Genomic DNA, 113,622 nt, shown 5'->3' on the forward strand with positions numbered 1-113,622 from the left:
TCATTCGCAAGAGCCAACCAAAAGAAAGAAAAAAAAAAAACACAGCAAAATAAAACTTCATTCAGTTCAAGTTGCATGATAACATGGGAAATCATGCCGCAGCTAATTTTCTAGTGGGTCATACTTTAAGAATGAGGAAAAGGGAAAGAAAGCATGGTCCGATTTCTTTGGCAGTACAGCTCTGCGTCCACAGGTACACAGAGGGTAGAGGAGGTGACAGAGTGTTAGTCAAAGGCTTCCACCCACATTGCTTATTTCATATGGGATGGAGACAATGTTTCCCTCTAGTCTTACTCCTAACCTACCCAACCACCATCCTGTAGTTAAGGCTACTGGTGTTCAGTGTGCATCCTGATCTCACTGCTGAAAAGTCTGTGCCGATAAGAGAAGGGTCAAATGGAAGGCGTTCGTATATTTTCATACAACGATTGGACAGTCGGTAAGGTGAGTAACGCCCTCCCCACGCCCTTGCTGGCACGGAAGCAGGCATAACCCAGAAGCCCCCACATGGCTCCCTTCAACACTTTGCGTACAACCCAGCCTAAACGAGATGGTGGAGCCACACTAAGAGAAAAAAACAAACCAAAAATGGGTACTATTAGATGGGTAACTTGTACTATTAGATGCTGAAGTACAAACAACTGTTCCGATACGCACCTCATGATCTCATGGATATTAAGCTCTTTATCCCAGTTCTTCTCAATACCAGGCACATGACCCATCCCAACCACTCCAACCACCACAGCAGCCACTTCTAAAAAGAAAAAAAAAAAAGGCGTGTATGAACAAGAGGTTTCATGTAGCTCCTGCAGGATTCGGTCCTGTTACCACAGAGATATACGTTACCTTCTCGCAAAAGCCCACAGGTAAAAGTACATCGATTTTTTTTTTCAGTACATTCATGACATTATGGGTCACCTGGCTTGCAACATTCCAGCATAACTACAACTGTTAAAGGGATAGTTTACTCCGACACTTGCGCAGACAGAAGCGTCCACGCCCTCAGAGTACTTGGACGTGACTGTGATTACAAGAGGTAAAAACGATATAAATACTGTTCATTTTCTCACACAAACCACTCGTTTCGTGTCTTAGGCCATCATTGTGTACTTACATTTACAAGTCATTAAATCGTTTAATTTGGACTTCTCTGTGCATGCTCTTTGAGATGGACCCCATAAACCTCCATTATATGACTGACAGACAAGAACGGTTTGACCTAAAAATAATCAAAATTGAAACTACTGTGGAAACAAAGACACCTACATCTTGGATGCCCTTGAGGTAAGCTAAAACATATCAAAAATTAATTTCAAAGTGAACTATTCCTTTAATTCTGCATGCGTTATGGCAAAAAAGCATGCAAAGAGCACTCCCTTTATAATCACTAAAAAGCTGTCACTCTTTTTTGTTTTAATCAAAGCTCACTGTGTTATAATGAGAGGAATCGCGAGCATGCAGAACGGACCAAAAACTCTTCTGGTTTGAGTGGATTCTAAATCATTTTTATTTTATTTTTTCTTGTTGTTTTTGTGCAATAGATGAATAACAATTTCTTTGTTTAGATATTTTACTTTGAGATATTTCTATTTTCTATAGTCCCTTAAGTAATTTCATTTCATTCACCCCCAACCCCCAACACACAAGTGTCCCGCACTCACCCATCTGTGTTATTTTAGTATTTTTTTTATATATATACTATTATAGTATTACTTTTATTTTAATATTAATATTTTCAGTTGTCACTATTTTACTTTCAGTAAGTTTATGTTTTGTCATTTTTATTATTTTTTTAATACTTCTATTTAGCTTTAAGTTACATCTCTTTCATCTAGGTTAAGTAATTTTACTACTACAACTTCTGTTCTAATTGTTCTCATTTTTTCTAAATGTTCAATTTTTTCAATATTTTCAGTTAACAGCTAATCAGAGCTATTTTAATAACAAAATAATTTTTTTAGTAGTTTTGTTTTTTGTTTAAGTCCTACTGTAGTCAATGATTTTATCCCTTTAAAGGTCATCTTTGATCACTAAAATGACATCAATATGATCACACATTTAAATGTTCATATTGCGAAATCTACCCAATTTTTCATATCAACAGAAAAATATACCGGCATGACCTGGGATCTCTCGAGACTCCCCGGCTAATTCGGTGTTAATGAAATGCCAAAGCCCGCCAGCACATTGACGTGATTGTGACGTCAGAAACAGCAGTGATTTCAAACCACTTGTTTTGAGACTGTCTTTCGTTCACCCCAGTATTAAAGAGAAAATATTCATTAAAAACTTGATTTTCACCACAGGGGGACTTTAAAGGAAGGGATAGTTCAACAAAAAATTTAAATTCTGACAATTTACTCATTTTACCAATGACTTCCATAATACAAAAAAAACAACAACAACAAGACAAACAAGACAACGAGAACCGAACACATTCTTCAAAAAATATCTTTTGTGTTCCACAATAAAAAGTCAGTCATACAGGTTTACTCAACGACTTGAGTAAATAATGACAGAATTTCAACTTTTTGGTGGACTACCCCTTTAACAATAACAACACTGAACACTGGGCATACCTGAATATGCAGTTTTAAATTCATGACATTGTTCTGAATCAAATTAGCATCAAATTAACTTCAAGGCAGACCACAGGAAAAGACTGCAGCATGACACGAGCGTGCCGTACTCACTTTCAGCATTAGGAGGCGCCTCCACACAGCGCGCTGCCTGTCTAAGTGTGTGAGTGAGGTAGATGTCTCGTTCTGCAACAATAGTCCGGTGGAGGGCAGGAAACTCGCCTATCATCTCTGACATGGTCTGTTCCAGAAGATCTTTTTGTTTGCACTTCTCTACATCCTCCTTGCTGATAAGAGCAAAAACACATAGCAAAAATCTGTTCATGTGAATCTCAAAATAAAAAAACAAAAGAGCATATACAGGCCATACTTGCCGAAAATCAAAGAAAATTTTAAAATTAAGAAAATTTAAACGACGATCGATCATGGGAATTCATGAAAATTGACATCCCTAGTACACATGCAGGCTAGTATCTTTACCATTCGTGTCTCTTGTCTTTTTTTTTTTATGAGCAGTTCATTCATACCTATGCAAGATCGCTATGAAAATACAGACCGGAAGTTAAAAGACAATGAGCGCAGCGCTGAAAAGGGGCGGGGCTACATAAGGTCTATGAAGCCAAAGTGGTGTTGACTTGTACCTGATTGGGTCAGAGAGGAAGCACAGGCCCCAGGCCAGACGAGCCTTCTGCCACAGGCTGAGAGCAGCTATTGCACGCTTAAAGGTTACTGGAATGGGACGATCTCCGAGGTGAAATTTACAGAAGGGCACTTTTCCTGCCTGAATTGGGTAAGAGAAGAAAAAAAACATATTTTATTTATGCAGATCAGTCTTTGCAGTTCACAGGTTTCATGTTTCAGCTTTTAGCTTTTGTGACCGTGCATTTATTGTTCTTTGATAATTGGTGACATCCATCTGCTAGAAGTCAGGAACGAGTGCATGAGTTACAGTGCATGTCAGAACCATGAGGAATGTGTAAGTGAGGGATTCGCACTGACCTCCTTAAAGGCTTCTCTAAACTCTCCTCCAGGGGCCATGCCCAGCTGTTCTGTAATGTGAGCTGAGACTTTGAGCAGCAGTATCTGCATGAGGCCAGACATCACTCCATTCTGACACAAGACATGAGAAAAAAGGATTAAGCATGTTGATGAATGTGTTTGGTAGTATAATAACTATGTCAGAGCAGTCTTCGGTTTCATGGCGGACCTGTTTAATAGCCTGCTGGACCTTCTCCAAGTTAATGTCTTTAGCCTCTTTTAGCAGCGTTTTCTCATCCATTTTAAGCATGGATACTCTGTACTGGCACAGCTCCACCACCACCACATCAGGTTGGACCGCTCGGATTGTCTAAAGCAAAGAGCATCAAATCAAAACAGCATTTAGTCAATCAGTAGCTAATACTAAGGTGTTTTACATTCAAAAATTGGTTGTGAGCCCATAAAAAAGAAAGCCAATGCTTACTGTGGCAACATCATTCTTGCTGCTGTCACTGAAGTGGGCGGTGCCAACCAGGTACACAATACTGCCCTCAGGTGTGGTGAGACGTGTCACAGTGTCTGGAAGGTCAGGCTCTGCCTGTCGGCGCTGGGTGCGAACCTGCCACAACACTTCCACTGCCTCTGAGTCTGCTAAAAAGACACACAAAAAAAATCATAATCATAAGAGGTGGAACAAGAACACTACAAAAATTAAAAAAAATCAAAAATTAGGAAAGATTTTTATTGTTGTCTTTAACTCACCAAGGCTGAAATCTATTTGATCAAAAATTAGAGCAAAAAACAGTAATATTGTGAAATATTACAATTTAAATGAACTGTTTCTATATTTTAAAACATAATTTATTCCAGTGAGTGATGGAAAAGCAGAATTTTCAGCGGTCATTAGTCCAGGCTTCAGTGTCATATTATCCTTCAGAAATCATCCTGAGATCATTTCTTCTTATTATCAATGTTGAAAACAGGTTTAGCTGCCTAATTTTATTTTTCAAGTAAAACAAAAAAACGGCACTTTAAGTTTAAGATAAAAGACAGTTTATGAAACCTATACATTTTGCAATCACAGTACTATTTATAACAAATGCTGTTTCCACAAAAAATATTAAGAAGTGTTTAACTTTAAAAATAATGTTTCATTAACACCAAATCAGCATATTAGAACGATGTCTGAATGACACCGAAGACTGAAGTAATGATGCTGAAAACATCAAACATTTTAAAATGTATAACAACAGAAACCAGTTAATTTAAATGGTAATATTTTCACATTATTACTGTATTTTTGATTTAAAAAAAAAATTCAGCCTTAGGCAAACATAAGTGAATGGCTGAATATATAATACATAAGTGTAAATATATATGGCAGAAAATAGAGTAGCTGCTACCAGAAATGTGTTTTGAAAACCATTTCAGTGCTGATAATAAAGAGCTCATAAACAAACAAAAGAAAACAGCAATGGAAAGATGGGTTATCTGTTTTCCAAGCAGTACTAGAACAAATACATAGAAAGAATGAGCTTTAGAAAACATATGGTTTGAACCCGTGTTGGTCTGACTTATGGCAAAAGTTGAAATTATTATAATCTGCTGAATTTAGAACTTTGCTGAACTAAACAAAGGCTAACTACTAGTTAGTTGAGCTACTAAACTTACTACAATTACTGCATTCATTGCACTGGAACAATTATGACTCCAAAATGTAATAAACTACAAATAGCCACAAATTAATTTTAGTTTTGAACTACCAGAACTTGAAACCTTAACAACCCTCCTGTATTAAAATTAAAGTGATACTGTAATAATAGTAGATTGTTCTGAGAAATTTAACATGATTACTTGCTTTTGAATTTCGCCAGCAACACACTTACGCTTTCAGCACTAAAATACCACAACTAAAAATATTTTTCAACCATTTTCCTTATTAATAAATGAACTAATTAATTAAACATTCAAAACTCGAATAACCCTGCACTGAACAAGAAGAGGTTTGAAATGATATAGTATGACATTCATTTTGAGAACCATTTCATACAAAACCATATGAAAGAATCCAGGAATTCAGATATACTATTTTGTAAACTTTAAGAGATTACTCACAAAGTCCCAGAGGAAATTGAGGTTGTGTGTCATCTTCTGCCGGGCCAACTGAGTCATCCTACAAATAAAAACAGTCTATTAAAATCTATATAATTCTTTGTATGAACATGCAGACAATGTACACAGAACAGGTGGGAACAAGCATGTCATTGACTTCAGAAACTCAGAACTTTTGTGGTTTCATTTTCGAGGTTGAGCTAAGGATATTTTAAGAGATTTTGAAGCTTCAGTAAAAATAAATAGAGTATTCTTTGCAAGTGTGCAATGTGCATATTTCTCTATCATGGGAAATGCCCAGCTAAATAAACAAAAGACCATTATCAATACTACCCACAATAAGGCATTAAAGTGACCAGGTACATAAATCAGAATGAAAGCCAACAAAAAGCACAGGAAACTGAATGACTCATAAATTTTACAATGGGATTTTAATTTTTTTATTTCTTCCTTTAACAATTACAAACCGATTCTATTATTCCTTAAAGCAATAGTTCACTTAAAAAAAAACGTTTCGCTGATAATTTACTCACCCCCATGTCATCCAAGATATCCACGTCTTTATTTCTTCATTTGAAAAGAAATTAAGGGTTTTGATGAAAACTGAAAACATTCCAGGATTTTCTCCATGTAACGGACTTCATTGGGAACCAAACGGTTCAAGGTCCAAAAGAGAGTTTCAGTGCAGCTTCAAAGGGCTTTAAACGACACTTGACAATGTATAAGGGTCTTATCTAGGATCCTTCGAGTCATGAATCGAAAAAAGATTTGTTCATTTTGATGAATGAGTTTGAACAGGAGAGTCATGAATGCTCATCACAGAACAGAGCAAGGCGAGGATTTGTGCTTATAAAACTTAAACTTTATTTATTTTTTAAATGGCCTAGATAAGACCCTTATTTAAAGCCCTCAGTGTCATTTAAAGCCCTTCGAAGATGCACTAAAAAAACTCTCATTTGGACCTTGAACCGTTTGGTTCCCAATGAAGTCTATTATATGGAGAAAATCCTGGAATGTTTTGATCAAAAAACTTTAATTTGTATTCGACTGAAGAAAGAAAGACATGGACATCTTGGATGACATGGGGATGAGTAAATTCTCAGCAAAAGTTTTTTAAAAAGTGAACTAGGCCTACTCCTTTAATTATTACAGATAAACATCCATCACCAACCAAACAAATCAATGTATATATTATTATAATTATTTTAAACTGCCAATTAATACAAAAATACATATATTCAGCCAACTCCTTACCTCCAAGTTGTCCAGTTCCATTGTCCGCCGTTTAGTAAACCTTCAACCTGGAATAAAAGATCATGAGTCAAATGAACAGTGCAAACACAACCCACATATGACTCGAGCTAAACTGTTTAACGTTACTGCCTGGCCTTGCCTGTTGAAAATATGGCTCATTAATAAGCCAGTTAGCCAGACACCGTTTAATGAATGTATTTGAAAGTTTTTTTGACTTAGGTATTTGGGTAAGCTTTGTAAAGTGAGTCATCATCAGGCTTGACTATCAGCCTGCCATCTTGCCTTGTGCAACTAGACCACGTATACTTCTCAAACAACTGTGATTCCAGCACAAGAGTATTAGTTGGTGTTATGCTGAGGGTTTAGATATGATAAACAACTCTTTTAAGTTGCACAACAAAGCGTTTTTATGTTGACCATGTAACAGATCTAATCCTACGGAAGTCAGACATTAAAGGTGACAACCTGCTGTTATCAGACCACCTGGTTAGCACATCAAACCCAAGACAGTTTACCGTCTCAAACATTCAAACAGGAAAGTAAACAGTTAAATTTGGGAGTAAAAAGCATCTCGTGAGAATTTTACATTCAAACTGTAAAGTGACGGTTCTGACAAAACTAACCAGCAAAATCTGATGGACTAGCTCCAATCTCAGCCACCAAAAAGCCAGTCCGAAAAACTAAGGACCAAAAAAAATATAAACAAATCTTACATTTGACTTGGTAGACAGTTTGCTCACTCTTTCCACGAGAGTAACGAATCGGACCGGGATCCAACTGTCAGTTGTTGTAGAGAGGGATGGTTCTTGAGAAGGTAACGTTAGCTCGGCTACAGGCTAACTGCGCACACATACACGGAGCTGTTAGCTGCTGCTATGCTAATAGCTAACTTATAAGCTAAGCCCCTTTAAAAACTTAACAGAACTGACCGAGAACAAGTTATTTAGTTCGCTCGCTGTTACGATTATAATAGTGTATTAACATTATAGAGAGATTTAAAGAATAATAAAAATAAACGCATTGACTGTTGGTTGTTTGTTTGCTATCTGTATCTTCGGCAAAAAAATGAAATGATTAAAGTTATAGCTACAGTCAGCTGCTTGCATGAAGTGTAGATTTGTAACACCGCCCATTATTGCAATGCTTCCTGGGTAATGTAGTACATTGGAGGACAAAGACTATTATGGTTGTTTGGAAAAAGCTCGGACTTGTACTTTGTAGATTAGAAATAGAGCTAAGGACGTATCATTTTTATGTTAACAACAATAATGTAAAACAACTTTTAAAAAAAAGAATGTCAACTGTACTTTCAATTTAATTAATATATTTAACATGAAAAACATTTCCTTTATCATTTTATTATTTTAAAAAGGAGATTTTAGTAAATACTACATTAAATCACTTTTGCTTTCAGTGCTTAAATAAATGTATTTATATAAAATGTAATTCATTGTTGTTGTTCAGATAATATTGCAGTAACTAAAGACAACATTTTAGAACATTTCTAACATGTATATTACTTTGATACATTACCCTGGTCATGACCACTGCCATCCCTTCAATACAAACCACACCAGCCAATCCAGGCCTGTTCGTTTATCTGGAATTGCCTTTTGACTATTACACATGATACAGGATGGTTAGGTTCCTCCTGGACTTGCTGTCATAGCAATAAGTCTGTAAACTCAAACCAGTCATATTTCATGTAAACAATATTATTCTGGTGAAAGTCTGTCTTCGCACATTCCTGATCATAGTTTTGAGTATCAATCTGACCTTTCTAATGAACACAAGAACATGCAGTAATATCAGGCAACTTAGATATTTTAATCTGCAAATTAGTTTGAAAAGCCAAATTAGCCAAAGACCAATTATCACAATTAGAAGATCTGGCATGTCAAATCATATCAGAGGTAGATATTAAGGGAATAGGAATTAATGGGAATAAAAAAATATCCCTCACCCTCAAGCCATAGGTGTTTATGACTTTCTTCTTTCAGCTGAACATAATCTGAGTTATATTAAATAATATCCTGGCTCTTCCCAGTTTTGTAATGGCACTTACAAGAAGTAATGTTACAGTTTACAGTTTGGAAGCTCCAAAAAGCACATCCTTCCATAATAAAAGTTATCCATTCCACTTCAGTGAGTTAATAAATCCCGTCTGAAGCGAAGCAATGGGTTTTTGTAAGGCATTTAGCCATATTTTAAATTTTATAAACCGTAATCACTCGCTTCTGGCAACAGCCATTTGTGGAAAAATCCATTCAGAAGGCATTTAATGCAGGGTGAATTCAAAAGGACAGCTGGATCCAAATGCAATTATTTTACCAAACAGAATAAGACAAGAAAACTAGGGAAACAGAAGGACACAAACAAAACATCAATTTAATGACAAGACTCAACAAGGAACACAAGAAACATTTGGTTTTAAATACTAGATGGCTAATAATAGGCAAAGAAGACACACCTGGGAATAATCACAGAACCAATCAAATAGAAAAAGTAAAAAGGGCTACAAAAATGAAAACTAAAAGTCCCATCACCAAAAAAAACAAGAAACACAAGGCCAGCAGGGAATACGCAACAGAGTACCCCCTTAAGGAACGTATTCCAGATGCTCCCATAACATGAAAAACAACAAACAAGAGTGCTGGAGCAGAGGCAGATCAGGGAGAGGGATGGAGGGCCAGTCCAGTGTGGAGGTACTGGAGACTGAGGAGGGTCAGAGAGCCAGGGAGGAGACAGCAGAGCAGGGGGCCAGGGCGGAGCCGGAGACCACCAAGTCGGGGCAGGCGAAGCTGGTGACCACCACAGCAGATAGGGTAGAGCTAGAGACCACCACAGTGGAGCAAATGGAAACGGTGACCACCTCGGCAGATCAGGCTGAACTGGAGACCACCATCGACAAAACTAAAACAGAGAACACAGAGAGGTTAGAGAAGGCCACCTTGGCCAATACAGAAAAGGTTGGAATTTCAAGGATGGCTTCCTTGGCCGTGACAGGGCCGGCTGCGAGTTCATGGACGACCTTTGTGGTCATGTCAGGGGAGACAGAAAGTTCAGGGGTGACCTATCAAGGCAGAAGGAGTTCAAGGATCTCAGTGCCAGTGTCAGGGCACACAGAGAGTTCAAAAACAACCTCCGTGATCATGCAGGGCAGACAGAGAATTCAGGAAAGACCTCCATGGTCGTGTCAGAGCAGACAGAGTTGAAGGATGACCTCTGTGGTCATTACCAAGTCAAGAGAGAGCACAGGTGATTCATAATCTACCTCTTTGGTTGTATCAGAGCAGACATAAGGTTCAGGTACAGTTGCAGCCTCGGGATGAGCTGTAGTGGTTGCTGCCACCTCAGGAGGAGCTATAGCAGTGTGTATAGCTCCCCAAACACACAAGATGGCCGTAGCACCACAGACAATGCAGACAACGGTGGCAGTAACTCTGGTACCAGCTGACTTATATACGCTGAGACCACTGGACTTGGCAGCGCTGGCATCCATGGTGGGCGAGGTTCCGCTTCTACCGAAGCTTGAGGCCCAACTCCAACCAAGTCTTAGCATTAACAGTACTTGCCCAGCTTCCTTGCTCTGAGTGCTCAACCTGTGAGAGCAGAGATCATAAATGCTATCTAGGCTTCAGCAGTAGAATAGACGTGAGGTTGATGAAGTTAAGTTACATGTTAACATGAAGTTACTCACACTGTTACAAGAATCCATTTCAGCATGCTAGAGTGCCGTCAAACTTGTCCGGAAGCGAAAGACAAGGGTTATAGCCAAAGTTAAGCCAGGCAGACGGACTGAGGCTAGCTGTACTTGAGAGGCTAGCTGTAGCTGAATGGCTAGCTGTGCTAGGTGGTTCTGAGTAAGACGGCAACTGGAGTGTTTGCACGGACTTGACTAGATCCTCCGATAGCGAGGTGAGTTTGCGCAATTATTAATGATCTGAAAAAAGCATGGTCGCTTTGGAGGATACTTTAACTTGAAGTCTTAGAATCTGCATCCATGCTGGATCCATGGTGGGCAAAGTTTTATGTGACGAGGAGGCTTGAGGCTTGAGAGTTAGGTTCAATGTGCAGTTTATTAGTTGCAAAGGTAAGAATTACAAAGAATATGCAAATAATGGAAGCAGAATGGCAAAACTGAGGAAATAGTGACTGAGGCCAAACTGTCTGAATAATCCAAATTAGGGAACACACACAAGGTCAAACAGATAAATCAAGTCCAAATAATAATCCAAAGTTTAAAGGGTTAGTTCACCCAAAAATGAAAATGAAGTCATTAATTACTCACCCCCAGGCTGTACCAACCCTGTAAGACCTTCGTTCTTCTTCGGAACACAAATGAAGATATGTTTAATTAAATTTGAGAGATGGATCACTGCTACATAGGCATCCTAAGGGATCGAAACTTGACGGCCCAGAAAGTCATTGAAGAAAATGTTTAAATATTCCATGTTACTACAGTTGCTCAATGATAAGTTTATCAAGCGACGAGAATACGTTTTGTGCAAAAAAAAACAAAAACAAAAATAATGACTTAATTCAACTATTCCTTTTCTTCCTTGTAGGCCTTAGACGAGACTCCAAGAGATTTCCACGACGCACGCACGAGTAGTTGAAGGAGATCGCAATTCTCGCGCATGTGTCGTGGAAATCTCTTAAAGTCTCATCTCAGGCCTAGGAAGAAAAGGAATAGTCGAATAAAGTCGTTATTTTTGTTTGTTTGTTTTTTTCGCACAAAAAGTATTCTCGTCGCTTGATAAACTTATACTTGAGCCACTGTTGTCACATGAAATATTTAAACATTTTCTTTATTGACTTTCTGGGTCGTCAAGTTTAGATCTCTTAGGCAACCTAAGCAGTGAGTAAGCAGCTTATGTAGCAGTGATCCACCTCTCAAATTTAATCAAAAATATCTTCATTTGTGTTCGGAAGATAAACGAAGGTCTTAAGGGGTTGGTACAGCATGGGGGCGAGTAATTAATGACTTAATATTTATTTTTGGGTGAACTAACCCTTTAAGTTCAGAGATGTTTGCACAGGAAAACAAAACTTCGCACCGAGCCAAGTGAGCTAAGCATTTATTAACCCGCCAGTCGTATGGATTACTTTCATGATGGATGCTTCAAAAGCCTGGGCACAATTCAATTCCATATGATACCTAGGATGGCTTCATGGTGAGTATTTTTGGCTGAACTATAGCAAGGTACGAAGAACGGACACGTGATGTCAGTAAGCCCTAACACGAAAAAACTGTTCACAGCCATTTTGTCGATGGTGGTAGCCATGTTTCTGATTGGCTAAAAAGCATGAGCCGCTTCTCAGAATGCTGTTAACGTTTTATGCACAACTGTTACAGATACAGAGACAGGTGGGATTTCTCATGATACTTTTCAATGTTTTCTGTGAGTTAGTGAATGTTTTCTTGTGAACTTTATACACCTCTTTCTGAGATTCATGTATAACAGAGATTCAAATTCAAGTATTTTTTCCCCATGTAAATTATGTAACAGTTTAATTAACAATTGAACATGCATTGTACAACCCATGAGGTAATATAACATTTGTTCTCTCTTTAGCATAGATTCATCTATTTCTCTAAGAAGGTTATTTGGTTGAAATGCTGCAGTTCAATACACATATATGAAACTCAAACATTTGTCAAGAACTTGAGACATAAAAATAGACAAAAGAAATTACCAACAAGCAAGGTGACATGACCATGATTTTTTTATACATACCTAGTCTAATCCCATTTAAACATATTAAGTTTGAGATCAGTACCCATAAAACCATCTAATTAAATTCAGATCTAAAGATTTAAGCCTGGAAAATCCAGTGTGTTTTCTTCCCCTCTGAAGGTATGACCATTCATGATCTGTGTTCCCTGTATCACATAAAAAATATTGCACTTTGATCATGATATGTGCTAGAAAAACAGTGAGATGCTGCTATCCCTAATATCAATCTCATGCCGTGTGGTTAGAGGTGCTCTTGGATTTTAACTGTGAATTACTGTGCGCTTCACTCGCAATCATAGTGTGTTAAATTCACTACAAGGTGCATCATTGAATATCAAAGGTTTTAACCAGGACTTAGAAAGTGTGTATAACACAACCTCCTTGAAAATGTCCAGCTGAAGAAGCTGAAATCTTTTTGTCACAACTCTGTCTGTTCAAAAAAGCTGGTATAAGGATCCATTTTTCTTCGGGAAATCCGGAGTTGAATGTCTTTGAGCACTTGGCCCAGAGACCCAGTGATATAGTCTCATTGAATAAGGGCACCAGAGGTGTGTGGATGAATGTCACGTGACAGTCTTTTTTTTTTCTTTTTTCTTTTTTTAAATAAGGAAAAATCTCATATTATTGGATGTAGGAAGTTTTTTTTCTGTACAGCTGAGTATATACATTCCAAATGTGCATATTATTGCAACAATAAGAAATGAGGTTGCATATTTTAAGAATACATGTATTGCGTCGAATACCTCAAGTCATCTATATGAGACAGACACTGATTGTGTATACAGACAAACAACACAAAACTATGCTGACACTGATGTTAAACAGGAACAAACTGTGTTTTCAGCAAAATTCTGATGTGCCTTTGCCTTCATTTGGAATGTCATATGGAATTCATTAACCCATATGGCGAGCAGTGAGGTCATGGGTAATTTTATTTTCCCTCAAACTACACACACTTCCAAGGATGTGAATGTAAATCTGGGAGATGATGTTTAAAGGTGCACTTTTTTTCCCACAAAGTCTAGTGTTTGTTAATCTAAGTGATATACACTCACATGAGATGAAGATACATCAGTGCTCTAAAAAAAACCACATTTTCGACATTATCGAGCATTATGGTGGTTTACATATTAAGATCATATGACCAGCCCAATATTTTATTTTATTTCAGATGTATTATTGTCCCTATTATGGGATACTTTTGCTTGCAGAATAAATTAATCATGTCAGACTGCGAATAGGGTATTTCTGCAGTGACACCAGTAACGAAAACTCCAGTATCCATTCCATCCTGCAACCACTTTCATATCAGTCAGCTCAACATAAGCAAAAAATAAGTGCACCTTTAAGAGCATAAAATATGTAAAACACTGCATGCCCCAGTGTTCAATAATCTTCATCTCTGAAAATGAAATAAGATTCACCCATAGCAAGTATATTAACATAAACACCAAAAAACAGCATGTTCCTTTGTGCTTCAGTTCACATTGTAGTGCTTTTGTGTGTGTGCAGGTGTGTATACAGTACATTTCCTTCAACACTCTCCAGCAGCAATCAACTCGCCTGGTCTGGCTAGTCTATCCCTTCTGTTTTGCTCCTCCTCGTCCTCTTCATACAAGGTGTGATGAATGCTCAGCAGCGGGTGTGAGGGGTTTCGACTAAAAGGCCCGGACTGGCTCTCCGGCTCTGCCCCATGGTTGAGAGGATCCTTTGGGGAGTCTGGAGGAGGCACGCTGGTCGTTCCACCATTCATATATGATGTTGTGGAGAGAGTGGCTGTGGAGAAGGTAGTGGTGGTGGACAGTGGAGGAGACTCTTTCTTCTCTAAGGGGACAAAAAGGTGATATAGAATTTTCGGTACTAATATAAAATAATACAAGTTTTCTGTCTGATATCAAAATGGTATGCTATTGTGTCTAAATAAATAATTATATTAAAAAAATCATAAGATCAATTGTTTTAAATCTTACCATTAAATGATGTAGACCTCACAACATTGTACAGTATAAAAATTGATAAATTCATTTTGAGATTTGCTTAAGATTTAGCAGAACATTTAACAGTGTTACTAAAATGATTACTGTTTTTAAAAATTACGTTTAAGGTGAGTTAGATGACGGTGAAAGAAATGTAAAAAGTGGGGAAAATGTGAAAATGGGAAAACTAGGGCAATTTATTGCATGCACAATATTGCAGTTCTAACCTAAAAGGATTTGTGCACTTCTGGTTCAATAGTTCCAAAGTTCCAAATAAATGGGGTTTCCTGAATGCTTTTATGTGTCTTGGGAAAAGGCATTTTGCTAACATGTGACTAAATGGGACTACAGAGGTTGTCAAGGACATTCAAGGCAGGGTAGGTGATTTGTCCCAGAAATATTTTTTGTTATGCTGGTTGAAAGTCTTTTCACATCCTGATAGCAATCACTATGTTCAGTGGTCTAAATGCATTTATATGTAGGCTACATACATCATCTGTGAAAGGCATAGGACCATAAAATGTTCATCCAATCATTGAATTCGGTCAGACTGCAATAATACGATGTCCTATTTAGCTGTCAATGTATGTATTTCCATACCTCCGTGCTCCCTGCTTTGAAACAGCTGCTTTGACACTATGAGGGAGGGTGGGATCTTATGCTTTCAAAGCTAACACGCTATTGCTAGCCTCTCTGAAAATTGCCTACCCTAACTTTAAATGTCATGACATAAAACAGGAAAGTCATCTACTCACTAGCTCACTTTTAAGAATAGATTGGAAGTGACGTTGAAGTCATGTGATCTTGGTATAGTTTGTTTATAGCCTAATTTGTACCTTTTACTTCTGCCGTTTGTATTTAGGCTTTAAAATTTGTTATAATTGTGTTCATTTGTGAAGGTTATCTTGATGTGTACAAGTAAGAATAATAAACTTGTGTTGGTCCAACACTAGCTCACGACCAATTCGTACGAATTCGCATGATTAAAAAGTGGCTAATTCGTACTAATTCGTACGACCTCACTCGTACTAATTCGTACCATTTGCCTAAACCCACGTGATGGTTAGGTTTAGGGGCGGGGTAAGGGGTAGGTCATTCGTACGAATTCATACGAATTGGCCAATTCGTAAAATATGTACGATTTAGCAAAATCGTATTAATTCGTACGAGTGAGGTCGTATGAATTGTTACGAATTAGCCACTTTGTAATCATTCGTCGAATTCGTACGACTTGGTCGTGAGATCGGGTTGAAGCTTTTTTGCACCATTTATCCAAAAGCTAATGGAACATTTCTATTGGCTTTCTGTAGACGGACACTAGCAATGCCAGATATGGTTCTGATATACTGTGCATCTCTAATTCAAGCATACCAGAAAGAGAAGAGGAGACGTGGACAACTGCATGTGGACCCTCAATATACACATTACTGAGGGAGTGCTCAACAGGGACTGGCTCAGGGTTGACTGTCTCTGGTTTCGCTTTCTGGATGGTTAGCATGTAGGGATGAACATCCAACGTGAGGTTAAGAGAGTGTTTCTTCTCTAAATTGTATGTTTCTGTAGCTGAAAAGCAAAATCAGAAACACGATCAGAGGACGATTATGACCATATTAGCCATACTAACTTAAACCAGGTTTTACTTTGGCCTTACTTATGCTTGTAGGAGGATGTTGTGTGCTCTTGCTGTCCAGAAGTGGAGCCATAATGCTATCTGGTACATTCTTCCTCCGGACTGGTTTAGGTTTATCTGCCTTAATACTATTATCCAGTCTGGTTAGAGTCAAGGGTTCCTGTATGAAAGCAAAGAAATATAAGGTACATTTCACTAATAGAAGGACCATACATACTGTGGCAAGCTATTCATTCACTAAATGTGAATGAGAACCTAGAGTCAAGTCTTACTTTAAAAGACTGTGGCAAAGGGTTAGATGAGGGGATCCACTTCATCTTCTTGCGGGGTCTTTTGATTACTGAGGGCTCTCCTCCCAGCTCTCCCACACCGAGCACTGACGGGTCCATACTGGGGTCAATAGTCTGGATACCAGAGTCTCTCATAGTCGGAGTGGCGTCGTGATTGGATTGAGCCAATGCTGCCAGCAGCTGCCGCACCACATTGTCATACATGAGGTCACTCTCATTTGTAATAAAGTCCAGTCTGTTGAGAGACTTAATGTGGTCTCTGTTCTCATTACAGAACATAGCCAGAATGTTAATGTCGCAAAACTGTGACTTCTGCCAGCGCCGACGTGTTTTAATGCCAACTTTGTGCAGCTTGTCGAAAACGAAATTGGACTTGCGTACTACAAACAAATGCAGCAAGTTCACAAGGATAATGAGGTTCATAGTACACAGCAAAGAGATGTCCACGGCGGCCATAATTCGCTGGAGCTGCACGGCTGGTAGCTTGCAGTTGACATTCAGTCGCAGTTCAGGGATGCTGCTAGTGTCCGGCGGCTCGCCAAGCGCGCAAGTGAACTCGTTCTGCCGCTGACGGGCATAGTAGGTGCTCAGGTAAGTAATGGGCATTGAGCTGAGGCAGACGATGGCTAAATGTCGCCCCAGGTACAGCTTCGCCAGAAAGTTACTCTGCCCTCTGCGCTCAAGATACTTTTCAAACAGGTTCTGCTCTGGGCTCTTCTCCTTCTCTGCATTCTCGATGATCTCCCGTCGCTCACGTTCTGTAATCCCCGGCCCCTTAGACTGGATCTGCTTTTCAATCTTAGGCGCTCTGCCCTCGGCCGCCCTGTGGTAGCAGTTGTCGATCTCTTGTAGGAGGAAGTTGAGCTCGGAGGTGAGGCGAGTGGAGGCCAGGAACTCCCATCCAAGGGCAGGTATGTACATGATGCCTGCGAAGGCCAGCAGAGCGTAGGGCAGAAACTTGTGCTCGAACAGGGAGGGCCGAAGATCGGGGTCGACACCAGGAACAGCATCCCGAAGCTCTGTCCAGCAGTAACCTCTGGCATACAGAGCCTGGTCTCGGGTGAAGTTGTGTGGGGTGTAGCAATATATAGATTCCTCTAAAAGAGGAGATAGAAAATCATAAGAATTCCACTTCACAAAATAATCGGGATTTTGGCATAACAATTAATTAGATACCACTAGTGTTACCATCATGCTGTACCAACACAAACGAAGATATTTTTGCCCAGAAAGTCATTGAAGAAAATGTTTAAATATTCCATGTGACTACAGTGGCTCAAGTATAAGTTTATCTAGCGACGAGAATACTTTTTGTGCGAAAAAACAAACAAAAATAACGACTTTATTCGACTATTCCTTTTCTTCCTTGTAGTCCTGAGACGAGAGTTCAAGAGATTTTTACGACACATGCGCGAGAATTGCGAACTCCTTAAACTACTTCAGTTCAGTTCTCGCACATGCGTCGTGAAAATTATTCAAATTAATACTGTATATCAATCACAACTGAGTCTGTCCAGGAAAATCTGTCTTATCCCGCAGGGATTTGTTTCTTTTAATGAGCTTTCATCAGGTTTCTATAAAGTGGAATGGGTTTGCTGCATAGTGTAAGGCAGCACAGGCCAATCTATTGATGAATCAGTGATGAAAACAAATGCTACATTTGTCTGTGCCAGCTGGACAAAGTCTGAGGTAATTCTTTCGCAGCTACTGTAACTCCTATAGACGCCTCCACCTTACTCTGGGTCTCAGATTACACTCCTGCACAGAATCGATAGTGTAAGTTAAGCAAGATAATAGGTTATAGTCGGTGTGTCTAGATGGGAAAGACCTCTTAATGGTTACAGGCTCAACTTTTTCTTTCAGTACTTTCAAGTTTCAGACTATTCACTCGAGGGCTTGGAGCCAGAGAGGGGGTAAGTGGCATTTTGGGCGAATATGAGTTCTTTATATCAAAATAAAGGTCTCGATGAGCTCTATCCAATGGTGCCAAAATACCTGTCTGAGATCAAAATGTATTGAATAAAGCAACAAAAAGGCTTATCTGACGTATTTGATTTTTTTTTTTTTTTGAAAATGTTTTAGAACATGTTCATTGTGTTTATATGCCATACATTTTTCTTACTTAAATACTCATTCATGTAAGTATGCCTGTGGTTGCATTGTTTGTGATTCAAGGTTAATAATACAGGTAATTGAAGTATGGTCAAATTTTTGTTTTGTCTCTCCTGTACAGTTTGTTAAAAGCCACTTACGTCCCTCTGGCTCCAAGCCCTCGCACTGTTCTTGCATTTTATCCTATAAACAGCCTCAGCCAACATGACAATGAGGGTTTGACCTTCACTAATCCTCTTTCTTGATATAATAAGTGTTCCTAATGAAAAATATTGTAATGTAGTAACGCTCAAATGATGTGAAAAGGCAATTTAAAGTGCAGACTCACAATTGTTCGAAGTGTAAATGTTTGTATATCGCCAACAGATCTAAACTATACTGCATGTTTTTGCCCAGCAGGGTTCTCAATGTTCAGTCACAGCCAGTTGGTGCTGCTATGCAGTAAGACTGACTCAGCGTTTAGCGTAACCCCGCCTCCCTCCTACCACAACCCCTCTTTATCTCTCTCTCTCTCTCTCTCTCTCTCTCTCTCTCTCTCTCTCTCTCTCTCTCTCTCTCTCTCTCTCTCTCTCTCTCTCTCTCTCTCTCTCTCTCTCTCTCTCTCTCTCCCTACTTAATCACCCTACAATCTATCTAGAAACAATCTTTTAACCACTCCTCTGCTGTATACTAGTGGACAACAGGAATATAGAAAGTCTTATAGAACTATTAACAATGGGTCAACTTTAAAAACTTGGCAAAAATCTGGCACTCTCACCAGTGCCATCCAAGTGTAAATCCGAAAATATTTGAAGAGTTCAGATGCAAAAGCCTCTAAATGCCATTTGAAATTTTCTTCTTTAATGATGATTTTTATCAAAGTTGTTTATTTAAGTTCAGTAATTTCACTTAAATAACAATTAATAGGTAATTATCATTGCCATTTAAGTGAAATCACTGAACTTAAATATGCAAGCTTGATAAAAATTATCATTCTAGAAGAAAATTTCAAATGGCACTTAGAGGCTTTTGCATCTGAACTCTTGATTTCTAATTTAGAGTGTAATACCATATCACAAAAAATTTCCATAAGTATTAAGTGCGTTCCTCAATCTAAGCATGTTTCCTTCCATACATTTTTATGAAAATGGTAGGATTTTGCATAAAAAAATGCTGGACGGAGACACCAAGATAAAGAATAAAAATGCCAAAATGTTCACACTCAAATGAAGTGTATAAATGGTTTAATGGAAAAGAAGCACATAAAGTATTAAGGAGACACATTCACCAAATGTGACTGAATAATTTGCTCAGATTGTAGGTTATCATCACCGTTTCGTTGCTCATTTGAATTTGCTCAAGTCTGCAGTTGCTCAAGTCTTCAGAAATCCCTAACTCTTATAAAAAACAAATGGCTTTCAGAACTCTTGTCACTGAATATTGTAAGGTGTTCATAATGTACGTTTGTCCAAATAATGCGTAACACCACTAACCTGCAAAGTTCCGTGTGAAAACTAATGTAACCAGCAGAATAGGGATGATGACAGTCCCTATGGTGACGACCCGGTCAAAGGGCAACTCTAGTTTGAGTTGCACCATGAGACCTGCGAGAACCCCGCCTTTCTCATCCTGTGTGGAACCTGGCAGGATCAACTCCTTCAGCTTCTCACCCGCAAGCAGAGCCGTGGCCATGTCCAAGTTCTGCTCGAAGATGTTCTGCATCCGGTCCCAGCAGCCTGCTCGCCACTAACCTCACAACACTCCTGATGGGAATCGAAGCTCCTCCTTCTACTCCTAACCCGTCAGCCAATGGATTGGCTGCGGGATTTTCCCTGCAACAATATAATGAGTTATGTGTAAGAGGTGTTGACTTTGAAAGTGGATCTTATAAGAGTCACAAAGGAATCTTTGTGATCAGCCTGAGTCGATGGGTTATTGATGGCTGATCTTGTCAGAGGTAGATTGAAGAGATCAGACGATTTGTTGTTGGCGCTTATATTGACAGCTGGGATGAATTTGTCATCCTATCTATTCCATTCCTCAAAAACCTGTAAATGATCAAGAGAGTTCATTCAGAATCGGAGTTAACAGATATAGATTAAAGGGATAGTTCACTCAAAAATGAAAATTTTGTCATAATTCACTCACCCTCATTTTGTTTCAAACAGATTCTTTCTTCTGTTGAACACAAAATACAATATTTTAAAGAATGTTGGTAACCAGACAGTTGACAGTAGCCATTGTCTTTATGTAACCCCTACACCCGGGTCCCACTCGACCCGCTCCGAGCGGGCCTCGAACCCGTGTCTCCGGCATGAGCGTCAGGCACTCCAACAAGGAGGCTAAAGACTGCAAAGCAGGCTAAAGTCCGTTACATTTACCAAATTACCAAAATTCAAAAAAATATGTATTCTTTGTTTAAGAATCTCCAACAGGTTTGGAACAACTTGAGGGTAAAAAAGTGGTCAACATTTCTTTTTGGGTAAACTATCCTTTTCACAAGAAAAACTTCCAAACATATTCTTGATGTTGGCAACGTCCCAGATAGCAAACTGACATTGAATCAACGTGGAAATATGACATCGAAACAACGTTGATCTGACATAGTTTTGCTCATCGAATTAACGTTGAACCAACGTCAGACGCGTCATTCTTTCAAAACTAACGGAAAATCAACTTGAAATCAACACGTTTCAACGTTATGAAAGCAAATCAATTTTCGATTTTCATTTAGCTTTGAAGAATGCTGCGTCTGACGTTGGTTCAACATTAATTCGATGAGCAAAATCAACGTTGTTTCAATGTCATGAGAGACGTCGTTTCCACGTTGATTCAATGTCAGTTTGCTGTCTGGGGTAGTATCTATAACCATAAAATAATTCTATAAACATTAAAAGGAGCCTATATTGCTTTTACTGCTGCACGTTCAGACTCTAGTGCATATTCCTTCAGAAACCAATGGAGTGTGCCAGGTGTGGCTCTGCAGAGTCCTTCGAGAGCATAGTGTGACAAGGACAAAAGGACACAATGACATCCCTGAGGCTTAATCATTCAAGACAGTCTAGATTAGATATGCTTTTTTGGTCTTAAACTCATTGGAAAGTTTTATTGTATACTTCTGACCTACAGATGGAAGCTTGATATGTTGCATTGTGTCTTTGCCAATGGCATAAAAACACAGACAAGGAGCTGTAGTACATTTTGAAATCATTACATCTCGCTTTGAGCTCAAGAAATCAATAAGGAACAGCTTTCTAAGAAATGGAAAGCACAACAAAAAACAGCAGGAATTCCAAATTTGTAAGTTAACTTAAATACAAATTTATTTGGGGGATGAAGTCAATCAGATTTTCAAATTAATGCATTAAACATGATTTATGTTAATCTAAAAATGTAAACTAAGCAATGTCTTAATGGTCAGAGCTGTTGTGTAAATGATTTACTTATGCAAATATATAATAATATTAATATAATGAATGCAAAAAGTAAATAAAAATGTAGTAAACGCAGAAATGTTTTTAAAAGAATTAAATAAATATTCAACCTGCAAAATAAATAATAGTTTGTTTTAAATGTGGGAATAAATACTGTATTTCATGGGATGAATCATAGAAGTATTCAGTATCCTCTCTTGGGGACTTTGGGACAATTATGGACAATTATCCTAGTTATGGACAATTTGTTCCTCTATGAGACACTTAAACTGCAGGTTTAGAAGTCAAAGAAGTTGATAGTGATACGAATGTATCATGCAAACTTAAAGCAACAGAAGTGATGTAGTAGGCTATCTTTTAACATAACACAGCCTCAGACACAATCTAGTTTTATCGACTATATGCTGTAACGAAACTGCCCGACATATTGACAATGTTTAGGTGCAAAGGTGATGCACATATCACTTACGCTCAGTCGAGGAGCTGTCCATCACCGGATCATCAGGCTATCCGGCATCATCACTGGCTAGAAAGACATATAGCGACTTAAGACAAAGATATGATAAAATACATGATAATATACGGCATGAGTGAAAGAGATGGGCTGCATTGACTATCATCGTCATGATGTCACATACCTGTCAGATTACACGATTATATTGAGGAGCACGCAGAGCCTGAATCCCATGCTAAAATCAACAACACCTGGACAGATCTCTTTCTCTTCACAACAACCACCAGATCTCCAAAAAAAAAAAAAAAAAAAAGAAAAGAAAAGAAAAGAAAAGAAAAAAAAAACGGACGCGGATGCATTGACTTGTGCTTTACTGTTGAGCATCCCCGGCGTCAGTAGAGTTAATCTGCAGTGCGGGCGAGCCGTTTCAGCGTGTATCCGGGCACACACACCGGTTTGTTCCGCCTCTCGCCATTCCTCTAACTGACAAACCTCATACACTTCTCCAGTTCACACGATCATCTTCACACAGACCATCAGTTAACATGGGCATCGCTTGTTCTGCCTTGCACCATATCGTTAGTTCCATAGTGTATGGAAACGCATACGATAAAATAGACAATATGCTTAACCAAAAGGCAACAGAAACCATAAGGGTTATTTTGGCTGTAGCCTAGTTGCTGTGCATAAAAAATCCACCAGCACTGTTTCTATTCTATTCTATTCTATTCTATTCTATTCTATTCTATTCTATTCTATGTTCTATAGGCTATATCTCATGTATTATTTTTAATGTTCACTGTAGAGTTAAATTTGGGAAGATGTTTTGGGTATTGTGCAGTAGCTTTTATTTATTAATATATATATATATATATATATATATATATATATATATACGTATATATACTGTATATATATATAAAGACCATTAAAGAGATAAATGAAAATTCTGTTATCATTTACTAAAATTATTTAAAATATTTTCCTTTGTGTTCAGCAAAAGAAAGAAACGCATACAGGTTTGCAACAACTTAAAGGTACGGAAGAGGATAGGGCCAAGCAATAATAAAAAAAATAAAACCATCTCGAGATTAAAGTCACCATAATGCAAAATTATGGGTTTGCTATGTGGGGAAATGTGCTGGTTACATTTGTTAGACATCAGCTGATTACTATTATTATATTATATATTAAGACCCTTGATTCTCACCTGACTATGGCTTTGTAAACTCTATCCATGATGTGGTTTATAATGGACTGTGATACAGAAACAGTGACAATGCTACACACTCTTGGCTTACTCTGGTTATTATCTGCTGTCTCAGACGACGATATGTTCCTCCCGTTTTAGCCACCGTAGCTTCTACGAAAGAGATGGGTGAGCAGTGGGCTGAGCCCTTAGTGCAACTCGCAACCGAACCGCTAGATGCCGCAAAAAAATCACACACTACACCTTTAAAAAAAGTTGCTGCCTTTCACAAGTACAATCAACTAGAATGTGTAAGTCTTTCAACTTAAATTACATTAAATTGACTTAAAAATAAGTTGAATATTGTATAACAAAAAAAGTTGAAAATACTTTTGATAGGCTATTTTATAGCTATATAGTACTAAGACACCCGCAGTACTAAGATGTTTATTAATCCCTTTGGTCTTCATATTCGCTAAATGTGAAAAATAAAAAGTTCAACCAAAAATCTCATTATTTACACAACAATTCGAAAAAGTCATACAGATTTAAAACAACATGAGGGTGAGTAAATTAAGATTTTTGACGTGAACTAGGTTAAATGCATGTCAGTGTTGTCTATTTTGCTCTTTTTATTCAACACTCCATCTGCACTTGGACTAAAACCTGAACAAACATATCAAGCTGTAACGTCACTATCTGGAATAATTTATATTCACATTTCACATAAACAGCCTTTAAAATTTTATTGATCTACAACAACATCAAAAGATGCACATTGTTTATACAAAAATAAAATCTAACATAGTAAAAAGGGTTGCACGCAACAAGGTAGTGAACAGCATATGGTCCATTAAAGTGTGTTAGAATGATTGAATGCATCATATATTAGGTCCCCTACCCTTTCAACATCCAACCTATGGGATTTCTAAATAATGCATTAAAGTGCTGTGGATTGTACAAGCATGGTGTGTTCACCATTTATTTGCATATAAACTTGCTCAGTCGTTCGACCATCAAATATGATTCTATTTTCAAACTGGAAATGTAGGCTACAGTATATTCATGATTGTGAGACACAAGTTTAACGATTTTTACAATGGACTTTCAAAACCGATCCCTCATTTTGACTTTATTAAACTGTCATTCAATAATCTTTGACAGACACTACATTTTAAAAATCTGGGGTTGTTAATTAATTTATGTTTTTTTAAGGATGTCTTTTATACTCAGTGGCATTTATTTGATTAAAAATACAGTAAAAACAGTAACATTGTGAAATATTATTACAATTTAAAATAACTGTTTTCTATTTCCATATATTTTAAAATACATTTATTCCTGTGATAGCAAAGGTGAATTTTCATCAGCAATATCTTTGCCACATGATCCTTCAGAAATCATTCTATTGATTTGGTGCTCAAGAAACATTTATCATCACTATCAATTTTGAAAACACTTGTGTTGCTTAATATTTTTGTAGAAACTGTGATACTTTAAAAAAAAAATGTTCTAAAAAGTTCAAATAAACAGCATGTTTTTGAAATAGACATATCTACTAGTTTTATATAAAAATGTGAATGTCTTTCCTTTTATTTCAGATCAATTTATATATCTTTGCTAAATAAAAGTATAAATTTTGTAAAAAAAAAAATTCTTACTATAAAATCCCAACCCCAAACTTTTAACCGGTGGTGTCCGACTCTTAAATGTAGCAGATGACAGAACTAAGTTTCATACCCCGAAAAGTGATGCTCTTCCAACTGACATTCTCATATCTTCCATATTTGTACATTGACTTTTTTTCTCAGTGTACTGCGTTTCCTTCTGTTGCCTGTATCTTTGGTCACTGGGCCATTTGGACCACCACTGCTTTCCAGGCCTTTTCTTTGTCAAAATCCCTTAGTGTGCCATTTGATGTGTGTTGCTGTAAGAAAAGAATGAGATGGTGGAAAAGAAATGGTCCAACAACCACCTTGAGAGCTTTCTTTGTTAATTACAACATCCCCCACGTGTGTTTTCACAGAATAAAAGGAGCGAAACAACTCTACCATACCATTCCACTGTGATTGTGTTTCATGCTACATTTGGCACCGTACAGTACCGTTTTCCTTTATTATTATTTTTTTGCTAACATCATCTGCAGTTATAGTCACATATAACAACATTTCATGTACTCTTAAACTGACCCATCAGTCATGGGGTGTATGTTTGTTTGTGTGTTTACCTCGCAGTGCTTTTTCTGTAGCGTGTCCCATTCAGTACGTCCCATGCGGAGCTGGCTCTTGTAGGAAGCACACTTTATTACGGTGGCTAACATCAGCACCGCCTGCACCAGCAGCAGTCCCATCAGGACAAGCAGCAGTATGTCATATGTCTGCTGCATCAACAACATACATTCACATACTTAGCACGCTTCAAACGACCTTCAAGATGGGTGTGAAGGTGAACATGTATCTGAATTCCAGAGTTTAAAGGGATGGTTCACCCAGCCAAAACCTGTATGCTTTTTTTATTCTGAACTCAGCAGTGTTGTTATTGTAAATAATTAAAAATGTTTTTCTGTAAGATGAAAAAAAAAAAGAAGATTTTTTAAAGAAATTAAAAAAAAAATCTAAATGTTGCCTTGGCAACTAAATTAAATAAACAAGTTGAAGTTGTATTAGAATGACTAAAATAAAAAATAAAGAAATGGAAATAGATTTAAAAATAAAGAACAGCTCTCAATTAAAATACTGTTTGGTCACAAAACACGTCAGAAACAATGATGTTCGATGATGTCATTGATACCCAACATGATTTCACAACTGCAGCGCAGAAGAATATTTTCATTACAGAGTAATATTTTTTAATATTTAATGAATTTTCCCTCTCAGGGAACCAGGGTTACATACGTAACCTGAGACTTTTTCATAGAAGAATAACATCATATTTTGGAGAAGAAGAGGGCAATGTTATTTTATTATTATTTATCTATATTATAGTATTTATTATTATTTTGAATTACCTTCATTTTTTTATTTTGAGTTCATTTTAATTTTAGTAAATTTATTACTGTTACATTTGTCATTTTTTTCTATAAGTATCTTTAATTAATTTTCATTTCAGTTTTAGGTTTAGTAAATTTAATACTTCAGTGTAAACATATTTATTTCAATTAGCTGCCATGGCAACATTCTAATTTTCATTTAAGCCTTTAAGTTTTTCATCCAATATATTTATTTTATTTTATTTCAATTACCAATTTTTTTTTTTTTTTTTAAGTCTTAGTTTAGTTTGGGATTGTCAGTTGTTTGGCTCATTTGACTGACAAGAACAGGATTTGCAGAAACCTCTGTTTAACAGAATCATAAATCTGATATAATCATCTTAACCTTAAATGCTAAATACAATGGACTTCACCTTACTGTAGTTTGTCATGTGATTTTATGTCAGGATGTAGAATCAGCAGAGCTTATACAGATTCTTAAATTTGTAATCCCACACAACACAGCATTAGGGCGAATAAATAATTCTCATTTTTGAGTGAGCTATTCCCTTAAGGCGTCAAAAAGGTCATATTGAAACTAATTTGATTTGATGCACAGAAATGACTCACCTTGACTAATGTCACTTCATGCATAAAGATTTCAATAAAATTAATCACACTGCTGGACAAGAATCCAGAAGCAGAGAAAAGCAGTGGTGATGTCACACTACTTATAGCAATCAGCATCTCCACCTACAGCAGTGGAAAGAAAGAGAAAAAAAAAATAATGAGAGAGAGAATCACTCTAAAGAGAAAGCATTCAGGCAGCTAAATGAATGAGAATAGCGAATGTCCTTTAGGGATGTTTGATTGCATTGCTTTAATGCTGTAGAGACCCTGATGGTGACTCACCAGACTCTTGCTGGGGTATTCTGCCACCACATGGCTGGCAATGGCACTGGGGAAACACTGCAGAGGGATCACATAAACAACCATCAAGAACCGAACGGAAACATTCATAATCTGAAATTAAATAATATTTTATATAATAAGCTGAACTCACAGCTACCAGGATCCAGAAGAAAGTGACAGAAAGGTATGGCTCTGGGAGGAGAGCACCCAAATTGAGAGCAATAATTCCTCCGAATACAGCGGCGATGCCCAGTATAACCTCAATTACCTGCAACAAAGAAAGAGCAGCAGATCTACAGTGTTCTTTGTGTTGATATACAGCAGATACACTCACAAATGATCTAATTTGTAAGCAACTCACGACATAGGCCTTGAGAAGACGTGTGGGGAACGAAGCTGGGGTCACAACCACAGGGCCATCAGACACTGGCTGGAGGAAAGAGATGGATGATAGCAATGAGGAAAAGAAAAAGAGCAGAGAGACATGAGCACATATAAAATGTAAATCACATAAGCTAGAGACAAATACAAAAAGTCATAGACATATCACATGGTGATAATAGCTTCCAGGGATTTAGCATAAAAGGATTTCAGTTATTTTGCATTAAGGCAAATTTTATCTCAAGAAAAGTCTGTAAAAATAGGACCCAAAGTACTGCATTAATTTTTCACAGGTGTTAAACCTGTACTTTTGAATTACACGTTGCACTGAGTTTAGGGATTTAAGGAAATGTCCATAAAAGTTAATATGTTAATTACCAGAATGAGCCAAAGCCTTGCATTTAAACTTCCAGATAATGTGACAGGTACACTAATATGCATTAATACATGATTAATTATTTCATTGTTAGTGCAAATTCATGTGCAAATTACTACAATTACTAAATGACTAGTTAATAATGATGTACCCCAACAAGTAAAGTCATAAGCTAGAGACAGATACAGTAAGTCAAAGACATATCACATGGTGATAATAGCTTCCAGGGATTTAGCATAAAAGGATTTTGCAGTTATTTTGCATTAAGGCAAATTTTATCTCAAGAAAAGTCTGTAAAAATAGGACCCAAAGTACTGCATTAATTTTTCACAGGTGTTAAACCTGTACTTTTGAATTACGCGTTGCACTGAGTTTAGGGTTTTAAGGAAATGTCCATAAACGTAATGGTTAATGTTCTGGCAGAAAATGACCAGTAGCTTTGCAATTTCCTATGCAGATTTATTTAAGAGTGTGTCTCAGTCAGATAGAAACTGAATTTCAATTTCCACTAAGCAAGCATAATTCATAATGCAATATCATAGATCATTTTTTGAATCATTACACAATTTGCATAAACACAGGCCAAAAATGATGATATACTGCAGTCAGTCGATATACATAAAAGGTCAGAAACTCTTTATACACACCTTGCAGTGTCTGCAACAGTCCTCCGCTGAGCGAGCTGATAGGATAACAGTACTAGCCGTGAGCACTTCCAGCACAATAAGCAGGAGCAGGTTAAAGTTAATCTTTAGAATGACAGATAGCAGTAACTGTTTTAATTGTATATATTTTTACATGAACATCATAGCTTACTGTCTGCAGAGCACATTATTTAATAAATAAATTTAAGAAACCTTTTTTCTTCCAAATTCTTTAAAATGACTTTTGCTTTGCCATTGTCATATTATAAAATATACTAGGCTTGCGCAAAACCATTTCATTTGGATATTACCACATGAAACACATATTTTTTAGGTTACCTGACAAACATTTTAGGGGTATTAGAGTTGTGATGTTCTCACATTGATGGCTGAGGGATTGATGGCGAGTTTACAGCCGAACCACACCAGACACGTGGTTGTCACAGCAAAGGAGGACACATAGACCAATTGAAAGTCTGAGACCTGTAAACATAATAAAATGTGAATAGAAAATGTAAATAATCTGCCAAAACTCAATCAGGGGGATTAATACATCATGATTTATAGCCACATGCTGCCAAAAACTTGCTGCCGGAAACTTGATTGATGAACAGTGTTTGACTTAATACTATATTGATTGATAGAAATTGAAGTAATATTTAATATTATAAAGTTATACTGATACAGTAACACTTTACAATACGGGTGCACTGATAAGGATTAAGTCATGCTTAACTAATGCACAGATAATACTGAATTAATTTGTAACTAATGATTATCTAAGCTATTCATTAATGATTACCACATTAGGAACTAATTAAGAGTATGTATGTTAATGTTAATGTATTAGTTCATACATGAATTGTTATTAATTTAATATGTAATTGTGGATTAATTCCATAATAACTCATTTTTTTAACTAATAGTATTAATTAATATGTTAATTACCAGAATGAGCCAAAGCCTTGTATTTCAACTTCCAGATAATTTGACAGGTACACTAATATGCATTAATACATGATCAATTACTTCATTGTTAGTGCAAATTCATGTGCAAATTACTACAATTACTAAATGACTAGTTAATAATGATGTGCCCCAACAAGTAAAGTCATAACAATGTGATGCCTTTGCAAATCGTTAGCTAATGATTAATTAAAGCAGACAAGTGGAAGTTGAAGTGCATAGCTTTGACTAATTGTGGTAATTAACACATTAATTTACCCTATTAGTTCATAAAATATGTTATTAAGGAATTAATACACAATGACACATCGAATTAATAGCAATTCATGTACTGCTTAATCTATTAATCATATAGACTCTTTATTAGTTGCTGATGCAGTAATCATTCATTAATGGTTCTTTATGAGTTATACATTAACTCAAGATTATCTGTGCATTAAGCATACATTGATGATTATTAGTGCACCCGTATTGTAAAGTGTTACTGCAGATATTCCAATAAAGACGAGTAAATAGAGATTTTTGATGAGTGTGTTTGATACTTGTGTTCACCTAAGCTGTGCAATATAATACTACAGAAAACATTGTCATGATAGCCTTATACTCATAAAAAGTAACTATCTTACCAATATAATCTACATTGAAAAATATCCACTTACTGCAACTTGTCTGTTCTTGGCAATAGCAAAGCTCACCACTGCAGCTGGAATACTCTACAAGCCAGAAACAAAACAAATATCAATGTCAAACTGACCAGCGGCCTCATCCATGAGTAGAAGAGACACTCACAGATCCAGCAGTACAACGCAGGTAGTCCATTGCAGCTGGAAACACATTACCCATATAGAGAGAGAAAGCTGCCGCTATCAGCAAGCTGCTCTGGGGGTTAGAAACAGGTGGATTTAAGAAAAACAGTGTTTTAAGTCCGTTAGCCACAGGAGTGAAAATCTGCTGAGCCAAAGCTCTTACCCCTATGACAACGCTGTACAGCCAGATTCTGTAGCTAAAGCAGGGATGTAATGGCCCAGGCCGATCCAGCTGCAGGTCACTGGCCCTCACATCCACCGTGTAGCTGTCTCTCTCCAACCTCTCCCGCTCCAGATGCCGACTTAGAGTCCCTACCCCACTGTTTCGCTCCAGGGTGGACATCTGGGCGTAGCTGAACACTTCCTGGGCTGATGCCTCGTCTCGTTGCATCCTGATATCCATGACCCCTAGAGAGCCTGCATATAAATCATATATTGACTAGGCAAGAAAAAAAAAGTACCGAGTGCAAACATTTACAGAAGCAGGTAAAGCATATAGGCTTACATACTATTGACAGATTGCCATGTGATCCTTTCAATAACACTTAAACTTACCTCATCCCTATTGCCTTGGGTGTCATTCAATACATGAAACTTTTTACTTTTCTAAGTGCATTTGAAGGTCAACCAATCACAAACCTACCTGTTTGAAGCATTGAACATAGTATTAAACATTGGATTGCATTCTTGTAGCTCATTTAATCCACTGCATTTAATATTCAACTATATTAGTGATCTGCCTTACTTAAAGGCACACTATGCAGGAATTTTTTTTGTCAAACAGCGACCTCTAGAGTCAGTGTGGAGTTCTTAATGTTACAAATACCACTCACGGAGAGTGCTCTGCCATGGAGTGGTCTGTGCACTCACAGGCTGATACCCATTTGAAGCTGTTATATTAAAGATGAACTGAACTGAAAAATATCGACGTTGAAAACGTGTTGTTTATGACAATTAAAAGTAAATTACACTAAACATTTTTTAAAAATATATATTAATATAGCTTTTTTAAGCAACGCAAAATTGCGCTTGTTAGCGCTGGCAGTTCCGATGACGTCACTGGCATGGTAGGACCCGCGGAACGCCATAGACAACAGCTGTAGGTCCTGTATACACAGACGAAAATGAGTACTTTTAACGGCATGGATTACGCATTTGAGCCCGTGAGGGACAGGCCGGTAGTGTCTGACTACCACCACATGGAGGACGATCAGTTTCAGGCTTCACTTGCAGTACAGGATCGTTTGGGGGAAAGTGACTGGGCGCGAGTTCTGTGGAGCATAGACACTGCACGGAGACGATCTGTTGCAGAGAGGTCAACATGGACATTTATTGATCGGCGAAAAATGCATCACCATGCACCGTTCATTTCGGATGCTGTTCGGTGAGAGAAACGTGTTGAAGGAGGCTATGCTGTCTCTAATGGATGTCCGAGCTGAGACGCGAGCGCCCCATAAGTAACTTAGCAGGGTATTTTACGAATAGGTGACGGCTGGGCTAACTTGTTAGACTTTTCTCAGATTGTTTAGATTAACAGCGTACTGGCAGTTCACTCTATGGGCGAGGGTGCATTTAGGAAGGAGAATCCCATCCTTTACAGTGAACTATACATCAGGGATCTTTTCCCCCTCACCCGAATATCAAGGATTCGAGTAACGTTAACGTGATGCATTGAACTTGTAACTTGTGTAAATAAAACATTTCGTGCATTGTCAGACGTTTCATGTACTCATTGACGAAAGTACACATCTCTAAATAGTGTGTCGCTAAAAAATCTGTTTCCTCAGCCATGTCAGCGAGCCTCGGACTGTTTACAAGCTACGGCTATTCTGCTGGTGCGGGTAGAGAACGGAGTGGCTTACCATGCCAGTGACGTAGTCGAACGTTGAAATCCAACATGGCGGCGCCCGTGTAACAAAAACAACACTTTCAATGTACCATTTTATCCCTTTTAACAAATTCTGCCATTTTAAAAATTGTACCAATGAGAATAAATAAAATACATCTGTTATATCACCTTTTCTCAAATTTCAGTTCAGTTCATCTTTAAGGTACAAATCTTGCATAATGTGCACTTTTTGCATTAAATAAGAGATAAAATGTGTTTTTGAACTTGTGTCTGCTGCTATCAGTGTCATGGACACATATTGTCTCTTGTGGCGGCACACGTGCAGTCTTCACTCGTACGCGCTCTTCAATCTATCACAGTTGCGGAGACTTCGCCTTCGTGCTTCATATTGTGGTTGACGTGTGTGACGTCGTTGCCGTAAAGCATGTCGGGATTCTCGCGAGATTTGTTGGGGGCGCTCCTCTCAAACTTGCATTGCACAGCAGCGTCCCCCCCAATCTTTACTACCCGGATGATTCGCCCTACCATGTGTTTGTTTACCACCGAAATGACTTTGAAGCTGTTGCATAGTGTGCGTTTAAGGTGGACGACAATGTAATTTTCTTCTAGAAACAAACTTTTTTTTTTTCATGTTATCTCTGTAAAGCTGCTTTGATATGATCTGTTTTGTAAAAAGCGTTATATGAATAAAAGTGACTTGACTTGACTTGGCTAGCAACACCATGAGTTTGATTGAACTCTGATGAACTGATAAAATGTGTATCTTAAATGCAATGCAAGTAGCTTTGGATAAGCGTCTACCAAACACATGAATGTAAATATATTGGCCCATATTCTATATTTAACATTAATGGTACTCTCCATCATTTCTGTAAAAAAAAGACTACAATTTTCAAACATTATCCAAATCATTGTTCCACATGTTAGGTCTGAGTTTTGTTTATTGGATTTTTTTTAACAATAAACACAATATACAGTAACAAAACTACTGAAATACATGAAAAACCCATTACCATAGCCCGGTTTAAATGAAACTCACCCAGAATTGAAGGAATGAATTAATGAATGTATAGGCCAAATTTTAATGTGAGCCATAACATGGAAATAATTATCTGCAAAATGATATTGGTCAGATTTTTAATATAATCCCAAGCCATTCTGAACAACAACAACAACAACAAAAACAGCTAATGACAATCACACACGTGATCAATCTTCTACCAATTTTAAAAGTGCCAGAACAGATTTACTTTAAGCATCTTTTTTCATTAAATGCATTTTCATAAAATGTTCCTTAATTAGACACAGTAAAGAAACCATATAGTGGACCATAAAACTCTGGCTTTACAGTGACATAACCGAAGCCTATTGAGTTTTACTCTCCGTGACCCGCTTTTGAAAAATCATTTTTTTTCTTTTTTCAATTTAGAGACAGCAGGTCCTTGAAGGAGCTCCAAGAACACAAAACCATACTAAATACAATTTTTGCAGTGATAAAATCATAATATGTGACCTAAAATATGAGCTCTGAGTGTTTTACTAATAACTAATAATTTCTGTAGTCGGTCAGAGGTGTAATAATTTTGGTGAACAATAAAGAAATAAAATGCAATCAAACAGCTCCCTCTTGAAAACCCACACGCACAATGAATACAAAGCACTTTCTCGTTATTACGTAAACAGCCACAGCAACACAGAGCAATAAAGAGGATACAGTGCGGAGATAATGCATGAAGGCAATGATTCATAAAAAAAGTTTGAAAACACACCAACCCCTCCTCCCTCGACCTATGCTATTGCTACAGAACTTCATTCTGAGCCTCACTTTCTTCCCTCTGTTCATTCATCTTATCCCTCCAACCCTCTTTATCTTAATCTCTGCTTCCTACTCACCTGCCTCCAGCTTCGTTTATTTCGGCTTAGCACCTGTTCCCCTGTTCCTGTGGAAGTCTAAGGTTTTAGTTGCACTTTATCTTTGTCTTCTTCCTCTTGTTCTTCTCCCCTCTCCACTCTCTCTCTCTTTCTGTCCCCTCCACTCCAAGTCAATAAAAACTTTTGGAACGGTTCAAAGCCTGGAACAGAAAGTTGCGAGTGTTGCCCTGCCAGCCAGCTTTAGCCAGTGAATGCAAATGGAGCGGAGAGATGGGGCTCAGATCAGGGGCTGCTGAGGCCAGACTCTTACTGCTCTGTTCAACTCAATGAGAGAACTCACACATAAATCAACACCCCCTCGCTGCCATACACACAGAGAAAGAATGCACACAACATAGACCGACTTTTCTCATGTGCACACACAAACAGGCACCCACAATTGTTCTTTTCTGTGAGTACATGTACACTACCACTCAAAAAAAGTTAAAAGGTATTTTTGTGGAAACTGTGATGCACTATTTTCAGGATTCTTTGATGAATAGAAAGTTCAAATACATTTTTTTGTAACATTACAATGTCTCTAGTGTCACTTTTTAGCAATTGGATGTACCCTTGCTGAAGTGTTAATTCTTGTTTTTTTTATAATCTTACATAACCCAAACCTATGAATGGTGTATCAGAGTTTCCAAAAAACCTGCAAGCAGTGAAACTGTTTTTAACATTGATAATATTAAACGTTTCTAAAGCAACAAATCAGCGTATTAGAATGATTTCTGAAGGATCATGAATAACGTCTGCAATGGCTGCTGAAAATTCAGCTTTGCCATCAAAGAAATACAGAAAATTATATTTTAAATGGGTCATGAACTGCCTTTTTAATTTTTTATATTGTTGTCTGAGGTCAACTTATGACGTTCGCTTGGTTTTTACATTAAAAAACATCAAAATGAATAAGTAATAGGCTATTTTCTACCCTAGTTTTGAGCCTAGCTCAAAAACTTTCGGTTTTTATGGGTGTCTCGCATTGAAGACTTGGAAGTAAATGCCCACTGCTGTGAGTGGATAACAGTTTTGCATTTGCAGTTTCACGGTCCGGTTTGTCATCACAAGGTAGGTATCTATGTTATTTAGCTATGCGTGTAATGCGCGAATCGGTGGGCGGGGCTAAACCAGCCGCGTTGAAGTAGGCGTTGATCTTCTTCTGCGGGGGTGGTGTTTTATCCTCTCTGACGTCATAGTTCCCCACTTTGAAAAACGAGTCGTTTGCTGAGCCTGGCTTCAATAAGAGCTTTTATTGGACCGTTTTCAGATCTGAAACTTACAGGATATTCTTATAATATGATGATCTCTAGATGTCAAAAGCTCAAGGAAAATTTGATTTCTCAGTTCATCACCCCTTTAAAATATTAAAATAAAATAGTAACAATTTTACTATTGTATTTACTGACCAAAAATACACGGAGCCCAAGAGCACATTAAGAGACCTATGTCAAAAACATTAAACAATTGTAATTATCCCAAACTGACATAGTATGGCAGAAAACAAGATACGCATTTACAGTTCTTTTGCATAACAAGTTCAAAGCTGTGGAGTCCTGCACTTATCTCTTGCCTCCTCCCACTTGTGGCTTTGTTTTACTGAAGCGGACAAAACAGACCAGAGAATTGGGACATCCCATGGAGCTTCTAACCAGTGGGCACATAAACAGTATTTTGTCACACATATCTTTGAAGTGATTGAATCCAATCCATTTCTTTTGAGACTCATAAATATAACTATGTACCATTGTTTGGTTTATAGGTATAAACGAGATAAATAAGAGAAGAGTGAACATACTGTATGTGTAACAATTCTCATGGCTGTATTTGTTGCAATGCGACTGTTCAAAAGTGTCCTTGAAAGGCAGTATCCATGGAGACCATTTAAACAGCCACCTTCCAATGGCTGGCCACCACACTTCACTGCCCTCTGAATATGCTCAACAACAAGATCACACGCTCACGTGGACACATTTACACACACACACACACACCAGAGGCATGGCAAACCACTAAAAACACCCTGCAGAAGCATTATTGATTCCTAGTAACTTAGCTTTAAATAGTAATTTTAGGGGTTAATTAGGCAAGAGAGAGAGAGAGTGTAAAGTTTATGAGCTGTAGCAAAGAGAAACTTAAATGTTTCTTTTTATTTTCACCTAAATCATAAGAAAAATGTCTCTATAGTGGCCTGATGGGAAAGCTCACACGCACCATAAATGCCTAGTGGTCCTTTTAAAGGTAGGGTAGGCAATTTAAGAGAGGCTAGCAATAGCAAGCTAGCGTTGAAACCATTAAGGTGTATTCATGCCATGTAATAATTACTGCACTTACGTGATTTCAACTAATAAAAAGCATTCATGTAAGCGTTCCTCATAGCGCTTGTAATTACAATTTGTAAGATGGGAATTGTCTGAGAGCTTCTATCTGTACCACCTGACTGCTACAGATTAATTTAGGTGTTGCTAGAGGTGCCTTAGAAACGCATTATTCCCAGAATATACAGCTCAGAATATAATGTCACGTGCTCTCATTTTGAGACTATGGTAATTAAGGAGTGAATGCAGCATTAGATCCCACCCTCCCTTCAAAGAGCTCTTGAAAGCCACGCCTCCTCCAAAAGTAGATTTGCAAAGCGTCACAAGAGATGGCGTTAAATCATCTCATGTCTGAATAATAATGTACGTAAACAACTTACAGAGCAGCATAATTTCATTATCTTGGTCTTGGACTGAATGCAATGTTTGGATGGACATTTTTTTGGTCCGGAGACTTCCATAGAAAATTTATGTAGTAATATATAGGCTTATATATATATATATATATATATATATACACATACACTGCTCAAAAAAAATAAAGGGAACACTAAAATAACACATCATAGATCTGAATGAATGAAATAATATTATTAAAGGGTTAGTAACCCTTTAAATACTTTTTTCTTGTTTTTACTTTTTTACTTTTTTTTTAAGTGTTCCCTTTATTTTTTTAGCAGTATATATATATATATATATATATATATATATATATATATATATATAGAGAGAGAGAGAGAGAGAGAGAGAGAGAGAGAGAGAGAGAGAGAGAGAGAGAGAGACTTAGACCTTCTATTATTGATTGCTATCAGGTTGTAAAGAGAGTTTTAACCAGAATAACAAAAAGTGTTTATGAAAAAGATTGCCTAGGCTACCCTACCTTTTAAAACTTTAAAATATGAAAAAAAACAAAACAAAAAAAAACTATAACAAAGTTTGTATAACAAACTAAGTCATAATGGAGGGTATCTCTAACTCACAGGCTACTCCTTTCAATATTAGCCTGCAAACTGTCTCTTCAGGACAGACCCCTTACCATTTGGTATAACCACTTCCCATAAAAGGACAATGCTTCTCTTGTTCCTTTTCCTTAAATCCCACTTTCCTTTCACTTTTCTGACTCGTACATCTCTGTCTTTTTCACAGCATTCCTTCATGTTTCTCTCCTCCCCTGCTGCCCTCTCCCTCAATCACATCTGTCGTGCCTGTAAACATTGTTTGGTTTGCTGAGATTAAGTTTTCTTTAACACAGTACAAACAACTTGAGGGCTCAATTGCACTCCAAAGTTACAAAAACAGATTTCTAAGAAATCAAGAGAAATCAGCTAGCATCATTAAAATTCAGCTGTTGAGGAGCGTAGCCTATGGGTTACATCTCTGTTTTGATCCTGGACATAGGCTAAGGGAGACAGCTAAATGCAAGTAATAAAACCAACCATATAGTCATGCTTGAAACAACAAAATAAATAGCATTAATAAATGTAAAAAAGTATAGGAGATTTTTTTTATCTCTTTGTCATTTTATTTCTTTATTGAATAAATGAAGTTGCAATTTCTGTATTTATTTAATTCATTATAACAACTTAAATAAATAGCCAATTACTATGGAAGGCATCTTGTTTCTATGTGAGCTTTGTTTCCGCCAAGGAAATGTAAAATATGTGACTTTCATCTCACAATAAGATGAACTCCCAATTGCGAGAAAAAAATCGAAACCGTGAGATTATATTTTGCAATCTGACTTTATAACTCACAATTACGAGTTCATATGACACACTGACACACACACTTACCTTTGCAATTAACATACCTTTTTTATTCAACTAAAGTATTGGTGGCCTAACATGCAACAAGACATCACGACTTTCATCCAAGGTTGTATTCCCTGTGCCATGTCCAAAGTTCCCAGGAATCTGCCGGTGGGTAAGCTAGTACCCCTGCCTGTCCCAAATAGACCTTGGTCCCACATTGGGGTTGATTTCATCATTGATCTTCCCATGTCTGAAGGTAACACCTGTATCCTAGTGGCCATCGATCGATTTTCCAAAGCATGCAGACTAATTCACCTGAAAGGTCTTCCTACGGCTTTTGTCAGCACTGAGTTGCTTATGGAACATGTCTTTCGCAATTTCGGTCTCCCAGAGGACATTGTATCCGACAGAGGACCCCAATTCATTTCCAGAGTTTGGCGAGCTTTCTTCACTCTCATGAACGTGACTGTAAGCCTATCTTCAGGGTACCATCCACAAACAAATGGCCAAACCGAACGAATGATCCAAGATGTAGGATGATTCTTGCGTACTTTCTGCCACTCCAACCAGAACATCTGGAGCCATTATTTAATCTGGGCAGAGTAAGCACAAAACTCCCTCAGACAGTCATCCACACAGCTAACTCCTTTCCAATGTGTGCTTGGTTACCAACCCCGCCTATTTCCATGGTCCAGCGAACCATCCGAAGTACCAGTAGTTAACAAATGGTTTCAAGAAAGCAAAAGAGTCTGGAATCAAACCCATCACCACATTGAACAAGCTGTGAATCGCCAACAACATTTCGCTGATGCTCGTCGCCGTCAAACCCCTGAATATCAACCTGGACAGTTAGTCTGGCTCTCCACAAGACATTTGGCTACGTCAACCTGGTCGCAAACTCAACCACCTATTGAACCAGAGTCCATTTATTTGATAAGGGAGATTTTGGACTTTCTACGTCGAGGGGGTCAACTGGAGTATCTTATAGACTGGGAGGGGTATGGACCAGAGGAAAGAAGTTGGATACCCCGGAAAGACGTCCTTAATCCCAGTTTGCTCCTTGAACACCATGCTCACCATCCTGGCAAACCTGCACCACGGCCCAGAGGTAGACCCCTATGACGTCGAGGTTCAAGGTAATAAGTAATGTAATGTATACTCACCTGAAAATACTAACCTCTCTGTCCATGTTCTGATGTTCCCAGAATCTGCTCCTTGATCCATGTTTCCTGAGTCCTTGTAATCTTCCTGAGTCTCGTTTGCTGATGGATGATCTGAAAGAGAAAGACAAGTATCACTGGACTGTGTTAGTTTGATGTTGATTACACTGGAGAGGATCTGCTTACCTGGAATCCTTTCTGCAAAGTATCCTCCTCGAGTTCACCTCTGAAACACTGAAACTTTGAACACTCACCTTTGAACTTGAAATAAAGGTTTATGTTTATTCACTTACCTCTGTCTCCGGGCCTGTATCCTGACAATAATGACTTTAATCTCGAGATGGTTTTATTTTTTTATTATTGCTTGGCCCTAATCCTCTTCTGTAGTAATTACCTGGTAAAGAATTTACCCATGGGTTTATTTATTGTAGAGTTAACTAGTCATGAGAATTGTAATGTTTGAAGCAGATGTCAATACAAATGTCAGTAGTCAGATTTTAAAATGAGCGGTTCATTCATAAATCCATCAGATTCATGCTTAAAATAGAAATTGGAAGACATAACACAACGAGACGAGAGCATCGCTGAAAAGGGGCTGGGCTACATAAGGTCTAATAAATGGCAAAAGATATAAGAATATTCCTTACCCTTTTGACATTTTATATCTTCTTTTCTATAAATTTAATGAACATATATGTATTATTGAAAAAATGTTTTACATTTAAAAGGAATAGGAAATTTTTTTTATTATTGGTTGTAGAGAGCATCAAACCACTGATATTTAATATTCATTTAGAAACCTATTTTGTGCAATAGATAGTTCTGGTTTTGGGTCACCGCTTGATGTCTAATATAGAGTAAAATATGGGTTCTGCAACACAAGAAAGAAAGAAAGAAAAATGGACCTCCAGCCTATATATAAAAAAAATCCTGAATAAATGTCTCGTGTCTATAAAATAAGACGAGAAGCATAAGTATTTTGTAGTAATCTTTATAAAGAACACTGATTTAGTCACCGAGTGACTAATGTCATTAGAGACACAGCACATCAGAACGTATCGCAGGCACATTCTGAATCAGTCCTTTCAGTCAGGGATTAACAGCTACAATTCTGCAACTCCATGCTGATAATAATTCATTTTCCCCGACAAAACAGACCCCCGCAAACACACGTGACACGTAAGAGTGTAAGTCAATGCAAGACATGACAACACCAACAAAACCCAAGCATGAAAATACTTACATGCTCATCTACATTTACAACAATTAACAAGACTTCAAGAACACTTCTATTGTACATTATTGTGAGTTCTCGATGGAAGTCTTACGATGATGATGTTTTATATACATCTACTTACAGCTGGAGATCAAGATTTCGATCGGATATATACATTGGCAGCCACATTCTCCGCCCACATTTTACACACATGGTTGCTGATAATAAGAGCAATATCTGTACAACTGAGAGGCATCATTTCAATGCTCGAAAATACAAATCTAGGAAGCATATTTAGTAACATCTATAATCAGTGCTGACAACGAGTTGGAGGACTAACTCTTTGCACCCCTAAGCCACGATGTCGTATACCGCTACAGAAAGTGGAACCTGCTTGCTGTAGCGATCATAACAATGCCACTTGTTTGGGTCATCACATTTGCCGCTGTATTTCTTCATATCGCTTTAATATTTCAAGGTTAGTAGAGGTACTGCATCTAACAGAACCATTATCTGTCACAAATGTTATTCCATTTTGAGACGATTTGCAAAATGGCATTGTTTCCTTTATGGCTGTAACCTAAAAACACAGATCTAGTCTGTTGAGAAGAGATCACCACAGTCTTAGATGGAGAACTACGAGTGCATTGCTACTGCCCATGAATGAACACATTTAGATCGCACTGCTAGAGTCCTGGAGGAAGTGCACGTGTTAGGATTTCAGCATGCTTTGATGAGGTCTGGAGATTTTAGACGATGGATCCCTTTGAGGATGACAGATGAATGGAGCGAATGCGCGTGGCTAGCGTCTTCTCCAGGTCGTGCAACACGTCGAGGCAGCAGTTCTCCACCGGAGTGTTATAGAGCAACTGTTTAAATGGCTCAAGCTCTATGAGACCTGCCATGTTCTTCAGAAAGTAGCCCTCGATGTAGGCCGACAGCTCAGGTGCCTCCAGGAACTAACAGAAAAGCAGAGGAAAGAAAATACTGAGAATGTAAAGAATATTCCATGTACATGCCAGATGGGAAAATTAAATCTAAGCACATGTTACAGACGGCCATTACTTTAGCATGGTTGTAGATCTCCACACACGTTTCGGTGTTGATGTTCTTGGCGCAGATGATCTCACAGTGTCTCTGTAATGCCTCCAGCTGGAAGAACTTAGATGCAGAGAGGAGCTGGAAAGGAGAGAAGGTGAATATACAAATATAAACCTCAATATAGGGCTAATTTTATATTAGCCTAATACAACCATTAATGTCAGTAAATAAGTGTAAAAAAAGTGTTTTATTTACAGTAAGGATACATTAAACGTGAGAGTCAAGACATTTATAATGCTATGAAAATAAATGTTGTTCTTTTGAATGTGTTATTCATCAAATAACCCAGGAAAAAATAATTCATGGTTTCCACTAAAAAAATATTAAGCAGCATTAACTGTTTCAACATTGATAATAATGATTCTCGAGTAATTGCAGTAATAGCAGCTTAAATTTGATTTGGCCATTACAGGAATAAAATGGCATTTTAAAATATATTAATCACTGTACATATATTATACAAAGTAAAACCAGAAACAGTTTTTGTTATGAGTGTTATGAAAGACTCTTCACGTCCTGACAGCAATCATTAAGTTAAGTGGTCTAAATATATTTATATGTATTTATCATCTGTGGAAGGTGAAGGACCATAAAATGGGATCCTATGCATTATGATCCTATGGAGGGTGGGATCCTATGCTTTCAAAGCTAGCTCGCTATTGCTAGCCTCTCCAAAAATTGCCTACCCTACTTTTAAATACAAACATTCGAGATAACATAAGGACTGAAATGGAATTAATAATACTTACATCCATAACCTCAGTGTTTCTGATGTGAAGTGAATCCGTTCCACCAAAGTACAAATACTGCATCACCAGCTATAAGGGAAAGCATCAGTATAAGGGAATGTATGGAGTGAATTATGTGCCAAAATTAAACAAACAAATCCAGCATTTTGCAAACAAACTCGATCGCGTGCGAAATTACTAAATTAGTGATTATGTCTACACAGAACGAGTCTGTCATTCTCATATGTGTAAAATCACAGATCTATTTACCTTGTTGCATTTTGTCTTCAACAATGTAAAAGGCCCAGTGGCCTTGTAATAAACATTTTGCAAAAGAAAACCTCAAAGTGTTTATTATAAATAAAGTAAGACAGTATTTTTTTTTTCAACTGTAGGCAGCGTTTCAAATCAGTGCTTCTCCCGGCAGACTAGCGCTAAATTAATCCCCTATTTTAGCGCCACCTACAGTTTTAGAAGAGGAAGTTACTCATCTGCATTTGTGAGAAAATCTGCCTGGACACATTTGTGAGAAAATTGAGACGAGAGATCTCACAATCATAACAGACAGATATGCATTTGTATGCACTAGATTTGGTATTTGTTCAAATGTTACATGCAATTTGTAGGATGGTTTGTACTTATTTGTGAAATATTATCAAGGATCATTTATTTATATTTGTAAAATACAATAGTTTACTCCACTGCATTTTCACTCAAATTGACCTTTGTTTTTGCAAATTGCTTTCTGTTTGTTTGCGAGTCGAGTTTTCCTTTGCAAAGCAGATCGAGTTTGTTTGCAAGCCAATTTAATTTTAGCACATAATTCGCACCATAGGAATTCATCATTCAGACCACAATATAAAAATGAGCTTTCAGTCTCAATAAAAGTTATAAAACAATAACAATCCATGCTTGCATCTTTTCAGAGCATTAGTGCGGGAGCCAGACTTTACCTGAAATACATTGTATTTGACATGGCTGATTTCGATACAGGTGTTCTCAGCAGCTGGTCTGTTTGCTAGAAGTAATTTAAACCTTGGGTATAAAAAGGACAAGTTAAAATAATTATAACCATGACATACTCTATACAGAGTAACCATCAAGGAAAAAAAGCTGTTATTATGCCTCATATCTGTGTTATTAATAAGGTACAGTAATTGAAAAAAAAAAAAAACACAAGTTAAATGTCACTGCATGCAATTATACAGTGATTCCTTTTAGTTGGATGACTGTTGGATCAACTGACCTGTTGGAGGCAGTGAAGAGCAAAACTTTGTGAGCGTAGAATGGCTTGCCCTCCACCAGGAAGGTCACATCTGACATCTCCTTGTTGTTTAGAAAATGAGGATCTGACACACAAACATATCACCGATGCATTTTTATTAGACACAAATGTCATCTGTGGAAATCAACAGCATGCAACAGTTGCTGTCAATAAAGTTCAAAGTGTGCATCCAAAAATAAAAACTCTGTCATCATTTACTTCTCAAATCTCACATTACTTTCTTTCTGCTGTGGAACATAAAAGGAGAATGCTTCTGTTTTTTTAATCCAGTTACAAATAATAGGGAAAGAGGAATGGAGCTTTTAAAGGTGCAGAAGCACCATAAAAGTAGACATAGTGAATTGTGCATTATAAATGCAAGTCCATTGAGGCCAAACAACAGCTTTGTGTGAGAAACTGAAATATAAGATAGAATAAGATAATGCCTTTACTTTTCTCACAAGTGAGAAATTTCAAGAGGAAAAATACAGCATGAAAAAAGGCAACCCCCAGACTATGCTCCTGTGATGAGTACAGTGTCGATGGCGAGGAATGGGGTATGGAACGGGTGATTGCATATCTGTATAAATGTGTAAAAGTTCATGTGTGTGTAGGCCTGAAGAGTCATTATGCCTGACATCATAATCTAGGTGCCTCAATCCGCAGGATAGTCATAGCAATATATGGCAAGTTGCCATGGAGACAACCTTGATCAGGTCCCAGACAGAGTCAACAATCATCAGGTGTCTGGGGAGTCGGGCAAAGAACGCAAGAGCGGCTCACTGCAGTGCTCTTCTGGGGGAGTTGTTGTTCCTACAGCAGCCTTGGCCAAGGCCAGTGCTGGTTGAGGGCGGCCGAAAACAGATAAGATTGGCATTGTTTGGTCTTCTTAATTCCTTGATATACCAGGGCAATGCCTAATCCAATCAGCAGAAGACCTGTTATAATGGTTTCAAATAGGTAGATATCTTCAACGTCCCCCACGGAAAGAACCACCAGACACGCGACGCGCCACCTCTCCCACGCGTTCATCGTGTAGGCAAGCTGGAAACGTTCCGGCAGGGTCAGGTTACCCCGAACCCAAGCTTTTCATCGAGAAGATGTATCAATTGCGTCGAGAGACCAATTGATCAAATACATGATTTCTTGATTTAGAGAGCAGTGATGAGACAGTAGACTAGACGTGACTTAGAGATTTAAGTCTCTATTTACTGAATATCTTTACATCAGTCCTTGATCTCCTTGAGTAAAGTTTGTTCTGTGAAGAATTAATAGTTTGTTCCAGTTAACAAAAGTGGTCTCAATAATTTGTCTGTGAATCGGACTGTTGCGGCTCGTCTCACTGATCGTCTGATCGTCGCTCCTTTTTTTTTTTAATTGCAGTACATGTGCTTTTACCATTTTTTGTTTTATATATATAAATTAATTCAAATAAAAAAACTGTATTTAATTGCGGTACATCCTTTAGAATGTCTCCTTTTGTGCTCCACAAAAGAAATAAAGTCACACGGTGTGGAACGACATGAGGGTGAGAAAATTATGACAGGATTCTGATTTTTGTGTGAACAATCCCTTCAACATGCATTTAAAAATATTTTTTTTAATGGCAGAACCACCCACAAATGACATTTTCACTTGACATTTTATTAACAAAGAGAGTGCTCAGTTTAATTCAAAAAGATACATTTGTTCTGGCCATAAAAACTTGCAGCTTATTGTATTTTACAGAGAGCAGGGCACAACCTGATATCTGGTGCTACATACCCAATCTTGACGTCTGTTTCCTCTTGATCTCGGTGAGTTTGGGGATGGGATACGGCCCGTAGCACTGAGTAAATAAAACAGCCAGCTGCTGACTAATAACTTCATTCTGCAAACCATGCAAAAGAGTAAAGGGTAAGACCCCTCTCATCAAGTCCCATTAGAAAACAACACATTTTGACTTGCTTGAGGGTGTTAGCAATGCAAATGTAAGGGTTATCGTGAATATGTGTGAGCTTGCATTGCAAAATCACAGCATCTGTTATTGAGAAGTATCAATGCATGGTGTTTTTTGGAATCAGTACTGTGTGATAGAGGCGAGACGAGTGTGTTGCGTGCAGGAAGATGCTTAAATCCCTGTCAGATCACTCCCTCTGCAGTTTGAGCGATCAGCTCCTTCTCTGAAAGATTGTTAAAGGTTCCTCATCAACCTGACATTTCTCTCAGTCGGCCTGCTTCTGTCTCGACAAATCACCTGCTGTCAGCACAGCACCACTATTTCCTCTCTCTCTCCACAGTTTCTTCTCTTGGTCTCTCTCTCTTTGTACTAACAAGCATACACATTATCTGTGAAGGTTGAGCAGGGAGCGGAATCTGTCAGTCATCCCTGCAGGGTTCAGGGGAAGGTTCCTTGACTCCACCATAGATCAACCTTGACAAACACACTCACATATTCACCTACTGTTGCCCCAATGGAAGAAACTCCACGTTTGTCTTCACTTTCTGTACTGTTTAATATGCTGTAGAGGGAGTAGATATAGATGTGTGAAGTATATATAATGGTCAGTGTCTAAGGAAGGATCCTTTTTAGCACCCTAGGTTTCAAAGCAAAGCTCACTATTACATAACACTGTGGGAGGACATCAACAGAACGCCCAATTCAAATTATGTGAGCTTCTGCCTTCACTTCCTGTTCTGGAGAACCAACGTGTTCCCCAGGGTTCTGGACTCTAAGGATTCTGAGAGAGGGAATCATATATCTCAGGCAAGCTTCTAGCAACACCAAGATCAGAGGTTTGCTTCCCAAGGATTTCACATTAATAATAAAGTGCAACATGCTCTGAATGTGTCTGTCAAATAAGGTATTATTGTTAACAAAATCAGTGTTATTTTGGCATTATAAATATAGGCTACTATCATGTGTTAAAATTTTAATTTTACTTTTACTTGAAGTTTTAGTGATTTTGTTATTTCTATAAGTTTTTTTTTTAATATTCATTTATTTTTTTGAATCAGTTGTAGTAATTTTAGTCCTTCAACTTTAACTTATTTTATTTCAGTTAGTTGACAAGAATACATGTTTAATTTTTATTTTGTTCAAGTTTTTGTTTTGTTTTTCATCTAATATGTATATAATTAAATGCATATTGCAAATTAATTTTAGCTTTATTTCAATAAATGATTTTCAGTTGTTTTAGTTTTAAAGTTAATCATAACAACACAGAGCAAAATTGAAAATGAATTTAATTAGTTAAAATAAAAATAAAACTATAAATGTTCAATACAATACAATAGTAACTATAACTTATAACTTTATACTGCATATATAAGCACTGCAGTTTGTGCAATATGGAAAAACATTTGGGCTTTGTTATATTTGGGCTCAAACAAAAAATGAAATGAATGAAAAACTATTTATGAACCACTAGGTACATACTGTAAATTGAAACTGAAAACCAAAAAATTGTGAAAAGTGAAATTTTTAAAACTATAGTAACCATGTTGCAAGATGAAGAAATATGAGGTCAAATGTAGAAATTTTTGCTTAAAAGTTTTGCTTGTGTGTTAGTTCACCTTGCTGGCACGCAGGATCTGGAACATGAGTGGGAGGCCGTGTGTTATGAGTTCCTCTGTGTACTCCTCCTCTTCAATAGAGCTGAACTCTTTCAGCAGACCCTGGATCAGTGGTCGTCGGTGCTGAAGGAAACAAGTTCGCAGGGACTCCAGCCAGGTGTGCAGCGTCCAAGGCACGCCTGATACACACAAAATACATGACAATCACCTTTTTACTTTTTAACATGTAGGAATATTATGCGATCAGTAATGTGGAGTTGACTTTGAGCAATTATGGTCGGAAATATTTTTTAAAGAAGACAAAAATACGGTAAATGTAATATTATTGTGGTAATAAATTTAATAATATTATTACAAATTATATTAATACTAAAATGTAAATTATTCCCATGAAGGCAAATCTAAATTTCCAGCAACAGTCTTTAGTGTCACATGATGCTTCAGAAATCATTATAATATGCCGAGTTGGTGCTGAAGAAGCATTTCTTATTATTATCTATATATTTTCGAAACCACAAAACTTTTTGATAATCAAAGAAATATAAATCTTTTGTAAGGTATTAAATGTCTGTATTGTCACTTTTTTATCAATTTAACGCACCCTTGCCTAACAATTTTTTTCTTTATTAAAAAAAAAAACACCTTTTGAATGGGAGTGTACAGTATGTACATTTTTACATTTATGAAGAAAATATCTGCAGTGCTTGCCTATGCAAATTCTTTTGGCACAAGCCAAAAGAGCCCAGATTTTCTAGTGTCCAGATATAACTTACTGTAGATCCCTCCTTCAATGCAAGTCCATGCAAATTGTGCCAATTTATTGCCAATTTTTGTCCAACATTTTTTATAAAAGCAATAACACACCTTAACCATATTCATAACCTTAAGCTATGTGTAATTAGCACTGCATTAACACTGTGTAAATTCTGATTTAAGTTCTGCAAATTCATTGTAACAGACACTATAAGAGCACTAACCTAAACTTCTGATGTCCAATGTGATGTCGACATAACCATGTTCAGAGCTGTGATACATCGCCTCTTTTAGAGCTTTGAGTTTGGCTTTCCCTGTGCGGGATGCTTCAATCTTGAGGGAATTCCTCTCTTCCATCTCTGATCCCTCAGCCAAGATCTCCTGCAGAGACAGAACATCCGCCTTCCCCTTTTCCGACTGCGACAGAAGCTTGCAGAACACGTTCCTGTAGCACGAGGATGATTTTGCAGGTTTTATTAATAAATTACGAGACTGTGTGTGTGTGTGTATTTGACTGATGCGTGTGTGCGTGTTACCGGTGTCCATGCGCAGCAGCCAGACTGTAGGAGTTCATGTCCCCTTGTGGTGCGGTGGAGATGCCGTTGCGGTACATGGTCCCAACCATGGGGTCTGCTCCTCTCTCCAAAAGCAGACTGACCAGCTCAAAGTTTCCTACAGCAAACAAACTGCTGAGTCTTCTCTTGTGGCCTAATTCAGTAATTGGAGAAGGAAGTGGCGCTGTTGTCCGCAGTCTGCAGTGTGAGCTTTCTTACCTGCAGCGGAAGCTAACTGCAAAGGCGTCTCGGTGTAGTTCTCCATCCCGTCCTGCAGAGAGCCCTCCACATTAGCTCCAGCGTCCAGCAAGAGCTGAGATAAAAGGAAGGAGAGAGGTTTTAACAAGTGTGTAAACTTTTTGCTGAGATTAAAGGGTTATTTCATTAAAAAAAAAAAAAAAAGGGAAATTCTATCATCAATTACTCATTTTGCTCCAAACCTGTAAGACTTCTGTTCATCTTTAGAATGTTTTAATTACAGTATTTGTATATTTAAATTTGTTATATGTAATATATGTTCTATTTAATGACTGTCCCTCTATTGAAAGTCTATTCACCCAAATCCAGGGAGAGATTACTGACCGAGCATATGGGGCAAGTGTCCAGGGGCTCTTGACTACCAGAAGCCGTCACTACGTAGGCACTACGTAGGCACTACGTAGGCCAAAACGCTGAAGTGAGTTAGCATTTTAGCACTTCCGGTTCCCTTGCCCTAAAGTCTATGGGTTTTTGGAATGGGTTTTTGCTAAATCGCCTGAAATAAGGTCTGTGGTTAACAAAGCCTCAAAATATTTCACGTTATATATTATATATTTTGATCTATGACATAAAGTAAACCACACCAGTTATAACCAGATTGTGTTTTTTTAAACTTCATTGTGTCTGCTTGTGGTTTTTTTTAACTTTAAAGAGGCTTCAAAATGTATAAATTTTGGATTAACTTGTAAAGATTATCTTGATACACAAAACGTGTAAGGGTCACAACTCTTTGTTGAACACAGATCTTATTTTTTGCGATTTTCCAAAAGTCTATAGGAAAAATAAAATGGTTTAAATTGAAGGGGTGATGAACTAAGAAATCAAATTTTCCTTCAGCTTTTGACATCTAAGAGGTCATCATATTATACGAATATCCTGTAAGTTTCAGAACTGTAAACGTCCTTGTTAGTCCAATAAAATATTTTCTTGACAACGACTCGTTTTTCAAAGTGGGAAACTATGACGACAAAGAGGATAAAACACCACCCCCGCAGAAGAAAATCAATGCCTAACTATAACACGGCCATTTAGCCCCGCCCACCGATTCGCGCATTACATGCATAGCAAATAACATAGGCCTACCTCGTGATGACAAACCGGGTCGAGAGTGAAACTCATTATAATATGCAAAACTGTTATCCACTCACAGCAGTGGGCGTTTACTTCCAAGTCTTCAGTGCGAGACGCCCATAAAACCGAGCGTTTTTGAGCTGGGCTCAAAACTAGGGTAGAAAATAGCCTATTACTTATTCATTTTGATGTTTTTTCATGTAAAAACCAAGGTAACGTCATAAGTTGACCTCAGACAACAATATAAAAAAAATTGAAAAGCCAGTTCATGACCCCTTTAAAAATAAACATCATAAAATAAACTGGTTTAATTTAGGTTTTCATACACATATAAATATAGATCTGCTAATTTACACAGAGCACTTTATACATGTATAAAAGCCTAAATTAAATCTGTTTATCATATAAAGCGATCCCTTCTGTTCATAAGACTTAAATTTCTTTTACAATCTCTTTATGAATGTTTTGGAGCATCGGTGTTATAGGTACATAGATTTTCAGTTTTGAAGATGAATGAAAGTCTATTGGGTTTAGAACGACATAAAAGTGAGTAACTGATGACAAACTTTTCATTTTTGGGCGAACTATCCCTTAAATAAAAGGCATTAGCTCAGTCAAGAGACAATGAGAGTGAAATAAGCAAACACATAATGATTCATAATGGTTGTATGACTTAATGATAAAATGAGAGATCACCAAGCACTCCAATTCATGCACACAAGGTTTTCAGGAGAAAACTGATGCATACGCTACAGGAATTTTATTTTGGCTCAAAAATCGAAAGGTCGGGTGGGAGAGAGAGGTCACTACCTGCACCACGGGGATGTGCTGGTGAAGTATGGCGAAGGTGAGAGGCGTAGCCTGCCGGGTCTCTGGGAAGACTGAGGGGTACTTTTGCACTGTGTTTGGCACCTACGGGAGGTACAGGGGACAGAGCAGGGCACAAATGAGAGAGATGGAGACCTTTAAAAGCCTGTCCTGGGAAAAGCGCAGAGACGCTGCGCTCAGCTGAAAATATGGAGATAGGAGAGGAGCTTGACCTTTTTGCCACTTTATAGGAGCTGCTGGCACACACACACACACATATATACAGTATATGAAGAGTTCAGATGCAAAAGCCTCTAAATGCCATTTGAAATTTTCTTCTTTAATGATGATTTTTATCAAACTTGTATATTTAAGTTAATTAGTTTCACTTAAATAACAATTAATAGGTAATTATCATTGCCATTTAAGTGAAATCACTGAACTTAAATATACAAGCTTGATAAAAATGACCATTCTAGAAGAAAATTTCAAATGGCACTTAGAGGCTTTTGCATCTGAACTCTTCATATATAAACTAACTATCATTCAAAAGTTTGGGGTCTGCAAGATTTTTTTTTTTTTTAATTAATACATTTATTCAGCATGGATGCATTATATTGATCAAAAGATAGAATGATCATTATATTGATCAAAAGCCAGTGAAGATGTTACAGTTATAATGTTAGAAATGTTACAGTTATAATGTTGTAATGTTTTGTTCTATAGAAATTTCTATTCATGAAAAAAATGATCATAGTTTCCAAAGAAAAATTAAGCAGCAACTGTTTTTTAACACTGATAATAAGAAATGCTTCTTTATCACCAAGTCAGCATTTTAGAACAATTTCTGAAAGATCATGTGAAACACAACATTGACAATGTCAACAAGAACAGGAAGTCGACATTGATAATGTCAATAATAATATTATTGTCAATGTTAATATTATTATCAATACTGGCTGTTAAAAATTCTGCCTTACTATCACAGGAATAAATTAAACTATCAAAAAAAAAAGATATTTTAAATCATAAAGGCCTATTCTCACCAAGGATGATAAAGGTATAGTTTTAAAAAATACATTTTAAAGAACAGCAGAGTTAACACCATAACTATAATGATAATGATGACACAAGAGGAATGATATCATTGCAATTCCTTTCAGAACGTTTTTTTTTTTCAGCTTTTTTTTCAGCTTATAATAAACAGAATGTTATTAAAATATAATGTAACAGCTGTGCTCTACCAGGCAAACTAAAACTCTGGTGCTTTCAGTTGGTCTCAGCCTTGGTCTACCGCCCGAGGTTGCTGTGGCCACTGACTGAGTACGAGGTTTCTTTGACAACAGTGGATAAGCTGGAAGCGTTAATAAGTTCACACATCAGGAAATGGTTGGGAGTTCCATGTTGACTCAGCAGAGTGGGACTTTATAGTAAAGGAATATTGCAGCTGCCAGTCTCTGCTTTAACCGAGGAGTTTAAGTGCGCCAAGGTCAGACTGGAAATGACCTTAGTAGAGTCACACGACAATGTATAAGGGAGGCAGCACCAGTGTTAAAAACTGGTAGAAAGTGGTCAGCAAAGAAATCTGTGGAAGAGGCAAACCTGCCCTTCAAATTGATTATTTCCTGGGACAGGTACAGCATGGAAGAAGGGGTTTGGGCTCAGTTTAGCTCATCCTAAATGGCACAAGGCAGGCCCAGCTCAAAGGAGGAAGCTGGTAGTCAACGAGGTGTGAAGGCAGGAGGATGAGGTGTATAAAGGCCTTTTTTCCAGGCCAAGCAGGGAGAGTGGATGAGATGGGAGAGTGTGGAACAATGTAAGATGGGCTGGCAAGACAATTGCTGGCAAACATCACGGAGGGGGGTGACTGTGATGGTCACTGTCGAGCCCTTTTAAGGGGATCGTGAGCTAGTCGACGAAACATTGAGGATGGAAGGTGCCACCCTAGAGATGTCCCCTACTCGGCTCAATCCAGTCAGTTGTCGTGCTGGTCCACTGGGGAGACCACACTGTAGTTACAGCTGTTGTGTGTGCTGACGTTCCAAGTACACTGCAGCCATTAACGCCAGACAGAAGGAGATTCACATCACCATATGGAAGCGTAAATGGATGGAGAAGCGTAGTTTACTGTAAAGCTACGTCTTAGTTTGTGCTTATCTTAGCGAAAGCCGAGTACAGAATGAAGTTTTAACGTCTACTCTCGTGTAATGGAAATCATTTGTTGGTGTGGACCCTAATATAGTTATTGTTGGTGTGAACGGGCCTTAAAACTATTTCACAATATTATGGTTTTTACTGTATTTTTAATCAAATAAATGCAGCCTTGGTGAGCATTTGAAAGGCAGTGTCTATATAGTGAGGTCCACATGTAAAAAAACAAAACAAAAAAAACACTGGGATTGTGTAAATTAAACTAGGAAATTAACACTGATGTTTGCTTTAGGATTTTGACAAATTAAAAAATAAATTAATAGGTTCAAGGAAGAAGAAATATTTATTATTCTACACTATGTTAGATCATTAATCAATTAAAGCTAGGGGTAGGGAATGATTTTCATAAAAACTGTTACTGTTACACTGTTCAACTGTATAAATCTCTCTTCACATCTCATCAGCAACCAATAATAGAAGGGGTCTTCTATGAAGGCTCAGGACCAAAAATTATTTGTCCAATCATCGCATTCGGTTCGAATCAATGGCAAAATGAATCAGTAGCAGTCAGGAGGTACAAGTCAGAGCTCTGTAAGTTGTTTACGTTCATTATTATTGTAATGTTATGTGCTTTAAGACATGAGTTAATTTAATGGCATCTCGTGACGTTTTGCAGACTTTGCTTTGGGTGTGTGTGTCCACGTGTTTTGAAGGAGGCATGGCTTCAGAGACACTCAGGGAGGGTGGGATCCTATGCTTTCAAAGCTGGCTTGCTATTGTTAGACTTTCAGAAATTGCCTACTCTAGCATTAAGCAAAACTGTGATATTGATTCATGATTGAATCTAGCTTCCATTCAGTTTAAAAATTGAAGGTTAAGTTCATTACATCATAATGTTGCCTATACAAACCAGTCAAAGGTCTTGTGAGATGTTTCTAAATGTGTAAGGCTTTGCGAGTGGAAAAACAGCACCCGATTCATAGCAAACGTCAATAAACTCTTCACATTTTTAAAACACAGTTGCAAACAATATTATGTCTCTGCTACAGGTGACTAAAACTATGACTTGTGCTAAAAAACATCTCTGACACATTGCTGGAAATAGAAAAAAATACTGAGTATGACTGACAAATCTGTCTGTACTAGATTCTAGGGCCGTGTTTGGCAAAAACAACACCTAGTGACAGTGACTTCCAACAAAAGCAGAACTCTACCCTGACAAATCCCTGATGGGTATGCAAAGCAGTCTGAGTTTTCTCCAGTTGTACCACAACACAGAAAACACAAACACTACAAATGAAACTACATGACGAGCAGGATGAGTGTACATATAAGAACACAGCAGAGATGTAGTCACAAACCTCACTGTTGATGTCAGCTCCTGCATCTAGCAGCATCTGAACCATGGCTTCGTCACCGCGGACACACGCATACATCAGAGGGGTCATGCCCTGGAAAACACACAGAGGACCACACTGACTGAGCATACGCCCGACATATCTTCTGATTGTGGAGTAATGACAGAATGCAACTTGACTATAATGTTATGCAGGATTTTATTCAAATACATAGATAACTAATCTACTGGGAAAGTACTCAAAATCAAGAGTTGGGAAATCAGATAACAAGTGAACTAGCTAAGAAACAAATGTAATGGCAAACATTTTCACTTCCCGAGGTCGAATATGGAGCAAAGCAATCAGTAATGGAAAGAGCACTGGGATACCCTGCGAATGCGATTTTTTTATGACATCATTTTACCTTCATGTGGATGCCAGCCCGAAATTAAACACTAGTTGCGTAACATTGTTTCACGATAAATTGAAAAATGCAAAATACAAAAATGCAACAATATGTTCTTTTGTCCTTTCTATGGAACTTGTTTCTTGTTTCTGCCACTGAATAAAAACAATAAAAAAATAATTGCGACTTTTTATCTCACAATTGCGAGATATGAAGTCAGGATTGTTAGAAATAAAGTTGCAATTGCAAGATAAAAAGTCGCAATTCTGAGAAATAAAGTCACGATTGCGAGATATATTATCGCAATTCTAAGAAATAAAGTGCCAATGGTGAGAAAAAAGACAATTGAGACTCGTTATCTCACAATTCTGAATTTTTTTCTCACAATTGGGAGTTTACATCTAGCAAATTCTGACATCTTTTCTCGGAATTGTTAGATATAAACTCGGAATTGCAAGCTATCAGGCCAATTCTAAGGGGGAAAAAAAGACTTTTTTGCCCACAGAATAGTTTATATCTCACAATTCTGACTTTACAACATGCAATTTTGACTTTATATCACACAATTGCGACTTTATGTATCTCCCAATTCTGACTTTATATATCTCCCAATTCTGACTTTATAACACGCAATTGCGATTTTATATATCTCCCAATTCTGACTTTAGATCACGCAATTCTGATTTTATATCTTCGCAATTCTGACTTTATAACATGCAATTGCGCCTTTATATCAATCAAATCTGACTTTATATATTACAATTCTGAGAAATATAGAATTCTAAGATAAAAAGTCACAATTACCTTTTATTTTTCATTCTGTGGCAGAAAAAAGCTTCCATACCTTTCCTACTTGATGAAAAAATGACTTTTACCTGTTTGCAATGCCAGAATAAGTCGAACAGAAGTAAAAGTACTAGTGCAAATGTCGTTAGTGTAAATTCCGTAAGATCAGTATCTCTGGTCATACAATGTGTATGATGTCATTGACATTTTTATGGACACACCAAGTGAGCGAGCTGCCTGTGACAAGATGGCCACCAGGGGCAGACGTCGACCTTCATTGGCCAGCAGCGCAGACGAGACATCTAGCCTTTATTATGGATATCTATGGGTATTGCTCCAAAGACCTCCATTCATTCTGCACTTGTCCTATGAGCGCCCTCATATGGAATCAGAGTGGAACTGCAGGCAGTTCAGAACCCGGATGTTGACTGAGAGTGGAAGTTCTACCCATCAGTGGCGCCTCCAGAAATTTTTCGTAGGGGTGGCCAGATGGGGCCAGTTAAAATCTTGGGGTGGCACACCAAAACTACAGTATAAACCATAATGTAATTGTAATAAACCAGCCTGTAGAAAACTATCAGAAAGACTTAAGGAAACTCCTACTGATATACTTTGGTTTATTGTGTAATATTTAATGTTATGATATTAGTAGGGCCCAACTAATATATATTACATTGTATATAATGATATATATTATATGATATATAAGGGTCCTTGCCCCACAGCAAATTTCCAGATACTTACATAATTGTGATGAATTTAATCATTTTTAAGTTATTAGTTTGCAGTGTAAGATTACAGTTAACACCTTTAAATATTACATAAATGTATTATGAATTTTTAATACACTTAATGTATACATCAGCAGCAAAAAGTAATTCTTGAAAAAATCTGCACAGTAATTTTATAAAATCTAAATATGTTAATAAAAACAAATTACTATTAGTTCTCTTTTAAAATTCAATCAGGCAATCATGTCACAATTTTATATTTATATATTAATGTCAAGAATTCAGAAGTGCATAGCCTAAACTACAAATAAATTATATACAATTAAATTATGCTTATTTAAAATGTATTGAGCAGGCTAGGTATAACAAAATATATTGGCTTTTAATATTTCAGTGCGCAAACCCATGATTGAGCCCGTTCTTGCATGATGAAAAACATCGCGGGTGCAGAATGATGTGCTCAAAGCAACATGGAGTCACAGTGTGCAGCAGCACTGCGCTTCATAAATGTGCATTTAAAAGCTCATGTCACAAATCGAAGAAATGTTGAGCGCACAAATCCAAGTGCGATTTGTTCCTTCACAGTTATTGTGCGTTTGATGCCGATTCATAATCCTTGTGATATGTATGTGTGATCGGTAGTGAGTCGCTTAAAAACAGCAACAAACTCCAAGAAAATAAAGTAATTTTATGCGAATATACAGACTTTTATCTACAGATCATGCATTTATAACGTGAATATATCGTATTGGAGAGAGTTTTACCGTGCATCCAAGAGGCGCGCGTGCTGTTTGAATATGAATGGAGAATGATGACAGTCGCAGAGGAGGGAAAACGAGTTTATACTTTAACGATGTAAATATACTTCTGTCCCTCACATTAAGCTATGGAATGACTTCAGATGACTTTGTCACCCAAACTGACGTGAAAAAAGCGGGAGGCGCCGAAAAGCGCGCTGTTTGCATCCCTGCCTGTCCAAACGTGGCAAAAACACACCTAAAAGCTGCTGTACCATTTGGCACTTAAAAAGCACGTCACGACACATAAATTCCCCGTCTTCTTTTACTTAAGAATATTTTTGACTTATTTATAAAATGCATAACTGATGCTACAAAAATTAATACTGGCCATTGGGGTGGCCAATGGGGTGGCCAGGAGTCGGCCAGGGGTGGCCATGGCCACCCCTGGCCACCCCCTGGTGGCGCCATTGCTACCCATATTACACTTTCTGGCCCTATAGAGCAGTATCAGACTCACATTCTGACTAGAATATGAGTATGACGAAGTCAGGCTAGAATAAAAGTATTAAAAAAACGTATCTGAAGTTTTTAAACGGTATACTGTATATTATAGGAAGGTGTTCCCACATGCACGAATCATAATATTGTGGTTATCAAGAAGCCAACAAAATGGCATACTAAACTTCATGCCATTTTGTACTTGTACTTATGAACGTGTCAGCTATCATCATTAGTGTTGAATTGAAAACATATGATACTCATTCTAACCTGTTCACTCATACTGTTGATCCCACCGGGCCCAAGTAAGTTGATGGCCTGGTTGACAAGGTCAGTGCGGCCGCAGTTCAGCATGCGGAAGCCCAAGTCCTGCAGGAACTTAGCCTCGGTGGAGGCAGCGTCCAGCTTACGTGACACGCAGAAACAGTCATCCGTCCTGCGGCACATACACAAAAACATCTTCCTAATGTCTTAACCCACTGCAAAAGTCACACATTCCAAGTTAAATATTCATCTATGTGTGAATCTTTCACTGCAACACTCGGCTTAATAGCCATAAAACAGCAGTTATGGTGCAATGAAGGGCTGGTGTGAGGTTGACTAAACTTGTTTTCCCTGTACAGACTGTTTATGAGCCATTTCCATTTCACTCATGATGGGTAGCAATAGCCTATCTGGTAGCTGGATGTTAATTTAATGGCACCACACTTACTTCAGCTGGCGGGGTTCACAGTCCACCCCGGGCAGCAGGAGTCTGGCCGCTTGCCGAACATCATCGCTATCCACTGAAAAGCTGCGGCGGTGCTCTGTGTGTGCCAAAGCCACTCTGATCCACTCCATCAGAGGAGGCAGTACTAGAAACGGCCTGCAGGGAGAGACAAAATGAGATTACTGTTCTCTAACAAACACATATTTGTTATTTTAGCATTATTTATAGATTAACATTTTTAATTAATTTTATTTTATCCAGCTTTCATTTTAATTTTAGTTACATTAATAATAATTTTATTTGTGCTATTATGAACTTTTTAATATATATATATATATAATTCCAAATAGTTTTATTTCAATTTCAAGTTATATTTCAGTTAGTAATTTTAGTAGCCTACTTTATCTTAAACTGACTTCTTTAGAAATGTTGCCTTGGTAACTTATGCTGTTTAGTTTAGGTTCTTCTCTTAATATATGTTCAATTAACAAAACATGTTTCTTACCAGAAAGTTTTACTTATTGATAACAACACTGGTCTTTAAATACCTACATCTCAGAGAGACAAAAGCTAGATTTAATATCACAGCAACTGATTTAATCAGCTCAACTAGCAAAAGACCTTTTCATGACCTTGGAAGATGAAAATAATCTGTTTTATTTTCTTTCTGATCTAAATCTTATTAGCAGTTGAGCAACACAAGGTATCCTGACGTATTTCCTGATGTATTTCTATTACCAAACAAGTTAAAGATTAAGCAAATTAATTAACCAATAAATAATCACTTATTTAATATCTTTTAAAATGACATGATCCTTTTCCAGCAGATACAGGAAGTGTAATCTACTCTGCATTTATTCACAACGTGGCATTGTTTCATTGCATTACCTTTGCCTTGCAGTCTGTTGCACTGTTTCACATTCATACTCCTCTGCGTTTCATTATATGACAGTGTCAAGTTGAATAAACGACTACTTGGCTTAAGGTAAGTACCATGAGCGAATACATCAACCAGAAACCACCCAAACAAAAATACCCAGACAATTTGCAATAACTAGAGTAGGTACAATGGAAGTCCCCTCACCTCTCTGTTTGTAAGGTGACTTTGGAGGGCTCTACGTTGGGGTTCTCCCACTCCAGCTGAGGGCAGTGCATGAAGTAGCAGAGCGTATATAAAGCCTCGGGCTCCCAGTGGATCAGGCTGCTCTTCTGAGGGAGCGGGGTTCCGTTGCTGTGGTTCTTTATGCTCAGAGGCTGGAGGTGATGCATGGCTCTGGACACTAAATCACCTGCCGGGGCACAAGAGACCTTTGGTTTGCTGGGAATGATGTAAATGGTGAAGGACAGTACTGTCGTCGCATTGACGTTACAGCATAAAAAATTAGCAACTCCGTCAATCACTGTCTGCTAGTCAGCTGTTTGTAGGTCCTCGGCAGCATGTTTGTCAGAAATGAAATTCTTGGGCAGTCAATCAAAAGGAATATTACCCAAATCAGTTATGTAACATTGCCACAGTATACCTGTCGGAACCCTATATATCAGTCTAATACTAACAGGTATATATATATATTTGTCTATCTATCAAATTCTATTTGCATATAGCCTATATTCTTTAATAACATCGCATTCTAAACACATGGATATTGAGTTGGGTCCAACCCCTGAAAAACAGCCCCATACCATTTATCCCTCCTCCATCAAACTTTTTATTTGGCACAATGCAGGGTAACACTTTATTTTGATAGTCCACTTTAGACATTCAACTAACTATAAGTAACTTTGCCGCTACATGTCAACTAACTATCATTAGAGTATCAGTAGACTCTCTGCTTAATATCTGCTAACACTTTATTTTGTTGGTCCCCCAATAGATATTCTACTGACTATAAGTAACTTAGCAACTACAAGTCAACTTGTTCTCCTAACCTGAACCCTAACACCTAACCCTAACCTGACAGTCTACTACAGCCTACTAATACTCTAATGACAGTTAGTTGACATGTAGTTGAAAAGTTACTTATAGTTAGTAGAATGTCTAAAGTGACTATCGAAATAAAGTGTAACCCAATGCAGTCAAGGCAAATGTTCTCCTGGCGTCTGCCAAACCCAGACTCGCCAATCAGACTGCCAAACAGAGAAGCGTGATTCGTCACTCCAGAGACTCTAGAGTCCAGTGGTGGCGTGCTTAACCCCACTCCATTCGACGCTTGACATTGTACTTTGTGATGTGGGGCTGCACCTGCTCGGTCATGGAAACCCATTTCACGAAGCTCCTTCAGATCCTACAGATCTCATTCCCCATTGACTACCATAGTAGGAAAAAATACATACTATGGTAGTCAATGGGGAATGAGATCTGTTTGATTAAAACATTCTTCCAGATATCTTCCTTTGTGTTCATCAGAACAAATAAACACATAGAGGTTTGGAACAACAAGAGGGTGAGTAAATACTGACAGAATTTTCATTTTTGGGTGAACTAACCCTTTAATGCCATTTCAAGTTTTGAAATCTTTAGCTTTATGGAATCAGCAGACCGTTGATGACTTTTACACACCATGTGCCTCAGCACTTGGTGACCCCGCTCTGTGACTTAACTTGGTTATCCTTGTGGTTAAGTTTCTGCTTTTCTTGATACTTCCACTTTTCAATAATACCACTTACAGTTGACCATGGAATATCTAGCAACTAAATGCATACTGCATGGCAAAATTGCTTGAAATTATTTGGCAAAAAGGGGGTCATTCACAGCTACAGGTTTTATTTCACTATGCAACAGATATCATTTACATTTATTCATTTAGCTGACGCTTTTATCCAAAGTGACTTACAATTGCTACATATGTCAGAGGTCGCACGCCTCTGGAGCAAACTATAGGGGTTAAAGGAGTATTTCACTTTTTTTTTTAAACCTTTTTGCTGATAATTTACTCACCCCCATGTTATCCATGTCATTCTTTCTTCAGTCGAAAAGAAATTAAGGTTAATGATGAAAACATTCCTTCAATGGGAAAATGGGACTTCATGGACTTCAATGGGAGACAAATGGTTCAATGTCCAAAAGACCGTTTCAGTGTAAACTGTTCAAAGGGCTTTAAACGATTCCAGAAGATGAATAAGGGTCTTATCAGGCGAAATGATCGCTCATTTAAAAAAAATAACAAAGTTTAAGTTTTATAAGCTCAAATGCTCGCCTTGCTCTGTTGTGTTATGCGCATTCGTGTTCGAACTCGTTCATCAAATTGAACTAATCTTTTTTTGTGTCATTTGTTTGATTCAACAAACGAAATGAAACGCTACTCCAGCTGAGTGCATGTTTGCATGAGATTTTTTGTAAAGAGCAGACTATTTGATGGATGAGAAAGAGGTCACAAACCTCTTTTTAAACAAGGTCACACAAAGCTCTGCATTCATTACACAGAACATTAAACACTCTCCCTCTCGCTCCAATGACTATTTCCTTTCACATGTGAAACTTTCAGATCATCTACGGTCTCATTTAGTCCATGAGACCTAATTCTTCTGAAAGCGTTCAACTGAACAGCAGTGTGTTCAGTACTGTCAATAACAGACTCTGAAAGGCACACTAAGAAATAGCCTCATCTATTTCGAAGTAACTGCAGCACTCGCACTTGTTCTCTCAAGAACATTTTGCATCTATGTTACTCCAAATGAATTAACAAGGCAGCCTGAGCGTGATAAGCATTCATTTAGAGAATGAACGGCTTGTTGAACTGTCGTAATTCTGATTTCCTTAGCCAAGGCAGGAGATTTAAAGGAATAGCTCCCCTAAAAATTAACATTCTCTCAACCTTATACTTTCTTTCTTCTGTGGAACATAAAAGAAGGCATTCTGAAAAAGTTCAATGTTATTTTTTTCTTTTTTTCAAAGTTTTACCAAAGATTTGCATTTATATATACAAGTACAAAAATTTACTTCTTGGGTTAGAAACAACAAGAGCGTGAGTAAATAATGACAGGAAAAAGCAAGAATGGTGCCATTATAAAGAGGGAATGCTGATGAGTTTGAGAGGAAGCTATGTGGACTATATAACAGTGGAGGGCAAAGATATGCACCGTAATTATACACAGTAATTACAGGATTATGCAGAATACATTATCAGGAGCCACGAAAGTAAACACACAAAACAATAAAGAGTATAAGAATACACCTGTCAGCACAGAAACACACAGTGTTAGCAGTCAGAGGTGGTGGCAGGAGGCTTTCGAATGGAGGAGAGGGACTGGAAGCCACCTGGGGCACTTCTGTGACCGACACTCATCTCTTATTCATGATAGCGTGTGACATTTCCTCAAGTCAGAGGGGCAGCAGAGGAACTGACTGAGAGATATGCTCAAGATTAACCAGCTAAACAAACACACCAACGGCAAAAGGTCATGATCGTAAACCTCACAACCAAGAGGGCTAATCCTCTACAGGTACTGCAGGCTATTCGTACAATTAAGCATGGCAATGTAAGAAACCAACACAGCAGAACATTTTCTGTTTGCTTGAGTGTCTTGGGTTAAATATGATACTCTCAAGCGTAACAGCTGAGAAGGTGCCCTTCATCACCAGACTGAGAATGAGACGTTGGGAATGGAGGACGCAGAATGGTGTTTTACTGTGAAAACTGAGCAGAATCGATTGGCTGTCCTCCCAGAGCCAAGACATAAATTACCAAGAAAATGCCATGAGAGAGAAAGGTGCTCTGCTTAGCTTTATGTGAGAGAACAGTTAGTTTAGTCTTTCTGATTCGTCAAACTGGGATTCACTGGATTAACTGTAGTTGTTTTATTTAAAATGTCTGGAAAATTGCATGTCATGAGTTTTACAAAAAAAAAAAAAAAAAAAAAATCAATTACTTTTGTTTGATGTGTTTCAAGTGGTTTCCCCAAATTCAACTGTAAATGCAACTTTTGCAAAATTATTCAACCCCCTCACCTGAATAGAATCCCTCACAAATGCACAAATCTGCAAAACAGGTGTTGTCTCAAGCACATCTGATGCAACTAATCAAGGGCTTCATTAGTTGCACCAGGTGTACTTGAGCTACAACACATGAAATATCTTACCTGGCTAGGTTTCTTTAGTGTCACTTTTGACTGCATGTTAGAAATATGAAATATAAATAAAAAAAAAAATGGTCCAAAAGTTAAGATAATATATCGTCGTCACCCTTTACAGACAAGGAACAGTATAAAAAAAGATAGTGAAGGCACTAAATATTCGTTTTGGGATTGTGTTATGGGAAGTGATGAAACAAATTTTATATATATATTTTAATAATATTTAAAGCTGCAGTCTGCAGTTTTTCCTCTTTGTCGCCATCCCTGTTTGAAATCTGCAATTGCAGTCTTTCACGGGATTATCAACTTTACGTGAGTTGTACCTCGGCACGGCACGGCGCTGATGAATCCAATTTTCTGAGGAGAATGTGCAGCTGTCAGTCACCGCGCCGGTGTCGATACTGTCATTCGGAATGACAGATTCCGAATCTACATTTTGGAAGTATGACCAACATAAGAATTGTCACCCTAAAATGTCATCTGAACAAGTAAGTAACATCACTTTTTCTCTTCTGCCCAACTAACTGAAAAAAAGCATTGGAGTAAATCGGGCTATCTAACTATCGTTTATCATATCACTTCAAACCGTGCAAATTTCCCGCGGAAATCCACCAGTACCAGTGGAATTAAAAACATTATTACAAGCTCACTGTTTTAAATAAAGCTAAGACAATCAGATAGGTTTGAACACTGGCTGGTTATGTAGGCTACTATAGCTCAAATTTATTTTGCATAATTCGTAACCCAAAAAAGTTACGGACTAAAGCTTTAAAATTTTTAGGACTATATGAGTTTAGCTTTTTTAGATATTTCACATATACAGTATTTTAAATTGATAATGTATATTTAAACTTTTCATGAGTTTCACCTATAGTTATTGTTCCATTAAAAATACCACTAGGTCTGGGTCTCATCACACCCATATAACGCCGTTGGCTTTTCCAGACATGCCAAAGAAACATATTCCAGCAGCCGTCAAAGCTACAGCAGTTCCTGCAACAGAAAACTCGCTGCTTAGCCGAATTACTGTATATGCTGTAAGAAAAGTGTAGATAAACAATTCAAAACCAGTCATTGGGCAACAGCGGTGCTCCAGACCAATGAAGCAATGAAATGTAATGAGCGTTTTATGGCGCATAAGGGAATAGATGCATTAGCAGAGCTATGGGAGGAAACAGGGACTTTTAGGATAAAGGTGGAAAAAAATATTACAGACGGCATGGAAACACTCACTGATGGCAATTTAGCCACAAAGGTCTTTGATTGGTTTCTGGCCAACCTAAAAAAAAAAAAGCCCCTCCTGAGTCTGACTGTGGTGCAGGTCTCATTCAGACAGAGCCTAATATGAGACACTTAAACAGCTATTTATTCTGCATAAGAGTTGATTCTCCTTTAGGGCTGTTTTTAGAATCGGTGCAGTCAGACTAATGCAGAAATGTACATTTCCCAATTAGCTGTTAATGGCTAAGTAACAACAGCCCAAAGTAAAGTTCTTGTATGCACACTCAAATGCTGAAAGCAGAGAATTAGTCTTATTTAGATCAACCAAACCATTACATGAACAAATGTAGTATAAGAAAAAAATCCCATAAAGTGTAAATGAGTTTAGCTCCTCTGGAGTTAATTTGTCACTTAGTTATAGGGAGAGCTTATTTTCAATAATGGAAAACTAAATTTAAATATCCCCCACTTATCTTTTCTATACAGTCAGCAAGCAATAGCTACTTAATCTGCATTAAAATAAGCACTGTTAAAATGACCCCAGAAAGAAAATGTATTTTTCCAGGCAAATCCGGCGAGGGAGTAGGACACAATGGAATTTTGAGAGACAAATACGACAAAAAAAGGCTTCTAATGCATTGACCTTTTGGACCCTTTAGTGCTCTGCAGGGAGAGATGTATTCTAGTTAACTGGCTCATGAGTGACACATAAAAACCTATGAAATGTAATAGAAAGATTTAATCTATTGCCGTGCTCTGATGTTATGGGATTTATAAGAGTGTAATTATATTAAAATACAATTACCGTATGGAATAAGAGATTTCAGACTTCCCTCTGGATATGTACGGCTGTGAGAGGATTGTGACAAGCCTACAAAAGGTCATATGTGCTTCAGATAACAAGAATTTCCTGAGAGGCAGTGACTTTGACAGTCTGAATGTCTTCCATTCCAATTTAATAACTTACAGATATGAACTTCATAATAACTCTGATCCTACTGCTAATCGTGCATAATGAAAAAGTATGCTACAGTTGTAAATATACATTACGTATGAAATATTTTCTGAATACAGACTTGGTGCCTTGTTCACATTAAGTTTATAATATTTTAAAGCTTTCTGCACAGGCAAACCCTGTAAAAAAAAATCAGCAACCTAAACAAAAACTTGTTTATATCATTATAAAAACAAAACTGTATAATTAGATCTACATTTTGCAAGTGCAGCTTTCTCTTAAAATAAACTCTGCCCTTTGAGTAAGAGAGTGCTCTGTTATGACTGTCCAAATGCAGAAAAACTCTCTATGTGACAGTTGTTGTTCCTGCCCTTGCTGGAGGCAGTGTACTGGATGTGTAAAGCAGAGGAGGACCGCTGTCCCTACCCAGGGTTCAAACTGCCCTAAACTTCCCCTGCAGGGTCACTGGGGACAACCATGAGAAAGAGACAGAGAGACAGAAAAGAAGAGCTGGAAATAGACTAAGCATTTTATGGAAAATCTCCATGGATACTGTCTATAAAAAAAGTACTAATGGATATTTGATATTTAAGATCTGAAGAGCACATGCATTTTTAAAGGAACAGACAGCAGCATTTTGTGCGTATCTGCTTCTTTGGGCTTGCTATGGTATGATTTCCATTTACTTTTCAGATATTAAACAGGGACATGCGTATTTGTTGTATTGGATGTGAATGATGGTGTTTGTTGTTGCCGAGTTCAAGTCAGGCATTGCGGCTAAGAAGATTTCTGTACTGCAGAACATATAGTATTGCGTTTAAAATCGATGTTCTTCTCAGGAATAGAACAAGCTTTCAGCTGTAAGATATATTGAATTACATGATAATTCTCCTAAGTAATAGAGCTTTATATCTAATCAGATTTGCCTCTCCTGATGGAAATAACAGTGCTTGCAATGCAAGAAAAGAAAAGTGTAACAGTTTTAGGCAAGAAGGAGTTTAAGACTTTGTTTCTGTATAAATGAAATGCTGACTCAGCACGCATCATGTTTTCAGTTGACTGCGCATCACATGTCAATGTGCAGTGTACAGGCAACTATAACTGGCTAAACATGCAAGGAAGAAAAGAGCCATAACAATTCAGTTTTCAAAAATATGCAAGAAAGAAGACCAATCATAATTCAGTGTGCAAATAAATGCAGATGGAATTTTGGGCACAGCTGAGAGCTACACTTGAATGATGAACATTCCAGCAAAAATTCTATTTCAAATTTCTATTATAGTTTTATATGTCGTGGTCAGGACACTCAGCATATGCCTAAATGCATATCAATGCAAAAAAACAAACAAACCTTTTTTTGCTGTATTGAAGGATGACAGAAGCATGTAGCTTAAAGAGCCCCTATCATGGAATTTTGAAAATGACTGTTCATATAGTGTGGAATACAGCTCTAAGGGAATGAAAACATCCTGCAAAGAAAAGTGAGAGTCGACTCTGAGTCTATGAAATGAATTGTTTTTGAAACGAGTCATTAGCTGTCACATCGTGACGTAGAGAGGTCATTGGCCGCTTGAAGTAAACTTGAAGTGACGCCTAGAACACATTCAAATACTTCAGCTGAATCGCATCATGTCGAGAAGACGCTGTTTTCTACATTGCAACGACAATGCAGCCACTTGTTTCCATTGTCCAGAGATGAGCATGTGAAGAATCAGTGGTCAGAGTTCATATTTGCAACGAGTAATATTTGCAATTCAGTGTATATGGATCAGCTTCGTCTTCCTCCGAATCTGTAAGTAATATTAATAATGTTTGCTGTTATGTTTTCTGTAGCATGTACAATATAGTTATATTGTGTTGTGTGTGTTGTGTACACTCCGCGCAGCTTCTAAGCGAGGTAAAGTTAGTTTTGTTTTTGATATTCACCAGACATTCATTGAAAAATGGCAATTACCTCCTAAACGACTTAGCCAAATCTGACTTCGCTCTATATAATAAGCACTGTCCCTCAAAAGCCCCCGCAATGTGAGTTTTGCGGGGAAAGCTTGCTCTTGAGGGACACGCGAGTAAGGGACCGTGTGGAAAGTATACTTTTTCTGACACGTTTGTTCAAACAATATACAATTTTCAACACTTGACAAGCTATAATCCTGGTTATGGGCGTTCAGTTGCCGACAGTCTCTGCCTACGGTTTACCAAATAACAACTGACTGGGTCATTTGACCAATCGCCGCAGATTCGCGTCACTCAAAGGAGGTGTTTGGGAAAATGAATCGTCGAACGAATCATTTGGGAGTCGTTAGCAAATCAGTTAAAAATAAATGCATATTATAAGACAAATAAAGTGTTTTTTATCCTTGCATGCACGTTTAACTGTTTTTGGGAACTCCTAAAACAAAAATAGGAACATTTCAAATGCTATGATAGGGGCTCTTTAAATGGAACAAGTTTGGAATAACTAGGGCTCTTCCTAGAGATAGCCTGCTGGACAAACTGAGCACACCTTGATTAGAGTAGTGACTAAGAAGCTGATGGTCACTCTGGTTTAGGGAAATTTAGACGAGGACAAACATCACTGCAACACTCCATCAATCTGGGCTTTATGGCAGCTCAATGACTCAATTTGGAATTAGCAAAAAAAGCCCCTACATGACTATCTCAGACTGTGAGAAACAAGATTCTCTGGTCAAGCATCATGTATGGAGGAAACCAGGCACTGCTCATCACCTGCACAATACCATCCCGATGGTAAAGAATGGTGTTAGCAGCATCATGCTGTGGTGGTGTTTTTCAGCGGCAGGGACTGAGGGACTAATCAGAGTAGAAGGGATGCCCAACACAGCAAAATATAGAGTAAGCCTTAATAAAAACTTTGTCCAGTGCATTCTGACTGTGCAGAGGATTCACCTTCCAAAAGGACAGTGACCACACAGCTAAGACAATGTATATATATATATATATATATATATATATATATATATATAAATAAAATATTTAAAATAGAAAAGAACAAAAAAGGGTATATATCAGTGGCGGCTGGTGAAAAATATTGGAGGGGGGCCCCCCCCCCCCCCCCAAAAAAAAGTTTTGAATTTAGTAGATGTGATTTCCTGCATTCTGGTGCATTTTAGGCCTTAGGCCATGCCCCTACCTATACCAATAAAATAACTTAAACCAGTCAATACCAATAGTCAAATAATACATAATAACAGTTTGACAGTTAATGATAATGAACAAGTTGCATGTTTATTATGCTCTGTGTACTGACAGAACGCATAATATTGATAAATTATATAGGTAATACAAAAAATAATAGGTAATACAACAATCTAGTTTAATCAATCCCCAGCTGTAGACTACATTTTGACAAATTGAATTGGATAATGGATAACAATGTGTTGATACTAGAGAAAGAGAGAGAGAAAAGGCTCTGAAAGAGAGGGTGGGACAACATTCTTGAGGGTAACACCCAAGTATGAGAAGAAAGTTGATTTTAACTAGTATGAAACACAGTAATCTAGCTCAGAACTTAAAAACATCAAAAAACAAAGCAAACACACAGGTATTAATATTCCTATAACTATTTTAATATCAAATGTGCGTGAAACAGTGTTTATATGTGTGTGAGTGAGTGACAGAGACAGACAGGTCAATTCCCACGACTAACTTTACATTATTTCCACTCGACGTCACTGGCGCTGCCATTCTGCTCTCATCTGAGGTAAAAAAAAATGTCCCGTGGTGCGCGTGCACGGTGCACTCCCCTAATCTGATACTGTGGGTGATATTTTCAGCGCCCCCAAACCATAAAATTTGACGACGCTGATTGGCGAAATATAAACTTTTTTGCATAGCAACCGGGGAACCATTGGCTTAAATTCCAGCACTGTGGGGCTGAGCGAACTGGCGCCCTGAGAAGACAGCCTATTGGCTATACTACTACACCAACATGATAAAAGTAACGAAAGTGAATGCAAATATCATTCTGGTGAGTTCAAAACACTTTTCAAAGTAAAACCATTATTAGCATATAATTAACACAGATTATTTTTCAAAATGAGAAATTATAATATATATTAAAAAAACAGACAGACAGGTCGGAGGGAGGGCGGCGCCCCAGCGCCCTCTATGGGCGAGCCGCCCCTGGTATATATACATGGAAGTATGTTAAAAATAGTACCCAAAATTTTAACTGGTACTGTACATAAAAGAAAAAAGAATATATATATATATATATATATATATATATATACACACACAAACACAAAAGTGTTGCCTTTGCCTAGTTAATTAATTATTTGAAATTACACTGCACTGAAGAACCAGATTGATAATGCACATACTGTATGATAAACTGCATGCGGTCTAAGTGCTCTGTTGAACATTTGACCCTTTTAAAAACAGATGTCTAAAGCACTGTATTAAATTCATGGGGAAATCAAATGCAGTGTATGGCACTTGTATGAGAGTGGATTGTGTGTATGGGATGTTGAGAGCTAAAGGCCTATTTGAGGTAAGAGAGAGAAGCCTGAATCTTGAGCAGATGGATTGCATGACTGCAACCTGGGGCTAATTCTTACTTCAAACGAAATGAATTTGCATCAAATCTATATCTCCAGCATTCCTGAACACTGAGAAAATGTGCTGTACATGCAAATCAAACAGAGAGCTGCAGATCACCCAACACAACTTCTACTAAATAAAACTCTTTAAACAGATGTGTACAAACACACATACAACAAGTAATAAACCAAAGAATGATGGCAGCTTCCACTTTTCTGAGCTAGGAATTATTAGTAGAATGGTGCAGAGGAGCTCAATTTAAGTTGAAAAAAAGATGTTCACGGTTACTCACTGAGCTCAGCGATGCTCCCCACGCGTGTGGCCAGCAGGGACTGCTCAATAGTCCGCTGCTCGGACTGACTGTAGGCGTCTCCAGATTTATTTGAGCGCTGCTGGTTCCTGTGCAGGCTCAAACTGTCCGGCAAACTGAGGATTCCTGCACAAAAGAATTAAACAAAAATAAAAAAATTATGTACAGTTTAATGTAATTTAACATTCATTAAAGGGTTAGATCACCCAAAAATGAAAATCAAGTCATTAATTACTCACCCCCATGCTGTACCAACCCCGTAAGACCTTCGTTCGTCTTCGGAACACAAATGAAGATATTTTTGATTAAATTTGAGAGGTGGATCACTGCTACATAGGCTGCCTAAGGGATCGGAACTTGACGGCCCAGAACGTCAATGAAGAAAATGTTTAAATATTCCATGTGACAACAGTGGCTCAAGTATAAGTTTATCAAGCAACGAGAATACTTTTTGTGCGAAAAAGCAAACAAAAATAACGACTTTATTCGACTATTCCTTTTCTTCCTTGTAGGCCTGAGACGAGAGTTCAAGAGATTTCCACGACGCATGCGCGAGAAATGCGATCTCCTTCAACTACTTCAGTTCTCACGCATGCATTGTGGAAAACTCTTGAACTCTCGTCTCAGGCTATAGCCGAATAAAGTCAGTATTTTTGTTTGTTTTTTCGCACAAAAAGTATTCTCAAGTTTCGATACCCTTAGGCAGCCAATGTAGCAGTGATCCACCTCTCAAATTTAGCCAAAAATATCTTCATTTGTGTTCTGAAGACGAACGAAGGTCTTTCGGGGATGGTAAATCATGGGGGTGAGTAATTAATGACTTCATTTTCATTTTGGGGTGAACTAACCCTTTAATTGCAGAACCTTTTATTAAAAGCAACTCGTAGCGCATTAAAGACATATCAAAAACACAAACCCTTCCGGAAATTAATATCTATGGGTGCACTGTAAAAAATTTCTTGTCAAATTAACAGTAACTTACTGGCAACAATTATCCAGTACTTGCTGTATTTCATTTAACAGTAAAATTACCGTAACACTAACTACAGTACTGTTAAGCATACTGCAAATTAAAAAACATTATTTTACTGTAATTTCTTACCATATTAAAGTACAGAATTACACTGTTAATTTTTAATAATACTGTATAGTATGAAATGTTATTGTATTTATTTTATAGTGCTACTGTGTAACCTGTAGAAAATCCGTAGAAATATTATTTTAACTGTTAATGGGAAATAGAAAAAAGAACAATTGAAGCTTTAACTGCACAAGGTTTATTGTGTATTTTCAAACACATTAGTACATTTACATAATATACATTTAAATACATTAATACAATTAAATACATTAATAATAAAAATGTAATATAATACAATAAAAATCATGCATGACAATCATGAACAATTATGCATAAATACATGCAAAAATTATCATGAACAGGTAAAATAGAAAAGATTAAAGGGGTGCTATCTATCTGATCAATCTATTAGAAAGATAGTTCATAACAACTCATCCACCCACTCCCTGCTGGGGTAAAACAGCTTAAACTAGTCTAAGATTGTCTATTGGTTTGAGATAGACTGTCTAACTGGTCAGTTGCTGATTTTAAAGGGTTTTTGGCTGCTTTCTATCTAAGGGACCAGATTTGCAGGGCTGGGAGACACATATAAACTTATAAACTATAAAAGCTTTGACGAGTAAACCACCAATCCAGATGAGTATAACAAAATGACAAGTTATCCAGTGTCCTTTAAAAAAAAAAAACTAAACACAAAACAACCTCATCATGCACATGTGCCATGAAAAACTTGCATTGCGGTATTAATAATCATTTATATGCAGACTTATGTTCTAACTTTTGCAATAGGAAGTTTTCTATCCAAGCTTTTATGCAATTAAACCTTAAACTGTACAACAACATTTATTTTCACACAACAATTCTTAACAACTTGCAGATAGACAAAATTCACAGATGGATAATAATCAGTTTAAAATGTTCTCAGTGGGTCAGTACTGGACCAAGGTATAGTAGTAGTAGTTAGATAAATAGAATAATTAAATTAGATTAGATTTACAATTCATCGGTCATCAAGATGGATAGGGGTCTTCTTAACATGCACAGCTCACACCTGTGGAAAAGGAGAACAGACAAGACAGTTAAAATACAGTACGTTTTTGTTATTGTTGTTTTGGCTAAACAGCAAAAACAGACAAAATTATGTCTAAAGTGTAATTCACTTAATACTAAAATCTTGTTTGTTGGACTGTTGTTTAAAATCAATTGTTAAAGTATGTTCATTATGTCCTCGGTTGTATGCTGTGTAATATAATACAATGCTATACTGTTCAGTGTTGTGCATATGTTTATGCCACAAGAGGGCACTAAAGTATAGGCTATGGAGGATGCGTTTGTATTATTATTATGTTTGTCCAAGTTGATTTACCGTAGTTAAGAGGATCATATTACTGAGAGAATCTTCATTACTCTCTGTGCTGTTAGTTCGACCGTGAGACTGATGTGTCAACAGCTGAAATAAATATGCCAAGAACGGCTAAAGATAACTCATCTCTATCGTCCACTCTTTTCTTTTGAATGCAACGCAAGCTGAAACATAACTCAACATCACGTGAAAACGTAGGTTAAATCTTGCTTGTGTGATACATGACTTAAAAAAAGATTGACAAGGCATCGTTCCCTTCAAATGAGTAGGCTACATGTCAGTTTACACATAGTTAAAAAAAAAAAAAAAAAAAAAAAACAATGATATTATAGTCACACGTAGCTTTGTATTTTGGACAAAAATACACTGGGCGCTTTCCGTGGTCCATCAGTTATCACTGAGGTAGCAGTAACGTTAAAGTCCCCGTGAACCGGAAGTTGCAAAAGATTTTTCTCCAGTGCTGTGACGTATTTCCAAGTGAAACGGAATATTGAACAGAGGGCAGGGTTTTACTCTAGCGCTCCTCCTCTCCATCTCTCGCTCATAGCAAACTAACGGTTTAAGGGGAGTGGTTAAGCGTTTCCCCACCCAAGTTGTGAAACCTACGTCATCAGAAAAAGAAACCGTTCCAGACCGGAAGTAACTTTTCAGATTTTGATTAAAGATTACGAAGGTAAAACATTTTTTAAATATATTTTTACTTGCACGGATTAATTGTTCACCACAAGACTAGTAATATGCGCTAACAAAGTAAATAGGTTCAATTTTGATTTCACGGGGACTTTAACGTTAAATGGCGGAACGCCAGGTCAGGATTTACACGAAAATAAGCGTGAAAAAATCAATAAGAGGAATCGGCACTATAATTTAATAACAATAAATCCGAATCCTAACCTTGGATGTCCGATTTCAGGATACATTTATCGATTAGCAATTCCTAACCCCTGTAAGTCATAAAATAATGAACGTGCAGGCGCTTCCACCGACTTAACGTGGTAAATAACAAAATGATTAGACCATTTTGACCGTATAAGAGGTTACATATGAAATATATGTCAATAAAATCACATTAAATCAAGTAAGGCTATCAACATAAAAGAAATCCGCGTCTGACTTATACAGACGTAGAACATTCCGCGGCCACTTCTTTCTAACGTTAACGTAAGTAACTCATATGGTTTGCATAAAAATATGAATTACTAACCAGATGTATGGCGAAAACGTTGCCGACCGACAGCGACGCGATGCACGGCCTGCGTGTTCTTACAGAGGGAAGGGAACTGAAGAGTTCTTCATAAAATGGCAGCTTGTTGTGGTTATTTTTCGCGGTCATTTCGTACTAATGTATTTGAATTTACAGTAATATCCCAAATGGCTACATTGAAGAGTAGCCTATCATATACATATTATATTAAAATGTCTAGAATATATTAAATTGAATATAGAAATCGTGGTCAGCTATTCTAAATAACTTTAAAGTTATTAGCTAGAATCCGTTTGCATACACATTATAAGAATTATATTACTTACCAGATGAAGAAGTTGCAGGTCGGCAGAAAAGACAGCAGCACCACTGACACGACAGAGAAACTCTTCCAAAGTCAAATATGCTCCCATGCACACCCCACTGACATAAATTATGTCATAAATTATGACTGTTAATGGTCAACCAGTGCTACATTTTTATTTTAAATGTAAGAATAACATTAGTAGGCTAGCAATTTTACCCGTGGAACTGTGTGTGGTGTTTTTCGCGGTCAATTGCACTGCTGTATTTAGATTAACAGTAACTGATAATTTCCCAGAATGCATTGCAATTCTACAGTAACATACTGTCAACTGTGTGCACAGTACATAACTGTTGAAAAAACAATTTAATACTGTGAAAACAACTAAATCTACTGTAACTTACTGTACATAGATTATACAGTAAGAAACTGTTGAGAAAAACAGTATAATCCTGTGAAAACAACAGAAATCATTTACAGTGTGGGTATTTCGATCTAATAGACTAAATAAGTTCACGCACCGTCACGCGGAAAAACATACGGAGAGCAGCAACTTTCGTCAGCTTACAGTACATCAAACACTGTGAGTGTGTAATCGAAATCAGGAATGGTGAGACTGTGCTTGGTACATTTTTCTTTTTCAAACCAAACTTGGGTCTTCAGGCAACGAGGTTTAAATCACGTCTGACTTGTGCACTTCCCATAATGCTAACACATAAGGTCAGTATGTGGAGAGTAGGCGTCCTTTTGTAGCTGTTAAATTTTTTTTTCCGATTACCTCTTGAAGTGTTCAAAAATGGACGAGCTCAAAGCATTTTAGACCCCGTTTACCAATTTAGCGACATCCACTTGTAATCTGATCTATGAAAACGCTTCTAAATAACAGATGTGAACAGGGCCCTTTCTCCTATGGAACACAAATGAAGATATTTTGAAGAATGTTGGTAACCAGTTTCGGTTCCTATTGACTCAGTGGAAGTCATTCAGTTTAATCATTTAGTTACCAACATTCTTCAAAATATCTTCATATGACAGACTTTCATTTTTGTGTGGACTATCCCTTTAATAATACTCAGGCAAACTGCACAACAGGTCTCACAGGACTCCCTCCTGGGCGGTAACAGGTGAGAAACGTGCCCGGCCTCTTGTTTTGTCTGCTCACAAGGAGAAAGGGAGGCGTATCACCTTTCTGGACAACCAGCAATTATTTCAAAGAACTGCTGCCTTCTGTTTGTGGAACACGGATTTGCGTACAACTTAATGCTAATGTTAAATGATGATAAAAGTAAGGATTCTGCGTTGTATCAATGCAACAGACTCAATCAGCATTAGAGGGCTCACTTGTTCAGCACTACTACACAGCTCTTCATCCCAGCTCACAGCCGAACCACTGAGGTGAGACTCCGCTAGTGTCTGAATCACACTGGGTATTGTTTTTAACAGGATGGTTGAGCTCCTCGAAAATTGGATTCACTCTCATCATTGTGTTTTCATCACTTCCATTGTTGCCGAACACTCCTGGAGCCGACGACATGCTAAATTATGATGTGGCTGAAACAAATGACTCAATTTTGCTGTCCACTGACAGAGCGGCTTGCGTTTGAACCGACTCATTTACTTCTGCGAGGCAAGTGTAATTTTAGGGCTCTGCCTGAGAGAGAGAATGATGTAAATCCTTAATCGATTCCACCCGGGGAGATATTACGGCAGAGTACTGCATGTTGCTTATTATAATGTATATATTGTAATATATCGCTCAACAGACTCATCATAGGTCTTTTAAAGCAAGTTATTATTATTCCAAAAATCTACCCTTTCGTTATTACTGTGATATATATTTTGCAGTCCATCTTACAGTAAGTGTGTTTTGCTTCGAGGAGGAATAAAAAAATAAGGCGGATCCTGATAGAATTTGAAATCGGTTGCCATGGAAACAAGGCAGGGGTGGAGTGATGGTTACTTGCCTGCGGCATGGGAGGAAGTACAGGTGTTTAGCAATGCAAGACCACACCTCACTGACCTGGGCCTATTACGCTGCTATTGTATTCATGTGTTATACAAACTAATTCACAGTCCTGCAGATGTTCATAAATGTTCATAATAAGATCCTGCTCTCCATTTCCATTGTCTCAGCTCAATGAAGATAGACTGACAGGTGCATAAGATCCTAGATGGGAGTAAAATTCCACCTTTGTTCCTAACAATCTCTTGAGTCCAGAGCTCTTATTAAAACTCTCAGTAGGTCTCTGTGACAGATGAGTGTGCCAGGCTTATGCACAGCCAGCGTGAAACACTTAAAGCAACGGGTGGTAAGACTAGCATCTCGCTCACTTTCCTTTCAGCTCCACTTCCTCAAACATCGGTCAGGGTAAACCTTTCAAATTTCAGTAGGCTATAAAGATGCAGAGAAATGCACACACACACACACACACACCCTTTAAAAACCTGTGGCGTCTTTCCAAGTTCTTGCCTAATTTTGTTCTGTGTGATTATGCTTCAAAAAGAAATTGTGCTAAAACATTTTATGGCAAATTTTCAGTTGGCATGTAACTGTTATTTTAAAGAAAAACAGTTCAAGGTCAAATAAAATGTTATTAGAAAATAAACCTTAAAAAAAGGTTTGGGGTCAATAAGTTTTGTTATGTTTTTAAAGTTTAATGTATTTAATTGATCAAAAATACTGTAAAAACAGTAATATTGTTAAATAATGTTTTAAAATAAAATTCACTCCTATGATTTTTCATCATTACCCCAGGCTTCAGTGTCACATGACCCTCCAAAAATCATTTTAATATGCTGATCTGGTGTTCTCCTTGAGATTTTTATTATATCTTCTTATTATCAATGTTGAAAACAGTTATATTTTTATAATATTTGTTTGTGATCATTTTTCAGGTTTCTTTGGTTAATTAAAGTTCAAAAGAACAAAATACTTAGTAACATTTTAAATCTTTACTGTCACTTTTGATAAATTTAAGGCACACTTGCTGAATAAAAGTAATAATTTCTTTCAAACAAAATCAGAACACATTATGTTATGTTGTTGTCTGTTATTCAGTTGTCAGGCAAGTTGTGAGGGCAAAAATAATTACCTGCAGTTAAATAATTAAAAAGTAACTCATTGAAAAGAAGAAGAAAATCAGTATTTTTTTCAGTATTAAAGATTGCGAAATGTTTATTTTATAAAGAGCAAATAAATGAACTGATCTACTGGAACAACCGAAGCATCAGGGTGCAGGGAAAAAAGCCTAAACCCTGAACCCATACTGCGATTCATACAGCGCCTCCACCACTTAACTCGTGGCTGTAATGAGTTATGGCGATCAGTGTGAAAATGCATTTGCATAATGCTGCATAATAATAAATAAATGATCATGATACCAGGTCATGATGTGAAAAGTTTTTCCCTCAAGCTCCTTATTCGTCTTCCTCATGTGTGTAGAATCTGTGATGCCATGCCACTGCAGATTAAGACCTCACTCGCTCCAGCTCGCTATCCAAAAGGCCTGTGGGTTTGGAAACCATTAAAAGTGTGTCCAAAGTGATACCCGTTCCACAAAGTTTATGATGACATAGGAAAACTGAGAAAAATAGAGCCTCCAGCTTTCCTTTTTCAACTTATGATATACATTTTGTCCTTTTCGACTGTCTGCCGGACATCACTAGATTAATTGAAGGCATTTGATCTTTGTTTATTTACTATATGTTCATATAGTTTCAGTGCAGTATCAGTGAATCTCTTGTCTGTGTTACACACACGACTTGTGCACACTGAAAGACGCTTTAGACAGCGCTTGAACACCAAAGTATCCCAAAGTGCCCGTTTTGTCGGGTATCCTCGCGAGCACAGTCTTCAATGAGTTAAATAAAGTCTTAAAATGAACATAAGGCGATGTGAGTAAATCGGATGTGTCCGCAGGTCTAAAAGTGAATGCAGCCTAATAAATCTGTCACTGTTCTTGACTGAATTGCATTTGCAGCTTTGATAAGGATAAATCTATATTTCATTTAGTATTTATGCAGCAAAGACTGTGAATGTGAGGTGTTTAATAACTTTATCCAATTTCTGTATTTAAAACCTGTTAAAACAATGACTTTTTGTGGCATTTTGGCAGGGCGAGTACAGGGCAACTGGTCTGACTTGGCCAATAGAAAAATACTTATCGCTAAGGCCTGATATATTACAGACGCTAAATTTGACATTTATTACAATAATGTTGAATGGCTACAATTAATTAATACAATAATAATAAAAAAAAAATCAGTCTCAGACTCAGTATTGGTGTCAGTGATAATGGCCTTCATTCATTAAAAATATATGTCATTAAACAAATATTTAAAATATACTTTATGTCTTTATGTTGTTTCTACATTAATTTGGAATGTGTATAATGTATAATTTGGAATAAATGTGAAATAATAAAAATATATTAAAAACTTTAACATTAGGTGCGATTCATTCATGATTCATTCATGTCGTGTTGCTGTTGCATCAGTCAGATCAGGGTAGAACTCAATAATCGGGACAAGAGAGGTCCCGTATGGGACAAATAAATTAGGCCCAATTATCAGGACGTCCCGGCTAATTCGGGACAGTTGGCAACCCTAGTGAAGAGTGAAAACCAATAAAAAAAACCTGGGGGTAAAACAATGTGACATTAGACTACAAGATATAGACCTCGATCCGGGGCTGTGGTTTAGAACCCACATTACAACTGAAGTGTGTTATTATAAGAGTGATAATTCATAACATTGTGATGTAGTTTGTTTTTAAAAAAGCTTTTTGGTTGGCCTCAAATTGCCAAGGGTTTTTTCTAAACAACTGCTGAGCTTATCAAAACACCAGCAGAATCAACGTTGAAAGCTGTTACTTTTATTAAACAAACAGAGCAGACTTTAATGCTATTCAAAGAAATGAGGGAACGTCTAATGAAGGCGTTTGCCATGTCTAAACCAGCTGAGGATTGTGGGTGTAATGGTACAATGTCAAAACCTAATGAATTCACATTGGCAACACACAACATACCATTTTTGGCCAATGGTTTGGAAAACACATCATCCATATTCCACAAGATGGCTTAGATAAGAGGCTCTATAAAATGATATGCATTTCACCTCTAGAATTGCACTACAGAACTTATCGCATGCTTCACAGTTGACCGGTCGACCAAAAGCGCTTTGACAGGCTAACAGGGGGACATTAGAAGAGCTGTGTGCTTGGGCAGTCAATGGGGAGGAACTGTTGGGACATACCAGAGTTTTCCCAGCTTTCCCATGCACGCGTGCCGAGAGTGGATACGCCACTGACCTCAGAGTCTGTATTTAAATCTATTTTAAAGGCCTGTGAAGCCCAGTTTGTTCTCTTAGCCTGAGAATGCAGATTAAAACACACACACATACACACATTTTCTCTCTTTCCAAGCACAAATGTGGAAAAACAACTCCCTGGATTTCTCACAGAGCAATGCCAGAATGCAAAAGCTAGAAAGTGAGTCAAGCCACACCATGTAAACCTACACCCACAACACCTATTACACTCACGCAGCTATGTGCTTGGTCAACTCCTTTACTAACTCTCTGCTACGTTAAAACCCACACATAAGTAAAATAATAGACAGTATTTCTTGTGCAAGATGGTATTTCAGTGACACACTAGAGACTTGTGCAATGCCGTTTTATATACTACGCCCTGCATGAACACCCCCAATATCATTTTAACCATGTAGTGGACAATCGAAACAACAAGAGAGAGTTTTGTAATAGGTTCAATCACACATGCTGAATTATGGCAGCCCCATGCAGATGGAGTCCATATGTACGGCAATAAGAACCAGGAATGCTGCATTTCTGGGGAACGGAGGGAGGAGTTTGAAGAGAGATGCAGCTATGTCTACATGCGTCGTGTGACTGCACAGTATGTCTCCAGGGCTGGCTGACCGCAGAGCTTTAATGGTTTTTGAAATCATCTCCAGGGATTTGCTCTGAGTTGTTCAGTGATCAGAAAGTTGGATCTGTCCACGGATTTGTCACTGACGGCATAAGTCGTGGCCTTAACGGTTAACGAGTCTGACTGGTAGCCCAAAGGTTTTTGGTTCAATTCAAGCAGGAAATGACTGAGGTGCCCTTGAGCAAGGCAACTAACCCAACCACTCCACAGGGCACCACAGAATAACAGCTGCCCACTGCTCTGGGTGTGTATCACGGTTTGCAGTGTGTGTGTTCACTACTCAATACTCTGCTCCTAATGTGTGTGCACTAACTTGGTTCACTATATGGTTTTGGGAATCAGTTGAACTGGAATCAATTGACCTATGGCTAAGCCACGCCCTCAAACGCGATGAGCCAATCACAGTGCGCAGCTAACCCAATACACTCGGACATTGAAATGCATTGCAGTTAGTCAGTTTTCATTCGTTTTTTCACGTCATTTTAAGTTTAAAATGGTGTGCATGGGGTACATGCAACTCCGACAATAGGTTCCCGAGAGGCTGTGTATTTTTTTTACCCTTTCCCAAGCCACATCTCAACTGAGATAAGTGTCTGCTCTGGATTAAGTTATGCGGTAGACCACAACACCAACTAAACGTGGATAAAATAAACAATGATGTCTACATCTATTCGAAGTTAAGTCAATAACGTATTTGAATGTTATCTTTAAAATCTCTAACGTAACGTTAGGTTAGACTAACATCAGAAAACGTTAACGTTAGCTTCTAGCTGCGTTGTACATCATGTCACTTAGCTTCATTAACGTATCTGTAAATAACCCTGATAACAAATGTTGTGCTGAATGATTCATGTAAATACTGTAGCACCAAACGGTAATGGCAACGATATGTGGTTTATCACGTTTACACTGTAACCTGTACATTTTTGCCTGGAGCTGAAGCTTTTCATCGACTTTCTCAACAATAAAATTATTAATATAACCCTCCAATGCATAGTTAAGGCCCTTTAGGTGACTTTGAGATGATATATAATCTTTCTGTCTCCAAAAATCACCAATTGCCTCCTGTGAAACGTCTCCTTCTGTGACAGCTGCCATAGCGCCTGTCCCCGAATGTTTGTTGACTGTGTGTCCGAGTGAGTGGAGGGAGCGTGGCTTAGCCATAGGTCAATTGGTCACGCTATGGTTTTAATTCAATAAAAAGATCTGGTTCATAAGAGTTATTCATTTGGGATTCAAACTACACTGGTTGCATTATAGGTCTTAATTAACTAAAAATAACTGGTTCATAAGAGACATACATTTGGGAGTCAGACTACACTGGTGTGTGTTTTGATTCCCTTAAAAGAACTGGTTCATATAGAGTCATTCTTTGGGAATCAGACTTGTCACCCCATACGTTTCGTCATCCGGTTCCAGAATATTTTAGTATTTACTTCTTTCACTATGGCATCTTTAGAATCAGTGTTGCGTTCAAATCTAAGTTGTATGGAACTATTGTAAATTATAGACTTGCCAAATGAATAAATGTCCTATTGGAAACTCAGTAATCTTCATTGGGACCATTTGTTATTGATAAAAACTTCAAAATAGTATGATTCACACAGGCAGAAATGATATTAATCTCCGTGAAAGCTGATAATAACTGTTATCAGAAGAGATGAAAGGCACTAAAAGACAAACAAGGTTGTGTTTACATGTGGAAACATGCCCTGTGAATGGATGTTGGGTAATGACCATGCTGTGTCTGCCTGCTGCGTGCAACAAAGTGATACTGAACTAAGTGTCTGTGTCATAGCTAGCCCGGATAGCCTGTGCGGTACTTCCCTCTGGAAAACTCTGGAAAAAGCACCACCTCCTGCAGTGACCCCGATTACATCACCAAAACAGCACGAGTTTCGCCCCCCGCTCTCCCCTGCTGAAGTAAGCCTTGCTGTCACTAACAATCATAAACACACGTTTTTCTCTTTTCAGCAATCTGGGACAGCGTGTTATCAGCCGACCCCCACGAAGACCAATCTCCGGGCATTCATCGAGGGGCACAAGGTACACTGTTGAACAGCTCGGAGGAGATGCCAGTGAGCATTCCTCTGAGGAATTCGTATCTGAAAAATCTATTTTATTTTTATTTTTATTTTAATTTTATTTTTATTTATTAGTCCAAACCCATTACTCTTTGCATTCTTCCCGGTGTTGAGTGTTAATTTGCATGCAACTGGGCAACAAATTGCACAGTAATTGTTTGACTGGATCTGCAGGATTCATCATTTTGACTTTGTTGACAGGCACGCTGGGTAACTGGCTCTTTAACGTGGGCCGCACATGACGTCAGATACTGATTTGATTGATGCCTAATGAGGGAATTCTGAAACGGCACTGAAGAATAACCAATCCATCAAATAGTTAAAAACGCATTTGATACTTGAAATTGGCATTGGCAAGTCCACATCTTTTATGATTTCCAGTAAAAGACTGAGCATAATTACGCAACAGTTAATAGTTTCCTACAATTTTCTGATGGCACACCCACTTTTTAACAAGGTCTGCCAGATGGCAAATGGCATTTAATACGATTAAGAACAACATTCATGCGTTGTCATTCATCAGTCTATTTCTTTATCCAGTTACTGCAATCTAAGAGAGTGAAATGTGCAGAATTTTTTACATTAGGTCAGAGGTTCTCAAACTTTTTTAGCCCAATTTTTCCCTATTGATCGGATTATTTCAGGTCTACACCACCCTTTCCAGTTCAATCAAAAATTGGAATGATTGATACGTTTACATGAAGGCTTTTCAGTCCGATTGAGTCACCAATCTGAAAACTAACGAATTGTTGGTTGCATAAACAGCTATTTTCTATGCTGATTTTGAAGGAAAAATTGGTAGTAATCTGTAGAATGGATTTAAAATGTGGTGAAATGTGAGATTAGAGAACTACACTTTTGTTTATGAAAGCCCATTTTTTTACCACAAAGTACAAAATGGAACGGTAATTGCGACTTTGTTTCTTTTAGCTGTGACTTTGTATCACGCAATACAGATCAAGTAGAACTTTGTGAATGAAGGTTAGTCCAGTTCTTTGGAAAACTTCTAAAATCTGATTCCACAAGGGCATGGCTTTGACCTCTTTATTCAGTTACCCAATAACTTCTGTTCTGAACACAGGACTTCTAGGATTATCCACCAATAAAACCTGTCATACACACTGGTGAAATAAGCTTATGAGCTTTTCATAGCAAAATGATTAGACCTGTTCATTTTATGGTGCCATGGCTTATTTCAAAGTAAAACTTTCTGTTCTTGCAAAATCAGCATCAAGAACTTCAGTCTTCATTCCAATTTGTATGCAGGTGGTCACTCACAAATGCATCTTACTTGTTATCACAGCATTCCCTCCAGGCATTATAGCATTACCATCACATTATGACGTATGCTCTCTTCATCTCATACACTAACACATAGACACGTATACTGTGTAAATACACACACAATTGCATCAAGCAATAGCAATGTGATGGGAAAATAAGGAACAGTTTTCTCAAACGTTCTCAACAGAATAGCACCTCATTCACACTTTAACGTTGCAAAAACCCTCTCATACACACAGTATGAATATAGATGTCAAGAAAGAAATTATTATTTTTTTATATGAATAAACTGTGTGGCAAGACCCGTTTGGGGCTCAGCTGGCAAAATATGCTTGTTTAATGAATTTGAATGATGGTGTGAATCAGCTCTGGTGTGTTCAGAGACACACTTTCTAACCTTTGTAAACAAACTATAAGACATTAGCTGAGCTTGCAAAACAACAGCTGGTGCTCCCCTCTACGGCAAGCAGGAGGGCTCGAAGATAATCGTATCCATTAAGACAACAGAGCCTGTGTTTATGGAACAAAAGTGTAAGTATTATTCTGTTCGACATGATCTCGGCTGAGAGGCACGCTGGAAGTGGATCTCCACTAGCGCATTCTGACTCAGTGCTCTGAGCTTGGCTGCGGCTCGCAGTCTAGCAGAAACCAGCTCCAACCCAGAGACCCGGAGTAGATGAAGCGTGTTAACTTGATTTCCAAATGTTCAACTTGCCTTATTCCTCCCCTTTGAACAAACTCCTCAAGCTGAGAGACAAAACTGGGAGAGGTTTATTCAACACATTCATGAAAAATATTATTGGAAACAGCCTCTTAACTACAGATTAAAGTTCAACATTCCCTGCTGTACCTTTTTTTAAAATTCACATCTCAAGGTCAATGTTTAAAGGTAAAAAGTGTTTTAGGCCTCTGATCACCGATTGTGGCTTTCTTATTTGTGTTAGCCAAATACATTAAAGCCAAGCTAAAAGTGTTTCAATAGGCATATTCACATGCATTACATAATGCCGACTTGACTGCCAAAGAGGTCACAGCTAATGTTGTTTGAAAAGAGGGTGGAAACCCCCTAAGAAAATCAGACCAGTCTCCAGGAGTTGTTTCCAAATTTGAAATTTTAGTCCAATCTTGGGTGGATCAAAATAATGTTAAATTTGTGGGGGAAAAAGTTTTGTATTAACAGCTACAGTTTAATCGCATAGATAGCTTGAGCCAATATGAGTCATGCATTGTACTTTAGAAGGTTATTGCAAATAATTTTTTTTGTAAAATTTTAAATAATCCATCACACAAGAATGACTATTTTATATATATATATATATATATATATATATATATATATATATATTAGGGCTGTCAAATGATTAACCACGATTACTCACATCCAAAATAAAAGTTTGTGTTTACATAATATATGTCGGTGCACTGTGTATAATTATTTTGTATATATATATATATATATATATATATATATATATATATATATATACACACACACACACACACACACACATGCATGTATATTTAAGAAAAAAAATATTATTCATATATAAAATATTTATATTTATATATAATATAAATTATATATAAATCTATATACAGTATATACATGAAAATATTTCTTAAATATATACAAGCATATGTGTGTATTTAAATATATAAATAGTTATACACAGTGCACCCCCATTTATTGTGTAAATAAAAACTTTTATTTTGGATGTGATTAATCATGATTAATCATTTGACAGCCCTAATATATATAGGTAAGATAAATACACTTTTTTTCTCAGTGTTTCAGTTTTTAGAAATATTTAATAGGACATTAAATAGTTACTTTCAAAACTGTGTGTGTTTTGTGAAATGACATTCTATATCTCTAAGAAAAATGCAAGTGCAAGGGGGAGAAGATACAACAAACCCTTCTAAACTCCCTATGATGATGTCAACAGCTATGGTAAGCACTTCCTGTGACTAAAATGTTCGTTTAGTGAACTTCTTGGATGCATTGTCCTTGACTTTGCTTATCTGGGTGGTGATCTTCCAATCCTGAGGTCCAATTTGGAATGTTTCTAAAGGCTAGACAAGTACATCCTTCAACACATTTCATGTCAAGTAACAAAACAAATTTAAAATCAATGAGATGAGTTATTTTTTATACTTCCCTGGAGTAGTCTGTACATTAACCAGCACTGCAGAAGTATTACATCATTTCCAGGTTATTCCCTATGTTTCCAATGCAATTTTGCTGTTGGGTGACACTTTTGGTATCAGTGCAGCTTCACACAACTGCTTCAAAATCCATTTACTGAAACTCTGCGGTGGCAGTGACATCATTCAACACTAAATCATAGGCTTAATTCAATTGTGCAACAGACTTTCCATCCTAAAATTGCTGTCATAAACATGTTTAAAAGAAAGATGACTAAAAAGTGTAGCACAGAAATTACAAAACGCTTCCTGAAAGAGTTAATCAACAATATTTCTAAAGGTCGTCTTAAAAAAAAACAGAGTGGTTTAGACACAAAAACCACAAAAATGGCCATTTCTTCAAAATACCAGAAGTGAACATTAAAGCTTGTTGAATTGTTGTCAACAGAAACTGACTTCACAGAAGAACACGTACGTCACCAGGAGTCAGCTTGTACCTTTCGTGTGAAATATCGCCCTGTCATTACTTCATGTGGGTGCCACACCGCTTTGGCATTGTTTACACCCACGAGCAACAGCTTTGAAGATTAGCATGTGCAAGTGACAGCATGTGTTGCGTAAAGGACGACTTCTGCTTCGGTGACAAGCAATACCCCATTCACTTCATGTCTTCCATCCTTCTCATCTTATTGTGCCTCGTTCCCCAAAACTCCCACCTAATCAACACACACTAATAAGCTTAAAGAGAATGGTCAATAGCACACTTTTCAAAAAAACACGATTGCTGCAATTATGAGCAATGAAAGCTCAGTAAACAACAAGACTGAGAAAAGTTCATGCTGTAATTACAAGGTACGCGAATTGTAGAAAATGCCTGAAAAATAAAAGATGTTTTGGAGATACAGAGACCAGCTTAATGTCATGCCATGTTCCAGGCAGCCTGTAACCCGTGTTTTTCCAACTTTATATCCGTGAAAGTGCCCTGGAATGGCAGTCAAACCCGTGACTTCCCACCCGTGAACTCCCAGTACTCCCAGTTATGAGCTCTGATGTCACATAGCCCGCAAAACCATAAAAAAACAACAATGGCAGCCCCTACGGATGCAGTGTTTCTGCAGGCGGTACACGGTGTGAAGGACAATATAACAACTAGTTTTCAGTACATTGAGTGAAAAGATAAATTAATACCAAATACATTTCCAAATATACAAATAAATTAAAATAAAAGGTACAGCTTATCTTGCCTTATGCTCTGTTTTCCTCCTCCATTTCCCTCAAATAAACAAGGAGTAAGCACCTTTGGCGACACAAATTATTACAAATGCGCATTATCCCTGTAAGGTCCGCCATGCTGGTTTGTTTACATCTAGCTACCACAATTCCTTCCGCTCGGGTAGTTTGGCGTGACTGGCCTGGAATGCTAGAAAGTCGTAAGTCGTGGTTTGAAGTCGTGATTTACGTGCTCAAAAACCTGCTTTCTCCATGTTTCTTTGACATGTGTCTCAGTCTCACGCATGCTGCACGCGAGTTAACCATGTTCGACACACTTAACTGGGAGTGGGGCCGTCCGCAGTGTTTTTATCTATTGTAAGCACCGCTCACGTTGTGTTTTCTGCTTTAGAAATGGAAAGAACACAACTCCTCTAGACAATCTCTAGAGGTGCGCCATGGGCACACCGCTTCACCATCTTGCTTGGAGTCAATGTTTGACCTGCTTACATAGTAATGGTTGCTGTGATGTGTGATTGGACAATGGCCGTTTTGGGGGAGGGGCCGGCGAAAGGTCAATTGCGAAAGCTTTGTCGATTTTTCAGAGGTGTGGAGAACGGGAAAGGTTCACCGTTACAGAACAAAGACTAGACCCATTTACCTAATCTTAATTACTAAAACACACATTTTATAGTTCACTGTAAACTTGGGACATTGAATTAACAGAAATGAGGCATTTAGATGCTTAGCTAGGGCTTGGTTAACATGCAACATTAATTTGACCAAATGTTCATATGGTTTGTTAACTTTTCTTGGCTATTTAAAGGGACAGTTCACCCAAAACTGAAAACTCCTTGTGTTGCAAAACCCCCTGAAAAGGTCACTAATCTAGCAACAAAGTCATTAAGCTGGCAAGACTGAAAAAAGATATGAAAGTCAATGGCACCCAAATAACATTGGATCCTTTAATAGCATGGACAAAAACATTTTTTTAGAAAAGAAAGAGTAAAGAAGAGTAAAGAAGGTTTTTGGGTGAACTAGCGACTTAAATGTCAAAACAAACTAAGTTTAGAATAGTATTATTAAACTTAATACAATTCAAAACACACCAAAAATATTCCAAGAGGGAAATGTCTACAGTAGTTAAACATGATCGCGTTTTGACTGTGAGCCGACACATGACATCCATACATAATACTGTTCAGCGTAACAGACCTGAGTGGATTTGAACACACCGTCCGTCTCTTGGGTCTCGGTGACTGAGTGAACCTGATAGAATTACAGACTTCCTGAATTTGCAGTTGGGAGATGGCCAAAGGTAACTAAACAGATTAAAATCTATAGCAGAAAAAAAATCACTATTTTTATCCATAACAGTTTGTGAACAAGTATATGTTCTCAGCTTCAATCTCTGGCCTTAATTCCGTCTATGTACCATTTTGGCTGAAACAAAGTAAGCGCCTTGGCAATGTCACACGAGAGTGATTGTACAATGGTATTAGTGTTATCTATCCCCATATCACAAAACATCAGCCTTGGGCTAAATTGTGCCTCTCTACACTTCTGCTTTTAATTCTGTTCTTAAACTTTATTGAATGGGTTTCAACAGGAAATGTGAGATCTTGCAGTGAAGCTTCTGTTGAGAGGCCAACAGTTCATATTCAGGCTAACACACTGTCTACACTGAGACTGACATAATCAATGTTGTATGCTTGGAGCATTGACAGCTCCATTGATTCTAACGAGACTGTTTTGGTTTTGTTGCTCGCTTGGAGTGTGTAATAAAGAGCAAATGAACAAAAATGAGAAGAAACTATGACAAGCAACTATTATACAGTCAATCTGCCCTGTTCATCCTCCATGAAGTACATGGTAATGAAAAATTATTTTACACAAAGTGATGAAAGAAACAACAAACCCCTCCACTGCCAGGGAAAAACATAAATCACTTGCAGTGAAAGTGCTAGAAATAACATACTTTAAAAAAAACACTTAAAGTTCACATACTTAGAGAAACACACTTTATGTTCTCAGCATGCCAAAACAATTTGATTAATTGGAAAATAACAAGAAAAAATAATGAGAAAAAAAACGAATTAGTTCAACTATTGTGATTGTGTATGTAAATATTACCTCCTTTAAAGGGGTGGTTGATTATGATTTCACTTTTTTAACTTTAAGTAGTGTGTAATGTTGCTGTTTGAGCATAAACAACATCTGCAAAGTCACGACACTCAAAATCAAATCAAAGGGAGATATTTTATTTGAAAGAAATTGCATTTTAAGGACTACAAACGGCTAGCAGGGACTACACGACATTCCTGGTGGGTTAGTGAAATCACGAACCCTAAAATTTACATAAACCCCGCCCCCGGGAAAGCGTTTTATAGATTATCATGACAGAATATGCTAATCAATGACTAGAAGATATCTACATAAGCTACATAAATTCACCAATTTAGAAATGTTTGCTACATGTTGTCACTTTTTCTTGAGTCTCTCCTTCTTTGTTTGACTCCGGTCTGAACATAAAAGGCTAAACGTTTTTGACATTTTCAGGACACCAGCTGTTATAGCTCCGCCCCCTGTGCTGGGAGCAAGAGCTCATTTGCATTTAAAGGGAAAGACATAAAAACAGTGCAGTTTTGCTCACCCTCAAAAAGTGAACATTTTAACATGCTATATAAAATATCTGTGGGGTATTTTGAGCTAAAACTTCACATACACACTGTGGGAACATCAGATTCTTATTTTATATCTCGTGAAAAGGGCATTATACCACCCGTTTAATATATTATAATTTTATAGGCCTCAAAATAAAGTAAGATTGTCAATATCTATCCAATATTTATACAAATGATCAATACTACATAAATATAACAATTCATGTTTAACAATTTAAATGTCACAGATATTATAGAAAGAAAAGCTTTAACTACTGAAATTAAACATTTCTTATTCTGTTTTCTTTTTTTTTTATGGGTGACCTTCAGTTGTCCTAGCATGTTTGCACTAGTAAATTCTCTACTATAAATGCAAAAAGTACTTAAGTCGAAAAGAAATTAAGGTTTTTGATGAAAACATTCCAGGATTTTTTCTCCATATAATGGACTTCAATGGGAACCAAACGGTTCAAGGTCCAAAAGACAGTTTCAGTGCAAACTGCAAACTGTTGAAGGGGCTTTAAACGATTCCAGACGATGAATAAGGGTCTTATCAAGCGAAACGATCGCTCATTTAAACGGAATGAACGAATTGACTCGGAAAAAATTTAATTAAAGATTAATAAGATAAAAACCTTAATTTCTTTTCGACCGAAGAAACAAAGACATGGACATCTTGGATGACATGGGGGTGAGTAAATTATCAGCAAAGTTTTTTGAAAAGTGAACTACTCCATTAATTTCTACGACTTTCTATTATGCACCAATAGTGCAGGTGGGTCTAGACAAATTCACAGTATGACCACCTCTTCGGTCACCAATACACCACTATACTTCAGTTATGATCTAACCATGTGAAATGTCTTGGATGATAATTTTGACCTCGATCCATGGGACAAGTACCTATGGCTACCCTTAATAGATATAAAACATAGGCACAGAATAGAGATTTTTTTTAAAAAAACAAGCCTGCATATAAAGCATAAGATTTGCCTGGATCGAAAAAGCATGAGATTTGTTGCCGCAGCATATGAAATACAATCAGTCCTTTGTCAGCTAGACAGCTTGACTTCATCAGCAGTTTTCCAAACCACAAAACACAAAAACCTCCATGACCTTCACAAAACGCACTTGATCACAGAAACCTCAGGGCTATGTTAATTAATTTGATCTTCTTTAGTATTCAAATATTTCACATCCATTTATAAAGGCAAAAGTAAAATACACAGTGTAATTATTTGATCAGACATTCTATTTTTTTTCCCAGGAAAATTATTTTCCATATTAGAAACCCTTTTCACGTGTTTGAAATTTGTCTTGATTTTAGACAACTTTCTTAAGCCAAAAAACAATTCCTGTTTACTCATCTTGTCATTCCAAAACCAAATTACTTTCTTTCTTTCTTTTGTGGAACATGCACAAAATAATATATTTTTTTAAAGATGTCACTCATTTCATGTGTCAGTCAGTTCTATCAAAACATAATGAATAGGGAGGAGTATTCCAAAGAATCATAAAGGTGCTTCATACGGAATAACTAGTTTTCCGAGACTTCTGAAGACATAACCCTTTGAGCGAGAAAAATGTACTATTCATCAATAACTTACTGTTAATCAATGCTTCCAGATCACTGAGTCAGAGAGTTGAACTTGAGAACCAAATCGGTCCAATTTGTGAATGAATCATTCAGACTGTTTTGTGAAAAGAAATAAAGATTCATTCAAAAATGACTCAAAAGAATGATTTCGTCACAAAATGGATATTGGTACTTTTCTTATTTTCTCTGTCATATGGCTTCAGAAGACAAAATAGGCAGGGCATTTTCCACAGTCTCATGACACTTTAATGATGCTTTCTGTCATTAGAGCAAATCATTGGGTCATTGTGCTTTTTAGAGCATCTTGGTCCCCATTTTCATTCATTAAATTGACAAGAGTGGACAAGGTGTTCTTCCAAAATAAATAAATAAACACCACAAAAAGTCATGAGGTTTGGAATGACATGAGGGTGTGTAATTTTTTGGGTGAATTTTGAGGTTATGTTGAGAAAAACTGGACACCTTGTTGAAAACATTTAGTTTGCTGATATTCCCATGAGGTCAAGTGCATAATGGGGTTTGGCCAAGTAATGGGTAAGCCAAAAATATGGCACCTACAGCTTTGGCTGTTAATAACATGTTTGTACACTTACTAGATGCTTTTATCACTGATGCTCCAGAATATCATACATAGGACCATGAACACTGAATATATGTCCTCTACATAATGTACACAGACAGCTGAGCTGACAGGTGTGCTGAGTAGAAAAGAGAACCCCTGTCAGTTACACAAAACCTCAAATGTCTAGTTAGATTATAGGGAATATTCTTATCACTTTTGGCCTCATGAGTTGCCAGGTGGATTGGTAAAATAATTTCCATTTGGCACTGACAACTGTGTGGGAAAGCAGCCTAGCACGGGCATATCTATGAGAGCAGGAACAAATTCAGTCTCTAGAGATCAAATCGCACACTCAGGATGAAGTTTGTTCAGTAACAGAGAAACCCAATGTTGGTAATTATGGTAATTATGGTAATTCTGAAATGATGTGAATGCAGCACTTCCTGACATCACTATCATAGGGCCTCAGAAACCCCAAAGATGAACACTAATGAACTGCCTAATAGTGGACGATTTATCCATCGACTTATGAATCGATGATGAGGCTGTAAATTGTACAGCATTTGCAGGACATACTCTGAGCACATGGGAGTGCTTCCAAGGTGGAGTAGGAAACTTTGTTTACTCTGGATATTTAAGGGATGATGTCAGTTTGCTGGGTGTTAGTAAGAGATTCTTTCAATGGTTTCCAGTCATGTAGAGAGTTGTGGCCACAGACATGAAATGTTCCATGCAGTGTTTCTGTTCCTATAGGAGGGGTTGACTAGTGACACAGTAAAAGCTTAGCGGAATATGTCGTATGTTAATCATAAACACAGACCCAGGACTGGTATAAGAGCATTTCCTTTACCCAAATCCAATGCATTTAATTTTTTAGGCAAATGTAAACTGAAATATATGCTTGTTTTATCTGACCACAAATAAATAATCTATTTTTATTCAACAGTAAATGAAGCAATTATGACAAAAGGAGGATAATCTTAATAGCTCTTCACGCTGCTGAAATGGAGTTTAAATGTTTCTGACGCTCTCCCACTGGCACCGAATGACTAACATTAGACTTAAACGACAAGACAATGAAATGAACGAACCAATCAAGCATGTCTTCATTGTCCCTTATCAAATAATGGAAATTATCCTCTCTGACTCATTCCATACCCTCTGGCCAAAAGACAAAAGTTGCTCACAAACTAACTTTCACTTTATGTATCAAAAATTATATTTAATTATCAGTAGTTATTAGGCCACACCGGATAACAGCACAGCCAAACTTCACATCACATGTATTAAATCACACATACACTGTGAACTGAGCAGTAGGGGGGGGAACTGTCTGCTGCTGGTTTATTTTTAGAGCACGCACTATGTGGTCAAACAAACAGGGATCATGGCAGATGTTAACCCAGGTCAGGGAATAATGACCCTGGCTACAAATCAGTCACTACATAGGAAAGACCAAAACTGGGGTTCAGTGCAGCTATATACCATAGGCATTTGAAGTGTTAAAGGGATAGTTAATCAAAACAAAAAACAAAAAAGAAAAAAGAAAATTACCCTATGATTTACTCATCAAGTTATTCTAGGTGTATATGACATTCTTCTTTCAGACGAATACAATCAGAGTTATAGTAAAAATGTCCTGGCTCTTCTAAGCTTTATAATAGCAGTGAATGGCCATTTATGTTTTGATGTAAATAAAAGTGCATCCATTCATGCATAAACAAAGGTCTTACGCGTTTGGAATAATGTGAGGGTGAGTAATTAATGACAGAATTGTAATTTTTGGGTGAACTAACACTTGAACATACACGTATGCACTTTAAAACATAAACAGCCATTCAAAGCCATTATAAAGCTTGGAAGAGCCAAGACATTTTTTTTATATAACTCTGCTTCTATTCGTCTGAAAGAAGAATGTCATATACACCCAGGATGACTAAATTTACTAGGATGAGTAGATCATGGGGTAATTTTAATTTTAAACGTAATGTCGCAATGTTCTGTGGAACAGGTACATTTTGAGAATTGGTGGGTTGAGTACAGGAAATGAGAAAATGAAATGGAGAAATAAATAGATAATGACCATCTATTTTTTGTTTTTCTTTGAACCAACAAAAATCTGTATTATTCCTTGTGAAAAATCGGTATTTTGTTACAGACTGCTGCCAGAACACGTCCATCAGACATGGAAGAGCAGCAGTGGCATAACCCCTCATGCAGAACGTAATTCAAACAAGCTTGTTCTTTTCTTCTGCGTAATGCATCCTAAGGCGATAGGCCACCATGTCAAAGACAGCATGTAAGAAACTGATGTTAAACAACAATATCAATGCAAGAATTACAGTTGACAGACACTGATTCCTCTTGCACAAGAACCTCAGTTGGAGAGAGTTCGTTCTTGCATTTTTATTACGATTGCAGAATCCCTTCACATGCGCTCTATACCAAATAAAGCACCTGTCATGAGGTTCAAAAGTAAATAGCCTGTTATATGTAGGCATACCTGCCTTAAAAGCATCTCACTTCAGAGCTGGAGATGAAGTATCACAAAGGCCTTTTGCGTGGTTCATTATTAGCATACACACAACACATTTTTCCAATCTACAGTGCAACTCTACCAAAGGGAATTGCTGCGCTTGGCAGGAAGATTCATATAAAAAGGGAGCCAGGCAGGAGCGTTTCAGAGGGAGCATCTCAGGACAGATGGGCTGGTTGCATGAGATCTGAACAAAAGCCAGAGGGATTGGCAGGGGCACAGCTTTATTGTTCGCTGATTTCTTTTGACACGCGGACCCTTTAGCATGTTAAGTTATTTTTGTGTAAACATCTATCGACCTACTCTAAATAGAGACTCAAAAGTCTCCAGAGAGGCAAGCGAGAGATGAACTCTGGCAAGGATCCCAAAAAACAACTGTCAAATCACCAAAAACTGACCTTTTTTAAACTCTAGCAAGGTTTGACGACTTAATTTGGTGATGGTGTAACAGTGTGAAATGTAGTTTATAATCTTATATAACTTTGATATGTACTACCATTAAAAACTGTGTGATGTTTAAATATTTTTAAAAGAAGTCTCTTGTGCTCACCAAGGCTGCATTTATTTGATCAAAAAGACACTACATTTTAAAAAGTAATTTATTTTCAGTGTCACGTGATCCTTTAGAAGTTCAGAAATTATCCTAATGGTGATTTGGTGCACAAGAAACATTTCTTTGTTGTGTAGATTCATATTTTCGCACATTTTTAAAGAACAGCATTTATTTCAAATAGAAATATTTTGTAACAACGTAAAAGCCTTTACTGTCACTATCTATCAATTGAATCCATCCTTGCTGAATTAAATCATTAATTTCTCTCTTTTTTTAAAGTACTGACCCCATACTTATGAACGGTAGTGTATGTATTGTTTTCTTATGTATGCTTTGCGCATTATATTGCAGTATAACTGTGGTAAGATTCACATTCATTCATCAATTTCGAAACTGATCTGATATTATTACAGACACTAGTTTGTGTTTTGGATGAAGAAGCCAATTATGCTGCAAAGTCGTGGAACATTCAATCATCGGATAGATTATTTCTCATTGGAATCCATTTGATCCAGTGATTTTAAATGACAGTGATGCATCCTTAGATCACCTCAGGTTCGAACCATCTAAATATTTTTTTGCCACATATCCGAAAACCAATATTTGTTAAATATGAACCAGTTCTGTCATGATCCCTTGAAACATATTGCTTAAATATGGACTGCTGACAGAAAAGACAAGCATCTCACTGAATGTACTGCAGTTTTTATTCTGACAAGACATAAAACCTTGATTCTAAACCACAATGTTCCTACTGTATATATTATTCAAAATAAACCTCTACTTCTTCTTTTAAAGAAATTTCCTTCAAATGGTTTCAATAAAAATATAGGTCATATGATAAACACAAGTTGATTTCTAAATGAGTCAGATCTTCCTTTAAAATTATATATATATATTTTTTTGTTTAAATCTAAGATATTTTGAGATCAGTGAATTGGTACAGAATCACTCGATCATCTGATGTCCTATTTTTTTAGACGACGTGGTTTAAAACAATAGGAAAGGATTGACAGATCTTGCGCAACCCTGGAATTTTCTTTTGCAACGGATTGTAACTTCTCTTGAGAAATAAAGAAACTGAAATGAGCACGTTTGTCACCTCTGAATGCCTGTTAGAGTGGGAGGATAGTGTTGTATATGAGTCACTGATAAGATGCTTCAACCCTCTACAATTAACCAAAACTGCTCTTTAATTTCCTTACTATTTTCACTCTTAACTTAAAATATTAAAACATAATTCCTGAGCTTATCTGACCATTGTCCACCCTATCTGACCTGTGGAATTAAAACAAGAGTTCAGGCAAAAATTTAAAGGGGTCATGACATGAGAAGGTCAAGGAGGTGTTTGGTCGCTTCTCAGCTTGGCCCATATTGAATGAACTGGGCTAGTTAAAGAGCATATTGCAGGTAAAAAAAAAATCGAAATTTATAGATAACCTTGTATGAAAATACCATATGAAAAGTTAATGCAGGATTTAAAATGTTTTAAAACAACATAAGGACACTAATTTAGAAGATAAAGTGAGCGTTTCTTGGACTGCTAGTAAAAACGGCTTTTTTTTCAACGTCGCGTCATTTGACGTCATAGCAGGGAGCCGCAGCCTCGGCTCAGTGAGAGCAGGCTGGTGTTCAGTGAGAGCGCTCGTCAGTCAGTGTGCTTTCGTTAGTTTTTGCATTTTAATTTATCATCGTCATGGTAAATATTGTGTTTGTGGAGATTGCAAAAACTCCAGCCTGTCAGGACTTCAAGATCGAGTCCACAAGTTTCCATTACAATAAAAGTGACTGTGCTATATAGCCTATCTTTCGTTCCTGGTGCGGTTTGAGCAGGTGAAGAGACGGGATTTCTCCTCTCGGCTCGGAAAACACGGTCGTGTGTAGCGTTCACTTCAGATCAAATGATTAGCATCCCGGCAATATGATGGAGTTCAACATGGTATGCCGAAGCATATTGATCGTCGTATACTACCAATGGCATCAAATAGTGTTATATAGGTAACTTAGTCATGTCATGCCCTAAATAAAACTTGTAATTGAAAAACAAAATTGGTTGTTTAAATACTCAAACCTTTAATGTTCTGTTTATGTTATAACCAAGGTGAAAAATATGTATTAAAAATTTACCCGAGTATAGCCTATGCTTTTAGTAGCCTATAGAAATATACTCAAGTAAAGTTTTTATACATTTAATAGTATATAAATCTACCCTAAACATACTAATGTCTGCTGGCCTGTTATAGGATCATAATAATCTGTACAATATTGTGAGCACAGTGTATATCGTTAGCGAACGTGTATACTATAAGCACGTCTCTCACCTAAAAGGCACCTGTCCTGTTCTCCACTGGTTCTCCTCACATCACAGCTCAATTTTTCTCTGACCATTCTGTCTGACATTATCCTGGCCTGTCCCTGATCTCTTTAGCATAGCAGGCTCATAACTTTATGGCTTGATCCGTCATACGAGTATTTCCTCAGCGTCCGAAATGTCATTGCGATTCATTGTTTTCCTGTTGTGTGAATCGACCGCTCTCCCGCTCATTGCGTCACGCCCGCCACGCCCATTTTCAGACGTGGAAGTAAAATTTTCTCACAAAAACGACTGCAGAAGCTTCTGTGGCGTGTTTATACGTATATTTTAAAGAAAATCTAGTTCCTACATTGTTTTTCTATGCATTGACTCGTTGGGTCCTCTAACCTGCAATATGCCCTTTAAGTGCGATCAAAGTGTCTCGCGCGGCAGAGCGATTGAGTACATGCACTCAGATGAGAGAGGTAGAGATCAACTCGTCTTAGTTAAGGGAATAACATTTAATATGAAAAAATGGTGGAGTACCCCTTTAAGGTATTATTTCCAAATAAATAAATTCAGTGCTTTTAATGCTTTTTAAGACACCTGCTCATGAACAACAGTCATTTTTATTTCATTTGAATTCTGCGGTGCCTTTAAGACTTTTATGTGAACCCCCTTTTGTTTTGACATAAAATCAGTGATAGAACTTTGGGTTTTCTGTCAGCTCTAATACAGTTTCTAACAGCAGTTTTCTCAAAAACAGCTCATTCGCCAAGTCACGTTTACATTTTGACAGTTTTAAATGACAATCCGTGATAGAACTTTGAGTTTTCTGTCAGCTCTAATACAGTTTCTAACAGCAGTTTTCTCAAAAACAGTTAATTCGCCAAGTCACGTTTACATTTTGACAGTTTTAAATGACAACCCGTGCTGAAACAAAGTTTCAAGTTTTGAAAGCTGCAGCACGTTTTTATAATTCGTAGCACATCAAATTATTTTATTTCAGAAGACGACGAATTCATCATATAACTTCTTTAAAGTCGAGCAAAGCTTGGTAGTGTGCTCCTGAGCTGATGCAGAGAGGAAAAGTTCAACATTTTATGACATACTCCATCCAATAGTTTGTTTTCCAGATGGTCACTCTTTTTGACAGCGCTATTAAAGAATGCGGTCTGGTGCATGTGAATCTATGGTGAGTGGATTTTCAGTGCGTATGTGTGATTAGACTATACGTCACTATGCTTTCCAGTTCGAAACGACTGCCAGCTTCCGCCCTATCGTTCCATTCGCATAAAGGCTTACTCAGGCAGCTCAGCGTTTAGCCATTGGCTGCCCTACTTTCAGCCTCGGCTGTGAGAGTGAATGGACTAAATTGGATGGAAATGTTTTTACGCTGGGAACTCTGACCGTTCACCACAAGGCTTTTGGTTGGTCAGGCAGACACACGGGAAGATTACTTCTTTCTTATGTGATGCAGGCGCTTACAACCCACTTCCTAAAGAAAATGCACAAGACACAACTGGGAGCATACTTTCTGAAGACAAATAGAAAATGGCAGGCTAGTTTTTTTTTCTGGATATACTGAAGTAGAAACCTATTTATAGCTTTATAGCTTTAGATAGCAAGGAGAGTGAGTAACTTGATACCTTTCTGAAAAATTGCAGCTATAACCACATCAGGGCTGTATTTTGATGTGGAGATAAGAGCTAATCTCAGATGTGCAGTGAGTTAGCACAGTCAGCATGATCCATGGCACTTCATTTTGCAATGAAACACATAAGGCGGTATGTAAACAGTAATTAATTGTGTTCCAGTGGCCCAGCAGACAGTGTAAAAGATAAGACCACAGCATGCAGGTCAGAATTTACGAGTTTTTGCATCTCTGATGCCATATATTAGCAAACGTGCTACATAGTGCTTATTTATTAACATGCCTGGGCATGTAGTGTTTTTATTTTGTGTGCACCCTTGTTAGGTTCTTTCTCATGGTAAACTAAATTCTAGGAGAGTGAGATACCTAAAGCTGAGACTATATATCAAGTATTACATAACTGAAGAAATGAAAACCATCAGTCATACTTTCAAACAACTGGTTATCATCATTAGCGTTCAGGCATGATGCCCATGTGCATGTGATTAATGGTCACAACATGATACATCTGCTTGTGGACCACTTCCCTTAATTACATCAAAGACAAGTCACCTGAAACCAGTACAAATTATGCAAACTTCTCTGAAAATGTTTATAACAGTTTAGGGGGACTTCCTTAAAGACGTCCTGAAAGAGAACTACAATAGCAAAATTCTAAAAAGGGGGAACTTTTGATGAAACAGAAAGAGAGCAGACTAATAAGTTACTAGAAGCAGATGACAGGATGGGTCATGAAAGTTAAGCATGTGATATAACAAAAATTCAACACGATACCATTTTAAAAATATTTTTAAATGGTTATTATTGCTGGCCAATATTTTGACTATTCAAGGAAGATAAATTCAAAATAATTTTGCTGGTGATATAAAATGTTATATATATATATATATATATATATATATATATGAAGAGTTCAGATGCAAAAGCCTCTAAATGCCATTTGAAATTTTCTTCTAAAATTATCATTTTTATCAAGCTTGTACATTTAAGTTCAGTAATTTCACTTAAATGGCAATGAAGATTACCTATTAATTGTCATTTAAGTGAAATTACTGAACTTAAATATACAAGCTTGATAAAAATGGTCATTTTAGAAGAAAATTTCAAATGGCATTTAGAGGCTTTTGCATCTGAACTCTTCATATATACAGTATACATATATTCAGAAATTCTAATATGAACTCTTTTGTAACATTATAAATGTCTTTACTGTCAATTTTGATCAATTTAATGTTTCCTTTCTGAATAAAAGTATTAATTTCTATAAAACGTCTTACCGACCCAAAACATTTAAACATATAGAGATTGATTTTTAGATATCTGACCAGATTGACTAGGATGCCATTTTGAAAAGGTCAAAGGTCACAAAAAGTCCTTTCTATGTCCAAACACCTCACAATAAACTTAGGCTGTGATCCAGATGTGTTTGAAATCTCAAACACTGCATCACAATATTTTAGTCATAACTTAATTCTTTGTTTGGATAACCCACACCCTCTCTGTCATCCATCACCTTAATCACAGACACCAGGCCAGCCAGGATTCCATGACTGGGGCATAAGGTATGAATATTCTAATGACTCAGTTACAAAACTTTCCCAATGGCTAAGATTCACACACAAATAAATAAACACAAAGTGCAAGAACAGAATGACCAATATGCACAAATACAGATCTTCAGGTAACCTTAATCTGAACAGACTAAACTATTGGAAAAATACAATAAATACTAAAATGCTGGTCTTCAATGGAACATAACTCCTAATTCTAGCTTCGTGGATGCAACCTTAATTCTATTAAGCGACGAGAATAATTTTTGTGCTAAAAAATAAAATAAAGACTACCTTCAACATTTTCTTCTATTCCTTGCCAGTTTCTGATGCTGTCAAGTGAAGAGAACTTCAACTAGTTCATGCTCAGGGAGTAGGGCGCAGTAAACACTAGGTAGGCAACCTGTCAGTTGGCATGCACCCGAGTTCATGGAGCTCTCTTCTAATGAGCTGATGTTCTGAATCAGGTGTTTCATATAATAGAGGCATAAAAACTGTGCAGATCGGGGAGGCGCGAGGACTGGAATTGGCAACCGCTGGTTTACTCCACAGGACCAAAATCTGTACATCTAATAAAAAACTATTTGTTAAATTGGTATGTTTTTACTAAAATCCAGGTGGGAACTTGGTTCCATTCCATCAGATTTAAAATTATGAGTAGAAGTCACTTTGGAAAAAAGCATTTGCAAAAAAGATAAATGTGAATGTAAATTTGCCAGTTTGAACTGATGTGCAATAAGCAAGAGGTCTTGAGATACTAAACCCAAATTTGTTTAGAACGCTTTCAGCTTTTTAAAGCTTTGCTAGATTTCCTAAATGTCTCAACCTACAGTATGTCTAAATGTAACATTGAGGCAGAAATGAAGCGGAAAGCGAATCCAAATACAAGCAGCACTATTTTAATACAAAAAGGTAATCCAGGGTAAACAAAGAAACTCAGAACAGGAACTCAGATGAAGAACAAGGAGACAGCTACAAGCAACAGCAAACAACGGCTGACAAACAGCTGAAGCACAGGGATTTAAATACACAGGCAAACAATATGGGGGTGGGGCTAATTAGAAACACAGAGAGATTAATTAACAAGAAAAACAAAGGACTACAAAACATGGGACAACTACAAAACATGGGACAGAAAAGGAAATAAACAAATCCACACAAGACAATGAAAACGTAAGACGGGAATCGTGGCATAGCCCCCCACTTAAGGAGCGGATTCCAGACGGTCCTCATGAAATTTGCAATTTGCACAATTTGTTCGCTACGACCAAAACTGTCTTGCACTATCATGTCACTTCCAGACTTAATTTTAAATGTCTATTTATTGATGTCCACACATAGTGATACTGTAGATGATGTTTAACTTTAGTCTAGGTTTAACTACATGTTTAATTTACGTAAATTTTGTTTCTTTGTCTTCACCGTGGGATAGAGGGAAACATAATTTCGATTGCTTGTATGTCTGGAGCATGTGAAAAATCGACAATAAATTGACTAATGAGCAGTCCAGGAGGGAGGTGGAGCAGAGGCGGACCTGGGGGCGGGATGAAGGGCCAGGTCCGTGGAGCGGAACAGGGCCTGTGGACTGCGGTAGAACGGAGCAGGGGACCAGGGAGGAGACGACCCTTCAGGTGGCCAGGGAGGACATGACCATTCGGGCAGCCAGGGAGGAGACGACCCTTCGGTCGGCAAGGAGCCTTCGGGCAGAGCGGACAAGATAGTTCAGGTGACCAGGGAGTTCAAGTGACCAAGGAGGTCTCTGGGACGGCGGGAGTGACGTGAACAGTCTCTGGGACGGCGGAAGTGACGTGAACAGTCTTTGGGATGGCGAAAGTGACGTGATCAGTCTCTGGGACGGCGGAAGTGATGTGAACAGTCTCGGGGACGGTGGAAGTGACGTGAACAGTCTCGGGGACGGCGGAAGTGAAGAACAGTCTCGGGGACGGCGGAAGTGACGTGAACAGTCTCGGGGACGGCGGGAGTGACGTGAACAGTCTCTGAGACGGCAGAAGTGACGTGAACAGTCTCGGCATGGCTGACATGAAGCTCAGGCTCGACAGGGCTGTTAATCCACTGCGACTCCCACAGTGAATTCAGAGCCACTCAGCTTTAATGCAAAGTCTAAATTATGTTCAGGAGTCCCGCTAGGGTCATGTAATGGCATTAAGGAGCTGAGCGGCTCAGATAGTCAAAATATCATGAGACATACCTCATCCATCCAGGTCAAGTGAGCCAGCTCCAAAAAGTCAATTACAAAGTCCTTGATGGGTCGATCTCCTTGACGGAGGAGGTGCATAATTTGTGCTACTGGATTCATTATGGTCGGTTGTTCGGTAACATTGAGGCAGGAATAAAGCGGAGAGTGAATCTCTCACTCAAATGTAGTGAATCAAATGCAAGCACTGTTTTAAAAATAATAATAATACAAAAGGGTAATCCAGGGTAAATTCAGAACAAGGAGACAGCTGCAAACAACGACCAACAAACAACACAGGCAAACAAGCTAAACAAGATAACAAGGGGGCGGGGCTAATTAGAAACATCTGGAGAGACTAATAAACAAGAAAAACTACAAAGAACTACAAAACATGGCACAGAACAGGAAATAACAAAAATCCACACAAGACAAGGAAAACATAAGACAGGAATCGTGACATTAATGCCATCAAGCAGCAAAGCAGTCCTTTAATAAGTAGCCACATAAATGGAAAACAGAATCAAGTACTACAGACCAACTTCAGTGATTGCACACCGATTTTTCTTGTTTATGTCATTGAAAAAAAGAAGACTCTTTCTAAATGTAATTTTCTGCGGTATAAATTGAGGCTATTTGCACCGTTAATTGAACGCATATGTGCACATCCTCTCCAGAAAGTGATGACTATGACGACTATGATGATACATGTGACTCCTTATCATGTTCTCAGTGGCCCCATTTTTTTTACATGAAATGTCTTATTCTGGAAGGAGCATGTGTTTGTAATAAAAATGTCATGAAAGCAGAAAAAATACATACACACACACATACCTTGAAATAATATAAACCATATGCCAACTACACAGGATGAAGCTGTAGCAATCGGTCACACAGGATGACAGACTTTTGCTTTTCCAAGTCTAAAGTAAAAGAACCCTGTACACCTTAATATGAACTATGGTTTCTGTTGTTTTGATTCGGTGTGTGCACATTTATAAATGCAATCTTGCACATGTGGTGGTTTCCCACACAAATCTTTCATGAACATGCACACATACATGCACACAGACAAAACGCACACCATAGTATAGTCTGACATGAAAAGGTGTTTTTATGAATTCTTCAACTCTGAAAAAGCTCTGAATTACATCAGCCTTTTGTGTGCTGGCTGCATGCAGTACCTCTTCATCTAAGCACCACTACATTGACTGTTTTTGGCTTTTTTTTCTCGATCTCTTTCATTCTTTATATCTTTCTCTTTTACAGGATCACCAATCTATTCACAGAATAGAATATCATAATAACAGAAAAGAAATCTCCACAGGATGTGAGCAGCAATGCCATCTTCTAGATAAGTAGAGACAAATCAAACAGGTAGGTACAGGTCCACAGCAATAAAGCTTAACTGAATGTGTTGTCTTGTTGTGGGTGTTGGATGTCACAGAGTATTCAAAATTCAGTATTACCTTTGGTAAGAAGGTCTTTTGATTAAAAATTGAGAACATATCTTTTGGGGGCAAACAGATATTTTTTATGTATTAAAATAGGTATTTGAGATTTTAAAAAGTACATGTGGCTACTTTAATACAAATTCAAAACAGTAAAAAAGAAAACTGATAAATTTACTGTCAAAAAAATGGATGTGGTTAAAAGAAATTCACCATTAAAAAATACAGTGACAATGTTTCAGGTGCGACAGTTTATATATATACACACACACACACAATGTATGTGTGTGTTATATATATACTATATAAATACTATTAATACTATAATACTACTAATACTATACTATATATACAGCATGTATATATATATATATATATATATATATATATATATATATATATATATATATAATGTGGTGTTAAAATATTTCAACATATATGGTACAGTAAGGTAACTGAAATTGTTTGGTTATCAACATTCTTCAAAGTATCTTCTTTTAGAAAAAAATTGAACAACATGAGGGTGAGTAAATGACAGAATTTTAATTTTTGGGTGGACTATTCCTTTAATATAAGCAAAAACAATACATAATTTTTTTTTTCTTTTAAATCATCTAGAATACCCTTATAGACTGCCATAGTAAGTAAAATGCAAACAAGTCTTTTGTTTGTTTTCAGCAAACGAATGACGAGTCAATGCCAGTGATAAGCATGACACATATGCAATCAATAGAGCTTAACTTGAATGGTACCCGGAACATTCCTTCAGTATATGATGGGAATACTAAGTGGATATAGCAACAGAAGCTTGTAATAACTATTGAACATAGGGACACAATCTAGTAAGCTGAAACCCTTAGTGGTATCGATTGCTGTTGAAGGAGGCTGCCTGACCTCTGTCTGACCTTGGGCTTGAGTGAATGTGTTCATTATGTTGCGCTACAAACTGATTTTTGCCATTACTGACTACTGCCAAGAGCAAGCTGATAGCAGTCACCACAAATGCATCAATGTCGTTTTCCCTCGGAATGTTGTAATGTTGAATTGTAAACTTTAGTCTAGGCATTACATTGATAAAGATCCGGTCTTTCCTTTTGTGTCTTGGGTATCTTTGTCTATCATGACTCTTTGCTGTGAGGACTACTTGTAATCTCATTCTAATCAGTAGGGAAATATAGAAAAGATGTTTAGGGTATGTGCCTATACTCAAATACATTGCCAGAGCATTATCTGCAAGTTATTAAGTTTTTTTATATAAATATTTTTTTTTATTATTATTATTGACATGCTGACCTTAACTATTCATTTTTATTTTTATTTTTATGACAAGAACACAGCTGCTCGTTACTCCATTTGATTTGGCAGGCTAAAGTTTTTTTGTTTTTTTTAATTACTTCACTAATTCTTAATCATTTTAAGAAATAATTTAAAAAACAGATAATGCAAAATTATATTTTCGCCCTAGAATTTTTAATATTTAATGATATTTTTAACAATCTCAGGCACGGTTATAAGACCTTGGCATATTTGCACCATAAAAAAATCAGAACTTAATTAAAACATCTTGGAATCATGAATCATGGTCTGTATAACCAACGGTAACCAATTCGTATGAATTTGTACAAGTGATTAAAAGGTGGCTAATTCGTACGAATTCGTACAACCTCACTCTTTGTCTCAACCCACGTGATAGGGTAGGTTTCGGGGCAGGATCAGAGGTAATTCGTACGAATTCATACGAATTAGGCAACTCGAAAAAAAATCTAAGACCTAACAAAAATCGTACTAATTCGTACGAGTGAGGTCATACGAATTGTTACAAATTAGTCACCTCATAAAATTTGTGTGAATTGCCGTGAGAACAGGTTGGTATAAATTCAGGTTTTCTAATAAAAATAAAATTAAAACATCATAAATAATAAATTATTTAATTTAAATAAATGAATAGATCTACATAACAAATGAGTCACGCTATTAACCCAGTATCTATGTGTGTGTGTGTGTGTGTGTGTTTGTGTGAATGTGGGTGCCCTCACTCCTGCCACGCATCCATATGTGTGTCTGTTTATTTACAAGAGCTGGAATGTGTGCATGTGTGGGTGAATCCGCACATACTTGTGCTCGAGTGAGAAACACAGTGTGTAATGCTTAGCTCATTATGTTTCATCAGTAAATTTTGATGAATAGAGAAGTGTTCCTCTCTCAGGACCTGCCACATCGGTCATGCTGAGAGCCATCTGTGCGATTGTGCTTCGCTCTCATACATGCTACATCACAAGCCTACAGAAGATCATTGTCTGTACTTTTCACTCTCTACTGTATCTATTGTCATAAACACAAAAGTTTAACTGGCAGGACAGAACAAGTGTCAGAGTGATGAAACAGAAACTAAAAAAAATCATGTGAAGGAGTCACTTTCATCTTCTTCTTATTATTAAAATAATATTATTATAAAATATACTGTCAGTGTCGCACTGTCTTCTTATAATATTAATTAGTCTAAAACTTGTTTATAATATATTGACGTTATCTATATATAATGCAAATTGTATCATTAAATAATACATATAAAATGTAGGGTTATAAAATAATATAAAAAATATTATTATATTGTTGTTTTTGTTAAAAAAATTTCGTTTTTGACTACTGTCTATTTATAATTTTAATGATTTGCTATAAACATATACAGTAATTAATATAGTGCCCATTATATGCAGGTATGCAACACTAAGAAAATATATAATACATAAACCATCTGAGGCTTTCATTTCCATGAAACACTATTTTGTCATAATTCTACGTGTCATATATTTATCATGACATAAATAATGTGTCATATTATATGTATTGTAAGATAAGATATTGGTCATACCACCCAACCTTATTATGACTTTAAAATACATCATTGTGCAATTTTGGAATGCAAAGGTTTGCACAAGTCGATCACATTAAACTTCCTCTTGCTTTGAGTTAAATTGTTCCCTATAGACTCACATTAGCCAGCTATCTCACCCCAGGATGTGTTGTTACCTTTGCTTTTTATGTGTATTGTCTGTTCTGCTGGATTGCTGCACTGCAGAATGCAAATTTCGCAGTGATGTTATCATCTACATTTTCAGAAAAGTCTGTGGGCAGAGAATCTGATGGCCAAGAACCTTCAGAAGATCCCAGAAAAAAATGAACACAGCACTGCTTGCATTCTTCTAAGACAAGAACTCATTTGTCTGAGAGATCAGCCAAGACATCAATGGATTTTAAATGTGACAAATTGAATTGAGTCAAATTAAGATCAGAATCAATTGATAGCTTTTAGAATTCCAACTACGATTGTGTTGCCCTTCCAATTCTCAGTGATTCCTGATAGATAAAAAATAGGTTTAAAGTATTAAAACACAAATCTGTGAAACCAAGATTCTACTGTTACCTCATCCTCCAACATTACCATTAATTGTTCTAACGCCTCCAGCAAACCCGCCGCAGGAGAAATCCCTGACACCCAAAGCTCCAGACAGTAAAGAACCTGCTGTGTACTGGGGCAGCCTGGTACAACTAGAGCCGTGTCATGCTTGTGCTCCCTAACACTGCCTCAATTAACACACACACACAATTTACACTAAAAAAAACCCTCAGTGCTTGGCACAGAACAGCCTCAAAGCAGGCCATCTCTGCAACTGAACCAACTGCCTCCACATCTAAACCACAGCAGGGCAGGCTGGAGGAAGCTTGGAGATTGCATTACGGGACACATGTAATGCAGTTATGCATATTCAAGGAAATTAAGAGGTTGTGTAACAATTGCATGTCAAAAATGTATGCTTATTCAAACTCTAACAGAATTTAAAAGGAGAAGAAGATTTCTCAAAATAAACCTCTAGTGCAATTAAAACAGCTCTCCAGAGAAAAACAAAAGCTGGGCTAATATCTGGCATCCCCCCTTGAAATCATCCTTGAGGAAAGAATGTACCATGGAGGAGATGTAATCTCCTTGTAATTAGCTCACCTCTCAATCTATGCAAAATGAGGCATCCCGACAGAGGTGAGAGCACTCTGTAATGGGATGCTACTGACGTCTGTCCATTATGTCCATTACAACTAATCTGAGGTTCCTTTGTTTCGTCAGTCATGAAGACTTTACTTGATGTGTACAGGTTAGTATGTGTGTTGACACCAATACTACAGTAAAACCCCTCTGCCGGGCAGCTGTATTAAATCAATGACATCATCACTCTCTTGCTTTGCAATACTGTCAAATCCACATTGTTGCGTAAGCATTATTGGAAGTTATTCATTGAATAGTCTATTTGCTCCATGATCAATCACTTGGATTATGTTACCCTGCATGTAAACTACAGCCTGGAAACATTCTGGATGGCACATGCACCATTACCATAACTGTACAAATGATGCATTAAGAAGAACAAGATGATACTGTGAGCTGATTACCCATGCAAATGCAGCTGAGCTTAGTATTATAAATGAACCGCTCCCTAACACATCATTAAATTATACACAAGGCACACACAACCAATGTCTAATGTCTAATACATCCAAGCACACATAAATCAAAGAACATCCCAGATAAATTAAGTTATACCTTTATCTCTGTTTACATGCACAATCATTTTGCAATTAAGGTCCATGTTCTGGCATCCGTAAAACAAATTGAATTAAGATCGTGCAAATTTATTATGCTCTATTTTTTGTCATTTTTAACAGTAAATCAATCAGCTCATTAAATGCCCTTAACAATGAAACTGAATGAGCTAATTCTATATCAATAGCTAATCTTCATTAGCTTGACATTTCATCTATCTCTAACATGAATATTGCGTAACCTGAATATTGGCGTAACCTGGCAATGGCAATCAGGTTAATGTATTTACATGATGCTTACATAACCAGAATGTATGACCACCAAATTCTGATTAATAATGTAATATCTTTGTGCACGTAAACCGTCATCGAGGCTGAGTTATAATACACAGATATTATGTCAGTCTCCTTCTTTTCCTTTTTGGGCAATGCCCCAAAAATGAATGTCGCTGACATTATAAACATCATAGCCCGTTAAGAATTTTCCCATCAGTACCAAAACGAAGGTGAGGCATGAAAAACATAAACAAGTGTTCACCCTGTCACAGAATAAAAAAAGAAAAGCAATCTGTCAATTTTGTGAAACTGCTTTTGAAGTGCAGAACTTACCATTGGCATTTTTTCCGCATGTGAGGTGCTGATAGGGCAAAAGGAGGCCGTACAACTCCGCATCATTGCTCAGAGCCTGCTCAAAGGATTCCAATGTAAATTTGGGGATTCCGTTATCCTTCTCCACCACCGAGCTATTCAACACCCGGGTGAAGACTTCTCGGAAGAGGCTCTCCATACAGGCGGTGAGGTATATAGCCGCGTGCTCGTGGACGCGCACCGCAACCCTGCCGTCCACCATCCACCTGAAGAACTTCCCCACGGAGAAGACCAAGCCGCATCTCTCCGATTTCCCCCGGCTGAATTTATCCTCGGTACTCATGTTGTACATGGACAGCGCGCTGAGCGATGAGGCGATGCAATTGACCGAGATGGTCCATGACAGTATCATCTTGATGGCACTTTGGACTTCGTATTTGGTACACTTGCCGTAGCGCAAACTCAGCCGCTGCGCTTCCCTGGCGATCCTCACCAGCGCGCGGCTCACGAGCGCGGAGAGGCGCGCCAGCAGATCCGCGGACACGGTCCCGAATCTCAACTCTTCCTCCTTGTTGAGCGCGTTCTCCACCTCCCCGAGGCTCCAGGGCACATCCTCAAGCTCGGGAAGTTTCGCACAGTGTCCGGAACACTCCAGGGTCTCGCCGTCTTCGGCCAGGACGGTGTTGACGGTGTCTAGGCTGTTGTGTCGACTGCGCATGGAGTCGGTCAGATGCCAGCAGTGCCCTCCATGCGCATAGGAGATGTGCGCCTCGGAGCAGCACAGAGACAAGCTGGATGACCTGAAGGAGTCCGCGGCTCCACCGTAACCCGAATCCAGCGTCAAATCCTCCAGGGTCCTCACGGATTTACCCCTTGTTGCCATAACTGCACTTCATATTGTCCACAAGGTTGAAAGCAAAAGGAAACGTTCCTTTGTAAACAAACGCCACTGCTTGACGACTTTATTCTGTCCACTGTTATTGTAAAGGCACAGACGAGTTTCCAAATTGTTGCGTTCACTGTTGAAAATGCGCCCCCAACTTTGAAGGAGCAGTGGCGTTATTATGGCACACGCCAGTGTGTTTGAAGGCTGTGAAGCGTCGGTTGGAGGAGGAGCCACATACAGTACTGCATCCAATACGCTTAAGGGACCATTGCTGCGTACAGTTGCTTTTGAATGTGCACGGTACTGCATGATGTAGCCTACTTCTCTGGAGATCCTCTTATAAAAATATGGAGAGATGTCAGACAGTATAAGAATGAAACTGCTATTTTGATACCCACTTTCAAATAGTATTATAATTCCTGTGTTGTGACATAAATACCATTGCAGATAATAGACAGACAGGCAGATAAGCAGAATCAGACAGACAGACAGACAGACAGACAGACAGACAGACAGACAGATAGACAGATAGATAGATAGATAGATAGATAGATAGATAGATAGATAGATAGATAGATAGATAGATAGATAGATAGATAGATAGATAGATAGATAGATAGATAGATAGATAGATAGATAGATAGATTTACTATCGACTTGTTCATTAAAATCCACTTTTTCAAGAACTTTCAATTCTCTTTTACTATATCATTTAAAACTATTTTCAGTTTTTCTTTAAGTGTCAGTGCCATCAGAATGACAAGTCCTTGTGTCATTGTGTGTGGATAAGACGGTCAAATTGCTTGGACATGTTGTCAATATAAGTGTACTCTGGAGGGATGTTCTGATGTAAAGCATAGATAAAGTCTTGATGACAATTATTGTAAATTGTAGGTTACACCTTACTGTACAGAATGAGGGAGTTTGATTGCAAGAGACTGGAAAGATTCACATACACTTTTACTGTTTGTACTGTAATTTGTTGACAAACCATGTCATTGTGCTATGCAGTGCTTGCTTTCCTTTTTGTATTGCAAAGACAAAAAAAAGTAGAAATGTGAACATGTGGACAATCTCCTCAGGGAAAACTGTACATATTATGACAACTTGTTCAACCACTTTGCATGTGACTTATGCTATGAACGAATGCCTAAATGTTGTGGGGGGTGAGACTATTCAACAGAGACCCATTATAATACATTTTGATCTACACGACATAAGCAATTGATAATGAAGAAAACAGCAGCGAATTGTACGTAATAATATGCAAGGATGTACCAAAGCATATGCAACATATTCAAAGAAATGAGAAACTGCTTTTTTGATGTGCGCAAATAACACAATGATGTGAAGATTGAACAGGTAGTTTTGAGAATTTCAATTCTGATCTGAGAAATGTACAAAAGCTACTATGAAAAACTGTACTGAGAATACCATCAGTAAATCAACTTGGTCTCTGGAGTGGAAACACAGCTTATAGATATAGTGGTCTTAAGTGGCCAAAACAAATAGATAGACTTTATACAACTAGTAGTCAGCATGCATGAAACTGCTCCGATCCAGTACACCAAGCAGGGCAGCATGTTTAAAGGGAATAAAGCAAAGGATCAAATGTCTCTTCTCCATTCTCCCTTTCACATGGGGCTCAGAGTAACGAGATTCCTGTTCATTAATAATAAAGAGAATGCATAATATATTAGTCATCTTGAATGGAGGGTTCTTGTAAACTTCACTCCCAGAGTCTGTAAAGGTCATATGTTTTCAATGTAAAACTAAAGATAGAATTTGCGCATCAAGCACTCCTTAATTTCCTAATAGCTTTGACGAATGCGGTAACTATTTGGTACAAAGAAAAACAATAAAATTAGTTAAAAAACTTTTATGTTAAAGACTGAAGATTACAGCAGTAACTGTTTCATAAAGCATGCATAACACTTTTCCACTTGAAATACACTTCACCGTTTAAGTATTTTCAACCTGGCTTTGATAAGAGGGGACCATATTTTACTCAACACTGACCTCTTCGGACAACACCCCTGTAGGGAACCTGAGACTAAAAGGGATACAACAGTTAGAAAGCTGTTTTTGCCAACAAAGACACTGAACCTCATAAGTTCATTACAATTGATGATTAATTTGTGTCATAATTAACGAGTATCGGATCAATGAACATTTTTACTTGAGATATGCACTTGAATTTAGCATATTGTTATAATAGACTGCCATCTAGTGTTCAACAAAACTTCAACCAAATCATCATGTCTTATTCACTCAAACACGTGTCAGTGGCATTTCAGTTAAACTCATTCACTTGAAATATGTCAATAGTTGTATAAGGGATGAAAGATCTATGTTTTATATATATAGTTGGTTGACATTTAGGTCTGTCTAAAGGGCAGCATTAACAACTAAAATTAACAGCAGTAATAGCAGAAACGCTTAAACTTTTAAAGATGAACTGCCTCATTTATTTTATTGTATGTTAATGCTCTCACTCTCTAAAGTCAAGTGCAAACCAATCAATAAACTAATTATGTCTTGGATCAATGTAGTAGTTCCCACTGTGAATTGCAATGTTTTTCTCTCACTGATCAGAATCGGAAAGAGCTTTATTGCCAATAAGTGTGCTTGCACACAAAAGAAATTTGTTTTGGAGGCTTCCAGTGCACATATACAAATACAACAGGAAAAATAGTAATATAAATTATAATAAAAAAAGTTAATATATAATAGTATGAGGATAAAAGTATTACAGTTAGGTTTAGTCAGGATAAGCATTTACAGATTTACAGATTACGAGCGTATTTACAGTGACTGAAATAAATTATCTATGAATATCGCCTGAGTGATATTGCACAAAACAGTGAGTGTATTGCACTTAAAGGAGTAGTTCACTTTTGAAAAAACTTTTGCTGATAATTTACTCACCCCCCCCCCCCCCCCCCCCCATCCCATGTCATCCAAGATGTCCATGTCTTTCTTTCTTCAGTCGAAAAGAAATTAAGGTTTTTGATGAAAACATTCAAGCATTTTTCTCCATATAATGCACTTCAGCGGCAGTGGGAACCAAATGGTTCAAGGTTCGAAAGACACTTTCAGTACAAACTGCAAACTGTTCAAAGGGCTTTAAACGACTCCAGACGATGAATAAGGGTCTTATCAAGTGAAACGATCCCTCATTAAATAAATAAATAAATAAATAAATAACAAAGTTTAATTTTTATAAGCTCAAATCCTCGCCTTGCTCTGTTCCGTGACGCACATTGGTGACTCTCCCATTCAAACTCGTTCATCAAAATGAACAAATCTATTTCCGAGTCAATTCGT

General features: G+C 37.5%; 4 protein-coding genes across 15 annotated transcripts; all 4 read right to left on the reverse strand.

Moving 5' to 3' along the window:
* Positions 1 to 245: 245 nt before the first annotated feature.
* On the reverse strand, positions 246 to 8,031 carry trabd (TraB domain containing). 2 transcript variants are annotated; one of them, XM_039650423.2, is made up of 10 exons: positions 7,637 to 8,031; positions 6,924 to 6,970; positions 5,673 to 5,730; positions 4,042 to 4,208; positions 3,787 to 3,927; positions 3,579 to 3,689; positions 3,221 to 3,360; positions 2,694 to 2,866; positions 658 to 754; positions 246 to 564 (listed from the first exon to the last, which is right to left on the reverse strand). In XM_039650423.2, exons 2-10 carry the CDS (start codon positions 6,942 to 6,944, stop codon positions 393 to 395), a joined length of 1,080 nt encoding a protein of 359 aa, XP_039506357.1. In that variant the 5' UTR covers positions 6,945 to 6,970; positions 7,637 to 8,031; the 3' UTR covers positions 246 to 392. The 2 variants fall into 2 exon arrangements, with proteins under 2 accessions (XP_039506357.1, XP_039506358.1); XM_039650424.2 differs by having other exon boundaries at positions 4,042 to 4,205; positions 7,637 to 8,025.
* Positions 8,032 to 9,291: 1,260 nt separating this feature from the next.
* Positions 9,292 to 23,297, reverse strand: panx2 (pannexin 2). 8 transcript variants are annotated; one of them, XM_089116372.1, is made up of 9 exons: positions 22,724 to 23,297; positions 22,555 to 22,607; positions 20,800 to 20,829; positions 20,145 to 20,699; positions 16,543 to 17,657; positions 16,292 to 16,430; positions 16,012 to 16,203; positions 14,228 to 14,488; positions 9,292 to 9,836 (listed from the first exon to the last, which is right to left on the reverse strand). In XM_089116372.1, the coding sequence occupies exons 4-9, from the start codon at positions 20,371 to 20,373 to the stop codon at positions 9,805 to 9,807; spliced, it is 1,968 nt and encodes a 655-aa protein (XP_088972498.1). In that variant the 5' UTR covers positions 20,374 to 20,699; positions 20,800 to 20,829; positions 22,555 to 22,607; positions 22,724 to 23,297; the 3' UTR covers positions 9,292 to 9,804. The 8 variants fall into 8 exon arrangements, with proteins under 8 accessions (XP_088972498.1, XP_039506361.1, XP_088972501.1 ...); XM_039650427.2 differs by having other exon boundaries at positions 22,555 to 22,611; XM_089116375.1 differs by lacking the exon at positions 20,800 to 20,829 and having other exon boundaries at positions 20,145 to 20,483.
* Positions 23,298 to 25,488: 2,191 nt separating this feature from the next.
* mlc1 (modulator of VRAC current 1) lies at positions 25,489 to 34,810 on the reverse strand. 3 transcript variants are annotated; one of them, XM_039650384.2, is made up of 12 exons: positions 34,524 to 34,810; positions 30,945 to 31,198; positions 30,765 to 30,854; positions 30,635 to 30,688; positions 29,391 to 29,492; positions 29,013 to 29,114; positions 27,970 to 28,038; positions 27,760 to 27,876; positions 27,609 to 27,665; positions 27,327 to 27,449; positions 25,956 to 26,105; positions 25,489 to 25,655 (listed from the first exon to the last, which is right to left on the reverse strand). In XM_039650384.2, the coding sequence occupies exons 2-12, from the start codon at positions 31,182 to 31,184 to the stop codon at positions 25,575 to 25,577; spliced, it is 1,185 nt and encodes a 394-aa protein (XP_039506318.2). In that variant the 5' UTR covers positions 31,185 to 31,198; positions 34,524 to 34,810; the 3' UTR covers positions 25,489 to 25,574. The 3 variants fall into 3 exon arrangements, with proteins under 3 accessions (XP_039506318.2, XP_039506317.2, XP_088972503.1); XM_039650383.2 differs by having other exon boundaries at positions 25,956 to 26,108; XM_089116377.1 differs by lacking the exon at positions 34,524 to 34,810 and adding an exon at positions 34,290 to 34,377 and having other exon boundaries at positions 25,956 to 26,108; positions 30,945 to 31,189.
* Positions 34,811 to 41,601: 6,791 nt separating this feature from the next.
* abtb3b (ankyrin repeat and BTB domain containing 3b) lies at positions 41,602 to 110,462 on the reverse strand. 2 transcript variants are annotated; one of them, XM_089116378.1, is made up of 17 exons: positions 109,431 to 110,462; positions 70,537 to 70,680; positions 59,520 to 59,724; positions 58,439 to 58,591; positions 57,997 to 58,162; positions 54,590 to 54,679; positions 51,081 to 51,182; positions 49,161 to 49,254; positions 48,924 to 49,059; positions 48,612 to 48,832; positions 47,635 to 47,813; positions 45,844 to 45,949; positions 44,062 to 44,164; positions 43,769 to 43,850; positions 42,837 to 42,905; positions 42,052 to 42,165; positions 41,602 to 41,945 (listed from the first exon to the last, which is right to left on the reverse strand). In XM_089116378.1, the coding sequence occupies exons 1-17, from the start codon at positions 110,290 to 110,292 to the stop codon at positions 41,736 to 41,738; spliced, it is 3,036 nt and encodes a 1,011-aa protein (XP_088972504.1). In that variant the 5' UTR covers positions 110,293 to 110,462; the 3' UTR covers positions 41,602 to 41,735. The 2 variants fall into 2 exon arrangements, with proteins under 2 accessions (XP_088972504.1, XP_088972505.1); XM_089116379.1 differs by lacking the exon at positions 51,081 to 51,182.
* Positions 110,463 to 113,622: the final 3,160 nt, after the last annotated feature.

The sequence above is a fragment of the Pimephales promelas genome, chromosome 10 (assembly GCF_988280905.1).
Source record: "Pimephales promelas chromosome 10, fPimPro1.hap1.1, whole genome shotgun sequence".
In the NCBI taxonomy this organism is placed as follows: Eukaryota; Metazoa; Chordata; class Actinopteri; order Cypriniformes; family Leuciscidae; genus Pimephales; species Pimephales promelas.

Excerpts from the sequence above, each read along its gene's own strand:
- mlc1 (XM_089116377.1), bottom strand. The coding sequence starts at position 34,362 with ATGCATTATCTCCGCACTGTATCCTCTTTATTGCTCTGTGTTGCTGTG. Across the intron at positions 30,855-30,944 it reads TGTACAGCGTTGTCATAGGG|AGCAGCTTGCTGATAGCGGC; the intron begins GTAAGAGCTTTG and ends TCTAACCCCCAG. Across the intron at positions 27,877-27,969 it reads GTCTTCTCAAGGCCTATGTC|GTAATTGAGGTTATACTGGG; the intron begins GTGAGTTGCTTA and ends TCTTTGTTGCAG.
- abtb3b (XM_089116378.1), bottom strand. The coding sequence starts at position 110,292 with ATGGCAACAAGGGGTAAATCCGTGAGGACCCTGGAGGATTTGACGCTG. Across the intron at positions 45,950-47,634 it reads AGATCCTGCGTGCCAGCAAG|AATGAAGTTATTAGTCAGCA; the intron begins GTGAACTAACAC and ends CATGGTTTGCAG. Across the intron at positions 43,851-44,061 it reads CTCTTCACTGCCTCCAACAG|GTTTAAATTACTTCTAGCAA; the intron begins GTCAGTTGATCC and ends TTTATACCCAAG.
- trabd (XM_039650423.2), bottom strand. The coding sequence starts at position 6,944 with ATGGAACTGGACAACTTGGAG. Across the intron at positions 4,209-5,672 it reads TCAATTTCCTCTGGGACTTT|CAGACTCAGAGGCAGTGGAA; the intron begins GTGAGTAATCTC and ends GTGTCTTTTTAG. Across the intron at positions 3,361-3,578 it reads TTAGAGAAGCCTTTAAGGAG|GCAGGAAAAGTGCCCTTCTG; the intron begins GTCAGTGCGAAT and ends TACCCAATTCAG.
- panx2 (XM_089116373.1), bottom strand. The coding sequence starts at position 20,373 with ATGCAGAACATCTTCGAGCAGAACTTGGACATGGCCACGGCTCTGCTT. Across the intron at positions 17,658-20,144 it reads TTTCACACGGAACTTTGCAG|AGGAATCTATATATTGCTAC; the intron begins GTTAGTGGTGTT and ends CTCCTCTTTTAG. Across the intron at positions 14,489-16,011 it reads CGTCTCCTCTTCTCTTTCTG|AGAAGAAAGAGTCTCCTCCA; the intron begins GTATGCTTGAAT and ends TTGTCCCCTTAG.